General features: G+C 43.0%; 1 protein-coding gene across 2 annotated transcripts; it reads left to right on the top strand.

Annotated features, from left to right (window-relative positions):
* Positions 1–15,280: 15,280 nt before the first annotated feature.
* On the top strand, positions 15,281–93,805 carry LOC125465001 (arf-GAP with SH3 domain, ANK repeat and PH domain-containing protein 2-like). Of its 2 annotated transcripts, none has more exons than XM_048558024.2 (28): positions 15,281–15,595; positions 34,002–34,074; positions 37,788–37,933; positions 42,418–42,492; positions 45,205–45,254; positions 50,260–50,389; positions 52,023–52,108; positions 53,554–53,629; positions 58,627–58,713; positions 60,265–60,368; positions 61,154–61,223; positions 62,263–62,350; positions 62,785–62,833; positions 67,561–67,727; positions 70,588–70,721; positions 72,813–72,907; positions 77,569–77,749; positions 78,907–78,992; positions 79,993–80,108; positions 82,748–82,815; positions 82,922–83,029; positions 85,797–86,040; positions 86,884–86,982; positions 87,478–87,712; positions 89,214–89,275; positions 90,151–90,239; positions 91,591–91,713; positions 92,416–93,805. In XM_048558024.2, the coding sequence occupies exons 1-28, from the start codon at positions 15,470–15,472 to the stop codon at positions 92,488–92,490; spliced, it is 3,042 nt and encodes a 1,013-aa protein (XP_048413981.1). In that variant the 5' UTR covers positions 15,281–15,469; the 3' UTR covers positions 92,491–93,805. The 2 variants fall into 2 exon arrangements, with proteins under 2 accessions (XP_048413981.1, XP_048413980.1); XM_048558023.2 differs by having other exon boundaries at positions 90,130–90,239.
* Positions 93,806–116,271: the final 22,466 nt, after the last annotated feature.

Here is a 116,271-nt window from a genome sequence, read left to right as displayed (position 1 = left end):
TTCAACTGGGAAATTCATTCTGCTCAAGACTTACACTTCTTGCTAACTGTCACTTTGAAATATAGAAGCTTACAGTATGGCAGATCACGTGCTCCATTGTATTTGTGCCAATTCTATGAAAGAGCTATCGAATTAGTCACATTCTGCCTGCTGTCACCTACTGAAACTACAAATTATTTCCCTTTTCAGTTCAGAAACCAACTCCCTTTTGAAAGTTGCTATGGAATCTGCTTCCATCAGTCTTTCAGGTGCCGTGCCAAGAACAACTCACTTCAGATTAAATAATCCTCACAATCTCTTATACAGAGGGAACTTCTTTATTTAATCAGACACTCAGTGGCCACTACGTGTCTAAACACTTCTGTGGCATACCTCTCATAAGCCTGCTGGGAGAGCCTAATGAGCTCAGAGATTTAGTTCGGAAATTAGGTCAAATGTTTCATTTATTCAAACACACACTCCGAGATCTTCACACTGCAGGGTTTTTCAAATTCAGGTAAGGAAATCCTCCCAAAAGTAATTCTGTTGTTTCACCAATACCTTACATTCTACACAGGTCTTGAGGAAATGTTTGCCATGAACATTCTTGTGTTTGTTTTCAATTTCTTGCTCATTTGTGTTGAAAGCATACAAAGGCAGGCACAGAACAGTAAACTGAAGAGAGAAATGTTTGCATTTATTTGGTGTCTTTCATGGTCTCCTGGTGCCCTAAAGTGCTTCTCAGCTGAAAAAGAACTTTTAAAGAGTAGCTGCTGTGCAACACGGGAAACATGAAAGATAATTTGTACACTGCGATGTCCAGGAGTAAAGTGAGAACCAAAAAACAGAAATTGCTGGAAAAGCAAGAAGTTCTGAAGATGGCTCACTCACTCCGAAACATTAACTCTGATTTCTATCCACAGATGCTGCCAGACCTGCTCAGCTTTTTCAGCAATTTCTGATGAGTCCACAGTTCTTTTGGTTTTTATCCGGCACTGAAGTGATGTTGGTTGACAAATATCCAGAAAGAACTCTCCTAATCTTTGTTTGAAATATTGCCATAAAATCTTTTACATCCATCTGAAAGGACAGATGGAAGTTGTTTTAACATCTCATCAGCACCTTTATCAGATCCTTCAATAAGCTCCTCCAACATTCTTCAAATATGAGAAATTACTTAGGAGTGCTGTGACTGTTGAAATAGAGCCAAGCACAACTCTTTCCACCTACGGTTCTTTACAACGTTAACCTACCTCCATGATTACAGGAAATGGAAACAATGGAGTTGAACCCTGAATGACAACAGATTTTGAAAGTTTAGTCAAAAAGAGAAATGAAGCATCTGGAAGAAACTGAAATCAGACAAGGCCCTTTAGGAATGTAAAGGGAACAGAAAAGAACTTAAACAAGGAATTGGGAGGCCAAGAGGGGCCATGAAATATCTTTGGCAAGTAGGATTGAAGAGGACCCCAAGGCATTTTATACCTACTTTAGGAGCAAGAGGATAGCTATGGAAAGGGTAGGTCCACCCAAGGATAAGGGAGGGGTTTTATGTGTGGAGCCAGAGGGAATAGCTGAGGTTCTTAATGAGTACTTTTCCTTGGCAAGTACCAATGCAAAGGGCATGGACAATGGTAAGATTAGGGAGGGGTATGTTGATATTGAGAAGCAGGAGGTGTTAGGTGTCTTGAAAAACATTAAGGTACATAAATCCACGGGACGTGATGGCACCTATCCTAGGATACTGAAGGAGACAATAGAGAAGGTTGCTGGGACTTTGCTTTCTCTTTAACAACAGGTGAAGTCTCAAAATAGTAAACAATAGCTAATGTTGTTTGTTCCTTTGTTTAAGAAGGACAACTGGGATAATCCAGGCAATCATTGGCCAGTGAGCCTTACATCAGTGGAAGGGAAATGACTGGAAAGGTTTCTTAGGGACAGGGTTTACATGCATTTTGAAAAGGATGAACTTATTAGGGATAGTCAGCATGGCTTTATGTAGAGGGGAATTGTATCAGTGATAATGGGAACTGCAGATGCTGGAGAATCCAAGATAATAAAGTGTGAAGCTGGATGAACACAGCAGGCCAAGCAGCATCTCAGGAGCACAAAAGCTGACGTTTCGGGCCTAGACCCTTCATCAGAGAGGGGGATGGGGTGAGGGTTCTGGAATAAATAGGGAGAGAGGGGGAGGCGGACCGAAGATGGAGAGAAAAGAAGATAGATGGAGAGGAGAGCATAGGTGGGGAGGTAGGGAGGGGATAGGTCAGTCCAGGGAAGACGGACAGGTCAAGGAGGTGGGATGAGGCTAGTAGGTAGGAAATGGAGGTGCGGCTTGGGGTGGGAGGAAGGGATGGGTGAGAGGAAGAACAGGTTAGGGAGGCAGAGACAGGCTGGGCTGGTTTTGGGATGCAGTGGGGGGAGGGGAAGAGCTAGGCTGGTTGTGCGGTGCAGTGGGGGGAGGGGACGAACTGGGCTGGTTTTGGGATGCAGTGGGGGAAGGGGAGATTTTGAAGCTGGTGAAGTCCACATTGATACCATTGGGCTGCAGGGTTCCCAAGCGGAATATGAGTTGCTGTTCCTGCAACCTTCGGGTGGCATCATTGTGGCACTGCAGGAGGCCCATGATGGACATGTCATCTAAAGAATGGGAGGGGGAGTGGAAATGGTTCGTGAATGGGAGGTGCAGTTGTTTATTGCGAACCGAGCGGAGGTGTTCTGCAAAGCGGCCCCCAAGCCTCCGCTTGGTTTCCCCAATGTAGAGGAAGCCACACTGGGTACAATGGATACAGTATACCACATTGGCAGATGTGCAGGTGAACCTCTGCTTAATATGAAAAGTCATCTTGGGGCCTGGGGTAGGGGTGAGGGAGGAGGTGTGGGGGCAAGTGTAGCATTTCCTGCGGTTGCAGGGGAAGGTGCCGGGTGTGGTGGGGTTGGAGGGCAATGTGGAGCGAACAAGGGAGTCACGGAGAGAGTGGTCTCACTGGAAAGCAGACAAGGGTGGGGATGGAAAAATGTCTTGGGTGGTGGGGTCGGATTGTAGATGGCGGAAGTGTCGGAGGATGATGCGTTGTATCCAGAGGTTGGTGGGGTGGTGTGTGAGAATGAGGGGGATCCTCTTTGGGCGGTGGTGGCAGGGCGGGTTGTGAGGGATGTGTTGCGGGAAGTGCGGGAGACCCGGTCAAGGGCGTTCTCGACCACTGTGGGGGGGAAAGTGGCGGTCCTTGAAGAACTTGGACATCTGGGATGTGCGGGAGTGGAATGCCTCATCGTGGGAGCAGATGTGGCGGAGGCGGAGGAATTGGGAATAGGGGATGGAATTTTTGCAGGAGGGTGGGTGGGAGGAGGTGTATTCTAGGTAGCTGTGGGAGTCGGTGAGCTTGAAATGGACATCAGCTACAAGCTGGTTGCCTGAGATGGAGACTGAGAGGTCCAGGAAGGTGAGGGATGTGTTGGAGATGGCCCAGGTGAACTGAAGGTTGGGGTGGAAGGTTTTGGTGAAGTGGATGAACTGTTCGAGCTCCTCCAGGGAGCAAGAGGCGGCGCCGATACAGTCATCAATGTAACGGAGGAAGAGGTGGGGTTTGGGGACTGTTCCACGTAACCTACAAAGAGGCAGGCATAGCTGGGGCCCATGCGGGTGCCCATGGCCACCCCCTTTGTCTGTAGGAAGTGGGAGGAATGGAAAGAGAAGTTGATGAGGGTGAGGATGAGTTCGGCTAGGCAGATGAGGGTGTCGGTGGAGGGAGACTGGTCGGGCCTGCGGGACAGGAAGAAGCGGAGGGCCTTGAGGCCATCTGCATGCGGAATACAGGTGTATAGGGACTGGACGTCCATGTTGAAAATGAGGTGTTGGGGGTCAGGGAGTTGGAAGTTCTGGAGGAGGTGGAGGACGTGGGTGGTGTCACGGACGTAGGCAAGGAGTTCCTGGACCAAAGGGGAGAAAATGGAGTCCAGATAGTCGGAGATGAGTTTGTTGGGGCAGGAGCAGGCTGAGACAATGGGTCGATCAGGGCAGGCAGGTTTGTGGATTTTGGGAGGGATATAGAAACGGGCAATGCAGGGTTGGGGAACAATGAGGTTGGAGGCTGTGGGTGGGAGGTCACTTGAGGTGATGAGGCCATGGATGGTGTTCCATCCCCACCCTTGTCTGCCTTCTGGAGAGACCACTCTCTCAGCGACTCCCATGTCCGCTCCACACTGTCCTCCAACACCACACCCGGCACCTTCCCCTGCAACCACAGGAAGTGCTACACTTGCCCCCACGCCTACTCTCTCACCCCCATCCCAGGCCCCAAGATGACTTTCCATATTAAGCAGAGGTTCACCTGCACATCTGCCAATGTGGTATACTGCATCCACTGTACCCAGTGTGGCTACCTCTACATTGGGGAAACCAAGCGGAGTCTTGGGGACCGCTTTGCAGAACACCTACACTCGTCGCAATAAACAACTGCACCTCCCATTCACGAACCATTTCAACTCCCCCTCCCATTCTTTAGATGAAATGTCCATCATGGGCCTCCTGCAGTGCCACAATGATGCCACCCGAAGGTTGCAGGAACAGCAACTCATATTCCGCTTGGGAACCCTGCAGCCCAATGGAAGCAATGTGGACTTCACCAGCTTAAAAATCTCCCCTTCCCCCACTGCATCCCAAAACCAGCCCCAGTTCGTCCCCTCCCCCCACTGCACCGCACAACCAGCCCAGCCTGTCTCTGCTTCCCTAACCTGTTCTTCCTCTCACCCATCCCTTCCTTCCACTTCAAGCCGCACCTCCATTTCCTACCTACTAGCCTCATCCCACCTCCTTGACCTGTCCGTCTTCCCTGGACTGATCTATCCCCTCCCTACCTCCCCACCTATGCTCTCCTCTCCACCTATCTTCTTTTCTCTCCATCTTCGGTCCGCCTCCCCCTCTCTCCCTATTTATTCCAGAACCCTCACCCCATCCCCCTCTCTGATGAAGGGTCTAGGCCCGAAACGTCAGCCTTTGTGCTCCTGAGATGCTGCTTGGCCTGCTGTGTTCATCCAGCTTCACACTTTATTATTTATGTAGAGGGGTCTTGTCTCAAATTGATTGAATTTTTTTGAGGAAATGACCAAGATGATTGATGAGTTTAGGCAGTGAATGTTGTCTACATGGACTTTGCTGAAGCATTTGAAAAGTTTCCTCACACTAGGCTGGTCCAGAAGATTATATCATGAGATCCACAGTGAGTTTGTAAATTGGATACAAAATTACCTTGCTCAAAGAGGACAGAGGGGAGTTGTGGAGTGGTAAATGTTCATTAACTAAAACTAGTCCACCAAAAAGACACACCAACTGTCTGACTTCAATTGTTCAGAACAAAAGCTTGGGTTGTGTTCTCAAAAAAGGTCAAAGCAGTGAGAATGGTGTGGTTAATGAATTATTCCATCAAAGAGCAGCTCAAACCAAAATTAGGTGTGAAATATAAGTAGTTTTGGTTGCTAATCTGTGAAAATTAACAGCTTCTATAGGAAACTAAATTTACACATTTGTGACCACATTTTTTACAGCAGAAATAGACTGCTTATGAAATGACACCACTGCCCTTGTGTAACCACAGCTTTCTACCTGTATTGTAACTCTAACTTTGCAAAACATTCTATTATATTTTACAGTATCATTACCAAATAAAATGTCACACAGAGGAGATAATAGGACTGGTAACCAAAAACCTGACTTAAAAAATTGGTTTGAGATTATTCTTAAAAGAAGAGAGTGTAACTGAGAGGTAGATAGTTTGCGGGAGGAAATCTGTGAAGGCAATTGTGAAGTGATAAAAATTGGAAATTTGTAAGAGACCAGAATTGGAGGAATGCAGAGACTGTAGAAGGTTGTAAGGTTAAAGGTGTAGCAGTGACAGAAGTGGTAAGGTCTTTGAAACACAGGAAGGATACTCTGATGAGACTGTTGGCACAAGCTGTGAGCTGATGAACTACATGAGGATTCATGACCTCTGTCTACTGGTTTAGATATCATTGAGACTACGTTCTTGTCTGTGTTATTTTTAGAATAGTTATTAATCTGATTGCTCATTCCACCTCCTTTTTGAAATACTTGATAATGCCATTTCTCACCCCTGCACGCCCCCACCCTGGCAGGTTTATATCTCAGCTCGATGGTCAGGTTTATGCCTACACTGATCCAGGTGAATATTCCATTCCTTTTTCTGCTGACTTCAAGGCAAAAGATAATTGGACACATGCAAACCTGGGTTGGCAATATTACCCATTTTTGGCCAGCGTCCAATTTCAAATCACCCCACAGTATCCTTGGGCTAAGTCTATTGAGGCTGAAGTACATTACAGTTCATGTACAAACGAGCAGGGAGTAGGATCAGTGATTGATGGGCAATAGAAGAATTTTGTAATAGCATTCCAATATAATATATCCCAGAGCAGTAAGATAATTAAATAGCAGTTAAATTGATGATGTCTCACCAAAGGGCCGTCTGGCTCCCTCTATTATGCTATAGGCTGCATTTAGCAGAGATGTACACGTAAATCTGCTGTGTAAGACACTGCTGAATGCTTTGTCATAGAATCCCTCCAGTGAGGAAACAGGCCCTTTGGCCCAACAAGTCCACACTGACCCAACCTCCTATAACCCTGCTAATCTCCACATCCCTGAACACTAAGAGCAATTTAGCATGACCAATCCACTTAGCCTGCACATCTTTGGACTGTGGGAGGAAACCGCAGCACCCAGAGGAAACCCACACAGACAGTCATCTGAGGGTGGAATCGAATCTGGGTCCCTGGCGCCATGCGGCAGCAGAGCTAACCACTGAGCCACTGTGCCACCGCACTTTCAAAACTTTGGCAGATATGAGTTTCATGCCTTTGTGACTCCAAAGCAAAAACAAAATACTGTGGATACCAGATACTTGAAATAAAAACAGACAATCTTGGAAATAACGATGATTACGGCTGCATCCGTGGAAAAAAAAAAGCAGAGTTCACAATGCAAATTGATCACCTTTCTTCTACTTTTCATGCTTTCCTAACTGGCCTTCTAAAATGCATCCTTTATAAACTGGAGCTCATTCATACCTTGACTGCTTGTGTCCTGACTGGCGTCAAATCTCAGTCACACATCACCCCTGTGATTGTTAACACATTGGTTCCTGTCTCAAATTTAAAGGCTTCATCCTTTAAAATTCCCCAGGGGCTCATGTCTCCCCCATCTCTTTAAGCCCATACCTCTAATTCTGACCTTTTACATATCTCTGATGATAATGGCAGCTAGGGCATTGGCTCCCACGGCTTTAAGTCCCAGAATTCCCTTTTTATACCTCTCTTCCTACTTTATTCAGGTTGCTCTTAAAACCAGTCTATTTGACCAAGCCACTTGTTCTACCACTTCCTCCAGCGGCTGAGTATCAAATTTAGTTTGTTGTGAAAGGCTTGATATGTTTTTCAATACATTGAAGGCAATATGTAAATGCAAGTTGATGATGTTCATTCTTCCATCAGTTTGAATGTTGTTCCATTGGGGCTCTGCTAATTTGTACCAGCAGAGTGATATTAAAAACTTTTGAGACTCACACACACTCCTTTCCCCATGCATTTATCTCCCACTTGCCTTCATGTATTAATCTGCATCTGATGCATGGTTATAAACCCTTGTGTGTTAATCTGCCTCTGGTTCCTTATTTGATGCTGAAGTGAACTCTCTCTCCTCCTCATTATAATAAGGCAGCACACAGCTGTGAACTCATTGAAATTTCTGAGCTGATATCATCGAATCATTTACACTAAATCTTTCTCAGAATAAAATTCTCTGTGGTTTAATTCCACTGTGTAAACATCCCCACCCTCTCACGCCCAGGACAGCCAGCACTGCTCCAGCTGTTTTGCAGAAATCCCAGAGAAGGCCCACTACACAGCTGTTCTAATTTAAACCATGGCACCATAAAGCTTCTTGTGATATTACAATTACAGTTCTCCCATACCTCATCTTTATGTCGGAGTCTACATGGTGAGTATCAGCAGGCTGTTCAACGGTGGAGGGATATTTGACGGTTGGAGAGTGTAAATAAGCCAGATTTTATCCTTACCTGAAGCTCACATACAGAATTATCAACAAGGAAAAGGAAGGATTTTTAATTCTGTAATATTTTACACAAACTCAGGATGTCCAAAGCTTTTTTTTAACAGTCAATGACATACTTTTGGAGTATATTCTCTGTTATATTGATGGCAACTGAATCATACAGTACAGAATGGGCCTTGAATCTATAGTGACTAGTCTGATTTTGTAGCACTTGGCCCATTGCCTTGAAAGTTATGACATTCCAAGAGCTCATCCAAGGACTTTTTAAAGATTGTTGAGGTTTCCTGCCTCAACTACGCTCCCAATGCATTCCAAAATTCCTACTACCTTCTGGGTGAAAGCATTTTCCTCAAATCCCCTCTAAACCTTCCGCCATTCACCATAAGGCTGGGAGGCAGGGGCCCTGCTTCATCTTGGGTGGCAACATTGGAAGACAAGCCAGGATAAATCAGTCAACTTGGAGCCGGGACTGACGAAGTCCAGCATTGGACAAGGTGCAGGACCTGCACAGTGTGACCATTTCCAGCTTGGAGGCAGCAGGCACAGTAGCAATGGTGCCAGTAAATAACAGAAGCACATTGCCAGGTCTCCAGGGATGATGTTGGGTGGAGAAATAACTGTTGGAATTTAATCCAGACAAATGCAAGGTGATGCATTTGACAGCAGCGATTGGTGGAACTGGGAGGGTGAAGTCTACAGAGAGGCAAAGATGAACATTTGAAGTGTCAGTTTTAGTAATATCAATTTAATATTAATTTATTCAATTACAATTTATATAATTTAGTCAGTAATTTATTCTGCAATCCAAGATGGTGTCGGAATGCTTTTCACTGGACTGTACAAATGACAATATTGATTAAAGTTGCCCTTTTAGGAAGTAACAAAGGTAATTGATGAGGGGAGTTGATTATTGCCTATCTGGGCTTTAGCAATGTCGCTCATGGTAGGCTGATACAGAAGGTGATGTCACATGGGATCTGTGGTGAACTGGTAAGATAGAGACAGAACTGCCCTGGCCATAGAAAACACAGGGCAGTTGTTGAGTGGTATTTTTCTGACTGGAGGTCTGCGATCAGTCGTGTTCCACAAGGTTAAGTATTATTTGTAATATATACAAATGACTTGGATAAAAATGTAGGTGGTCTGATTATTAAGTTTGCATATGACATGAAAATTTGTGGAGCTGTGGATAGTGAGGATGATTGCCGGAGGATACAGCAGGATATAGATAGGCTGTAGACTTGGGTGGAGAAATAACTGCTGGAATTTAATCCAGACAAATGCAAGGTGATACATTTTGGAAGGTTTAATGCAGGAGGGAAGTATACAGTAAATAGCAGAAACCTGTGAAACATTAACATACAGAGCGATCTAGGTGTGCAGGTCCACAGTTCCCTCGAAGAACCAACAGAAGTGGATAAAGTGATCAAAAAGCATATGGCATGCTTGCCTTCGTTGGTCAGAACATAGGGTGTACAAATCGGCAAGTCATATTGCAGCTGTGTAGAGCTTTAGCTAAGCCACAGTTGGAAAATTGCTTACAGCTCTGGTCACCACACTGCAGAAGGATGTGGAGGCTTTGAAAAGGGCACAGAAAATGTTTGCCAGGATGATGCCTGGTTTGGAGCTACGAGGAGAGACTGGAAAAACTTAGGTTTGTTTCACTTGAGCATTGGAGGCTGAGAAGCGACATGATAGAAGTTTACAACATTATGGGAGGCATGGACAAAATGAATAGTCAGCGTGTGTTTCTCAGGGTAAAAATTTCAATCACTAGGGGACATGGGTAAGTTTAAAGGAGCTTTGACAGGCAAATTTTTGCACAGAGGGTGGTAAGTGCCTGGAATGTGTTACCAGAGGAGGTGGTAGTAGCAGATACAGTAGTAACATTTAAGAGGCATTTTGACAGATACATGAATAGGCAGGGAGAAGGGGGATGTAGATCACATAGAGGTAAATCGTTTTTAGTTTAGAAAGGTGTCATGTGTTGGCACAGGTTTGGTGGGCCGAAGGGCCTGCTCCTGTGTTGTATTGTCCTTTGTTATTGACTCTTCTACGAAGGAGAACTAAGCTACTTTCCATCCACTCTTACATGCTCCTCATAATCTTATATACCTCAGTCAAGTCCCCTCTCAACCTTTTCTGCTCCAAAGAAAGTAACCAGAACCTATCCAGCCTCTCTTCATTGCTAAAATGCTCCATCCTAGGCAATATCCTGGTGAATTGCCTCTGTCTCCCCTCCAGTGCAATCATATCCATCCTATAGTGCAGTGTCGAGACCGCACACAATACTACTGCTGCGGACCGATGAAGGTCCTGAACACTTCCAACATGATGTCCCTTCAATTATAATCTATGCCACAATTGATGAAGACAAGTGTCCCAGATATCCCTTAACTACCCTATTAACCTGTCCTCCTGGTTCAGGGATCTGTGGACAAGCACCCCAAGATTCCTTGGTTTCTTTGAGCTTCCTAGTATTCTACCATTCATCGAGTACTCCCTTGTCCTGTTACTTCTTCCAAAAGGGCATCACCTTACGCTTATCAGGGTTAAATTCCATCTGCTGCTGATCTGTCCATCTGACCAATTTGTTTATATCCTCCTGCAACCTAACATCTTCCTTCTCAAAATCAATCACCTGGCCAATCTTTGTGTCATCACAGACTTACTTATCATCTCACACACATATTCTTTTCTATCATTTATGGATACATGTCAGCATCTTGCCTGAAAAATGGCACTTGCAACAATGCAGCACTTTCCAGGACTACACTGGAAGTGTCAGCCTAGACTTTGTGCCCAAGTTACTGATCTGGGACTTGAACCCATAACTTGATACCTCAGTAGAGAAAGCTAGGCCACTGAGTCAAGACTCCCTTCTCATGGCACATGGGACAGTGACCATAAGTGCAAACCATTGATGTTATCTTTTCCATGTTTGATTTGAGTCCCGAGGCCGATTGGTGGATTTACAAACTGCTCCCTTGGGTAATACAAGCTGATTTAACAGATTGTAGGTATTATCCATGGCTCAGCATTTGCATTTCATCTCTAAAGTTAGAAGGTTGTGGGTTTGAGGCCTGTTTCAGGAACTTGAGCACATGATCAAAGCTAACACTTTAGTGTGGCAATAAGTGAGTGCTTTGCTTTTGGAGGTGCTGTCGTTTGGATATGATCTTAAAGCCAGGCTCCCATCTTCGCCCTTGAATGGATTTCATCGCGATATGTTGTGGTAGTGTTTTCTCGTGTCTCGGAGAAGTATTTTCCATAACCACCATCAATAAAACAGATCATCAGGTTATGTGTTTCTTTGCATTGTATGTGAGCTTCCTGTGCATAAATTACCTGCTGTGCTTTTGACATTACAACATGGCCACATTAACAACAGAAGTACTTCACTCCATCTGTGATCATGGACAACAGAGAAAATGTAATTCCTTTTCTTTTTATTCAGGATGGAAGTTGAGATTTTCTTGTTTGGTGGAATTAAACACATTATATTTATGTTGATTAGCTCTGATGCTGTCTTTGGTCCCTGTCTTAGCACTACACTGGCAGTGGAAGTAAAGGAAATAGCTTGCAAAAGTGGGCTATAAGGGTCAGAAAATCTGGCAAGAACTGTAGGCAATTTTTCCCACTTGTTATTTATTTAGCTAGTGACAGCACGCCATCTGTGTGGCCAGCTCCTAAAGCATATTGCATGCAGGGCCATGACATATTCCAGTTGCCAGGAACTGAAGGGAGGTGGCTAGGCTGGGGTGGGGATTGGTGAACCTTCGAATCTACTTACTAGGATGATATTGAAAATAAGAGCAGTTTCTCAGCTGGAAATATGAGAAGTGTTATTCCAGGCTGCAAGACCACACAGACTGAGTTGAGAAGTTGGGAGTGGAGCTGAAATGAATTGCACTGATTTTTAACTCTTACAATACCAGTCCCAACTAGGAGTGAATGTCAGCACCAACAGAGATTAAAGAAGACTGATGTGATTTGTATTTCTATGGCACTTTTCGTGTTAATAGGATGCTCCAAAATGCTTTGTTGCCAGTGAAGTGTAGTCACTGTTGCAATGTCAGAAACACTGCTTCAACAACAACCACCAAAAACCAGAAATTTGACATGAAGCAGATAAACTACTTCAGTGGCGTTTGGCAATGGTGAATATTGGTTAGGACACAGGGAAAATCTTGTCCACTTTTTCTTCAAAGTTAGATCTTTATGAATACCCAAGAAAGTAGACAGGGCCTGTACTTAATGTTTTAATGTTGTGTCTGAAAGATGGCACTTCCAACAGCACTGCATTCCCTCAGTACTGCAGAGGGCAGTCTGGGCTTTGTTTCAGAGAGCCATGGCACAAGCATTGCAATTAGATTCAACATGATCAATCAGGGAAAGTAGTAATTGTTTTGTTGCACTTTTTGTGACGTCCAATTTGAATTGTTTTGCAATCTCACTTAGGATGTTTTGTGAATATATGATACTCTTTGACTACAAAAGCAAAAGCATGGGTACTTGGACTGGCTGTACCCTACGGGCTATTCCCAGGCGAACACTCCAAGACAAAAACCAACTGCTGCTTAAGGATCATCAGCTCTGTAAAAGATACTCTTTAGTCTGTCACAAACTTGTTGGTCATCCAGTGCAAAGATTTGCTTGTGACTGAATGTTGCAGACTGGCTCATTCCAAGAACTGGGACAAAGCGCTGAGGAAGATGTTAAAGTTTGAGGGAGTTGCATGCTAGTCGTTAAGTATGTACGGGAAATGTCACATGCATGGCAACTGCACTGAGCCACCCACGAGTGCAACAAACTCCTTTGGAAATTTTTAAAATATACATCCAATTCGAAATGTCTTTGAACGTACTTTCCTCAAGATGGTAGTGGCAGAACAGGCAGTGTCTGGTCTCCTGAGGCCCAGCCTTGCCCATTCTATCTGCCTTTCTTTCTCATCTCCATTTCTCATTTCTTTTCTCTCTTCTTTAGTTTTTTTAAGTGTTTTTTTTAAAACTTATCTTCTGGAGAGAACTTGGTCATGGAGGCAGCAGTGGTGATGGAGCATGGTAGCGGTGGCAGAGGGTGGCAGTGGATGGGGTCCAACACGAATGTGAATGGCAGTCAGTGGCTGAATGGCAGTCAGCGGCTGAATGGCAGGTGAGCCCAGGCAGGACTTAGCCCGGTGCAAGTGTAAACGTGCCCAGCACGGGGTCGTGGGGGGTGGGGGAGGACGCATGGGGAAAGCCCAACATGGACTATCTGCAGTCCATGGCTTAAGAAAGGACTGTAATGTTTAACTTCTAACTTTATTTCTTAATTTTTCTACTTTATACTGAGAAGAACTGTAGTGTAGAACTTTCTAACTTCAGTCTTTATTTTTCTACTTTTGTACCTAGGTACCTTTGTGCTTAAGATGGCAACTTTTCAGTGTACTCCTGTATCCCTGTAAGTTAATATACATGACAATAAAACCTAAATCTAAATCTGTTAGTTGTTCCATAAAGTATATTTTTGATCAAAAAAGCATGGGTACAGATTCTGAGCTGGTAAATGTCTTCATACAAGATATACACCTCAAATCCATTGTACCTGACACAATAAAGACAATAATGAAACCAGGAGACCACATTTATGAAAGATCGATTCCATCTTGAAACCCACTCTCCGTTACTGGATACAACCTCCACATCCCCGTGCCCCCACAACCCCATTAGATTCCCACTTAATAAAGTCGGGGCTCTTTCCTTGAAAGGAAATAATAAAATATTCTGAAATTGGAAGATTGTCATTAGGTGCAGGAAGGTCAATCCAAATAATAGTATTAAACAGTGAGAGGAGGACAGCAGGGAGCACAATAATGAAAGACAAATGCAAGACTGATTCCAGGAACTTCTTAACACAGAGTGCCGATTCTTGGAATAGTTTCCTATTGGAGATTAAAAAAGACTAAGTACTGGGATTGTATGTGCGGTTAATAGCATAGATGTAAATAGTATAGGAGACAGGAGTGTTTTGGCCACACCGGATAGTGTCGGTTATCAGTGTCGATTTCTCTATATTCAGAAATCTCTCAGCCCACGGCTTCATCCCACTACCCTTTCCCCAGGTTTACATCCAGGAAGTTCCAGGTGGTCTGCTCTCCTCTCCCTACCACCACAACCCCATCTAATTTCCCTCTACCATACTGACGTTAAATAAGGAAATCACTAAAACTAAAGCAACATATCACACGAGTCCACTGCTGCGATGACAAAAAAACCACATCCAAACTGCAAAATATCGATGAACATACAAGAAGGTAAACAGGGCCTCTATTTAATGTATTAATGTTTCATCTGAAAGATGGCTCTTCCAACAGCGCTGCATTCCCTCAGTACTGCACAGGGCTGCCTGGGCATTGTTTCAGAGAACCATGGCACAAGCATTGCAATTGGATGCAACATGATCAATCAGGGAAACGCTGGAATTTTTTATTGCATTTTTTGTGGTGTAGTGATGGCTATGAAATGATGAAACTGCGCTGTCACAGATTCCAGCGAAATTCCCCACACTTCCGACAAGACAAAGAGAAATTAGCAAGGGATATGCAAATGTCAACAAGAATTCATTTGTTGGATTATCTGACATACTGCAACCCCAACCTCCAGCAATAAATTCCCTTTCAGCTCTCCCGGTGGCCTGGCGTGTACTGACAGCGGCCCTAGCAGAACAGAACTGCTTTCAGCCCATAAACTAGCCAGTCAGTCTCCATTGAACTACATTTAGCGAGTTACACTGGGGGAAGCTACAGTTGAACAAAAAAAATCACCTTGCTTTAGGAAGAGAGGGGGCAGGGGAATCAGTTAAGGGTCCTGCTCTTTACAGTTTTCCAGCGACACCCTCCGCAAAGAATCAGGCTGTGATTCCTCCGCAGTTGAATAGCCCTAAACATGCGTGTGGGAGTCCGGCTTTTTTCTTTCCTGTGTGAAAGCAGCACTCTGATGACAGGAGGATATGGGAGAAAAAAACAAATCATTGGGAAGAAGGGAGGAAAATTATTCGGTGAATGTTAATTTAGAAAGGGTGATTTAAAAGAAAAGTTGATGTTGGGGAGCAGAGAATGTAGACACAGAACCAAAAAGGAAAACATATTCCAAAGTAGAGCGAAAGAAGTCCCTGATTTCTCCTCCCTGACGTGTTCCTGCGCGGTACAATGTTGCTTTAAATCGTATCCCAGTCGAGCCCCACGTGATTGAGGCGAAGAGTTTGATGCAAAGTGACCTGTAGCTGAAACTGACTCGAGTGAATTCGCAGCTTGTAACTTTCGCTCATTCAGCCTGCGTTTCCGTTGCTCTGGATAAAAACTATCGCGATCTTTTAATTTTGTTTTATTTTTTAAAAAAAAGTGTTAGAATTTTTTTTGTCAGAATGCCGGAACAGATCAGCATCTCCGAGTTTGTGAGTGAAACTTTGGAGGACATCAACTCGCCGATCACCTCCAATTTTACCTCGAAAATGATGAGCTGCAGGAACACGGTAGCTGCGCTGGAAGAGGTCAGTGCACTTTTGAGACTGTAAACTGGCAGGGGTGGTTGCAGAAAAGTAGCAAGGCAAGCCTTTATTCCTACAGGATGTTCCTTACTTAAGCGCAGTTCCAGCGCCGCTAATGATTCGCGATTCTTTGTGTTCCCACAACGTGTGGATTTTCTGGAGTTCAGTTGGGAAACATTTTATTTCTTCCGTATCGTATCCCGTCCTTTGCATCAGTTCTGATGAATGAGAAACAAGGTGTCTAGTAATCACCTATTTTAAAATTTATAAGCAAAGATATATTCTTGAGCAGGTGCCCGTCTCGGGAAGCTTACTATATTGCTTTCGGGAATAATGGCAGATGGAGAGGGAGGAGTTGTCTGGAAAGCTGTTCTTACACTTTGAACAGTCGCTGCGTGTCTTCCTCTTTCAAGCGCCTCCAGCTGAAGACTGAGAGGCTGGTCTCACCTTGTTTATAAACAGCAGCAGCCAGAGGTGAAGTCATCCCGTTTTGATGTTATCTTGTTGTTTTCTGTGATCCCTCGCGGCTCTCCCACATTCCCCACGATATAGACTTGACTCTCCGTGTGACCTTGCTCACAGAGTTCAGCGGCCCTTGGAAGGAGGGGGGGGGGGGGCAGTGGGTTTATCGCTTCTTGACACCGTTCCCACCGTCCGCAACTGTCTACCTGAGTCTCCTCTCGCAGACAACAGTATGAAAGCTGCCTGATTCACCTCTCTCCTCAGAACAGGAGGAGGCTATTCGGTCCCTCGAGCCTGTTCTGTCATCCATTCGATCTGTATCGTAACTCTCTCCAGCCTTGGTTCCAGATCCTTCAGTAGTCTCTCCTGATGAATCTCGGGTTGTAATATTTTTTTCAGCAGCACTTGCGGCCTCTTAGTGTGTGTGTGTGTGGGTGGTCGTCCCAAATTTTCACCAGCCGCTGCCTGAAGAAACGCTTCCTTACATCGCCCGTGAACGGGCTAATAAAATTACGTCCCCTTCTGCAGGGCTTTGCCAGCAGATAAGGCTCTGGGCAGGTGCTGAAAAATGGTATTAGAATAGTTAGGTAGTTACTTTTTGACCAGAGCACACTCCACGGGCCGAAGGGCCGCCTTCTGTGCTGTATGCCTCTAATACTGGATGACAGTGACTCTCTTTGCCTGTTGAATCCTTGAATTAAATCTCAATGGGGTACTGCCATTGCTGGTTGAAGCATTGTGAGGCTTTGATACCTGGAAACTATAGGGTGTGATCAGGGAATGGGATGCTATCCCATTGCTGTAACCACAGGTCACAAATTACAGGTAAATTCCATCAAGTTGCGAATTTTGAATTCTATAAATCTGGTAGTTCTTAACTGGTCAACAAAAGTTCTTCAGGGCAGCGAACAAAGTAACTCCTAAGGATATGTGCTGTTGAGGGTGTTCAAAACATCGGGGTGGTGGGGGTCATGCCATTCAAATTTGAACTTGGCTTATTTAAGAATCAGGTCCATCCATAGCATCAGTTGTTCATTTTTTTATATAAGAAATACTGAAAACACTGGGGAAACCTCACAGACATGAAAACGTCTGTGGAGAGAGAAGGAGTTAATATTTCAAACCCACTATGACTTCTGCAGAGGAGTCATATCGGCCTGGAGACATTAACTCTGTTTCTCTCTGCATAGATGATGCCAGACCTGCTGCATTTCTCCAGCACTTCTGTATTTTGCTTTTATTTCTTCTTTTTCCTGTGTTAGTGTAATAAAGACTATCATGAGTAATTTTGACAGCAACCTTACTGACTGATAATCTCTTGGGTCTATGATGATATTTACAGTTTGATTTTGGTATTGAATTCATCAACATTAGCAGTAGAAAAGGTTCCTTTGGTTAGGGCATAGCAACATCAGCTATGGATTCTATTGGTTAATTAACTCCCTGCTGGGAATGCAGGAATGTGGATCTGGGCTCTAATGATCATCTATAATCAAATAATTAATGAATATTCATTGTCCTCTGCATGTGAAAATTAGGGCTCTGGATGACATACTGGAGAATTATTACCTCCCAGTCTTTATTCCAATTAAGAGATGTGGTGAGTTCAAGAGCAGGAGTAAGTGTAAAACTACCAGCAGAAATGCAGCTGAATAAGAAATCGTTATGTTCACAATTTCTGTATATTCATTTGTGAGTTCCCATGTTTACGTTTGCAATGAGGACTGTCCATGTAAGTTTACACAGTGACACTTACCTTCCTCCCTCAAACCCATGCCACTGCTCCCCTGTGGAGGTTCTGCAGTGCTGTCTCTGGTTGAAGAGTGTAATTATAATGTGACATGTTTACGTTATAAATTAGACTATAAGGAATTAAAATGAAAATCTAAATGTAGGAGCTGAATGTATGGATTTAAACTGACATTTTAAAAATTAAACCTGGTCTAATTACTACTGCTGCCCAATCTCGTGTCACCTGAAGACCATCCTCAATGTTGACATAATTGTGAAAGCTCGACTGCACATAATGCAAAAGAGCGAGCAACCACATTGGATCTAATGTGACTGTATGATGAATATGATATTTCCAATGTGCCTGAGATTCAGTCATGAGTGCTCTTTCTGATGCCTTTGGCTGGGAGTTTTGCTCCTGACCATCAATAGTTGTATACTCTCTCTATAGTGTTGTTGCAAAGTGGTTTTCATAGAATCCCTACAGTGCAGAAGGAGACCATTCACCCCACTGAGTCTGCAACAACCCTTGAAGAACATCCCATTACTCCACCCATTTTATTGCTAGCCTGGCTAATCCACCTAATTTATATATCCTTAGACACCCCAGGCAATTTAGCATGCCTATTCACCTAACTTGCATATCTTTGATTGTGGGAGGAAACCAGAGCACCCAGAGGAAGCCTATGGAGGCATGTAGAATGTGCAAACTCCAGACAAACAGTTACCCAAGATTGGGATTGAACCTAGGTCCCTGGTGCTGTGAAGCAGCAGTGCTAACCACTGAGGCACTGTGCTGTTTTGCTGTGTTAGGCTGTAGTTAATGTTGTAATTTAGGAAATACAGCCACCAGTTTGCACAAAGTAAGCTCTTGCTGAAAGCACAGTAATGGTGCCTGGATAATCTGCTCTGGTGAAGGTTGGATAGATAAGTATTTAGCCATTTCAAGTGACCTCCTCCTTCACTTCTTTGAATTAACCATGTCACACCCACTTAAGAGGGCAGAGAGGGTCCTCAGTTTAATTTCTCATCTAAAAGACAGCAAATCTGACAGTGCAGAACTTACCCAGTAATGCACTGGGTGTGTCAGGGATTTGATTTCCACTCCTGTCTGTCAGTTCTGAAACTGTTGTGTAAATCTGAGTTGAAGCTTGTCCTGTTTGCAGAGTGATGTATCCTGTATGAAATGAAAACACATTAATACTGACGGTTGTTATGAATGCAGGCCTAAAGGAAGGAAATGTTTGATAACTATGCATATGAAGGAGTGCACAAGCAGGATGACCTTTCTTCTGTGGTGACCTCCTCCCTTGTGAAGAAGGCTTCCCATTCATCCTGGAGCACACAAGCTGAGAAAATTTGCCAAGGGATGGATTTGTCTGAATTGTGTTGAAGTAGCTGGTTTATCCTTTCCTGAAAGTGCTGATCTGAGTATGGCTCTATAGTACTCCACCAAATTATTCAGTCTTCATCTGCCACTTGAATATAGGAGTAGCACTGTGTCCTCTTTGGCCACAGAAGGCATCACTGAAAAGCTTCACCTCCTGTCTCCTGTCTGAGTTGTTAGGATTTGGAATGCGCTGGTCTGGCACAGTGGTGGAGTTAGATTCATAGGAGGTTTCAAAAGAGAGCTGGATAGAGGACTATGGAGATGGGGGTGGAGAATGGGACAAGCTGCGTAGCTCTTTGGCAGGAGTAACTATGCCTCTCTTAGATGGGTCTGCTGAGAGAGCCTTGCCTGACTGGTTCCCTATGGTGTTGGTTTTTACATAGCTTTCCCCAACACACTGTTCATCGTGCCACCGATGGGCAGCTCCAGAAAGAGCTAACAGCCACTCTTGGTTGCAGCTGGAGTGATGGTATTGGCTGGTTGATCGACCGCCGGAATGCAGTAATTGACCATTTGTGGTTACAGCTGGGGTGGTACTGTTAGCTGGTTTCAGAAAGAAGGTGCGAGACAGATGTAGATCCATATGGGTCAGGGGGCTGGCCCCATTCAGATAAGTGCAAGACCCCTAATTCAAGTTAGGGTGATGTCGAAAGAATTGCGGATGGGGGTACTGGTTACGCAAGTTCCCCTCATGTGTGTAGTGGCAGCAACATGCTGTAAATATCAAGTGCCATTTAACATCCATTATTGGGTCATCTTGGCTGGATAGAGACCTAATGACAATGATCCCTGCCTATGAGCTCCCAGTCTGGTTGTCAGGCATGAGGTCTGGAAGCCACATGGATGTCCTTTTTGTTGTTGAATGGCCTCCCCAATGACAAAACACATCAGATGATGAGACATTTCCAGTCCAAGTCCTAGATGGTGGGTGTTTGCCCTCACTGGGTTTTGCACTGTGGGTAGGCTCTGCTGTCCTGTTTTTGCCCACTCGTCTTAACACCACTAGCTTGCTCAGCTGGTAGAGGTTTACAATTCGTTGACGAGCAACATTAAAAAGTCTGACAAGACACTTCCATGCATCAAGCTAGCCAGTACAAACATGATGGATTGAATGGCCACCTTCTGTCCTGTAAAATTCAATGATTCTAAACAGTGACCTGTGTGGTGCTAGCTGAGGAATGATGCTTAGTACAGAGGAGATGAATCATGAGCATTCTGGGAGGCCAAGACTGAAAGAAATCCCTTCACGTAGTCGAAAACCAAACATGTCTTTCAGCTCCACAATTTTCCTATGTGTTAGCCCATGTTTTTCCAGATAAACAGTGGAATAAACCTCAGACACACCTGTCTAGTACATTTGAACAGAGCGTAACTGTTTGGTTTCCAAATATTTAAAATCCTTAGTTTTTCCAGCTTGTGTATTAAGCTCTGACATAACACAATTAGTGTATTTAAAGGCAGACTTTTCCAATACTCAGATTATTCATGGAGGTATGATTTGAGACGACACTGAGCCCAACAATACAGAACAACTGAATAAACATTACATCAGATTTGTAAGTTGCACCAATTGTTATTTGTGAATATGTTTCCAATCTCTTTCGTTTCATATCCACAGACACATGTTCCATGGTTTCAAGAAGTCCCAAATACTTCACAGTGAATGATGTGCACTCAGTATTTTAATGATTTTAGCTAATTTGCATGCAGCATGTTCTCACAAACAGTAATTTTTTTAAATACAAGGCAAAGTTTGCATTAATGTAACACTTCTCACAACCTCAATGTCCCAAAGCACTTTGCAACTAACTTGTTGCATTGAAGTCACCATTTGCAATGTAGAAAATGACCAAATTATCTGGTTTAGTGTTTGAAAGATACTTACTGGCAAGTTACTTGCTTTTCAAAATAGCACTGTTGAATTTTTTTATGTGCCTCCAAATAAATAGCAGCTTCCTCAGTGCTGCGTTCCTTTGTACTACTGAGGGTGTCCGTAAAAACTGTCCGCTGAATCCTTGGCTTCCTGATTAGCGGTACAGAGTGCAGCCAATGCAGCCATGGCAACTGCCAATTAAGTTAATGGTGCAATTAATTATACCCTAGCTGAAAAAAAATGGCATCATCATTGTAGCTATTGCGTTAATACAGTTCATCACTATCCACCAGTAAAGAACAGAACAGTTACAAATGATGGGCCACATTGTGCGGGTGAAATAATAGATGCAAATATTTGGCAAAATTAGGAACTGAAATATGTTCAGTTATGGATCTCCAGAACTCGCCACTTGATTTCTGCCTTTTTGCTGTTAATTCCGTCAGTGTGTGAGGTCCTTGTTGCATACAGTTATCAGCTTGCACCTCCAACAAGTTACAGAGTAAAGTATATTCGATCTGATAGGTACAGACAAAACCACTTTTCATGCCTCATGCCCCAGGATTCTCCACCCCAGCAAAGTTTATCTCAATAAGCTAAACCCTCTGGATGGCTTAGTGAGTAATAGCTGTTGGAACCTTGTTGCCTCAGTACTCCTCAGCTGTGGGCGAAGAACCAAGGGGGGTAGGATTTTGGCTTGTCATCCAGGCAATATCCACTGAACTGTACAGACGTGAGTTTGAGGTAGGATTCTGCTCGATTGCAGAGGTTTCAAAGGTGGTACAGCCCTGCTCCTCCCCACTTTCTCAACACTCTCAATAGTGAAATGGCACTTGGATGACATTACAAAGTCAATAACATTGTACTCTGGCAGAGACGTATACTCTAGGTGAGAACTGGGAACTATTGGAGTAATAAAAAGAAAATTGAATCTTACAGCACAGAAGGCCCATTATGCCCACGTCAGCTCTTTCAACTAATCAATTAGCACCATAACCCTGCTCTTTCTCCACTGTCTCTGCAATTTCTTACACTTCAAGCATTCATCCAATTCCCTTTTGAATGTTACTGTTGATTTTGTTCCCACTACCCTTTCAGGCAGTGTGGACGTAATGATAGCTTTAGCTATGTATCTTTTCTCTCTTCAACTTACCCCTTTCTCTTTTGCCAAATATCTTAATTCCATGTAATTACCAACCCTTTTTAACAGTGGCACCATTTGTCCTTTATTTTGCTTTTCATAATGCTTTATGATTTTGAACACTCCTATTAAATCTTCCCTTTATGTTCTCTCATCTGCGAGGTTAAATCCCAGCTCGTCTAATCTCTCCAAACAGCTTAATATCAAAATTATTCCTTATGAAACATACTCAGTACTTAAGAGTTCTCATTATATTTACTGCTATGCAAAAGGGGTCTAGTCAGTGTTTGATTTTTATCACTTTGCCAGGTAGTTTTATGTATCTGGTAAAGGCTAACATTTTCCATCAAACCTAATTCAGATTCCTTGTCTGCAAATTTACCACGCGCGTGTCTGACTCCAACGGCACACTGAAGCTTAGGAGACTTGACCACAAATGCACAAACACTTGAGCATACAATTTTCCAAGTTTGGCTCCTTGTGGTCTTCATATCTGACTCTATTTGACATGCGCCGTCCTCGCGGGGAGAAGAACACAAATAAATATTTCCATGTAGTTGTGGACTTTGTCGCTCATTCTGAAAAGTCAAATCCAGAATTGGCCTGAAGGCTATCACTGAATCACAAACATGCTGCAGAGAAGGAAGTAATTCAGCTCATTGTGCCTGTTTGGTCTCCTTGAAAAAGCAGTCACGCTTAGTTCTACCTCCCTTTTCTGTCTGTGACCTTGTTACGTTACTAACCTCATGTACCTGCCTAGTTTTAAAAGTCTTTGATGGATCACTGATGCCCGAGTAAGGTGATGAATGGTGGTGTGCTTGTGCAGGCATTTTTGTATGCTGAGTGACAAAATCAGTTTCTGCTCTGGTTGATTTATACAGTTTCAAAGGATTTTTTGAGCAAACACGGCATTTCTTTTGTTAAAAAACAAGATTTTCTCTCCCCTCTGTGTCCCATAACAACAGTTATTAAAGGTTTCCATGTATTTGGTCCAGCAGAAAATGTGTTTAAATGAAATTGGAATGTTCAAAATTGGCAACTGGCTAGTAAAACCATCTCCCTCTCCCTCTGACAATAAATCAGTTTGAATAATTTGGTTTAAAAAAAAGCCTCTGGGAATTAAGGTTTTTTTTTAAAAAAATACATATTCAATGCTTTGTTATGGCCTGGAGTGCACTCCCTGAAATGGTGGGGAAGCAGATTCAATACTCACTACATTATGCCAACAGCAAATTGGATCAGTGCTTGTGGAAGAAAATTTGCAGACTGTTGAGGAGTGAGTGGAGGAATATGATTAATTGGCTAGCTTTTCAAAGAGCTGGCATGGGATGATGGGCTCAGTGGTTGTTACATGCCTCAGAGATATGCAGAGATGACACTAATTTCTATGTTTGTAATAGATCTTATTCACGGTGCTTTACCATGTCTCCTCCACATTTAAAGTTTTATGCTTTAAGCAACATCTACAGTTGCTTATTTAGCCAGTCGAGCGCAGTGTGTGCCATTATCAAACAGACTTATGTAATCAAACAAAATGAACACTACAGTTTAATTATTTGTTGCTTGATTGGGAAATGCACTCTTCCCCAGAATTTGCTAGATTGGCTTAGTGCTTGCCAGTCTTAAACCATTTGTTGGAAGTAAGATATCTATGCTTTAAAACATTCCATGATTTCCTCCTTGATATCCCTTAACCATAAAGCTGTGAGTGTTGTGCTGGTGTTAGTGTTTGGGCAAGTGGTGTTGATTGGTGAGGTTATTACTCACATCCAAATCTCCATATCAGTCTACATGATGCTGTTCTTCAATATGATTGGTTGTCAACACTTTAAGGTTGTCTCCAAAAATAGATTGGATTTAAGTATTGACCTGTAGTTGAAACACAAACGTTATCAATTAAGTTCCTCTTGTGTCAAAGAGGCATTGTTCCGATCCTTGGACCAAGAGGTCTGGGTTCAAGTCCCAACTCCAGAGGTGTATAGTTACATTTTCTTGGGGCAGCATGGTGCCTGACAGTGCCAGGGACCTGGGATTGATTCCACCCTGGGGTGTCTGTCTGTGTGGAGTTTGCACAATCTCCCTGTGTCTGCGTGGGTTTCCTCCGGGTGCTCTAGTTTCCTCCCACTGTCCAAAGATGTGCAGGCTAGGTGGATTGGCCAGGCTATGTTGGCTGTAGTGTTCAGGAACCTGTAGATTAGGTGGTTTATAGGGAGATGGGTCTAGCTGGGACACTGAGTGTCAGTGTGGACTTGATGGGTTAAAGGGCCTGTTTCCACACTGCAGGGATTCAATGATATCTACAGTATAAAATTTGATAGCAAGCCAAATATAGAAGTTTTGAAATCAATGACCAAAAGCATGATCAAAAAGGTGAGTTTTAAGTAAAATCTTCGAAGTGAGATGCGAGGAGAGATCACAGCAAATTCCAAGTTGATGTCAAAAGCTGAGACCGTGACCACCACGATTACCAACAGCTCAAATGTGTAGAAGTTAAGTCTTTACTTCCACTTCTAGTTTGCTAGCTTTTGAAGTCCCAACTTTGGCTTTATCACATTTTAATTTAACATTACTTCTTCCAGCTGCCTTAGCTGTTTGCCTACATACACTTTTGAACGTGACCCCTTGTTTCATGTTTCTTACCTTGAATGTTGTGGGAACAGAAGAAGACCATGAAGCCTCTGCCATTCATCAATTCAGTTACATCCTGCCTGATTGACTCATGAACTCTGTCTATTTGCCTAACATTCTTTACTAAAAAATAAAGTATAGACCTCAGTCTTGATCTTCAATTGTTCCTGTCATCCTTTAGCCTTATGAGAGTGTTACTGCTTTTTGTTATTTATATAAATGGCTTTGATGCGACCATGGGAGATTTGGTTAGTAAATTTGCAGATGATGTCAAAATTGGAGGAGTAGTGGACAACCAAAAGGTTTATCTCAGAGTACAAAGGGACCTTGAACAGGTGGGCCAGTGGGCTGAGGAGTGGCTGATGGAGTTTAATTTATCTAAATGTGAGGTGCTGCATTTTTGGAAAGGCAAATCAGGGCAGGACTTATGCACTTAATAGTAGGGTGCTGGGGAGTGTTGCTGCACAAAGACCTTGGATTTTAGGTTCACAGTTCCTTGGAAGTGGAGTCACAGGTAGACAGTATCGTGAAGAAGATATTTGGTATGCTTGCCTGTATTGGTCAGTGCATTGAGTATTTTCATGCTATACATCTCTATAATAACCTTCATGCAAAAAAAGTGATTTCCCCTTTAAGTGGCCTAGCCCTAAGTTTAAGGCTATGTTCACTGGTTCTTATTTTCCCCAATGGAGGAAATAAGCTATTGTAATGTTGACCATGGCTCTGTAGGTAATACATTGGTCTCTTCAGTCAGAAGTATTCTGGTGTCAGGTGAGAGAGTCAGGCACATAACTCCAGACTGATAGCCACAGTGCAGTACTGAGGATCTGCAGCACTGTCCCAGGTGTTAATTTTCAGATGAAAGGTTAAACTGAGCATCGTCCATCTCTTTGGGCAATTTGTAGAAATTGCAGAGTAGTACAACTTGAAGAAGTCCAGGAGAATTTTCCCAGTCTCTTGGCAAACCGTCGTCACTAAACCTTGTTGCTTCTGGAAGCTTGCTGTGTGCACGTGGCTGGCTGTGACTCTTCTATTACAACAGTGACTGAATTGATTGGGAAGTGCTTTGGGATGCGTAATATTAGACATGTTGGATAAATGTAAGTTTTTTTTGTTTTGCAAAACGATTATGCTGTTTGAGGCAGCTACTCTCTGCAGAACAACATTATTCAGTATCTTTAAGGACAAGTTCTGTCTAAATAGCAGTATAAAGAGTAACTGTTCCAGGGAAGAGCACCTTTGGAGGTTGCTTTAAGCAAATTCTGGCCTTGATATACTTGGATACCTAGGACCATGGGGAGTGCAGTCCACTATTAAGGTCAATCCAGATCAATATGAATAGCTGCAATTGGTTTTGTAACTGAATTGTAATGCTGTTGAGTGGTGGGCGTTATTAGGGATATGATGTGCGTGGATGTTTTCTACCTCTGAATAACGTACCAAGGTATTACCTGTCCTCCTAAGGTTTATGCATAATCCCTTATGTCCATGCCTTCAGACAGACAATACCCATTTTAAATGGGTGTACTGTCTTGCCTGCGAAGACCACAGCAAGGAATGTAGCATGAGTTCATGTAACTGTGCTGTACAGATTGGAAAATACCTCACCGCTGCATCACAACCTGATGTGACAGGGAGTTTCACTGAGAGAGTTTCAGTTGTGTGCTGAGCACAGCAAACCCAGCTGAGATGCTCGACTTGTCTTAGCAGCATGCAGTGCTCTGACAGGGGAATTCCACACAGACTTTTGCACTTCATTTGGTTGGAATATGTGTTTTATTTCTTCTTGGTGGGGCTGGAGATGTTAGTATTGACTTGAGCTGTCAAACCTCCTCACTTGATTAATCATAGAAAAACTCAGGAGGAGGTCATTCATCTCATCATTCCTTTGCCAGCAATTGACAGCTGTTATGTTGTCAGATTCATCATGAATCTGCTTTGAGGCAGTGAATTCCAGACTGTAACAACTGGCTGTATCGTTCTATCTTTGCTGCCACTTGCTAATTATCTTTAAATCTGTGTCTTATAGTTATGAATCCTCCTGCCAGTGGAAATGGGTTCTCATTGCTTACTGTACCAAAGCCTTTCAAGAGCTTGATTTGAACACTTATTTTAAAAGAAAACGTCCTGCAAATGAAGAAATTACGTACTTGAGACACTAAGGCAGTACTGTTGCCATGGAACTGTGCTGTAACGTAAATCAGAAGTGGGGGATGGGAATAAAATAGAGCAGATTGTGCTACAAGAACAACAAATGCCTTTTTTCAAACTTGGGAAGTGCCTGTGGACAAAGGGAGGTCTGTATTATTTTGTTGTTTAAATCTGGATGAATTCCAAGTTGATGCAGTAGGCTGTTGCCAATAATTCTTTTTCTGCGCACAGTAAATAATAACTGAATGTTGATTTGTCTGTCTGTTATGACAGCCTTCTCTCCTTTTTGCTTCTAAAAGCTATCACTCACTCACTGGTTGTTTTGTGGGTTTTGGTGGCCCCTCTGGTACATGCTTGCTGTAGTCACTTCTTGCCTTGGCTTAGACGGAGGGTATTGATTTGATCTCTGCTGAAGCCTTGCCTGATCTCTGCTGACATTCAGCAGAAGTTGCTGATTTCTAGTCAGAATTATGACCCCTGGGTAAGATCTTCCTCTCCAGCTTGTGGAGACTTGTTACGACCATTGTCCCAGCCAAGGATCACCAATTCGTTACGAACTTAAGCAAGGACGGAGGAACTGACTTCCCTTCTCTTACCACCTTCTGTCTGGTTGTGACAAAATTAACTTGGAGGTCCTTTAGCTCATGGATACCTGTTCCAATTTCAATGTATTTATGTTTTGAAAGAAGTCAAATTAACCAGCTTTTCTTGAGTTAGAGTTATTAGCTCCTAAAATGCAACTCTGATTAGAAATGTGAAATGAGTAAAGAGTTGTAGAAATCAGCTTTTGCTTTGCCTTGTGGAACATTGTGGCTGTTAAATAGGGTGACTCTAGTAGTGTTGACTCTGCAGTTTTAGTTGTTTAGAGATTCTGAGTTCTGCAGATTAGCCGAAAGGTGTCCAATTTTCTGTTGAGCTGTAGTTTCTTGCTGCGGTCTTGGTCCCAGCAGTCGGGGACAATTCTTGTTCTTTTTGCTTTGCCCTGAAAGCATTGGGCTGTCTGGTCCATTCCCTGCAGTAACCTTGACTGCACGCACTCTTTAGCTCAGTAGTACTAGAATACCAGATTAACAGAGCAGGGTAGCACTGGAACACCAGACAAATGTGTTAGCACCAGAAATGTAAGTCATTTTAAACCCTTTCTTGAGATTTCTCTTGCCAGGAATACACAAACATGTCTCTCTTGCTTCCAAAACCTGTTCCCTCATGAGAACCGTATGGGAGTAGAAGTCACATGCAATGGTTTAGGCATTTAATGTTTTAGTGAAGATCTGGAGCTCGGGTTGCGGTTGGTGTTGGTTGGTTCACCCAGCTGACTGGTTTTCATGTGAATGTTTTGTCTCCCTTCTAGGTGACATCATCAGTGTTGTGTAGCCTCTGTCGAAGCCCTGAATTTCTGTGGTTCGGTCTATCAAAATGGGCAGAAAAACTGGAAACGAGACTGTCCGCCATGACAGGACAGACCAGACCAGACCATATAAATTCACAGCAGTACAGAACAACAGCGCTTTAGCGGAGGCTACATAGCACTGACGATGTCAGCTAGAAGAGAGACTAAATATTTCCATGAAAACCAGTCAGCTTGGCGAACCAACCAACAACTCCATGCATTTACATTGTATCAGTTCTTTAGCAGTTTCTTTTGAAAATTCGTAAACACTCTCGTTCAGGTGCAATGTTCCATGGTCCAACTCTTTTGAATAAACAGTCTGTTTGTCCTTTTCCTTTTTGCAAACAAAATGACATGTCTTTCTTAAATTCTCTATGTCCATAAGTAATTTTGGGCTGTCGTGACAATGGATTACAAAGTAAAGACCTCTATCCATTGTCGCACTAGCTGATAACATGACAAGGTTATCATAACTTCATAACCAGATTTGGGTGTGAGGTAGGAGTGCCAAGAAGGATAGAGGTGGGATTCAGCCAGGGTAGAGAGGGAGGTAAAAGGAGTGGAGGAGTTGCATTACTGGTCAAAGAGGATATCACAGAGGGCACAATGGAGGACTTGAGCAGTGAGGCAATATGGGCAGAGCTCAGAAATAGGAAAGGTGTGATAATAATGTTGGGGCTCCACTACAGGCCTCCCAACAGTGAGCGTGAGATGGAGGTACAAGTACATAGACAGATTATGGAAAGATGTAGGAACAACAGGGTTGTGGTGATGGGAGATTTCAATCTTCCCAACATTGACTGGGATTCACTTAGTGTTAGAGGTTTAGATGGACCAGAATTTGTAAGGAGTGTCCAGGAGGGTTTTAGAGAACAGGATGTAAATAGTCCAACTCGGGAAGGGGCCATACTGGACCTAGTGTTGGGAAATGAGCCTGGCCAGGTGGTTGAAGTTTCAGTAGGGAAATTACTTTGGGAATAGTGATCACAATTCCATAGGTTTCTAGAATACTCATGGACAAAGATGAGTGTGGTCCGAAAGGAAGAGTGCTAAATTAGGGAGAAGGCCAACTATAGCAAGATTTGGTAGGAGTTGGTGAATGTGGATTGGAAGCAGCTGTTTGGGGGTAAATCCACATTTGATATGTGGGTGGCTTTTAAAGAGAGGTTGATTAGTGTGCAGGACAGACATGTCCCTGTAAAAATGAGGGAAAGGAAGGGCAGGTTTTGGGAACAATAGATGACAGGTGAAATTGTGAGACTAGCAAAGAGGAAAAAGGAAGCATACATAAGGTCTAGGTGACTGAAAACAGACAAAATTTTGGAAGAATATCGGGAAAGTAGGATCAATCTGAAACGAGGAATTAAGTGGACTAAAAGGGATCATGAAATATCTTTAGCAAACGGGGTTAAGGAAAACCCCAAAGCCTTTTATTCATACATAAGGAGCAAGAGGGTAACTAGAGAAAGGGTTGGCCCACTCAAGGACAAAGGAGGGAAGTTATGCGAGGAGTCAGAGAAAATGATTCTTAATGAGTACTTTTGCATCAGTATTCACTGAGGAGAGGGACATGGTGGATGTTGAGGTTAGGGATAGATGTTTAATTACTCTAGGTCAAATCAGCATAAGGAGGTGGAGGTGGGGGGGGGGCGCGGTGGGAGGGAAGTTTTGGGTATTGTAAAAGGCATTAGGGTGGACAAGTCCCCAGGTCCAGATGGGATCTATCCTAGGTTACCAAAGGAAGTGAGAGAGGAAATAGCGGGGGCCTTAACAGATATCTTTGCAGGATCCTTGAGCACGGGTGATGTCCCGGAGGACTGGAGAATTGCTAATGCTGTCCCTTGTTTAAGAAGGGTAGCCAGGATAATCCAGGTAATTATAGACCAGTGAGCCTGATGTCAGTGGTGGGGAAGCTGCTGGAGAAGATGGAGGGATAAGATCTATTTACATTTGGAAGAAAATGGGCTTTTTAGTGATAGGTAGCATGGTTTTGAGCAGGGAAGGTCATGTCTTACCAACTTGATAGAATTCTTTTGAGGAAATGACAGAGTTGATAGATGAGGGAAGGGCTGTAGATGTCACATACATGTGCTTCAGTAAGACGTTTGATGAGGTTCATCATGGTAGGCTGATAGAGAAAGTGAAGTCGCATGGGGTCCGGGGTGTACCAGCTAGCTGGATAGAGAACTGGCTGGGCAACAGAAGACAGAGTTGTAGTGGAAGGGAGTTTCTCAAAATGGATAACTGTGACCAGTGGTATTCCACAGAGATCCGTGTTGGGACCACTGTTGTTGGTGATATACATAAATGATCTGGAGGAAGGTATCGATGGTCTGATTAGCAAGTTTGCAGATGACACTAAGATTAGTGGAGTAGCAGATAGTGAAGAGGATTGTTGGAGAATGCAGCAGAATATATATAGATTGGAGAGTTAGGTGGAGAAATGGCAGATGGAGTTCAATCCAGGCAAATGCGAGGTGATGCATTTTGGAAGATCCAGTTCAAGAGCTAACTATACAGTAAATGGAAAAGCCCTGGGGAAAATTGATGCACAGAGATCTGGGTGTTCAGGTCCGTTGTACCCTGAAGGCAGCAAGACAAGTTGATAAAATAGTCAAGAAGGCATATGGCATGCTTTCATTCATCAGATGGGATATTGAGTACAGGAGTTGGCAGGTCATGTTACAGTTATATAGGACTTAGTATTCCAAATGTGGTTGAAACAGTGTACAGTTCTGGTCGCCACATTACCAAAAGGATGTGGATGCTTTGGAGAGGGTGCAAAGGAGGTTCACCAGGATGTTGGCTGGTATGGAGAGTGCTAGCTATGAAGAGAGATTGAGTAGATTAGGATTATTTACATTTGAAAGACAGAGGTTGAGGGGGAACCTGATTGAGGTCTACAAAATCATGAGGTCTAGACCAGGTGGATAGCAAGAAGCTTTTTTCCAGAGTGGGGGACTCAATTACTAGGGGTCACAATTTCAAGATGAGAGGGGAAAAGTTTTTAGGGGAGATATGCAGGGAAAATTCTTTACGCAGTGGGCGGTGGGTTCCTAGAACATGTTGCCAGCAGAGGTGGTAGAGGCAGGCATGATAGCGTCATTTAAGATGTATCTAGACCGATACATGAATGAGCAGGAAGCAGAAGGATACAGATCCTTGGCAAATAGGCGACAGGTTTAGATAGAGGATCTGGATTGGTGCAGGCTTGGAGGGCTGAATTGCCTGTTACTGTGCTGTAATTTTCTTTGTTCTTTTATAAGAGATGGTTTTGGATGCAGGGCCAATAGGCAGTGTCAGAAATGGGGTGGAATTAGAGAGATGAGGTTGAAATGGGCCCATCTGGGAGAAGGAGAGAAGTTGGCCAGTCCTGAGTGAGTGTTGCAAAATCGGCCAGGGCGTATTCTATCCCATTGTTTTGCAACATCAGTTTCTTGTTTATTTAACTTTCAATTCTTGAACTCTGGGAGGTGTGTAGTCAATACAAAGAAGTGAAGGTGGCAACTTTGAACATAGTTTGGTCTCTGGTGATGAGCATGGGAATATCCTCTATGTAGATATGTACTTGATGCATAAATCTGTGATTGTGTGCAAAGGGCACATCGTCAGAACTAAAATTAAAATATTCTTAGAGCTATATATTATTATGGGATAATTGGCTTACAGGCATTGAAAAACTGGTGAGCTGAATCTGGGGATGGTTACCTTCAGGCTATCAAGTTGGAGGTGGAGATTGAAAGTATTATGGTGAAAAGGAGCCAGTTTGGGACAAGGAAGCTGTTAATCCTGGACTCGATTTGCCAGGATAACCAATTAAAGGGAAAACAATACTTGTACATTATGAGAGGAAAGTGCTGATTGGTAGAGACACTGCCCTCGTCAGTGATGACTAATAGTTGACTGTCAAGCTTCGTTAAAATTTTAAACCAGGCAGTTTAACTCTGATTTGTCAAGGCATTGCCCTGCAAAATGAACCAGAGAAGGGCCTAAGCCCGAAACATCAGCTTTCCTGCTCCTCTGCTGCTTGGCCTGCTGTGTTCATCCAGCTCTACACCTTGCTATCTCAGAGGATGTCTTTCACCAATTTTGTTGAGTTCAGAGACGTAGTGCATGTGTTCATGTTCTTTACTGTGGTAAATAACAAGACCTTTGTGCATTAATACATGTAGCTTCTAGACTGTGTAAGTGTGCCACACAATGGGACCAACTGGTGATCTTGAGTCAATTGTCAGCGTGAATTTTCTCACACATCAGGCTATTTAAAGAATGCTGTCCACTTGCAGAATCACATCTAATGTGCAACATTAAGTGCATGACATGGGATGTTGAGAATTTTGCAGGTGCAGGCTGATAAGGTCTTGTTATGAACAGCAGAAGGGATACACTACTTTGCATGACCTGTCAGTCTTTGGCATATATAGCCTGTGGATGCAGCTATCAATATAGCAGCACTGAAATTCATTTACCATATTACTCACTTAAGTGCTAGATATACATCTTTTTGGCTTGACAGCAACATCCTGTTAGTAGCATATCAACATGTAGATTTTATTAACAACCTCCCCAATGGTTTGTTTGGTAGTACTCTTGACCCTGGATCAGGTTCAAGCCCTCCTTCAGAAACGTGGGCACAAAATGTAGGCTGATGTTCCCAGGCAGTTTTTGGGTGAGATTGTACATCAAGGTTCCATCGAGCTCTCTTAGTTTCATGGAACATTTATGTCCATCTATTTAGAAGGAGAGCCAGGGGAGTTCTGTCTGTGTCCTGGCATTCGCTTATCCCACAAAAGGCATCACTGGAATAGATTGTGTGATCGGTTGTGGTTATTGCTGTTTGTTGGATCTTACTGTAGGCAAATTATTTGCAACATTTCCTATGTCTTAACACAGGATACATATCAGAAAGAGATTCAGGAAACTAGGATGTTCTGCGATCATGAAAGGTGCCATAACCATATATTATACGCCAAATCTGAGCAGGTGATTGACTATCAGCTACACTTAAGCTAATTTCAGATGTGGGTGTGGTTACAACACGTGGCTTATTTCTTTGTTGTAAATCCCATGTAATATTGGTATAACAATGTAGCAGTGTGATTCTCAACATATTTGCATGTTACATGGAGCAACATAATTTATTTGCCTTTTCAAATCTGGGGGCTTTGGATGAATTAAGCTCAGCAGTCATGTTTTGAGATTTCTTTTTTTCCCAAGTTATTGTTGTCGCAAGAACTGCTGTTCAAAATGCAAAGAGCTCTGATTTAGACTGTACCTTGCACCCTGTGTCCAGATCTCGTTGCTCAAATACAAAGTTCACATTTTGTTGTTACTAATGGTGCTAATAAAAGCCACAAGATCATTTACTGTGTGTGTGTGTGTGTGTGTGTGTGTGTGTGTGTGTGTGTGTGTGTGTGTGTGTGTGTGTGTGTTGTTTGGAGAGGTGGGAGAAGGTAATGCTGCAATTGAGTTTCCTGACATATTTTGAGAAGTTGTGCATGGGTTTAACTCAGACAGATCTGCTGTATTTATGCTATCAGTGTAACCTGTTTGAACTGCGTATTTCTCCATGTGTTGCTGCCTCTGTTGGAAATCTCTTGGGAAGTTGTGCCTTGACGGTGCTCTTTTCTTTTTGTCTTTTAGTCACTGGAAGCAGATCAGGCTATCCTACTGAAGATGAAGAAGTTGATTAAAGCTATTCACTCCTCTGGACTCTGTAAGTCACACACTCGAACTTGGGTGTTGGAGTCACAATCCAAAATGTGTAAATTCCTGAAACTATATGGTTGACTGAAAGTGTACTGTGCAAGGGGAAATATTTCCCTCTGACAAATGTGAAATGGAGAATTTTGTGTGGCGGAAAGTAGCCTTTTGAAGAGATACTTGTGCGAGTACATTTCCAAAGATGGGAGAGTTACTGAGGCTTTTGCATTCCTCCTGCTTCACTAATTTGCCATCTTATTAAGCAAGGCAAGCAGTGAGTTGTTCTAATTTACAAATGCACTTGATGGATAATCTTGAGGTGAATATCAACCCGGATAGACATTACTTTTCCACTCCGTTTGTGTGTGTGTATATATGCAATTTTTAACATTATCTATAGGCCTCAGCAGAGCACTAGTTAGTTAAATTTGTTTTATATTTTAGACCCGTGACACTGCTCCCCATCCTCCATCTCTCTGCATATGGCTGATGGCTGTGGCCTAGAACTCTCACTTCTGAGTCAGAATAGTACCCACTCTATAGGTATGAGCACCTAATATGGCTGTGATATTCTCGGTGATGAAGGGAGTTCTGCACTGTTGGTGTCTTATTTCAGACGAGAATTAAATCAAAACCCTCTCAAGTGGATGTAAATAGTCTTGTGACACTTTTTGAAAAAGAACAGAGATCTCCCTGGTGCCCTGCCAATATCTGTTCCTAAATCAACATTGCTTTATTTAAAAAAAATCAGATGATCCGATTGTTATCTCACTGCTGTTTGTAGAACCTTTGTTCACAAATGATCTGTGTTTTCTATGTTATGATAGATTAGCTTCCCTACAGTGTGGAAACAGGCCCTTCTCCCAACAAGTCCACACCGCCCCTTGAAGCATCCCACCCAGACCAATCCCCCTATAACCCACACACCCCTGAACACTGGGCAATTTAGCCTGGCCAATCCACCTAGCCTGCACATCTTTGGACTGTGGGAGAAAACCGGAGCACCTGGAGGTAACCATACTTTAAAAGTATTGTAGCTATAAAACAAAATGGGACATACTGAGGCTCTCAAAGATGGACTATAAACTCAGAAACGTGAATGTCAGTGTAAGTCATAGAGCCATAAGCATTAAAGGATGCCATTTGGCCCATCATGTCTATGCTGGCTCAACCAACTCCACCATTTTGCTTCGAACTCTGATTCCTGAGCTATATCAATATGTATCTACAGTTTCTTTTAGTAAAAACAATTCCCTGTTCCTCAGCTCCTCACTGTATTGGAGCAGCCCAGGATCTAATGAATCTTCATCAAAGAATGGTTCTCACCTCTACTCCACATTTTGGTTTTGGCTTAAACTGACCCTGTGTCATTGAGTCTAAAGCTTTAGGAGGTAACATTTGAGCCTGAGGCAAAGGTGAGAGTTCTCCAAAAGTTTACTTTCAACAGAAATGATTACTTGCTGATCATTTCAGCTAATTATGAAAGATTATTGGATGATTGGCAGCTCAGTGTTGAGAATCAGCTACTGTAAGAGACTAGTCATATTTCTTACTGGCTGTGTGTCTCAAGGGCACCTGAAGGGATAGAAAGATTATATTTCCCTGAGATTGATGTCCCCCGTCCAACCTCCTGCCCCAGCCAGCGACAATTTCATTTCTTATTCTAAAAAAAGGAACAATATGGAGCTGTGTGGAAGCGGTCAAACTGTATACCATCACATCATTTTATGGGCAGGATGGTGGTGGAAGGCTGACTGACACCTGTATTATTTACCAAAACTTGTATAATGTTGTTTAGTCTTGACTTTATTTGGATATGTGTCAATTAATGGGGCCATAGACTGGTACATATTAAGATCAGTTTTGGGCATTTGAAGAAGGTTTATGTCAAGGTCTGCTTGACTGCTAGAATACCCTATGAATCTTTTCCAAACTGCACATTCATTACAAATGAAGAGTGAGTGAAGGAAAGAGAACAAATAGATTTCTAGCTCTCCCTAAAGTCGACCTTGTCAGACATGGTACGACACATCTCTGGGGCAGGTGTGACTCAAAGCCAGGCCTCCTGGCCTTGAGGTAAGGAAACTAGAATCTTAAATGTTGTCAGCTTCCTGATGTCTCATTTCCATTGTGTGGCAGTCTGGACTGTAGGAGACTTGGCTGCTTCATTCTCTGAAAGGTGTGCAGTGACTGTGGCTAAAACCAATTGCAGACCAACTTTAGAGTTGTAATTCAGTATTCTCTTAAGGTTAACGTGCAGGTTCAGCTGGTGGTTAGGAAGACAAATGCAATGTTGGCTTTCATTTCAAGAGGGCTAGAATACAAGAGCAGAGATGTACTACTGAGGCTCGTCAGACTGCATTTGGACTATTGTGAGTAATTTTGGCCCCTGTAACTAATGAAAGATGTGTTGCCTTGGAGAGGGTCTGGAGGAGGTTTACAAGAATAATCCTGAAGATGAGGTCTTGTCTTTTGAAGTGTGTTTGAGAATTCTGGGCCTATCCTCACTGGAGTTTAGAAGGATGAGAGAAGATCTGATTTGAAGCTTGCAGGATACTGAGAGACCTGGATTGAGTGCACCTGGAGAGATCTTTCCACTAGTGGGAAAGACCAGGACCGGGGACATATCCTTAGAGTGAAGAGACAACCCTTTAGACTGAGATTAGGAGGAGGTTGTTCACCTAGAGTATGGTGACTCTGTGGAGCTCATTGCCAATGAAAGCCTTGGAGGACGGGTCATTGAGTGTATTTAAGACAGAGATTTACTTCTTTGGTAAGAAGAACATAGGTTTTGGGGAGGAGGCAGGAGAGTGGCATTGAGAAACATATCTGCCAAGATCGAATGTTGGAGCAGACAGGATGGGCTCCATGGCCTATTGCTGCTCTTATTTCTTGTCTTAAAATGGGTGCAATTTGATGGAGAGAAACCCCATTCCTGTTGACAGAAGGGTCAGGAACCAGAGGACACCAATTAAGGTGATTGGCAAAAGTGGCAGCAGGACAAGAAAAAAACTCCTTTAGTGGCAAATGATTAGCAGCTGGAACGTTCTTTCCCAGGAGTGTGCTGGAAGCAGGTTCAATTATGGCTTCTAAACAGAAAGGAACTGGATGAGCACCAAATTAAGAGCAGTAAGGTAATCGGCTACAGGGAAAGGCACGGGAGGTGGAGCTAGCAGAATCGATGTTCCAGAGTGTGAGCATGGACACAACAGCTGAACGGCATCCTTCTGTGCTACCACTATTCTATGATCTGTGCAATCGTTAGATTTCTGTCAGACAATGGCGTTAAAGTGTTGAGCAATTTCAGTGGTATCCCCCATAAAGCTTAGCTTGATTTCAGGTTTTTGTGAGTTTATTTATGTATTAAGATGTTTGATTCCAGTGAAATTTTTCTTGCTGCTCATTTTTAAATGCACCATATTTTCTGCCTTGCTCATTCCCCTTTCTCTTCCCAGCCTGAGAATTTCATCTCTGAATTGTGCGAAGGTAACTAATGCTGGTTAGCTCTATTGTACTGATACCACCTTTAGCCTCTGCACTCCTGATTTTAGGGAGGATGGATGACTTATTGGTTTGGATTTTCCATCTCCACTGAAGCTGGTACAGACAACGTACTTCTGACATGGTGTGTTGGTGTAGGAATTTGTATGGGTGTTGCTGCCTATCCTGTGAACCTATATCTAATGAGAAGCCTCTGTTTTTTTTCCACTTGGTGTTGGTGCTCAGCACATGTGGAGAATAAGGAGCAGTACATTGAAGTTCTGGAGAGCTTCGGGAACCACCACCTGTCTCAAAACAAGAATGAGTTGTCCATGGGTTTCCTGAACCTTGGTGTTTTCACTCGTGAAGTTACAGCACTCTTTAAAAACCTGGTAAGTCTGTTTAACTCACCAATTCACTGTATGCCATTATAAGCATCTGGGTGATAGGAAAATAAGCTCTGAGGCGGACTTGAGGTTTCAAAGGGATAGAGAGGGTTCAGTGTCTGGACAAAAAGGTGGCAGATAGAATATAGTGCACTTGATTTTTCTGTTTGATGGGAAGAATGAGAAAAACAGAATAGCGTTTAAAAGGTGAGAGATTTGTAAATGTTGAGGGTGTGTGTATGTAAATCACTAAAGTGTAATATGAAAGTACATTCAGCAATTAGGCAATTGATAGGATAACATTTTACTGTAAGTGTGTTGGTTTACAAGGGTACAATGACTTGCTGCAATTATATTTGGGCTCTGGTGGGCAACAGCTGTCATACTGTGTCCAGGTTTTCTCTCATTATGTAGGGAAGGATATGTTATCTTTAGGGTTAGGGGATGCAGTGAGATTTACTAAATTGATTCTTAGGCTGAGAGCTGTCTTGTGGAAGTGTGGGGAAAACGAGAAGGAAACCATCTTGGTTAACCAAAAAAACTTCTCAATAGTAGAGTTTAATGCATATGTTTATTGTTCTCAACTTTATGCAGGCCCCTGATCTCATACGAAGAGGAGATCCCCTCCCTACCTCCCCACCTACACTCTCTCCACCTATCTTCTTCACTCTCCATCTTCGGTCCGCCTCCCCCTCTCTCCCTATTTATTCCAGTTCCCTCCCCCCATCCCCCTCTCTGATGAAGGGTCTAGGCCCGAAACGTCAGCTTTTGTGCTCCTGAGATGCTGCTTGGCCTGCTGTGTTCATCCAGCCTCACATTTTATTATCAAGGCTATACAGCCTACTGTGTTCACAACACCAATTAGCATGATCCTGGGTGATCAACCCTTCCTATTGCCTTTTATGCACACTATCTTTTGAAGCTATTGGTAATCAAAGTTTACGCTCCTCTCTAGTATAAATGTACTCAAAAATAGAGTTCCAATAGTGTTTTAGGTTAGAGAATTCCAAATATTTACCACTCTGAGTTAAAAAAACAGCTCCTCTTCTCAATCCTAAATGACAACCAACTTTATTTTTAAATTGTGCCTCCTGGCTCTAGACTTTCCAGCCAGGTGGATCATTTTACCTGCATCTACCCTGTCTGTGGGTTTCGATGAGACACTTCTCACTTTGAAATTCTAGAGAACGCAAGCCCAATGTTCCCAGTCTCTCTCCATAGGAAAGTTCTGCCGACCTGGGAACAAGACTAATGAACCTTTGTACTCCCTCTGTGGGCAGTAATATCCTTCCTGAGATAAGGAGGACAAAGCTGCAGGGTTATCTCAACCTTCAGCCCTGGGTCTACTAGTTTCCATTATGACTCAACTGTCTTGTTTGGCCTTCTGTTTCCCTTATCTCCTCACACTGTATAACAATGAATAACAAGGGTTGTTCTTGTTACTACTGAGCTAATACTTCCAAAGCCATTCTTGGTCAAGTATCCCATCATGTTAGGAAGAAATAGAGCATGACTAGACCAGGCTGTCATGCGCTTTAATTTTAACTCTCTTGCCTCTGCTTCATTGGTAGAATAGATATTGAGAGGCTGATGCTCAGTCTAAAACTAGGGGTTGTAGTTTCAATATAAAGGATATATTCAATACTAAGATCTCTGGATATTTTTGACACTAAAGAAGCTGGGGAGTATGGCTACAGATTTTAGAAGTGCAGCCATGATCTTACTGTGGGAAAGAATAGCTGAGCCACATGGCCATAGTGTTCCTGTTTCTTACATTTCTGTAGGTCCCTGGAACACTGAAATGGCAGATTTAAGTATATAGTATTACAGCCATATATTACTGTAGTGTTTATTTAATAAGGTCATGCTCACAACCAGACTAATGTGAATTCTGGACGTGTTACAGTTCTTAGCTCAGTATAATGTGTCTTTCTGCGTCCAAATAGACAGTTATCTTCCATTACTAGCGTTACTCACTTCCGTCTATATTTTACAGCTTTTATCCATGGTTGCCTCACCCATCTGCTGCTGAAATCCTCACCTATGTCTTTAGTATGTCTAGATTGACAATTCCAGTATTCTACTAGCTGTAGCTTCCTGTTTTGCATTCTCTGTGAATTTGGTCAACCAAAATGTTACTGCCTGTATCCCCACCTAAACCACATGATCCCTTTACACCTCTGTCCCATTTCCAAGGAATAGGTGAGCATTGTGCATTTGCCAGTTAGCTGTCTATTTTGCAGAGCAGAAAATTTATCCTGATTTTAAAATATCTCTTCAAAGGTTATGCCTTTAGAAATGGTACAAACATGTCCAAAGCTCTGGCTCTTCTAGTGCTTTTGGAAGCTTGTGTTTACACTAGCTCTTGGGGGCTACACCAAGCCATGGTCAATTAAGCACAGTGACCATAGAACCGGAAGCAGACAAATATAAATGAAACATAGATCAATTAAACCATTGAGCACTTGTCAGTACAGTGAACTCCTTTATTCGTTGTACTAAATTGCACTTACTTTCACTTCTAGATATTTGTCTTCTTGATAACGAAGTGGAAATAGACTTTCTTTTATTAAAACCTTCATTATCTTGTGTATCTGAATCACTCTTGGCATTTCCTGTCCATGAATAGTCTCTCCATTATGTTTTAAAGCCCTGTTCAGACATGAACAGTTCAAGAGCTACCATTAGTTCAACTATCACTTTGCAAAGTTTGTAGGCTATCATTTAATTGGTAATGCATCCAACTAGGATACTGTTTCGGCAATCACAATCCACATGGTCAGCAATGTCAAAGATATATATTCTTTAAAGCAAAATATCATCATTCAATTTAAGAGAAAGAAAATAAGTGTTGTTTGCAACAAAATGTTTTTATACTGCTGTATAAAACATTGATCACAGTTGATAAAGCAATAGCTTATGTTTCCTCTCCATGGGACTGGCCAGACTATGGTGTCCTGAAAATGTCAGAGGGCAGCTTCCTTGCAACATGTTTTAAAACCCATACTGTTCCTGTTATTGGGTCTTTTAGTGATCCAGTAATGAAAGAACTTGTATTTGTAAAGCATCTTGCACCACCTTGGCAAGCCACAAAGCATCAACGAAATACTTTTGAAGTGTGGTCTCTGTTGTAATGTAGGAAACCAGTAACGGTCACTGCAGAGTTAGATCTATTAGCAGAATGTCAATATGAGCAGATTTTTTTTATGGTGATTTGAGGGATGAAGGTTTATAAAATGGCAAACATTTTTTAATGAATTGAAAACAGGCTTACAAATCAATTCTTCTGTTGTGAGCTGACAAACTCCACCTGGCAAGCCTGCACCATTAGATTCGATCTCAAACTAGTTGCTTAATTACAGTGTTGGATACCTTGCTTATTGTGGTTATGGGATGTTCCGTAACTTACAGTATTGTTCTTAAAATGATACATTGTTATAATTGTAAGTAGAAAACGGGATGAAAAGAGAGCTACAATCAAAGCTATTTTGTAACACTTTATTCATCTTTCCCAATTCAGAAAGTTGGCCATATTTGGTAGACCAAAGGAAAAATATTCAGCTGAAATCTTGCAGCAACGCCAGACTGTCTTTAATGAGAATGGGTTCACTTTTATTTGACCTTGAGCTGATGTTCATCTTTTCTGCCACCAAGGCTGCCTCATTTCTAATTTTGTAACATCACTTGTTTCCATGCTTTTCTTAACCTATCTGCTGCTGAAACACTCAACCTCCAGTTACCCACAGGATCAATAACTGCTGCTCTCCTGGCCAGCCTCTCATCTTGCATCCTCTGTAAACTAAAGCCTGCCCAAAATCCTATCTGTCTCCAAACTGGCACCAAGTCCACTTCAGCCACCACTCTGTTCTTGTAGGCTAACAGTATTTCTTTTTTGCACCCAACCCCACACCCCCACACCCCCCACACCCACAACCAGGGCTTCCATGGCCTCTCCGGAACCTTCTGCCGATCTTTGAACATACAGGGATACCAGAATCTCTCCACACTTTCAATTCTGGACTTTTGCATATCCCAGGTTTTTGTTGGCCATGGTTTTATTGCCATCAATGTCCTGAATTATGGAATTTCCCCTTCCTTAGATCTTTTTACCTCACCATGCTCCCTTCTTCTTTTTAAGGTGCTCGGTGAGGTTGTTAACATTCCTGTGAAGTGCCTTGGAAAGTTTTTATATGGTTTTAAAGGTGCCTTATAAATATGTTGTAATGGCAAGTTTGTCAATGGTGTCCCCACGATCCTGCTTGTATGAAGCGTAAATATTCACATGGTGAACAACAGTATGGGCCTTCAGTACATTGAAGCCATGTATGTTATTTGTGTTTGATTTTTATGTGCAGTCTTCTAGTGATATTTCCATATCACATATGAATGGAATGGTGATGAACTTGTGATATGTAGCTTTGTTTGGAAGCAATTATCTATTTCCATGTTGAATTTTAATGGTGACTTTTTAAAAAAAACTTGTTTTACAGACTCAAAACATGAACAACATCCTTTCTTTTCCATTGGACAGTCTGCTAAAAGGAGATTTGAAGGAAGGAAAAGGGGTGAAGTTGCTTCTCTTTTTATCTGTCTTTGCAGAATTGTAACCTTAACACCCATGTTTAGCCTGGATATGTAACTGGCTATGGCTATGGTATAGGAGAACATCGACTGTCTCTTCTGGAAGACATGATTTTGGATTTCTGCTTCCTGGATGACGTCTGACCATTTTTATGCTGGGGCTGTGTGTACCTTTTATAGGATATCCACACTATTCAGTTTCCTTTCCTCTCTTCCTTATGGGGGAGGTTCTATAGAATAAAGACAATGGACTAAAAAGGGTCAAGGTTTCTAAGGAAGTTGAATAACAAGTTAAAAATTGGCATTTTCTGATTGAATATGGAGTAAATTATCCTTAACTCAGTCACCTGCCGTATGGGGCAAAGTTTGTGTACCACCAAAAATGCCCAGAACATAACTGCTGGCTACCTGAACCTTGAAGCCAAAGCACCTAAACTAAAGTGGCCAACATCCAGAATTGACCTGGAGTCTCCAGTAATCTCTAGGTCATTTCTGCATGTGAACTAATCAGCAAAGTTATGGGTGCATTAAATTCTTTGCCTAATTTTGTCTGAATGCTTTTGTTAATTAGTTTTAAAAATGTGTAAATGTGTGAGGGAGAGGAAAAGGCTGTTTGGCTGATGGTCAAGAATGACCCAGTTAAGTTTTCCCATTGGCTTTGGGAACCTGAAACACTGTGAAGTTATGTTAGTCATGTTATTAAGTTCAAATTAAGTTAAGACATGATGTTCAACAAGGGGTTGGGAGTGGCTGGGGTCAGAGCTACTGGAGGTCATGTGACACTCCTGGAATATGTCCAACCTTAGATGGTACCCCCATTATATACACTGGCTATGTTTTGTTCTGATTTAAGCTATTTGAGCCAGCAGGCTTAGCATGAGTTTTCTCTCTGGCATTCTTGTCTTGTTGGTAGGTAAGTCACAACTCACTTAATTTGCTTTGCATTCCAGTCATTTGCGCTCTGTTGCCTTGGAATTTAAAAGTCTGTATGTGGCCTCTTGAGAGGTTTACTGGTTGTAACTAAATGATTCACATCAAAATCAAAAAGGTTTGCGTGTGCTGTGCTACGTGTGATTCAGATGGAGTGGTGGCTAGACTGGTTAATGTTTTGACCTGTCTTTATTGAATGACACTGAGATTACTCTTCAGATTCTGTGACTGCATTATTTCTGCTCAGTTCTTGATCTTGGAGGTTGGGTCTGATTTATATTGCAACCTAAGCATTGTCTCTGCTCAGATGACTTGATGCAACCAATATGCGTGTATCAGTTTGTTGCACCGTTAACTGCCTTTTTTTTTGTGTTTACTCTGGCAGCGAATTTGCGCTGGAATTGGCAAGGGCATGGTGCCGATGGTGGGGGGAGGGTGCAGGATGGGGTGCTGCCAGCCTTTGGGTGGTACCTGGACTCTGTGTCTTCTGGAATCACTCCAAATACTGATGTGAAAGTTATTCATATTCTGGTTTTCCTTGAAACATGGCACCCCTTTAAAATCAAATGACATGAATAAAGCTTTGTACTTGAGCCGAATTCTGAAATGAGGTTGCTGCCTTTTGATTTGAGTCACTGTCTGAGACTGAATAGTGTACCCTCAGTTCGGTTTTAACATCCATTCTTGGCCGAGCTGACAGCTGTGCTTGTGTGTGAGGTGTGAAATCTTTGGAAACTGGCCACATGTGGAAATTCTATTTGTTTTAATGTTTCAGCAAAAGCCACCACTGAGACCTGGAACATTAGTTTCCTCACACTTTCAACTCCTTTTAATGTCAAATTGATGCATTCCATGTCCAGTCTGTTGTGGTCAAATGCTTCTCTTACCTTGAAGCCCCCGCAGCCCGCTATGAGCATCTGATGACAATATGCATGTGGCACTTGCATTTGTGCGTTGCAGTCCCAATCATGTATCCTGTGTAGATCTCTGTCATTGAGCTGTTCAGATATGTTACGGCACACCTCTGGAGTAGGTGGTTCTGGAACCTGTTACCACAATGCCAAAGCAACCTCCAGTGTCGTGTGCATGGTTGGCAACTTGGTGTTAGAGGTAGGCCAATTCATGCTAAGAATTTGTAGCCATTAAGAGCAGCTCCTTTTAATGTCAGACCTGCTTTAGACCAGCTGGTGAGGGGAGGCATTTATTTTCCTATTTGATATAAACCATTTCTGGTTGGCTTGAGCTGAATTGAAATCCATGGAACAACACATTGACTGACTGATCATGAAATTTGTAAAATAAAATCATAAGGATTCTGTTTCTCTGATCTGTACCTCACTTTGTTATAATCACTGGAAAGCAGAATGCTACGGAAAAGGGCTGGTTAGACTAAGTTGACAGATAAGCTTGTGCCTTCTGAAAGAAAGAAGATTTAAAGATACAGTTAGCGATGCAGGTGATAGGCAGACTGCTACTATGAATGCGTTTATTCAGAATTTTAAATTTTATTGCAGTTACACGGTTTAACTATAGTGCTTCTGGGTATTGTGTTTGAGCACCCACTCACCACTGGTTCAATCATTGCCTGATATTATTCAATTCTGACCTACGTACTTTATGGCTGTGAGAGTGAGTGGACCGTGAAGCTCCCAGTCTAACAGTCATTGATTCTTGGCAACAATTTCTAGTGTGGCAGATTGATGTTGACTTTGCCATCCATTTAAGAATTGAGGTCAATTAAATTGGTCTTTACTTTCTACCTGCAGGACCCAAAGAAACTCATTGAAAAAGCTTGGAAAGACTACGAAACCAAAGTGTAAGTACTCTGTGATCGGAAGAACCATCACACATTCCTTCTTCAGATGGCATGATTTATTTTTGTTTCTGTTGACCTGATTAGGCAAATAGTAATTTACCTTAACATATTATATAAAAGAGTGCTTTGCTTCCTCAACATTGCACTGGATCACATTTTTTTAGTGATTGATGCAGTAGAGCACGGGTTGAACATAACCCCTATAATTCAGAGTTAGTGGGTCACAGCTGGGACATTATTGAGACTAACATGTGATTGAACATTTCATGTTGCTATTTGAAGTATTGGGAGTTTACTACATCTCATGTTCTCCAAATGGTTCTGTTTATTTAAGAAAAATGCAAGTTTAATTGGACATCCACTTCATTACCTTGCATTAAGAAATTTGTTCTTGGAGTCATTGAATCTTAAAGCACAGATACCATTCTGACCTTTTAGATTTGTGCCAGTTTTTTGGAAGACCCATTCAGTCCCACTCCCCTACTCTTTTCACATAATTTGTTCTTGAAACTGCTTCCACAATACTTCTAGTCTCTGCATTCCAGATCATCATTACTCATTGCTTTTAAACTTTAAAAATCCTTTGTCTTAGAACATAGAACATAGAACATAGAACAGTACAGCACAGAACAGGCCCTTCAGCCCACAATGTTGTGCCGACCATTGATCCTCATGTATGCGCCCTCAAATTTCTGTGACCATATACATGTCCAGCAGTCTCTTAAATGACCCCAATGACCTTGCTTCCACAACTGCTGCTGGCAACGCATTCCATGCTCTCACAACACTCTGCGTAAAGAACCTGCCTCTGACATCCCCTCTATACTTTCCACCAACTAGCTTAAAACTATGACCCCTCGTGCTAGCCATTTCTGCCCTGGGAAATAGTGTCTGGCTATCAACTCTATCTATGCCTCTCATTATTTTGTATACCTCAATTAGGTCCCCTCTCCTCCTCCTTTTCTCCAATGAAAAGAGACCGAGCTCAGTCAGCCTCTCTTTATAAGATAAGCCCTCCAGTCCAGGCAGCATCCTGGTAAACCTCCTCTGAACCCTCTCCAAAGCATCCACATCTTTCCTATAATAGGGCCCCCAGAACTGGACGCAGTTCTTCTATTTGTTTCTTCTATTAAATGCATTGTGCCTGTATTCACTGATTGAAAAGTCAGTAATCAGTGGAGACATTTTTTCCCGTCTCTAGTCTATCAAAACTCTTCTTTTATGATTTTGAACACCTCTATTATATTTCACTTTAATGCTGTTCATACTGTGAGGAGAATCATTCCAACGTCTCTAGTTTCTTCACTGCCCTGAAATTTTTCACTCCTAGTTCAGCTCTAGTAAATGTTCCCGGCATCTTTCTCAAAGGCCTTCACTTATTTTAAAGTAACTTGTGTGAACTGACTTTTGAGCGATGTGATAAGGTGCTGAAGAAATGGTGTCCTCATTTGTTGCATGTCAATCAAGGCCTGGCTCTAAGTAAGGTCTGGGATTATTGCTTTGTATTCTAATATTTACTTGTTTTCCTTTTTTTTTTCCCTATATTGGACATGAACATTGCTGGCAGGACCAGCATTTATTGACCATCTCTAGTTATCCTTGAACTTTGAATTGTTAGCCCATTTCAGAGGACAGTTGAAAATCAGTCACCTCTTTGTGGGTCTGGAGTCACATATAGCCAGGCCAAGTAAAGGCGACAGATTTGCCGTCTTGAAAATACATGATAACGATCAGTGATGATTGTCATGGTTACCATTAGCTTTGATTTCAGGTTTATTCATTTGGGTTTATATTTCAGCAGCTGCTGTCATGGGACTTGAACTTCTGTGCACGGAGCCCTGGTCTGAGCTCTTGGATTCCTAGTCTAGTGACATTTACCCCGACAACACCATCTCCCCAACAATGAGAAATTTGATTGAAATCTTTGGCATTTGCCTTCAATGAGTGGAATAAGAAACTTTCTGAATCGTTGTGCAAACAGTTTTAGAAATTTTATGAAAGTTTGGGCTCAAAACCAGATAACCAGCAACCCTATTGCCAAAACCTTTGACCTTTTTAAAGTAGGATTCTGTTGAGTCCTTTGATGTCAATTTTCGATTACAATGAATTTTCTTCCTGTTGATGAAGCCTATCTTCTATTTTGCTCTGGTCTGAAACGTTCCCTTATCTTCTAGGGGGTTTTCATTGGAAATAATTGTTGTATTTTTGGTTCCCGACGGTGAATTTTGCTTTCCATTGTTAACTGGCTTCTGAGCTGAGCTTCTGTTCAGAGGGTGACAGACCTCTGTGTCTTCTCCCATGTTAAATTTTATTCATGATAACAGTTGTTAGGTGAAGCATAGTATTTTTTGACAGAGAAGACAAAAGATTCAAAATGGTTAGAGATTTGTTTTTCTGCTTTTAACTTCCCATCTTTCATCTACTGCTTAGGAAACATTTGGTGAACCGAAAAAGGGGAAGCTGTTTTGAAATTTAGACTTCAATCGAGGACCGAGTCTTGAAAATAGCTTTAGGGAACACAAAATGAAAACAAGTTCTTGTTGTTTGTTTATTTCTTTTCAGTCACTGATAGTGTTTTATGGTTTATATTTGTGTGATGTTATACAGTATGACAAAGTTAATACCTTATATAGGATATGAAGTCAATGATGATGGATGGAGTAAATGACAGAGAGAGAGAGAGAGAGAGAGAGAGAGAGAGAGAGAGAGAGAGAAAGGAAGTCGGGCAAAAAGACAATCAAATTGGATTAATTTAGCACCATTCACCTTCTTTGGAAGCCACAAAGCATTTTACAGTCTTTCTTTCTTTTAAAAAGTTAGAAACACTGGTTGAAATATAAGAACAGAGCTGACAATCGAGCACAGCAGGGTCCCACAGGCAAAAGCGTGATGAGGACCAGATAGTCTGTTTTACTTTTGTGATTTTGGTTGAGATTAGCCAGAACACAGATGTGTAAACCCCTGCTCTTTTGAATTGTGCTATGGAATATTTCATGTTCCCTTGAGATCAGGCAGGTTCTCAGTTTAATGTCTCATCCAAATGACTACATTCCCGACAGTGCACTGCTCCCTGGTACTGCATGTGGCATGTGATCTTGGGTCATGGGTTCAAGCCCAGGATGATAGAATGTGTAGTTTAAAAAAAAATACATATTGCATGTTTCACTTCTGTTTTCTGAGGTGCTGTTACATTAATGCTAACTGTCTTCTATCACCTCAAACCACGCGGACAATAGTACCATTCAGGTAAACACAGTGAAAATTGAAAGGTTTTACTATATAGACTCTGCGTGTCTGTGCCTGTGTCTGTGTGCTCTATCTTTGACACATTTTAAACTCCATGCTACATTTGTATTTGTAATGATGACCTTTCACACTTTTTCCATCTTGTCTTTTGAGTTACAGATTACTCCACATTGTCCAAACTCATTCAAAAAGATCTTTCCAATGTCAGACTATATTGAGCACATGTTCTCATCAGCATGATCCACTTAGCTCCCCTATCATGCACCAAATTTTTAAGTGAACTTGCCCTGACACTGCACCTCTATCAGTTTGAATGAATAGCAAATTGAAAGGCACCTATTATCAATTGATCATGTTCAAGTCTCTGCTGTCATTCACCCACCTATGTGTTTACCCCCAGTACATTAGCTGCCACTTAGTAATGCCTTTTAATTTTATTTATTTATGAAATTCTGTGCTCAAATACCACCGTTGCCTTGTCATTAATCTCCTTATGGAGTTACCACGATTGTTACAATACAGAAGGAAGCCATTTGGCCCCTCAACTTCACAATCTTCCAAATGCAGTTATGAAGAAAGATCATATTGGAGTAGAAACAATCCACTGTTTCTCTCTCCACAACATGCTACCAGACTTAGAGTTTCTCTGCCATTTTTTTCATTCCAAAGCATCTGCATTACTTTGCTCTATCTTGAGCTTCTTGTGCATCTGCTCCTTCCTTTGTTGCACCGTTAGTTGCTATGCCTTCATCCACTTAGGCCCTAGGCTTCGGAATTCCCTCCTGAAACTTTCCCTTCTCCCATTTTAAGACACACTCCTTTTAACACATGGCCGATTTGACCATGATTTTATATCTGTTTTTACATCTCCTTGTATGGTACCATGAAAATTTTTCTCTGAAGTCGCTTGTGGCCTTTTACTATGTTGAAGGGCTCTATAAAGATCTTTGAACCTGGTCTATTAGAGAACTATTTATGTAAACAGGTTTAAAACTGCTCAGTAGGCAGGTGAGCTGCCTACAGGTGAGGGGGAAGCGGGGGAAGCCTAGTTTCTACTTCCGAGTACCAAATGGGAGGATTTTATAAACCTAAGTGAGATGTGAGCCTTTGGTTGCAGTTAAGTTCAAAGAAAGCAATTGTCTGTTCAATTTGATACTGGTAAAGGAGTTTTAAACCAGGCTGTGAGATTTTAACATCAGACGTGTCACCTTTGTTCGTACTGTTGTTGGCCTCAGCCTATGTGCTGAAGATTAGATCTGTCTCAATTGTGCTTTGTAACAGCGGGTTCCACATTCTAACCACACTTAAACTAAAGAAGCGTCTCCTAAATTGCTGTTTCGATTTATTAGTACCTAACTTCCTACTCGTTTGGATCCCCTTTCAAGGGAAAATATTTCCCTTACACTACTCTTTCAAATCTTTATCAGGTCATCCTTGAATCTTCTTTCTTTCAGGGGAAGAAAGAGCCGATATCTGTTCAATCTTCCTGGATAATTATAACCTCTCAAATCATGAACTGTGATTGTATCCACAGCAACCTGGAAATCCCCATTTCATGCCCGCATTACAGTTAGTATCAGATATTGAGGGATATCACACAAAGGAAAAGCACCTTGAAATCATTGGGGAAAACCCTGCATATGTCACAATGTTTGGAGCCACTTGGAACAGGCAATGCAAGGCAGCGTGCATCTGACCAATTTTGACTGCATTTTAGCTGAGTTGTTGTCTTGTTTTGTACCTCTCTTTTACTTTTCAGTAATAAAATTGAAAAGGAAAAGAAAGACCGTGCCAAGCAGTTTGGATTGAGTCGTTCGGAAATCGGTGCAGCTGAACTTGTGGATGACCTGGACAAAGAGCGAAAGATGTTCCAACTCCAAATGTGTGAGGTGAATTTACATGTTTTTTTCAATGTTAGAGACTTATTTCTGTCCGTGCTGTTAGAAAGAAAATCGTCCCAATTTGTATTGTGACCTCCAGGTATCCCAAAATACACCTAAAATAACTTTCAATTATACCCACTTTACCTCTGTCAATGAGGACAGATGGAGCCTTAATTTAATACCTCAGCTGAAAATTGGCATCTCTGATAGTGCAGCTCTCCCTTGGAGTTGGCCTTTATTATAGGCTCAAGTCTCTGGATGTGAATCCTTAGCCTTCTGCCTTGAGAGTACATTACTGTCAAGCCACGGCTGACACCAGTCTAATCTATGATTCTAATTATGTACGAGGAGGTCTTCCAGCCTGTTGTGTCAACAGCAGCTGTCTGAGTGAGCAATTCACACAGCTTTTGTGCTCCTGAGATGCTGCTTGGCCTGCTGTGTTCATCCAGCCTCACATTTTATTATCACACATTACCAGTCTCCCATCTTCTCCTTGTAACCCTGCAGCTCCTCTTTATTGTGTTGGCCTCATTCGCAAATTCTTGGCTTTAGGAATAGTTGTGTGTTAACATGCACCCACCTGGAAATGTTACACTTGCAAAGTCTGTGTTGCAGTTGTACCTGATGCAGTTCAAGCGGTATCAATTAGATGTCAGCAAATCTCTTGAAGTTAGAACACAGTTTTTTTATTAATTGTCTGGTCTAGCTTGGTGACATTTATTGCCCTCCCCTGCGGCAAATTGCAAGGGAGAGGGACATTTGGGACCCATCACCTCCCTGCCCCTGAACTGATTATTTCTGGGGTGGATGGGGGTAAGGAATGTGGATGCCTTTCCCTTCCATCAACAATCGAGACCCTAAAAGAGTCCATTGCTGGCCGCTGGAGAGAAGCATTTAGGGTGATGGGAGCAGGTTGAGATGTTCTGAGAGCCAGCCCATTTCATTGCTGCTGATTTTTCACCCCCACTCCCTCCCACCTCAGCATCACCTATGACAACTGGCTGCCCCACTCCCCCCAACATTGGCCTGAAGCCCCACCTGCCATTCCTATGCCTATGGCTTGGGTGTACTGGCAGTTGTGAGCTTAGGTTGGGTGTGTGAGACTAGCAGAGCTACTACCTTGCAAAGATGAGCTGCCATCTCTGGCAGTGAGACCTGCAACCAGAGCCTTTGATCTCCGATAGAGCCTGCCAGTTAAACAACACTGTGAAAGTGACTGTAAAGTGTTTTTAGGCATAAGATTATGAAAGGTGTTATTTAAATGCAAGCCTGTCTTGTTTCTATCGTCGGGTACCACTAAGCGCACAATAGCTGCTATATTTGCCTCCAAAACAGCAAAGTCCTGCATTGTAATGCTTCTAAACTACATTCATATTTTTATCTCTGAGATATTATAAGTCATTAGACTCTTTTCCTTACCTGCTAACAGCAGAGAGCAAACCATGTCTGGCTTGACCTCTACCTTTTGCATATCATTAATAACTCTCCGCCATTCCTGTTGATGGTGGGTCCATGTCATCAATCAGCGGGCTCTGCAGGACTTCCAGTTATGCAGTTTTAATTTTGGGGAGTAGGTACACTGGTGGTGGGAGAGTGGGGTGATGTTCTCAATGTGAATGGATTACACTTTGTTTTGCAGTATCTTCTCAAGGTGAACGAAATAAAGATTCGAGAAGGCCCTGACCTACTCCAGAGCCTCATCAAGTACTTCCATGCCCAGCAAAAGTATGTCATGTTTTAGCTGATCCCTGTGTATGTATGAGGTTGGCATCAACAATCCATTCCTAAAAGGACCTTTTTTCTCCGATATTTTTGAACTTAATCTGTGAATTGACACTTAGATCAAAGTTTGCAATGTAGCTTTTTGAATTTTTTTCCTTTTTATTCATTCTCAGGATGAGGGTGTCACTGGTAGGCAGCATTTATTATCCATCCCTAATTGCCCAGAGGGCAGTTAAGAGTCCATCACATTGCTGTGGGTTACATGTAGACCAGACCAGCTAAGGCTGGCAGCTTCCTTCCCTAAAGGGCATAGTGAACCAGATGGGATTTTCTCCACCAATCAACAACGGATTAATGGTCATCCTTAGATTCCTAATTCCAAATATTTATTGAATTCAAATCTCACCATCTGCTGTCGCAGGATTTGAACCTGGGTCCCCAGAATGTTCTCAGGTCTCTGGATTAACAGACCAGTGATAATACCATTAGACCATCACCTCCCCATAAGGATTGTTTAAATATGTGTCACGAATGTTTCTAACTACTGATCCCTTTCTCTTATTGGAAAGTTTAGTCATACCTTTTATTCCCCCCAGATGCTGCCTGAACCCCTGAGTGTTTGCAGCATTTTGTTCCTTTTGGATTTCCAACACTGAGTATATCACTGTTTGTTTTAAAGTTGTTGTTTCAGCCTGTGTCAAATTATTCAGTAATGACGCTGAAATCTCCAGTGAGCTTTAGGAATTGAGGTTTTGGTTGTAGCTGATTATGATGTCACAGCAGGGGAAGAAGTTGTCATTGTAATTTAGCCTCTCTGCAATATTTTACATGACAAGTCTAGTTTATTTTATCAAAAAAAACTAATTCAATTTTTCTTCTTTCCTCAGCCAAAGCTGTTGGGTGATTCTTCTTTTTTACCCTTAAGTTCCTGTTCCTCTTGATTATGAATTTTAACAGGCCAATCTACTGTGGTGGGCGGCACAGTCGCACATTATTTTGCATATGCCATCTGCAAGATAGTCACTGGCTAGTGATTTTAACAAAATGAGTGACTTCTGATCTGGCTTCTAACCTCCCACTGGCCCCTGATGACTGAGACTACTTATTATCCAGCTGAAAATTATTACCCATAGACTGGGAATTAAACAGTGATTTGAAAGAGTGAAATAGGGGGCTTCTGTGTGGAAGTATTCTGTACATATTGGCTTCATCCATCAACTCATGAGAAGCTTTTCAGTGGCCCATTTGCAACATCCAGCCTGTCTTTCATTCAAACAATTTATTGAAATCTTTGTGAGATGTTCTGTTTTCCACATTCATTCCCTGAGGACTGAAATTGTGGGATATGCACCCAACATTCTGAATTGAATGTCCATTACTCTTTTATAAAGTTCAAAGCCAACACAAATCCTTTTATTTACCTTTTTGTTTCATTTTCTCTTTTAAAGTTTTTTCCAGGATGGTCTTAAGGCAGCTGAAAGCTTGTCACCTTTTGTGGAAAAACTAGCTGCGATTGTACACTCTGTGAGTATTGTTGAAATGCTGCTGCAGAAAATCAAACCGCTTATGTCTCTCCACCTGTCTGCAATTCAGTTTAGTCCCATCATGCTGTTATTTTCCTGACCTACCTTTTAAATATTTAACCTGCCAAGTGTATGAAGTTCCCTTTTGAATGATGAAGTATTGTCACAGCAATAGTAAGGATTGCCTTCATTGCTCAGACCTTTGAGTGTAGGAGTTGAGGTGTTATGTTGAGGTTGTACAAGACATTAGTGAGGTCTCTTCAGGAGTACTGTGTCCAGTACTGGTCACCCTCTTCTAGGGAGGATATTATTAAGCTGGAGAGGATTCAGAAGAGAGTTATCAGGATGTTGCCAGGAATGGAGGGTTTGAGTTATAAGCAAAGGCTGGATAGGCTGGGACTTTTTCTACTGGACCGTGGGAAATTGAGGGGTGACCTTTATAGATGTTTATAAAATAATGAGGGATATAGAAAAGGTGGATAGTGGTGACCTTTCCCTAGGATGGAGGATTTCAAGTCTAGGTCTTTTAAGGTGAGAGGAGAAAGATTTGAAAAAGACATGAGGTCCGTTTCTTTACAGAGTAGTTCAGGTGTGGAATGAAGTTCCCAAGAAAGTGGTGGTTGTGGGCACGGTTACTATGTTTAAAAACCATATAGACAAGTACATGAATAAGAAAAGTTTGGAGGGCCATGCGCGGGCAGGTGGGACTAGTTTAGTTTGGGGTTATGGTTGGCAATGTGCTGGTTGGAAGAGGGTCTGTTTCTGCACTGTATGACTTTATGACTCTGTGTAATCTCACCATTTTCCCACCCCCTTTTTCTGGAGTTTTGTTTTCAAGTTGTGTACAGACTGAGATTTATTGCCATCCCAAGTTGCCCTCGTGAAGGTTGTGGTTTCAGTGCTCCAAAGGCTTTCCCACATTTTAAGATATTTGAGGGACTCGGTAGTCTCATTCAGAGAAGTAGTTGATATAGGGATTGAAATCTCAAACAGCTGGCACTTAGTAAAGATGGTTTTCCTTCTCTAGGTGAATTGTATAAGCCCAGGTGGTTTTTTGCAACAGCCTCAATTTTTACTGAAAGGATCATGTTTTACTTCCAAATATCGTTTTTCTCATAAACTAAATTGATGATCTATCATTGCTAAGGTGGGATTCGAATTCTCCGGATTAATAAAATAACAACTGCAATGCCATCTGCTGTGTTTGAGTCGCTTGGCTATCTTCCTTCTCAATGACTCCATCAATTGAACTTGGGACTTTTCCAGACTGTATCAGCACATGATCTCTCACTCCTGCAACAACCACATCCCTACTGTCCATTATTTACTTGACACATCCATCATTGTGCAAGCATCCCCTACCCACAGCCAATTGTAAAGTGCGCCAATTAATTGTCACCCAATTGGACAATGCTTGATCCTTAGTCAATCAACCTTTTCCTCACTATCTCCATTATTTTTAAAGCTTTAACATGTCAGATGTGACTCTGTTGGTAACAGACTTGCCTCTGAATCACAGGATACAGGGTTCAGCTCCCACTCCAGAGCATTGAACATAAAAATGAAAGCTGATGCTCCCTTGCAATGCTGAGTAGGTGCTGTACTATTGAAGGTTTCAGCTTTTGGATGAGCTATTAAACCATTTAAAATAAAACAAAGAACTGTGGATACTGGAAATCTGAAACAAAAACAGAAAGCGACTCTTCTTCAGAAGAAGGACCACTAGACTCAAAATGTTAACTCTGTGTTTTCTTGTCACAGATGTTGCCAAACCTGTGGCGTTCCTCCAGCAGTTTGTTTTTGTATTCTGCTCAGTGGTTAGCACTGCTGCCTGAAAGTGCCAGGGACCTGGGTTGGATTCCAGCCTTGGTGATTGGCTGAAGTTTGCACATTCCTCCTGTGTCTGTGTGGGTTTCCTCTGGGTGTTCTGATTTCCTCCCACAGTCTAAAAATGTGCAGGTCGAATGGATTAGCCATGATAAATGTGGGGCTAGCGGGAAAGAGCAGGGGGCTGGATTAGGGTGTGATGGTCTTTGAGTCTGCACCAGCCCTCCAATGGGCTGAATGGCCTCTTTCTGCACTGTAGGGTTTCAGTGTTCGAGTGGATGCAGGAGTTCTGGTCAATAATTATCCTTCTATCAATTTCAAAAAACCGATTACCTGCTCATTATCACATTGTTGTTTGCTGAATGCAAATTCGCTGCTATGTTTCCCACATAGTAGCACTGACAATACAGAAAGTACTTCTTTAGCTTTAAAGTGCTTTTAGCTCGTCAGTGGCCATGACGAACACTGTACAAGTGTAAGTCTGTTTGCTTTTTGTGAAACAGAAATGGAGAGAATCTGAGTTGGTCTTGGCAATGTCAAAATTAATCTTCATGATTCCAGGACACTGCTGGGAAGTTGACAACACTGGTATGCATTTGCAAAACCAAGTAATTAACTAACACAGCCCCATGCTAGGTGAAGTCGGAAAAACTGAAGTGTGACACTATAGATCATGCTGTCTAGTGATTGCTGCCTCCATCCTGGTTATGGCGAATTATCAATGTTCAATCCCTATAAGGTCAATTCCTTTTCCAATTTCAGCCAGTTCCTATTTTTTCTGTTGTGACATGATTGGACCTTTCACAGGTTGACCATTGATGTATGTCTAGATTTAGGCCATTCAGCCCATCAGGTCTGCTTCACCATTCAATAAGATCATGGCTAATTTTGAAAATCCTCTACTCTGCTTTCTGATCTTTTCCTTGTAATCCTTCATTCCCTTACTGATTTAAAAATGTCAGCCTTGAATATACTTAACTGTAGCTTTCTGCAGTAAAGAATTCCACATTAAAAAAAATTTCTTTCTCATCTCTGTCATAAATAGATGATCCTTTTCTTTGAGATAATGCTCTATGGGCCTAGGCACTGCCACAAGGGAAACCACTTCTCAGCATCTACCTTCTCAACTCCACTAAGAATCTTATGTTTCAATAAAGTTGCATCTTATTCTTCTAAACTCCGATAAGTACAAGCTCAACATACTCAATCTCTCCTCATTAGAAAATCATCATACCTGGAATTACCAGAGGAAACCATCATTATTACACAGTCTATAATGCCAGTTGAACTTTCCATAGATAAAGGAGCCAAAACTGTTCATAGTACCCAAGGTGGACCTAGGTGTAACAAAACTCCATATTTTTATAGTCCATTCAATTTGCAAAACCAAACTTTTTTTATTTGCCTTCCCTATTACCTACTGACCTTGTGTGCTAGCATTTTTATGAATAATACATGAGGACCCCCAAATCCCTCTCTGCTGCTGCTTTCTGTCATTCTTTCTTCATATCCAGATCATCTATTCTTCCTGCCAATGTGCAAAACATTTTCTCACATGTTGATTTCTGGATTGAACTTAGGAACAGGAACTGGACACTTAACCCTCTAACCCTTTCTGACGTTTCCTTGGTCCCTTTATTAGCCCTGGGCAACAATAAAATATCAATCTCTCATGTAAAATTAATGAGCTTGTAACTACTCTGCTGTGTGGGGCAGAATCCTATATGTCTGTCCTATTGCCCTTTAGGAAGAGAAGATGTTCTTAACATTTCCAGTGAATGGGCTGGCTCTGGTTTATAAGGTGGCATCCCCTTGCGGAACCATGGAAACTGCAACTTGATTGGCTGTTGGCCTGCAATGTGTTACAAGAGTACATGTGCTCCTGAGATGCTGCTTGGCCTGCTGTGTTCATCCAGCCTCACATTTTATTATCTTGGAATTCTCCAGCATCTGCAGTTCCCATTATCTCTGGAGCAAGGAATGTGTCAGGTTACTTTGTTCAAACACTGGACGATAATGAAAATGAGAAGTGCCCTCGGCTGGCCAGTATTACACCAAAACATGCTGTTTTCCATGTGATGTCTTAAACTGAAGCCTTGCCCGCTTTTCAGATGGATGTAAAAGAAGAAACTTGCATTTATATTGTGCCTTTTACAACCTAAAGACATTGAAAGTCCTTTTTGAAGTGCAGCCACTTTTTTTAATGTAGGAAACATGGTAGTCAAATTGTGCACAGCAAGATTCCACAAATTCAATAAGCAACTAGATCATCTTCTCTTTGGTGTTGGTTGCAATGGCAAATACTGACTAAGGCTTCCACGTGTCACTTCTTTTCTTTTAAATGGCACAATTGGGTCTCTTACATTGACCAGAGATGGTAGGCAGGCTAGCCAAAAAAGTCTCCTGTACAAATGTCTTCCTTTTGCTTCGAAGTAAACTGGCCAGACCTCTCTTTCTTTTAGTCTCTGCCTCTGTGGTTTGGTGTCAGGTATTTTGTCTGATTTATGCTTTGCTAAAGTGCTGATTCTGCTATATTAAAGGTGCTATCTAAATGTAATTCATTCCATGAATGCTAATATTGTAATAGTGCATCATGAAGCATCAAGGCTAGATGGATAGGCTAAATGCGGGAAGAATGTTCCTGATGTCGGGGAAGTACAGGACTAAGGGGTCACAGACTAAGAATAAAGGGTAAGCCATTCAGCACTGAAATGAGGAAGAATTTCTTCACTCAGATTCGTGAACCAGTGGAATTCATGAAAGCTGTTGGGGCCAGTTCATTAGATATATTCAAGAGAGAGCTGGAGGTGGCCCTGGAAGCTAAAGGGATCAAGGAGTATGGGGAGAGGGTCGGAATGGGATACTGAGATTGCATGATCAGGTATGATCACATTGAATAGTGGTGTAGGCTTGAAGGGCCGAATGGCCTATTCCTACAACTATTTACAATGCTTCTCTGTAAAGTTAGGGTTCTTTCTGATGGCCAGCTATTGATGCACCATTTTTGTGGTTCATCTATTTTTAATATCAGAGAACTTTAAGAAGGGTGCAAGGAAGTTGAACATTTTTGTTTACTGGCCTACCTGTAATAACCTGTTGTGTGCTGGCTTAAACCTTTGGGCAGATCTCTTCTTGCTGTAACATGAGTTTTATTTTCTTGTTGGTCCGAAGCTGAAACAAGCACAAGATGATGAGATGAAACAGCTGACCCAGATCAGGGACTCCTTGAGATCAGTACTCCAAGTGGATCACAAAGAGGTAAGTAAAAACAGCACCAAGTGTACCCCCAGCAAAGCAAGAAGATCCTTGAAGGAGGCTGCTAAGTGGGAAGAGGAAGGGACTTGTGCAGTATATTGGATAAGGATCAAAGATGGTGACAGCTGGATAGGAGTTTGAGCGAGGACGATAGTCATGGGTCTGCCAATGACAAATCTTATCAGTACCTTTCTGAAGAAGAGCAAGTGGTTACAGGAAAAGATATAAAGATTCTTGAGCAAATGAAGACTACCATAAGCTGATAGAGAAGAGTCTTCCAAGTGCTGAGTTCTGATCTTTTGATCAACTTTTGTTGGCATAGCACTTTCTAAAGCCCAGTGACACTCCGAGCTGAGTGCTTTCCTGGATTGTTTAGTAACCGAAACCGATGTGTTACTGGAGATCTTATCGCATTCACTATTCCTCTCCAACACGTTCACCTCCCTGATCCTGCCATTGGTGGTGGGCTAGAGGAAGAGATTTTGAGGATCGAAAGCTTGGTCAAAAAACTCCATTTTAAGAAGGCTTATAAAGGAGGTGCTCAGCAGATCTGACAGCATCTGTAGAGAGACTGCCTTAATATTTGGGGTTAATCAGAGTTCTGAAGAAAGGCCTTGACTCCAAGCATTTAAATCTGTTTCACATTCTACAGGGGTTGCCAGACTTGCTGAGTATTTCCAGAATTATCTGATTTGATTGAATTTCCAGCAATAGCAGTATTTTGATTTTGACTGAATTTCCAGCAAAGCAGGTGAAGAGGTTTTAAGTAAGGGATTCTAGAGTGAGAGATCTTAATAGCTGCAGGTACATGGATCATTGAAGAAGCCACAGGAGAAACATAGACTCTGGCCTTTACAAAGCTGGATGATATTATGGATCTGGAGAGAGTGATGCTGTGAAAGAACCTAAACTTACATAAAATTTTGGGTGCCAAGCTATCTGTAGATTACATACAGTGAGTATGGTGGGAGGGAGGGAAGTTACAGTTCAAACAAGATTTGAACATCAAACAAATACTAAGACATCAGAAAGGTAGAGAAGAGGTTCAATAAGATGGTGGAGATGGAGAGCTGGTATCCTCTATGTACGCAGGGAAGCCTAAACCTATGGAAGCAGATGCTGCTTTGTGAACACTAGTATTTGGTAGCAGTAGTATATTTGAGGGTGATTGCAGTGTGGGTGGGAGAATGGTGACGCTAATTTCTTCTGACTAGAAGGAATAAATTGGGCTGAATGGTTCGTACTGTTCATGTTTATCTTCTGATTAAATACACAAAGGATTGAGGCATATTGAGAAAGTCTTCTATATTGCTGTTCAAATCGTTGTCCATCATGTTATTTCAATGACTTGAAGTTAGAACAAGATGATTTCTTTGGATATGTTTGATATTTTGGGCGAGGGTGGGGGGCTCCAGTTCCTACTAATTCTTAACATTGAGAGTCATGATTAATAACATTTCCCTGTATGGTTTTGCTGATTGCTGGGAGATGAACTGGCTTGCTACTCACTGCTGTTTCCCCATTCCAAGCTCTTTGTTTCTCCATTTTTTTCAGGATGGTTTGAACAGGAAAAATTCAGGCTACAGCATACACCCACTCCCAGGGAACCGTCTACTTGGCACGGAAAAATCTGGTTTTCTAAACAAAAAGAGTGATGGGTAAGAAATGGGAAAAGTTTAACTGTGCCATCCCTCGACCTGAAAATCCTTCACTTTCAAATCACAATGCCGTCTTGGAGCTGCAATGAGCTTTCTATCCTTGTATGAGATGTGGGCATTAATAGCAAAGCCAATATTTATTGCCCATCACTAGTTGCTTTTGAACTGATTTGACTCTCCAGGCAGTTTGAGAGGGCAATTAAGAGTCTACTACATTGCTGTAGGATTGGAGTCACATTTAGGTCAGACCAAGTAGGGATGGTTGATTGCCTTCCCAAAAAAAGTTGGTGAACCAGATGGATTTTTATGACAATTGTCAAAGGTTTCAATTCACATTTTAGTTCGAAATTTTTGCATTGAATTCTGATTTCCTTATCTACCGGGATGGCTTTCAAACCCCCCGTCCCTGGCCCATTAGCCTAGGGTCCTGAATTGCTAATCGACTCACTATGTTACCATTATGCCGCTACCTGCCACTATTGTGAGATTGTTTTCTGCTCTAGAGAAAATATTAATGGGAGATTTGATGGAGGTACATGATATCATGTTATGTTTTGATAGGACAAATCAAGGCAAACTCTTTCAATTCGCTGGAGGGTCCGTAACCAAAGATTTTGATTCAAGAAATTTTGGCAAAAGAGCCAGGGATCAAATGAGATTTTTTAAAAAATGCAGTAAATTATGATAGTCTAAAAATCAGAAGGGTGGTGGATATCGTACCTCTAGTCTGGTCCATCAGTTACATTTAGTTTGTAAACGTGATGTTTCTTTGTCTCACCTTCCAGGATCCGAAGAGTGTGGCAGAAGAGGAAGTGTGGAGTTAAATATGGCTACCTCACCATATCGCACAGTACTGTAAGTAAATATCATAGTAGCGTAAGTTATCTATATAGTATCATCTGTAGCTCAAGCACTCATTTCTTTTATTTTCTTCTACCTTCTGTTATAGAAACAGACATTGAATGAATGTGACAATTCTCTATTGGAATCTAACACCAAGATCTGATGAACAGTAATTCAAAACTACGTTTTTTTTTGGTTCTGATAGAAAAATGTTCAGAAGCAACAGTGTAATTTTCCAGTGTGTGAGCCATGTGTTGGGAATGCCTAAAGTTTGATTCTGGTCTGTAAGGTTGATCTGAGTGACAGTGTTGGTGCTCCTCCATTGTTGAGCAACTGTACCGTAGAGGGGATGACAAGCCAACCAAGGCCATAAATTATTGTAGATGTCAAGCAGCCCAGTCCAGATATGTGTGCATGTTGAATGTAGACAGGGTGGGGCATGGCTGTGTTGCACTTGGTGGTGGATTAGCAGGCTTTTACTGTCAAAGTGCAGGCACTCTGACAAAGTACAAAACACTGTCCTATGGATTGTCCACTGGGTTCATTTTGTTGAACTGTCTGGGTAAGGTGGGTGCAGGATCTCTAACTCAATTGTATGAGGTGAAACCAAAGTGTACATGTTGGCACACACCTACAGACTTCGCTGCATTTGAGAGACAACCTGTAGAAAGAGAGACTTGGTATAAACATAGCGCCTTTCATAACCATCGAACATCCAAAAGTCTTCACATAAGTGCACCACTTTCAAAGTTCTAGCAGAAATGTGGTGGCCAATTAGCACACATTCTTGTAAAACAAACTAATGATGACCAGATAAATAATCAAAATTTTATTTATGTTGATTTAATTAAATTGCTCTCTACCTTTTATGGCAATTGGAATGAATGTTCAAGTTTTTATTTTTATAGTTAAATGCACTTGAGGAGAAATACCGGTGTCTTCAGTTGGGAAAGAGATTCTTTTTTTAAAGAAACACTTCTTTATTGGCTTTAAATAATTGCTGTTTATTCCTTTTCTGTATTTCTCATTTTCTTCTGCAATTCCCTTACAGATCAACAGACCTCCAGCCATACTTAAGCTGCTGACTTGCCAAGTGAAACCAAATCTTGAAGAAAAAAGATGCTTTGATCTTATAACACGTAAGTATGGTTCACTGTACAGCATATAACATGGCAAAGAACATGTTTGCATTTATGTAGCACCTCTTATGACTTTGGGAGGTCCCAAGGTGCTCCACAGGCTCTTCAAATTGTAGTTGCTGTTGACATATGGAGAAATGTAGGTGTGATTTACTATGGAGCAAATTCTCTCAAACAGCAAATAGATAAGTCACCAATTAGTTAGCTGGCTGGATAATTATTGGCCAAAGACATCAAGCTTCTCCAGTTCTTGAGATAGTGTAGTAGAAACTTTGCATTCACCCAGGAGGATAGATGAGACTTTGGTTAAACATCTCATTTGAAAGACAGTACCTCAGGCTGTGTAGTATAATCTGTGGTGTGTTGGCATGATGGACAAATTTATCTTGAAGCTGTACTGCTGTACTTTAGGCATCTCATTTGTTTTTGTGTAGATAATCGAACATACCACTTCCAAGCTGAGGATGAGCAGGAATGTCAAGCGTGAGTAAAAGGATGGTTTTTTTGTAAGATATTTTACACTGAAACCTTTGTTTTTGCTTAAGGTTTGGTGACTGCCATTGCTTGCTTAGTGCATTTCCATGTGTTTCCACTGAGCAGATCGGGCACAACCTCTGCTCTGGTTGAATCTTGTATTTGAATTGAGCAGAAATGTTTCTAGGGCCTTAGGCGTGATGAACTCGGACATGTTGTTGGTAAATCTACAAAGTATTTAGAGGACTGAACAGGCCATTCAGCCCATTATCTCTGTGCGAGTACTTGTGATGAATATGAACCTCTTCCCACCTTACCTAATCTAAGATCATCAGGGACAAAATAGCCCACATAATTAACACTCACTCCCCCACATGAAAAATTCACTCCCTCTACCACTGGTGCACAATAGCAGTGATCTGTACCACTACAGGAGGCACTGTAGCAAATTACTGAGGTTCCTTTGATAGCACCTCCCAAACCCATGGCATGTATCACTTAGAAGAGCAACTGCTGTTGGTGCATGGAAACACTGTCCCTCCAAGCTCTGTTTCAAGTCACATACCATCAAGACTTGAAAATATATTGTTTATTCATTGACACCAAGTCAAAATCCAGTTAGAACATGGAACATTACAGCGCAGTACAGGCCCTTCGGCCCTCAATGTTGTGCTGACCTGTGAAACCAATCTGAAGCCCATCTAACCTACACTATACTGTTATCATCCATATGTTTATCCAACAACCGTTTAAATGCCCTTAAAGTTGTCGAGTCTACTACTGTTGGAGGCAGGGCATTTCACTCCCTTACTACTCTCTCTGAGTAAAGAACCTATCTCTGACATCTGACCTATATCTATCACCCCTCAATTTAAAGCTATGGCCCCTCGTGCTAACTCTCTCCATCAGAGGAAAAAGGCTCTCATTGTCCACCCTATCTAATCCTCTGATCATCTTGTATGTCTCTATTAGGTTACCTCTTAACCACCTTCTCTCTGACGAAAACAGTTTCAAGTCCCTCAGTCTTTCCTCATAAGACCTTCCCTCCGTACCAGGCAGCATCCTGGTAAATCTCCTCTGCACCCTTTCCAATGCTTCCACATCCTTCCTATAATGCGGCGACCAGAACTGTACGCAATACTCCAAGTGTGGCCGCACCAGAGTTTTGTACAGCTGCAACATGACCTCATGGCTCCGAAACTCAATCCCTCTATCAATAAAACCTAACACACCGTACGCTTTCTTGCCACCCAGGTTGATAGGGTTGTTAACTTTGAAGGATCTATGCACATAGACACCAAGATCCCTCTGCTCATCCACACTACCAAGAATCTTACCATTAGCCCAGTACTCTGTATTCCTGTTACTCCCAAAGTGAATCACCTCACGCTTTTCCGCATTAAACTTCATTTGCCACCTCTCAGCCCATCTCTGCAGCTTATCTACGTCGCTCTATAACTGCAACATCCTTCCGCACTATCCACAACTCCACCGACTTTAGTGTCATTCGCAAATTTACTAACCCATCCTTCTACACCTTCATCCAGGTCATTTATAAAAATGACAAATAGCGGTGGCCCCAAAACAGATCCTTGCAGTACACCACTAGTAACTGAACCCCAGGGTGAACATTTCCCATCAGCCACCACCTCTGTCTTCTTCCAGCTAGCCAATTTCTGATCCAAACTTCTAAATCACCCTCAATCCCATGCCTCTGTATTTTCAGCAATAGTCTACCATGGGGAACCTTATCAAACACTTTACTGAAATCCATATACACCACATCAACTGCTTTACCCTTGTCCACCTGTTTGGTCACCTTCTCAAAGAACTCAGTAAGGTTTCTGAGGCACGACCTACCCTTCACAAAATCGTGTTGACTATCCGTAATCAAATTATTCTTTTCTAGATTTTTAAACTATTTTTTGATTATAAATCCTATCTCTCTCAATCCTTTCCAACACTTTGTCCACAACCGAAGTAAGGCTCACTGGTCTATAATTACCAGGGTTGTCTCTACTCCCCTTCTTGAACAAGGGGACAACATTTGCTATGCTCCAGTCTTCCGGCACTATTCCTGTAGGCAATGACAACGTAAAGATCAAAGCCAAAGGCTCTGCAATCTCCTCCATAGCTTTCCAGAGAATCCTAGGATAAATCCCATCCAGCCCAACCCTCTTCGTTATGAGCCTCAATCCCGTCTTGTCTAATAGCCTGTATCTCAGTATTCTCCTCAACAACATTGTCTTTTTCCTTTTTGAATACCAACAAAAAAATATTCATTTAGCACCTCTCCTATCTCTTCGGACACCACGCACAACTTCCCACTACTGTCTTTGAATGGCCCTAATCTAACTCTAGTCATTCTTTTATTCCTGACATACCTTTAGAAAGCTTTAGAGTTTTCCTTGATCCTACCTTTCAAAGACTTCTCATGTCCCCTCCTGGCTTTACTTGGCTCTCTCTTTAACTTGTAACACTCAAGCACCCTAACTGAGCCTCCACGCCTCATCTTTACATAAGCCTCCTCTTCCTCATGACAAGAGATTTAACTTATGATAACAAAGGGTGGTGCTGGATGAACACAGCAGGCCAAGCAGCATCTTAGGAGCACAAAGCTGACATTTTGGGCCTATGATGAAGGGTCTAAGCCCGAAACGTCAGCTTTTGTGCTCCTAAGATGTTGCTTGGCCTGCTGTGTTCATCCAGCCCCACACATTGTTATCTTGGAACTGCAGATGCTGGAGAATCCCATTATCTCCTGAAGAGATTTTTTTAGAAAACTACGGTTCCCTCACTCGACCACTTCCTCCCTGACAGGTATATACTTATCAAGGACACACAGTAGCTGTTCCTTGAACAAGCTCCACATTTCGATTGTGCCCAGCCCCTGCAGTTTCCTTCCTCATCCTATGCATCCTAAGTCTTGCCTAATCGCCTCATAATTGCCTTTCCCCACCTATAACTCCTGCCCTGCGGTACATACCTATCCCTTTCCATCGCTAAAGTAAACGTAACTGAATTGTGGTCACTATCACCAAAGTGCTAACCTACCTCCAAATCTAACACCTGGCCAGGCTCATTACCCAGTACCAAATCCAATGTGGCCTCGCCTCTTGTTGGCCTATCTACATACTGTGTCAGGAAACCCTCCTACACACATTAGACAAAAACTGACCCATTAAAGTACTCAAACCATAGTGTTTCTAGTCAATATTTGGAAAGTTAAAGTTCCCCATAACAACTTCCCTGTTACTTTACACCTATCCAGAATAATCTTTGCTATCTTTTCCTCTACGTCTCTGGAACTTTTCGGAGGCCTCTAGTAAACAGGGTGACCTCTCCTTTCCTGTTTCTAACCTCAGCCCATACTACCTCCAGTAGATGAGTCCTCATCAAACATCCTTTCTACCACCGTAATACTGTCCTTGACTAACAATGCCACTCCTCCCCCTCTTTTACCACCCCTGATCTTACTGAAACGTCTAAACTCCAGAACCTGCAACAACCATTCCTGTCCCTGCTCTACACATGTCTCCGAAATGGCCACAACATCGAAGTCCCAGGTGCCAACCCATGCTGCAAGTTCACCCATCTTATTCCGGATGCTCCTGGCGTTGAAGTAGATACACTTCAAACCACCTTCTTGCCTGCCGGTACAATCCAGTGACCCTGAAACCTTATTCACGACCTCACTACACTCAACCTTCTGTACACCTGGAGCTACAATTCAGGTTCCGAGCCCCCTGCTGAATTAGTTTAAACCGTCCTGCAGAGCATTAGCAAATTCCATCCCCAGGATATTGGTGCCGGTCTGGCTCAGGTGTAGACCATCCTGTTTGTAGAGGTCCCACCTACACCAGAATGAGCCCCAATTATCCAGATATCTGAATCCCTCCCTCCTACACCATCCCTGTAGCCACGTGTTCGACTGCTGTCTCTCCCTATTCCTTGCCTCGCTAGCACGTGGCATGGGTAACAGTTACTCCCCATGTAACAGTACTTTCTTTATTCATTCACGGGAAGAGGGTGTTGCTGGCTAGGCAGCATTTATTGCCCATCTGTAATTGCCCAGAGGGCAATTCAGTCAACTACATTGCTATCGATCTGGAGTCGCCTGTAGGCCAGACCAGGTAAGGATGGCAGTTTCATTCCCTCAAGGACATCAGTGAGCCAGGTGGGTTTTTCCTGACAATCGACAAGGATTCACGGTCATCATTTAGATTCTGAATTCAAATTCCACCATCTGTCATGGCAGGATTCAAACCTGGGTCCCTAGAATATTATCTAGGTCTCTGGATTAACAGTCCAGCGATAATACCATTAGGCCATTGTCTTCACCGCTTCCCCCCCGCCTCACTGTGGGTGAGCAAACCTCCACCATAAAGACTGCAACAGTTCACCACCAGCACCTCGCAATTGGGGTGAGCCATCCAAGTGACCACCAACCTTCTGATTTAGGTCACAGTGCTAACCACTAAACTGAGTTTCATACCAATGTCATAATATGCCAGAGACAGACTCAAATAGATTTTGTTTTGTATGTGTACGCAAAGACCATAATTGAAGTCAAACTTGTATTTGGCTATTTAATTGCATGCTGACAAACTGTGTATACTGGCACTGAACTATATCCAGTAAAACAGTGCCCACATGAGTGCTTTGGTATGATTATCATTAGAGTCTAACACAGTCCGAAGTATTCATGGCTAGCGCATATGTCCTTGTGCTTTCAGATGGGTTTCTGTGTTACAGAACAGTAAGGAAGAGGCACTCAACAATGCCTTTAAAGGAGACAATGGAAATGGCAGCAGTGACACTGTGCAGGAACTGACCAAGTCAATTATTGCTGAGGTCAAAGGCATGCCAGGAAATGAGGTGTGCTGCGACTGTGGTGCTGCAGGTAATGCCACCTATCCATGGTATGTTTGTCTCGTTATCTGTCCCATTCTAGGGTGAGTCAACTGTATCCATATGTCAGAACACCCCGCTTAGTGCATGCCTAATTTGGGATTTCTTCTGTTGGTGATTGGTGATGTGTGCGCGTGTGGTTTGAATTGCTGTTTAGCTCCTCCAGGCAAGTTCAAGTGCTGACTGGCTGCAATTCTTGAGGAAATTTCAATGTGGGCTCCATGCCTTACATTCCACTGTAGGTGTGAACTGCCTTGGTTGTTACAAAGGGCACAGTTCAGAATGCTTTGGGAACAAAGGGAGACAGTTCTGTGGTAGTACTGAAGTGGGTAGGTATATCACGTATTATAGTGGAGTGGAGGATCCTTCATATCCCCTCCTGAACATCCTATTCTTTGTGCAGACCAGTGGAGGGGGTGGGGGGGGGGGGGGGGGGGGGAATGGGGGCAGCCCTGAGCGACATGTTCATTACCAAACAGAGTTCTTGTCTTGATGCCTCTAGTAAGGTAGTTGGTGCGGCCCTCTCTGCTTCCAGGTGGAATCCTTGGAAACATTTTTGGAACAAAAATTGCTCCAATGTTGTCGTCCTGACGGAGACCCTTTTTATTTTGCACTTGCAATTGGTAATGCTCATTATCAAAAGCTGGGGTTTGTTGAAAGGGGATTTCTGTTTCGGTGGTGGTTAACATAATACGCACAGCTTCTTCAGTGAGCATTAAAAATGGTAATCAGCTGTTTAATGACCCTTTGGATGGCTGTTTCAAATCTTGTCCCGAACCCATGTTGGAACTTGACACTCATTCTCAGCTGCTTTGGAGGCTTTTCAGCATCTGACATATTCATCAATATTCCCATCTCAAACTTGTTTTGAGCAAGAAAGATATCAGGTTGAGCAACTTCTTCCTCAGCTTCTCTTCTCCACTCCCACCACCCCACCATCCCCCAATCCCCCAAACCATTTCTGATCAGGATAGGCATATGGTTATAAAGCTAGAGTGTATGAACTGGAAGGGCAGTGTGGGGAGATGATGGCGTAGTGGTCATGTTGCAGAGCAGGGCTATGCTGAGAGACACCAGATTCAAATCTCATTGTAACAGGTAGTGGGGTTTATTCAACTAATAATAAAGCTAATCTCAGCAATGGTGACCATAACTATCATCAATTGTTTCAAAAACTATCCTTCCCTGGCCTAGCCCACATGAGACACCAAACACTTAGCAATACAGTTGACTCTGAAATGCCCAGTGACTCACTCACTTGTAGGGCAGTTAGGGAGTGGCAACAAATGTTAGCCTTGGAGAACATCTATTTTTTTGAGTGAGGCTGAGGGAGCTCTTAATTTATGCCTGATCTTGGGCTCAGTCTGGTAGTTCGCCTCCATCGTTGCAGGACACTGAGGCATGCCTGTTTAAAGTCCGAGTGGAGGACACGACTCCCCTGTCCTTGAGGCAAAAGTACTACCTGAGTGCCTCTTACCCTCTTTTGTGTATAATTATGTTCAATAACATTTGTTGCTGTACACTCTCAAAACTAGATTTCATATGACTACACTGTATAAAACAAATGGCTTTCTGCTGGCTCCCACTTAGGAACTCGCATTGGCCACACTTGGAAGACTGACATTTTAGCTGGGAATTGCCTCTGATTGATTCCAGATGCTTTGTGTGTTTTAAAGGTGTTACCCAAGTGGGCAGATGAGATCCTTTTCTCTTTTTTGTTATGGGTAATGCTTCAGATGAACGATCAGAAATGACAGTCGTATCTCAGGTCTTGAACCAGGGACTGGGATGGTGTAGACACAGCAAGGCTTTTCTGTTTTTGAGATCCTGAAATGTAAATGGATCCAGTTTTGGAAAAAATTTATTACTTGGCATTTGCAAGACTGGAGGCTTCCAGCATGATGGACTGAATCGGACTCAACTACCAATACAAAACACACACACTCCAGTTCACGTGATGACATAAGCATTGGGTGTTACATTAGCCTGGAACTAAGACTCCCCGCACCATGTGACTGATCTTGGCTCTTCTGCCAAGGGGAAAAGATGACAGCTGTCTAAAATAAGTAGTTGCTTAATGCAATGATGCTCACTGTTACATTTAAGTAGAATCTTTAACATTGCAAAACATCCTAAGCAACATCATTGGAGTACTTATAGAAGTGGGAGCTGAGCCACATGACTTTAGGAGAGCTGATCTAAAAGGTTAGTCAAAATTACGGGTTTTATGGAGTAAAGGAGAAGAGAAATTTGGAGAGGTTTTGGGGTGAAAGTTGAGAAGTTGGGACTACATAGCTGAAGGCATGGCCCCCAGTGGTGCAGTGATAGAAATTGGGAATTCACTAGAGGTTAGGGTTGGAGGAATAAAATGATCTTGGAGGATTGAGATCCCAGAAATTTAGAGAGGAGACAATGGCAGGATTTGACAATTGGAAAGCCAGTAAACCCAATTGCTGCTGTTGAACAGTGGTGAATGTGGGTACAGTTACAATGTTTAAAAGATAAGTACGTGAATAAGAAATGTTTGGAGGGTTATGGGCCAAGCACAGGCAGGTGGGACTGGTTTAGTAGGGAATTATGGATGGAATGGACTGGTTGGACTGAAGGTCCTGTTTCTGTGCTGTATGGCTCTCTGATTCCAACTGGCCCAAGTCTGTCCAGATGTGATGGGTTTTCATGAACTGCTCTCAAATTGATTGTGGGCTCCGTTGGAGAGTTGGGGAGCTGGGTGGAGCAGTGTTTGCCTACTGAATACAACTGGCACTAATTCAAAGGTGTTGATGTAATGGATAATTACAGCCTTAGTGTTCTGTCATAATCATGTGTAAATAATCCAACTGATCTTGTTTTAGATCCTACTTGGCTTTCTACCAATCTGGGCATTGTGATCTGTATTGAATGTTCTGGGATTCATCGGGAATTGGGTGTCCACTATTCCAGGATACAGTCGCTCATGCTGGATGTCCTAAGTACATCTGAACTCCTGGTAAATCTGATATTCTTACTCCCAACCCCTCGGGTGTTCTTTCATTTCTCTTTCTTGTCCTCAAGTAACTTAACACAGCCTCAGGTTATCTCAAAGTGCTTTATAGACAATGCAGTCCTTTTGCTGAGCAGTCAGTATGATAATGTGAGACAATCCTATATCCAAATTGAGCACAGAGAGATTCCACAGGGAGCAGTGTGAAAATGATCAAATTGTTCTTGATATGTTGAGGGATAAATGTGACCAGGACACCAGGGAGAAATTCCCTGCTCTTTTGAAATAATGGCCAAGGGATTCTTCCATCCATCTGGGAGGGCAAGTGTGGTTTTACTTCTGTCTCTCGCAATCCTCCACAGAAAGCATCAATCTAGATTCTCTGCTCAAATCTCAGGATGCGACTTGGATTCACAACGTTCTGACTCAGGCAAGAGTGTGACCATCTGAGCCAGGACTGACCTGGAATCGGAAAATTCGTTGAATTCTATGGCACTGTCATGAGCCTTGTCTCTTGTTGTCTAATTTTTTAGAAAAGAATTAAGCGCAATGTTCACTTATATTTTGTTTATCCTCCTTCTGTCTCCATCTCACTCTGCCAGGAAGCTCTGGGGTCAGTTATACCTCCCTAACTTGGCATGTACCCATGTGGGTTAAGTTTCAAACCTGTTGTGTTCCTGCCTTCTTTAACTCAGCAAGGAATCTCCGGAAACACACTAGCTGAAAATTACGACGTCTCTACCTCCCCATCTCTCTGCTTTTAGCATAAGATCAGGTCAAAATATGCCCTTTCTCGTGCCAGGGATTGATTAAAGCACATCAGCTGCCGGTCATGATGCTATGACAAGGGTCTGTTTGTAAACCCAGTCTCATCAGCTCAGGGTTTAAAATTACTGAAGGGTAATGAGCCTCTGCCTTCTGCTTCCCAGACACTATACTTCATCTTTTGTTCTGGTCTTCACTGAGTTAGGTCTCTGCACATGTTGTGCTGTAAGCACAAGCTCCAGCGGTTAACATGTATTTGCATTCACTCTGTCCAAACCTTTTGACATCAGTAAAATTTGACGCCATCATCCATTTGACTGCCTTTAATCTCCAGACACTCAGTGGTAAGTGTCACACACTCTGCAGCGCATTGTGTATTGTGCCAATACGTTCACAGCTCCTTGTCAGCAGAAGTGAGAATTCTGCTGCCTTTCTCTCTCTCTCTCTCTTCGTGTCATTCCTGAACTTCCAGCCAATTGCCGTTCTTCTACCCCATATTTGATCAGCTATCTCCGCACAGGGCCTGAATCTAAGCGGCTATTAGACAGGCATATGGATGATAGTATAAGGTAGGTGTGGAGGTTATAAAGACCTTAGGATTAGGGAAAAATTTCAGCACAACATCATGGGCTGAAGGGCCTGTACTGTGTGCTGTACTGTTCTGCGTTCTGTCTGTGTTTCTGAATCTGTTTTATGCACTGTGTCTTTATCAGCAGACTAGATTTCCTTTGGGTTTCAATATCTGTCACTTTGTGATCTTTGTCCATCACATGAATTCCTTTTTCAAAAGAGCTTTTCAAAGCAAGGGTTCAGATAATCTTTATTACTGGAGCAGTGAACAAAGCGTTTTCCCTCTATCTGAATAGACAAGGAATGTTTCTTATTCCTCTTGTCACATGAAGTCCTCTCTAGAAAAGCTATTTGTGCTGTTTTGGAAACTGAATGCTGCCAAGGTGATGTCTTGCCTCAGAGTGTTGGCTGTGTGCCCATCCACTGATTCACCAAAGTCCTTCAATGGGCAACTGGTGTTGCTGGTGTAGAGAAGGAGTGTGCGTATGCTGGGGTGGGGGGTGCGGGGCTTAGGTTGCTAATGAGTATGACTGAGCCTGGATAACATAGAGAATGGGTGGGATGGTCTCTGTAATTCTGGGTGTAAGCTGGCACAGTGTGCACAGGGAGGTGGCATGATACGTGGTTGCTCATGGCATAGAATGTATAGGGGTCTGGGTTGCTTGCACCTGGGTAACTGAGGATGCTGCTGATCCTTTCACGCGCTCGCTTGCTGTACATTCCATACGTGCCATTAATCCGGTGCTCTCTTGCTTCCTGCAGCTTGCTAGTAATATCGGAAACACGAGGCTGAATGAGATTTTTGAGGCAAACTTGCCAGCTCAGTGTGGAGTAAAACCCACTTCGACCAGCGACATGTAAGTACCACATCTAGGGACAGAGATGTGAAGAGGGTGTAGGGAATTTGTAAATAATGGGACTGGATAGACCATCTGTCATCACAAAGCCCTCCTTACTCCTGTTGGAGGGCTAGTACCAACATTGGGAGAATTGTCTCTCAGACAAGTCAACCAACAGCTCAACATAATTGTATATCGTAGATCAAACCTTGGAAATAATGTCCCTGATACAATCTGCACCTGTCCCAACTGCAGGATAGGCCCAGCGGAGGATGCAGCACTATAATGCACAGTTGGGGTGGAGGGGGGGGCCGCTGGATGATGAGCCCGGAGAGTCTTCAATGTTGATTCTAGGCTTCGTAAAGTCTCATGGCGTCAGGTCAAACATGGGAAAGGATCCCTCCTGCTGTTACCACATAGTGTCTTTTCCTTCACCTTGGCTGATGAGAATGGTGATGGTGCAGATTGTACTCTGGATGGGAGACCAGAGGTTGGTTTCTGCCAGGGCAATTCAGCTCTTGACCTCATCTCAACCTTGGTTCAAAAGTGGAAAAAAGAGCTAAGGCCCAGAGGTGAGGTGACAGTGACAGCCCATGACACTGGGGCTCCTTTTGATAACATGTGACATCCAGAAGCCCTAGAAAAATGGGAATCAATGGGATTTGGGAGTGGGTGGGGTGGGGGTGGTGGTGGGATGGAGATCTCCAGTTGGAGTCATACCTAACACAAAAGCTGGTTATAGTTGTTGAAAGTCAGTCATCTTAGCTTCAGAAATCTCTGCAGGAGTTTCCCGGAGTGGTTTCCTAGGTCTAATCATTTTCATCTACTCCATCATAAGGTCAGAAGTGTTCAACACCATTTATGATTTCTCTGATACTTGAGGCAAATTTCCAAGATCAAGACAATATCCAAGTTTGGGATGAAAAATGCCAAGTGACATTCAGGCCAGGCAATGACCATCTCCAACAAGAGACAATCTAACCATCAGTCCTTGATATTCGATGATGTTATCATTGCTGAATCTCTCTTATCAACATCCTGGGGGTTTAACATTGTCCAGAAACTAAACTGGATTAGCTGTGGAAATAGTATTGGTACAGGAGCAGGTCAGAGGCTAGGAATACTTCAGTGAGTAACTCCCCTGCTGTCTCCTCAAAGCCTATCCATCATCTACAAGGCTCAAGTCTGGAGTGTGATGGAATATTCCCAACTTCGCTGGATGGGTGCAGCTGTAACAACAGTCAGAAAGCTCGACAACACCCAGTACAAAGCAGCCCACTTGACTGGCAACACATTCACTGCCTCTACCACCAGTGCTCAGTTGCAGCAGTGTTTATCTCCTGCAAAATGCATTATAGAAATTCACCAAGGTTCCTTCAACAGAACCTTCCAAACCACAACTATCATTACCTGGAAGGAAGGGCAGCAGATACATCGGAACGCCACCAGCTGCAAGTTTACCTTTTGTGCCACTTACCAACCTGACTTGGAAATAAATTGCCATTCCTTCACCGTCGCTGGATCATAATCCTGGAATTCCCTCCCTAGGGGCATTGTGGGTCTACCTACACAACTAGATAGACTGCAGCGGCTCAAACAGGCACCTCACTGTCGCCTCCAAGGACAACTAGAGACAGGGCAATAAATGCTGGCCAGCCAGTGACCCCCATGTCCCGTGAGAGAATAAAAGTGCTTGCCATACTTTATCTGCCCCAACCCCATCCTTCAAAGCCGTTGGCAGTAGAACTTAAATTCAAATCCAGTGTTGTAACCATTAAGCACTATAAGTGCAAAGGTCAAGGATTGAAGTCAAAGGTCTGCACACTTGTCCCGCATGTTGTTCAATGTGCAGTTATTATGGAATTAATGTACGTGTTTCTGTGTAAGGCATCTGGCAAAGAGTCAAAGCCACTTCTAAGTTCTGCTGCATCATTATTAATGTAACTAAATAACTTTCCTTTATCCCCTCAGGGCCCGAATACAACTGTAAAATGCATTTGAGTGATTTTTTTTGCTGTATAAATGTGAATTTAAATTTGTTTTAACAAAAATTAAGTGGAAAGGAACAGGATTTGAATTATACCATGGAGGCTCCACCAGGAACAGGGGGTTTGGAGGTGACCATTCAGTCCTTCATGTGTGCAGGACCACTGTTGGATCTTGGTTGATCTGCATCACAACTGTACCTTTGCTTTATACACCTCAAAAACCTTTAACCTGAAAACAAGACAATTTGTATTGGTTTTGAAAGCTGTAACTTGTACTTCAGCATGCATGGATTTTGAGGGAAACAGTTCCTGAATCCCTTTTGTGTTGGGAGAAAATGTGACCTGACTCCACCCCAAATGACTGTAATTTTGAGGTCATGCTGATACTTCCCAATTCTGTGGCCAATCTTAGTGTCAAATCTTGCAACATCTTTGTCCCTAAATGTTCTCTGCTCGAACATGGAGAAGGCCATTCAGCCCATTGTGTCATCACTGGCTCTTTTGAAGAATTGTTTTGAATTCCTCCTGTGTCTCCATATCCACAGTTTGTTCTCTCCTTCAACTTTTTATGCAAATCTCCTTTCAGAGCCTATTGATTTTGACTTTTTGTTCTCACCACATGCAAGGTATAATCCTCATGTTACTGCTTGGGCCAACTGTGACATCTGATTATTTCCTTTCAGCTATTGGAATGTTTTCCTTTATCTACTCTATCTTCAATTGTCTCAATTTTAAACCCCTGTATCAGATCTCCTCCCCTGCTCGAAGGTGAAATCTCAACTTCTCCAATTTATTCACAAAATTATAATTCCTTATCTTTCATTCCAGTGAATTTCTCTGATCCCTCTCTTAAGCCTTCATGCACTCCCTAAAGGGTGGTGCCTAGAAATAGACACAGCGTTTTAACCAGGAATGAACTTGTGCTGTAGAATGATTTGTCATAACTTCCTGGCAGTTGTAACTTGTGCTTTTGCATGTGCTTTAAACAACCAGTTTGCTAACCTGTCCTGTCATTTTTGAAGATTTTTGCACCATCCCTACCTGCAGTTTGCCTCTTTTCACCTGTACTTTTTAATATTGTACCATTTAACCAGTTGAGTCATATCCCCTTTTGTCTCTAATTGGAGCTTGACCAGTGACTGTTATTGTCCGTTTTTCGTAAGTCATGGAGTCGTACTGTACTGCAGTCCTGGGGATCCACAGATTATTCCCTACAAATCAGTTTACATTTCTGATCTCCCTTCAATGTTTCTCTTTATTCTTTCACAGACTTTTTTGTTTTAGTCCTGGAGAGCAGTGAGCAGTGTAAGAGTCTTCTGTATAAATGCTACAGCACTTCACTGGAGAAAATAGCCTTTGGAATTTTAAGAAAGTGAATAGTTGAATTCTTCTCAGTCCCTGGCACAACAGAAGATTTAAATTTAAGATAACAAAGTATGGAGCTGGATGAACACAGCAGGCCAAGCAGCAACTTAGGAGCACAAAAGCTGACGTTTCGGGCCTAGACCCTTCATCCTAGTACTCCCATGAAACGTCAGCTTTCCTGCTCCTCTGCTGCTTGGCCTGCTGTGTTCATCCGGCTCCACGCTTTGTTATCTTGGATTCTCCAGCATCTGCAGTTCCCATTATCTCAGAAGATTAAATTTATTTCTGTTTTGATATTTGGGCAAAGGCCAGGTGTAACTTACATTTTTCCCGAGCATGAATAGCTGGTGCTGGGGTGGTGTGGGTGGAATTTTTTCACAGCCATCGGTTTCCCCCACCCTGAAACCCAACCCAACCAAGTATGTTTCATGTATGTCAGTGGAAGGCTGTGGGTGTATCACCATTCTGCCTGATCCATGCCTTTTCAGCAGGAGCTTCTGAGCTGTCCCCACAGCCACAACTGATCGCGAGACCAGAGACTTGAACGCAGGTGTTTTCTTTTTCCGATCTGTGAGACTTAGTAACCCACCTCCATATCAACGTAGCTTTAACCCATTCAGCTGCTGGTGGAAGTTGTGTGTAACCTCTTAGACCCTGATGACTGAGAGTTCCCCATCTCCAGAAACATTTAAGCGGGATCTCAGTAATCAGTAGCGGAGTAAGGGAGGATTCAAAATTTTAAAAAAAAAACCTCTGGCTGACTTGACCTTCACTGTTTGATCTTAGAAATAAGTTTGCCTTCTTGGTTATGGGTGACAAACCACTAGTATCGTAGACCTGCTGCACAGTGATCCTTGAAGTCCAGTTGACCAGCTGAATCCAACGTAGGAAGGAGGGCAGGATTCAAATGAATTTGCAGTGCAGAAATAGGCCACTCAGATTGACTGGTCCATGCTATTGTTTATACCCCAAAAAAGAACCCTCTCTCACTCCCTACTGCACAGGTCCATTATCAGCACAATGTTCAGGTCTTTTTCTAAGCTGCCTTTTAAATGCATCGACTGCTCCTAGTGGTAAGCAATTTGTCACCCAATCTCTGGTTGAGAAAGCTTCTCTTAAATCCCCAACTGGATTTATTAGTGACTGTCATGCCTTCATGAATGCTAAGTGCATGCTGAGCTATAACCCAGCGTGAAGGACTTGTGGGTGTTGGTCTTTGACAGGTTACGATGGTGGTGTGTTGAATTGGTTCCTTAAGCTTTCGGGGCTACTAGGCTATGGTCTTCACACTAACCTCTGCTTAAAGCTTCCCTCTACACCCAATAGGAACTCTCGAAAGGAATTTATTACTGCAAAGTATGTGGAGCACAAATACACAAAGAAAGGCGTTTGCGAAGGTGGATGGAGGCTGTTTGAGGCCATCCGGAGCAAGGACCTCCTGGCTCTGCTGCAGATGTACACCGAGGGTGTGGATTTCAGTACACCACTGAACCTGCCAGATGGACAGGTGACTCTTCTTGTGGCTTCTGAGGAAGGGTCACTCAACCCCAAATGTTAACTTTGATTTCTCTCCACAGATAGTGCCAGACCCTCTGAGCGTTTCCACCAACTTCTGTTTTTGTCACTACTTCCTATGTCATCTTGTTGTTTAGTCACTCTGCCTCCTGTTCACCCATCAGTTCAATAGTGGAATCTTCATTTTAACAGGGAACATTACTGAGTCCCATTCTTATATATTTACACCAATCTGATTCTTGGGATGGTCAGACTGTCCTATGGGGAAGCTGGGCTCACATTCCCTAGAGGTGCAACAGGCACAGAAATTACTGGCGACGCTCAGCTGGTCTGAGAGCACCTGTGGAGAGAAAGAAAGTTAACATTTTGGGTCTGATGAGACTCTTCCGCTGCTTCCATTGAAGTCTGCAAAATGGGAAAAGAGGTCTCGAACTAAGGGACAGAGACTCTGCTTGGGTGGCATGGTTGCTGCCTCACGGCGCCAGAGATTAGGGTTCAATTCCACCCTCATGCGACTGTGTGAAGTTTGAATCTTCTGCCTGTCTCTGTGTGGGTTTCCTCCCACAGGCCAACAATATGAAGGTAAAGGGAACTGGCCATGCTAAATTGCCCGTAGTGTCCATGGTCATGCAGGCTTGGTGGATTATCCATGGGAAATGCAGGGTTACAGGGCTGGGGTGGTGGGAAGAGAGTGTTATCAGTCTGGGAGGGATGCTGTTTGGAGGGTCACTGTGGATTTGACGGGCCAGGTGTCCTGATTCCACACTCGAGCGCTCTTAAAAACAATTTAAGGGGCGGGCCATTTAAAACTGAGATGAAGAAGAACTTGATCACTTGGATGGTTGTAAACACTGCCCCAAAGAGCTGTGGAGTCCTAGTTACTGAGTATTTTTGAGACCGAGATTGACAGCTTTCTCAATATTATACATAAAGGGTCATGGGGACAATTTGGGGGAAAAGGGCATTGAGGTAAGAGATGAGACATGATGATGTTGAATAGGTTTGAGGGGCTGAATGGCCAACTCCCATGTTCCAGGTTGAATTACAGAATCCGAGAATCCCTACAGTGCTGTTGGAGTCAATACTTTCAAAATAAAAGTCCTTTAAAACAGTGTTTCTCTACTGCTTGTTGTTACTCTTTTTTTTTAGGACCTCGGGGAGACACCATTGCACCTTGCTGTGCGGTTGGCAGACAGAACATCGCTGTCTTTGGTTGACTTTCTGATCCAGAACGGGTTGGTATCATTTCCGATGCAGAGTTGGGCAGTAGTGTACCCGGTTTGAAACTGGCAGGTGTTGTTTCTCAGATCGTAATGTGGCTTTCCTGGCCGGCAAAGGCCTATTTTATATATATATATATTTTTTTGCTTCCAATTCGAGTTGGAATCAACGATCTTCAGTTGTTGGTTTCATCTGATTTCGTCCCAGGATCAGGAGCTGAACATTTGTGTTCGAACGTGTGCATTATTGCTAAAGTTTCTGCAATGCCAGTGACCTGACATAGTTTTTGTGACCGGAGTAGGTGATCTCAGTGACTTGTCGTCACCCTTTTTGATCGCTGAGTGGCAATTCTGTATTTGTCTTGAACGTCTGGAGTGTTCCTACTGTAGCCCTGATTTGAAGGCAGCATGGAACCTGATATTAAACCTGAAACCTTCCTGGTCTGTGTGATGATGAAGGAAAGGCTGATGTATTTCCAAGATGGGATGGCGTTGGGTTTGGCAGTAATCCTAGGTCTGGTGCCTGTCCAACATGTCTGCTATTCTTGTCTGTTAAGTGATGGAGGCTCTGCATTAGAGAGATTCTACCAAAGAAAGCCTAATGTTGGGGGGGCAGCTGGAATATCCTTGAGGTTGGACAGAGTCTTACAGCTCAGTCTTTGAGTTAGATCCATCCTGTTTGTACAAGCTACGTTCTTGCATTGCCAACACACCAGGGAGTTCCCCCTGAAGTTCCCTGGAAGTGATGACTAATCTCTGATTTTGCAAAATAGTGATCTGGAGAGAAAAATTGTTGTTGCATCAGGACAATAAAAAAGTCATTATCTTTGATTTGGTTATGGGAGTTTTGGAAAAATGGTGAGAAAAACTTCTTGACTAAGGTACAGAACAAATCATCAAATTGGATTACAAAGGGATGATAACATTCTGAAAGGCTGGGTCAATGGTGTGAGTGCAGAGGGTTGTGTGCTTTGTGATCATAACGAAACATTTTTGGCTTCTGCTGTTCCTGCAGGGGTGGCCTGGATGTGAAGACGGAAGAGGGGAACACTCCACTTCATTACTGCAGCCTGTACAACAAAACCGAGAGCCTCAAATTGTTACTGAAGGCAAAGGCCAGCATGCAGATCGGTAAGATCCGAGCCTACTGTCGTTAGAATGCCTGCTTGGGAACCACCTAACAGCATGAGTCTCACCTTCAATCTTCACTGTGATTCTCCACTTCATTCTCTTCCTTTTTAAGATATCATTTGAAACTCAGCTCTTCTGCCAAGCTATTAGTTAGCTAACAGATTATGAAACTCAGACATTCAATTTTTGGGTGAACTATCCAAGATGCTTCACAGGGTCTTTACTGAAAGTGCTATATAAATCCACATTGTTCTTCTCCCTGTCCTCACCCCCACCTCTTCTGGGGTCCTTTCTTTCTTGCAAGGGCTTAAACACCTCACGTTGAAGATTTCAGACCTCACAGCTCACTCTCTGTTTCTGGCTGATATTGAGGAATATTCAGGATTTTGTGTAAACTGAATTCTGGTGAAGAGCTGCTTTAATGGGGCAGACTGCTTCTGGGGTCCCCTGAATCACTGGCTTGGTGTCACCAACATTGCTCCTTTGAAAAGGGAGGACCTGATGTTCTGTATGCACTGCAAAACCAATCCCACACCGTAACTGGACTGTTCCATCATTCTGAGGTGTTGAGTTACCAGCTCATGGATAATATTGTACATCTTTGCTGTCTCTCTCTCCCACCCAGCCCCACGTAGTTTCTCACCATAAGAACTCGAAATGGGAACAGGAGTGGGCCATGAATGATAACTCTTAGATTCTTGATCAGTTGGGGAATTATCTGCCTCAGCCTTCAATATTCAAAAGGGAGCAAAAAATCAATGATGACTATTATGAACCTTAAATCTACTCAGCAACCTTTCTTCCATTATCCTGAATATTTGCCTAGCGAAAATCAATCCCAACTTTGAAATCTCCAAACAGCCCCTATCTCAAGAGCTTTGTTCTGGGTCCTAAAGATCCAATATCCTCCATGTGAGGAGATGCTTCCTACCAGACTCTGGGATAGCCTAGCTATAGCCTTGATGTTCTAGCCTTTCCCACCACAGAAAATACAGCCAGCACTCCCTTTCCACACAGCTCTGTTTCATGACCTTTTGGTTTTAACATTGATCAGATAATGGCACAAATATTTGTATTGAGTTTTGTTTTGTTGTTTTTTTTTGTGTAGGTTGCAATGCAGGGTCATTGTGCCATTTTGGAGTGGGTACTTCCTCTCCCTTAGCTCTGCCTTGACACCCCTCCCCGGTGTAGATTACCCTCCTAGCCTTTCAACTCGAAGCTGCTCTTGCTCCAGAGTTACTCTTCCTGCTTCTCACCACTCATTTCCCAAGCCCTTGTTCACAACCACACTGTGGGAGAAGGAAGCAGGGAGTGGCACAGTCAGGTCACAAGAGAGTGCAGGAGCACAGTGCACAGCAAGCTGCAAATACAGTGAGTCAGGCCACTGGCAACTGGGATGTTAGAGACAGCTGCCTCATTTCATGCACATTTTATATCTTGGTTTTTATTTTATTGAAAGTTTATTTGATTTTGCAACTGTTGGAATTTAGCACTTACAGTACTTGATGCTCTAATGTTTAATAGAAGCAAAATAGTGCAGATACTGGCAATCTGAAATAAAACAGTGGTGGAGAAACTCAGCAGGTCTTGGCTGCATCTGTGGAGAGAGAAACAAAGATAATGTTTAGAATCTGATATGAATCTTATTCAAGTTCTATTATGTTTCAATAATACTTCCCGTCCCCCCGCCCACCGAGTGAAAGGTCTTTTTCAGAATTTAACTATGTATCAGTCATAATGGGACACAAATTTGCATATTGTTTAACGACATTGCATTTTTCAGGAACACTCATACCACATTCAGTAAATACATTGGTGTTTCTCAATATTTTCCTCCTTGAATTTTTTATTTTAAATCTGTCACCTCAATTAGAATAACTGCTTTTAACCTCTGTAGAATGCAAACTGGATCTATGCAACCTGCTGCCTGTGTCTATAGCCATTCCCTGCCCCCAGTATTACCTTGGTGAATCTGTGCTGTGATCAGGAACTCACTAGCATTTGAAGTTGTTAATAATTGAAATAAAGCATGAAAGCAAGGAGTGGACTTTGTTGCTCAACAGGGCAGACATGAAGGATGTAAACTAGTCATCAGACCAGAGGGGAAATTATCCCCAGATGGGAACAGAAGACTAGTGCAGGCCATTTAATCAGTTTCTGACTGATTTTGTTTGTACCTTGGTTCTGTCTGGCCTGTTGCCTACTTTATTGTTCTATCCCTCAAAACCCTTCCTTGCTCCACAAAATCCACTGAATAGGTTTAGAATGTCTTAAATAACCTCAACCCCTACATTTCCCTCCCCCACCAATCCCAGTCCTGCCAAAGGCTAGATATTTGATGGGGAGAGAGGTAGGGGTGGGTTTTGTTTTGGATGAATAAGTCCTGCAGTGAAGGAGAAGGACAGAGCTCGACACTCCAAACTTTTCCTTTGCTGATCTCTGTCCTCCTGTGAGGTATTGCCTTGTGACCATCAGTGACAGAATGATATTCCTGAGCGCATTGAATTGTGAGCGCAGACCAACCTCCCCTCATGCTGTGAAATTCCCCCGGCTTTTAGTTTTGACTGTGGATCGGACGTGAGGCCCTGGCCCATGGAATGCGCTTTGTTTCTGATTTAACCCTCTTGTTCCTTTCGAAGGTAATGCGGTTGGAGAAACTGCCTTGGACATTGCAAAGAAGTTCAACCATTCCCGCTGCGAGGAACTGGTACGGTCTTTTTTTTTGTTTCAATCTTGAATTTCTTTTTTTAAAATTTCATTTTATTGTGGCTTTGAAGCAGGAGTTGAGCAGAGTTGTAACATTTCGCTTACAGCTTGAGCAAGCATTGTCCGGGAAGTTTAACCCTCCTGTTCACGTGGAGTATGACTGGGTGGTGCAACAGGACTTTTCTTACGACAGTGAGGATGATTTGGAGGAAAAGGTGACGTATCCTGGCCTCGTGTTTTCCCTCTTTCCCCTTTTGATCCATAGAATTCAGCCTCCAAGATGCATTGGTAGAACTGGGTGCAAATCTGTGTGTCAGCCCCCTTTTACTTCTTAAGAAAAAAAAAATGGAGCGGGGCCAGAACAAGAGGCCAGGCTGGAGAGTGGGCTCAGGAGAACAGTCCTGGTTGGGAAGAAGGTTGATCGCGATGTTCAGAATCAAGGAGGGCTTTGACAGAGGAGAAACAGCAAAGATTAGAGGACGCAGATCAAAAGTGATTGGCGGAAAAATAAAGGCAAACAGGATTAAAAATGAGTTACGCAGAGAGTTCGTATGATTTGAGATTTGGTGCCTGAAATGGCAGAAGTTGATTCTTTAGCTTTGAAAAAGGGCTTGGAGTGAAGGGGAAGACTTGTTCGGGCTCTAAGGGAAATGTTAGGTAACTGGGCCAAAATGATAAAGAACCAGAACAGGCTCAATGGGCAAAATTGGATCCTCCCGTGTCTCCTCCAATGAAGCCCGGATTGCAGGAAATGGCAAAAGAGAAGGCTCCTCCAAAGTGTTTTATTTGGATGATGTGCTGGACAGTACAAAGCAGTCAAGAATGATTCAGTTTAGCATTCCCTTGTGCTGCGTTCCCTGAACTCGGTATTCCAGTTGACCTGGGTGCAGAAAAACTCAGAACTATGCCTTATCACACTGTGGGTAGTATTCAGGGGCGGCACAGCGGTTAGCACTGTTGCCTCACAGCACCAGGGACCCAGGTTTGATGCCAACCTCCGACTGTCTGTGTGGAGTTTGCACGTTCTCCCTGTGTCTGTGTGGGTTTCCACCCACAGTCCAAAATGTGCAGGCTAGGGTGGGTTATTCGTAGGAAATGTGGAGTTCCGGTGGGGGGGGGGAGGGGGGGAAATAGGCCTGGGTGGGATTCTCCTTGGAGGGTAGGTGTGGACTCAATGGGCCAAATGGTCTGCTTTCACACTTTAGGGATTCTATATGATTCCTGTCTGAGCCAGTAAACTGTGGGTTCGAGTCCCATTCTGGACCAAGGGATGGTACATTTGTATTGCTAAAATGCCGACTTGTAAATCTATCCCACACATACCAACAGTGGGTAGTAGGCAATGGAGAATCTTCCATTATGATCCATCATTCTAGGCCATCTAAAAGTGATATCACCATAGCAACCCAGACTCCTCCCGGAGATGGGAGGTAGGGCGGCAGTTGGGGTAGGAGTGGACATTTTTTTAAAATCCACAGCACTAGAGCAGGGGTCATCTTACATCCCAATTGATGTTTACCCCTTAACCAACATCACTAACAGCTGATTACACGATCATGTATCTCTGTGAGAGTCTTCTGCTACACTTCCTACATTGCAACACTGGCTTTACTTCACAATTACCTGTAATTTGCATTGGCACATACTGAAGTTGTGAAAGTCTGTACATAAGTGCACGTCTTTCTTGCACAATCCTTGTGCAGAATACAACCCTTTCAGTCTGCTTTGCTTCAGCTCCCCACCGCCCCAACCGTATGCTTTAGGTTCGAAAAGCAGGTGCTTCCCTCATGTGGCAGCTCAGTGTCACTGTCCAATTACACAAGAAAGGTTTGACTTCTCAGATCAGAAGCTTATTCCTCCAACCCCATTTTTCCGTTTCTTGTTCCTTCCCTTCCTCACAGATCATCATAACATGGTGTCCACATTTGGAAGATCTCCTCCCCAAAAATCCCTGACAGTTTCTGAGAAGGGGAATACTGTGATGTTGCTGGCCGGTTGTGAGGTGTTGTCATAGAATCCCTACTGTGTGGAAACAGGCCCTTCGGCCCAACAAGTCCACATTAATCCTTGGAGCATCCCACTCCCTGAACAGTATGGGCAATGTAGCATGGCCAGTCCACCTACCCTGCACATCTTTGGACTGTGGGAGGAAACCGGAGAACCTGGAGGAAACCCACGCAGACACGGGGAGAATGTGCAAACTCCGCACAGAGAGTCGCCCAAGGTTGAAATCAAACCCGGGTCCCTGGCACTGTGAGGCTGCAGTGCTAACCACTGAGCCACCGTGCCACCCCAGGGATTGATCTCAATGGAATGATTAAACTTATCTCTTCTATAACCTGAAGACACATGTTGTTAAACAAGCACAGGCTTAGCACAAACCATATTTCCCCCAATGTTGTATTGATCCCACATGTGTTGTAAAGTTGAGAACTAATGGGGGTATGGTGGTGGGAGAAAAGGGGCAAAAATTGCCTTTGGTATATATAGAAGCCCATGTTACCCCCTTAACTGGCTCTCTGAACTGAGTTAGAAGTTTTTGAACTCCATTTCAGGGGTGGAGTTTATAACTAGGCTGCTGTGGTGAGTAGGCACTGTTACGTCCTGGATGAGGCTTCAAGGCCTCAACACACTTGTCCCACTGAGTAGTTCAGGTAGTTGTTGAAGTCACTATTAAACTACCTGATGGCAAGGCCGATGCTACCCCACCCCCCCACTTTCTCTTCTCCACTCAACCAATAGCAAAAGCAGTGTTTATTCATTTGGTTTCTGTTTGTGGGATCTTACTGATCGACTGCAAATTGATGGTCAGTCAAACTTGCAGAGAATGTCATTCCATGCAAAATAGTTTTGAGATTATTTATGTAGCAATCACAAGTCTGTCTGTTCCAAAGTACTCGAACCAGGGTTATTTGCTGTTAACCACCGTGAACACCTTGGTCACTTCAGCTTCTGTATTGATCTCTTCATCCTCCGGTCCAGGTCAGTCCTTTGCAAAGGTCATTCAAGTCCATTGGTCAACTCTCTCCTCCCATTGCTTCCATCGCGTCTCCACCATTTGGGAACCACAGCCCTTCTGGCTCCAAGAAGGAAAGGTGGAGTTTCACAGGCTCCAGTATTGTAAACGAGACGTATGGGGCTGTGGTCCTTCCCTCCAAGTCATCTGCTCATTCACCAACCAGCAACACCACGCCGCCGCCACTGCCAGTGAAAACCTTCACCAGGGGTGAGTGCTCCACAGCAATGGTCAGGAATATGGGTTTGCAGTAAGGGGGAGGGGAATTGGATAGCACACTGGCTTTTCAGTGTCCACAGAATTGAACTCCTGTCTGCCTCTTGCCTGTAAAGGGGTCAATATTACATGGGTTTAGCCAGTCCAGTCTGGTGGGCAATGCATAATGCTCAAAGCACTGACACAGGCCACTCAGCTCAACAGATCCATGACAGGGTTTACGTTCCACATCAACCTGCTCCCATCCCTATGATCTAACCCCATTAACATGGAAACTTACAAAATAGAAGCAAGAATAGGCCATTCAGCTCCTTGAGTCTGCTGTGCTGTTTGATATGATAGCGGCTGATTTCAGACATCAGTTCTGCTTTCCAAACTTTCATGCTGTTTGAATTCCCTTTAATGTCTAAAAATCAAAATAAATTCTGGGGTAGAGAATGTTAAAGATTCCAAGATAGCAAGAACTCTAGATGCTGGCGTCTGAAATAACACAACAGGTCAAGCAGCATCAGAGGAGCAAGAAAGCTGACGTTTCGGATTTACATCCTTCATCGGGACTCATTACCTATTTCTTTCTCCCTCATGTATTATCAAACTTCTCCATAAATTCATCCATGTCATTCACCTTGTCTGTTTGCTGTGATATCAAGTTCCATATTAGCAATCCAAAAAGTTTCTCCTTAAATATGTAGTGAACTTACTAATGACTAGTATTATGCTTAAAGATTTGATTTAAAGATTTAATATTTGCATTATGAAAACACCACTTTATGTTTAGTCTGTACAACACTATGATGTAAAGGATGAATAGAATTAACGTGGAATTTCTTCCTGTAGCTGCGTCCATAGATGGACAGAACAAACGATGCTCCCTTGGGAATGGTCCTGTACTTGCCCCATCACTGAGTCATGGGATCTCTCCTTCCAAAACTCCAGGTAATCTGCTCCTTTCACTTGAGTTAGGTAGTGACATACAGACTAACCCTGCCTGTGAAATGTTTGCAACTTTTCAGGTGTCAAACTGACACAAAAGAAAACAACCTAGTTTTAAGGTTGGGAATTTTGAGTTTTCTCTGGGGTAGGCCATGCCATTAGTAGGTGCTCAGTTGAAAGTTAGGCTTGGCCTACTGGATTCAGGCCAGGTCTAAATCTGGTTGCTGCAGGCTTTGTCAGGGCAGACTTGGGAAGGACATTTCCCAAATGAAGGGAAACAATAATTTTAATGTGAATCAGGAATTGCTAGAAATACTATGGCAGGGCATGTAGCATGTGTGGAGAGAGAAGGAGCGCTATTTTTTCCGGTCAATTATTTTCCTATCAATATGAAACATTGGACTGAATTTTCAACCCTGATTTGGGGTGAGCTTGGAGGCTGGAATTTGAACCTGAGCAGGCTGAAAATGTCACCGTATTTTGATGCGTTTCTTCCAGGATGCCCAGCTGTTCATTGGAGACACTCGATCGGTGGATCAACAGAGATCTCCAGCTCTCAGACCAAGGCAAACTCTCAGACCAGAATGGCCCATCACTGGGGAAGTCAGACTCCAGCTGAGGTTGCAGATTGCAGGAGGCAGGGGTCACAGAGTGAAGCGCCCCTTCAGAACGCAGAGCAACACCACCCTCCCAACCAGCCAGTGCCAGTGTCCGAGCCGCCACTGCCAGTGAGGTAGGAGCTCCGTGCCCACTTGACAGCAAGTGACCCTTACACCTCAGGTGACATTCAAAAAAAATGCTGCTGATGTTGGAGATCTGAAATAGATCCAAAAACTGCTGGAGAAACTCAGGAGGCCTGGCACCATCTGCAGCGAGTTAAACAAGACTAATGTTTCAAGTCTGGCTCTTCTTCAGAATGGAGCTGGTCTGACAGCAGCAGAATCTTAACTGTATACTAGGCTCATATGAAGTTGACGAGTGTAGCTTGTGGGTTTTATGTTGGGTTTAAGACTGAACTCTGTTGTTTTCCTATAGACTGTAGAACTTCTATTTTAAGGATAGTGCTCAAAATGCTCCCATCAGGTGCAATGTCACTAACCATTTTTCTACCATTACTAATTGCCATTTACAAAGTCGGCATTTCTAGTGTGCCAGCTATTCTGGAGCAGAACAGAATCCAAGGAGCTATTTGCATCTTGTTGGGACACAGTTACAAATTGCCTTTCCATGTTACAGAGCTAAGTGGGGGATTCAGTGGGAGATACTTAGAAAAAGTCAAGTGGTCCCTGTATGGGAGTGAGGATTGACTGGTGACACCTGATCAGCGTGTGTAATCCCAAAAATGGTTGAAGGGGGAGCAAAGGGTGAAAACTAATGGAATACATCGGTGTCCATGTGCCCACTGTAAGTTGTATTCCTCCCCTAGGTGGCCTTGTTTTGTTGTGGTGGGGATGAGTGGGAGAAAGGTTTCAGGAAATGGTGGCTTTGGTTCCTTGATGCCATAGGAATGGGGAGGGGAATTCATTGTTCCATTTGTGCTGTGGACGCTGTTCAATGATCTTTGTGATTTTGCTATTCTGGTCCTCTCCAGCATGGGAAATGTAAAGGATCAAAGCATTGGGCTTGCATTTGGACAGAAGGTTTTGCCCAGACCAGCAGGAAACAGACTAGATTAAAATTTCGGAACTGAATGTCCCATCACCTGGAATGCAAGGCTCTTGCCAAATCTCTGCGCCCAAAGTGCGCATACGTTGCCTTTTAGCTACTGCCTTTGAACAGTCCCATGAAGAAAGAGAGAGAGAGACAGACTCAAGCTTTGACACAGAGCCGCAACAAGGTGACGCCAGGACGGTTTGCACCGACCTCTGTTATTGGGAATAGAGGCGTTAGAGAGGTTTAGGGAAGGAATAACCCAGTTCAGGCTTCCACCCCTGGAAGACAAGGCCACCAATGGTGGAATGGTTTAAAATCAGGGATGTACAAGTGGTCACATTTGGAGCTGAGAGATCTGAAGGTCTCCAAGGAATAGCAGAGGAGGCTATTGGGTTGGAGAAGAGAAAGGGTCTGCAGGAATTTGAACATGGGGGCAAACATTTTAAAACCTTTCTAAACTAGGAACCAGTGCAGGTTAGTGAGCACAGGGGTGATAGGTGATTTTATTCAGTACAGTCTATGCTGAGATCCATGACAAAATCACCATTTTAAAAAATTTATAAGAAATCATTTCTTTGCAGCCCTAACCGTATAACATTCACCAGAAAACCCAGCAGAGAAGAGGGAGTAAAGAAGCCAAGAGGTAGGTCAAACTGAAACTTTCCAGCTGTGTATCTGTTCTTGAAATTCCTGTCAAACCCATCACTCCCACTGCCTCAAGGAATCACACAGGAATGAGGAAGACGTTAAGATGATGTTCCCAAACTCCATTGCATTCATGTTGGTAACTTGGGTCATTGCAGTTTTAATTGTTACATGATATTGGGGGAAGAAAGCCAGGTATTCGGCCTCATTCATTTGTTCATGGGCACATGTCCGTTTTGTTCTTCTCTGACTGTTAGCAACTTTCCAACAGAGATAATGTAAAACAAATTGCAATTTTGGTTCATATTTGCTCCGCTAATTTTTGTGGACCTTCTCTTAACCATTAGAGAACTCATCAAGTAGGCAACCAGGTTAAAACCAGATGAGATAAGTCAGCACGAGTGCTGGATGGAATTTGTAAGTTAGCAGGAGATGCTTAATGCATTGGCTTTTAATTTTTTTGTTCATTTTTGTTTTAAAACAGAAGTAAGGTAATCTCTGCACCGGTATAGAACAACTGTGTCAGCCCCAGTCAAATAGGCTACCTTCCTCTTAATGCACCTTGTGAATGGTTTAAATTTCACCTGATCGCTCAACTAAGCACTCTGACCTTACTGCTCGAGGAATATTGGTTGGGCAACAGTGAGAAGGAAGAGAGCGGGGGGCCAGTATCGTTTTCAGAGTTTTTGAGGAAAAATAGGGCACACAATGGCCAAATGGCATCAGTCTTTCAGTAGGCTACTACACGTTCAATGGGCTAAGTGATTCAGTGGAAATAAAATCTTGTTCAAACCTTGTTTCTCATCTCCTTCTCCACCCCCCCCCCCACCCCCCCCCCCCCACACACAAAAGGGGAATATCTCTCACCAACAGATTCGAGTTCAAGGAGTCAGGAAGATGTTTATATAGTTCCAGAAAGCTCCAAACCAATCCCTGTGCCGCTGCCAAGGAGGTCGTTTGGGGTGAGTTGATGGTGAACTTGTTCTGTATTGTACAAGTAGGGAAGGTTCTGCCATATCCCAACGGCATTTGGTCGCTCCAGTGTGCACTGGTGTTTTCATGTGTTTGTAGTACTTAATCAGGAGCTCTTGTTGTTCAGCATATGGACCTTCCACCGCAAAGGCAGCAGCTCCATTCCTACTCCAAGACTTGTTGGTAATGGAAAGAGTGTTCCTGACATGGTAACCAGCTTGTTGATCCATCCAACATTTCGTCACCTATTTCTCAAAGTGGCAGGCAAGAGGTCCAAGTTATAGAGCAAACAAAGTTACCCAATCTAATCCAGACTTCCTCTTCCCTGAACCTTTCAATATTGCTGCTCTCCAGCACCTGAATCCCACAGCAAATCCCAGTGTACAGGGTTCTGACACTTTGTTCTTTCCCCAATGCATGAATGTCCTAACTGAGTGCAGAAGTAGATCATTTCGCCCCTTTTTTTAAGTCTTATCCACCAATCATGTTTTGATTTCCACATTCCCATATTTCATCGATAAATATTAAGATTCTTCGTAGGTAAGACAAACTATCTCTTCTGCCTTCATTCTTCCTGCCAATGTGAACAAGTTCACGTTATCAGACATCATATGTCACTCACTTGACCTATTTAATATCTTCAATGAGCTTCTTAAATCCTTGCAATATATGTTTCTATCTTGGTGCCATTTGAGAGTTTAGCTACCATGTCTTTACTCCCCTCATCTAAATCATTTGAAGGAAATAGTATAAAGCTGAGGCCTTCTCTCCCTTGCAGCAGTTCACTGATCTTCCTTTCCCATATTACTAATGTTTTCCTGTCTGCTATCTCACACTTATTCACACTTGATCCCTTGGACCCACTATTTAGTTTAAAATATCCTCTACTTCCCTATTTGTGCTGTTCACAAAAACAATGGCCCCAGCATTGGTTCAGGCGCAGACTGGCCCAACGATACAGCGTCTCCCCATGTCTGCGAGGGTTTCCTCCGGGTGCTCCTGTATCCTTCCACAGTCCAAAGATAAGCAGATTAGGTGGATTGACCATGCTAAATTGTCCACAGTGTCTAGGTGGGTTAGCCTTGGTAAGCAGGGATATGGTGGAAGGGGCTGGGTATGTGTGGGATGCTCTTCAGAGGGATGGCTCAGACCCAATAGGCTGAATGGCCTCCTTCCACACGAATCTACCACCACAAGGCAGCTAGCAGATGGGGCAATAAATGTCAGTGATGCCCATGTCTTGAGGGTTAGTAATGTCAAGAGAGCCCCCTTTGGATTTTCTATTGATGGGTACTGTGCGTGTTGTTTAGGAGTGCTGTTTCACTTGGTTCACTTCTACAGGTAAGGCTGAAGCAGAAGAGAGTTAAAGCAATCTTGGACTGTACAGCAGACCATCCCGATGAGCTGACCTTTACCAAGGGGGAGGTCATTGTTGTGACTGGAGAAGAAGATTCGTTTTGGTGGGTGAGTATCTGCCTTTGCAAGAACTCCTTGTGCTACTCAAAAAAACTTTGTATGACGGCTCCACAGTTGAGACAGACATGAGATCAGTGAGCAAATGCTTTCATGTTGAGAGAATTGCTTCAAGTTACACATTGCATATTCACAGGAGTGTTATCAAATAAGATTTGATACAGAGCCACATGAGGACATGAGTAATATACATCTGACACAGAAAGGATTCAGTTATTTGCAGTCACCTGCACCTGACCGATTGTAAAGAGGTGGCCAAAAGAAGGATTTCTGATTGCCCCTCTCGCTTCCTTCTTAAAATTGTGAGGGGTTTAGGGGGAATGTTTGTTTGACAGCTGAAATGTTCACAGCCTCCACAATAAAGATGTGAGGTAGGAGCTTCAGCAGTTCATGCTTTTCTTTGTCTCACTAGTTCATGTTTCCTGATGCCAGTTTTGGCACCCACTACAATCATCCTGTTTAAGGATGGTTACTTCCACATTGACTAGGAATCTAGCCACTCACATGTTAGGCTGCTTTAACTCAGTGGTGAACTATAGGCATAGTTTAGTTCATATCAGTCATCAGAGCCTTTGTAGTCAGGGGTCAACAGAGGAAGGCAGTGTGGTAGTGATTTGCTTGAACCACTTTAAAGCAGTAATAAATTGCCAGTTATGTGTTAATCTTAATTTCTCAAACTGGCTTCTTTTGCAGGTTGGACATGTAGAAGGAGACAAATCAAGATCAGGAGCCTTCCCAGTGGACTATGTCCATCTCTTGTCTGAATGAAGAGCTTACTGCTAATAGGAGGAGTTTCGAAAGAACTTGACTTTGCAAACTACTCAGGAAGCCATTCTGAATGCTTGGGTTTCTCTGTTCAGACTTGGGACAAGGCAGGGTGCCTTTGCTCAGGATACCAGCTTGACTACCTTCTTACAGGATGCCCTTTTCAGGATATTCTCAAAAAAAATCCTTTTCGGTATCATTGGAAAATCCTGGACATTGCAACCAAGCTTGACTCAGACTTTGGAGTTGTTTGAGTGTTGGCCAGGCCTTTGGTGTCCAACTTCTTACATTATATTTAGCACCTAATCCTTTCCTGTATTGCCATGTATGGATTTTAAAAAAACTGTCTTGGGCTGAATGGATTTTGGGTTAGCACAGTTGAACAAAGGCATTTGATGTCCAACCTGAGCAATATATTCCACAGGGGTAGTTTGGGCATGAGATTGAAGATGATGGTAGGTAGAATGCTGAGCGTTTGAAGAACCAGGCTTTACTGAAGAAAGTGATATGTATTTGTGAGGCCGTGACAGACCAGGTTCCCTGCACCTAGACGGAGGGTGACAAAAGAATTGGAACTCCAAATCTACAGCATGTGCACTGCAGTGATCTAAGAAGTTGGCTCATCACTATCTTCTACTTTTACAGTAGTTGGGATCAAGTAACAAATGCTGGTTTTGGCAGGGATGCTCACATCCCATTGAAAGAATCAAAATGATTAGGAAAGGTGGGACCACATACCATGCGGGATTGAAAACTTATTGCACAACTTTTAATGCAAAATGGGAGCCAAATGCTACATTAAATAGTCAGGGTAGTAGGGTCTTGCAGCGTTTGAACTGAAATATTTATTGCACGAATTAAATTGCTGCACGTGAACTGAATGCTATATGGCACAGTGTGGGAAGAAGAAGAGAAGGGATATTGGTATAGGAAAACTATAAATGCATCAATTGAAGTTAAGTCTTTCATACCCTCCATTGACTATGAAAGATCAAACATGCACAACAGTGTCTGGAAGCTACAGGAGTTTTGCAAAATTTAAAATTGTTTGGAGCAGGTCATCACTTCTGCATAAGAAGGAGACAACTACACAAGTGTGCATGCATTAAGGACACTCCCCATTCTAAAATCCTGCTTTTAACAGAATGCTTCTGTTTGCAGCTGCATAAATTAGAACAAGGAACGAAGAGTAATTTGACTTTGGGAGAATTCCAGTGTCGCCTTGTTTTGGGTCTGTGACTTGAGGATTTGCTGCGATGTTTCTTTCTTTATAGTATGTTCAAATTGACAATGTTTAAATAAAGATTGTCAAAATATCTCATTCTGTATAGTTAAATAGCCTATGAAAGGGGATTAGGAGGATGGCTAGAAGAGGGAACAGGGGAATAGATTGAATGTAATGTGGGGTGAAAAAAGGTATCACCCAGCTTCTTGGGATCTTCAAGGATCAGATTAGATAATGATTGAAAGATGTTTGGAAATACATTTCCTGCCTCTTGTTTCAGCAATTTTCTTTTTCATTCATGGGATGAGGGTGTTGCTGGCTGAGCAGCATTTATTGCCCATCTGTAGTTGCCCAGAGGGCACTTAAGAGCCAACCACATTGTGGTGGGTCTGGTGTCATACGTAGGCCAGACCAGGTAAGGATGACAGTTTCCTTCCCTGAAGGGCATTCCAGAATTAGCTGGGTTTTTCCTGACAATTGATTCATGGCCATCATTAGATTCTTAATTCTGGATATTTATTGAATTTGAATTCCACCATCTGCTGTGGTGAGATTTGAACCCAGGTCCCCAGAATATTATCCTGGTCTCTGGATTAACAGTCCAGTGATAATACCACTGGCTCATCACCACTCCACCCCTTGCCATGCTCTCTCATCATGTGAGAGACAGCACTTCCTCGTTTGTGCAGTTTGTAGAAAATATTGAATGTATTTGTAATTTTGGCACAGAACTGAGTAGCAGAAATTCCCTTTTATTACACCCCCCCCCCCCAACAAACAACACTATCACCCCTACTATTCCATGTAGCTGGTGGTTTAGGTTTTGGTCAGTTGTCCTTTCAAAGACTACAGTGCCCAAAATTGACACCTAGGAAGTCGGATATCATTTCTATTGACAAATCAGACTATAAGAGATAGGAACTGAATTAGGCCATTCAGCCCAGTGAGTCTGTTCTGACATTTGACCATTGTTGATCTATTTCTCAATCCCATTCTCCTGCCTTTTCCCCGTAACCTTTAATCCACTTACTAATCAAGAATCTGTCTATCCCTGTCTTAAATACACTCAGTGATATGGCCTCCACAGCCTTCTGCAGCAATGAGTTCTACACATTAAGCACATCTTGCTGAAGAAATTCCTCTTCATCTCAGTTCTAAAGATTATCCCTTCACTCTGAGGCTGTGCCCTCCAAACTTAGTTTCTCCTACTAGTGGAAACATCTTCTCCATGTCCACTGTATCCAGGTGTCTCAGTATTCTCTAAGTTTCAATCAGACTGCCCACTCTCATTTTTCTGAACTTCGGGTACAGACCCAGAGACTTCAACTCCTCCTCCTCCTATGACAAGCCCTTCGTCCACAGGGTCATTCTTTGTAACATCCTCTGAAGCCCCTCCAATGCAAGAGCATAAATAACTTTATGGAGAGGGATCACACTGAAGAGAGTGCTTGTAAAAATCTTAACAAGTGTACAGCATGAGAAGTTTCATTATAAATCTGTACTGAGATAAAAAAAATAGGCAAAATGCACTGTTTGCCTGTACAGCAGGTACAGTGTCATAGGAAGGTCAGAGGTGAGAACCGATAATAATGGATCAATAAAATATTGTCACCACAGAGCAAGTTAACCCCTACTTCTTTAAAAAGAAATAGTATTTGCTTGGAAAAAATGTTGTTTGTTGATACTCTACATAAGAACATAAGACGTAGGAGCAGAAATTAGGCCATTCAGCCCATCAAGTTTGCCCTGCCATTTAATCATAGCTGATAAGTTCCTCAACCCCATTCTCCCGCTTTCTCCCCATGACCCTTGATCCCCTTGATAATCAAGAACCTATTTATCTCAGTCTTAAATGACCTGGCCTCCTCAGCCTTCTGTGGCAGTGAATTCCATAGATTTGCCACTCTCTGGATGAAGAAGTTTCTCCTTATCTCCGTTCTGAAAAGTCTTCCCTTTACTCTAAGGCTGTGCCCTCGGGTCCTAGTCTCTCCTACCATTGAAAGCATCTTCCTAAAGTCCACTTTGTCCAGGCCATTCAGTATTCTGTAAGTTTCAATTAGATCTTCATCCTTCTAAACTCCAATGAGTGTAGTCCCAAAGTCCTCAAACATTCCTCAAATGTCAAGCTTTCCATTCCTGGGACCATTCTCATGAACTTCCTCTGAACCCGCTCCAGGGTCAATACATCCTTCCTGAGATACGGTGCCATATCTGTACTTATGTACTTAACCCTTGCTTATGGATCATCCCAGGATTCCTCTGCCCTTCTATTGGTTGCGACACCTTCAGCTGCCTCGACATTTAGCTGTGGAAATGCACAACTTTCTGTATCCCTCTTTCCCTGTGCTTTTTAAGACACTATTTAACTTGGTTAAGGAGGATACTTCTTTCACCTCTTCTCATATCTCCCCATGTGAAATTCTGTTTGATAACATTCCTGTGAAGAGTCTAAGATATTTTTACTGTGTCACATAAATGCGTTTTGGGGAGAAAGATATCGAACCTAATGCCAGAGCATTCTGTAGCACTAGACCATTAAGTGAGCACTGGGTTTTTAAAGCTATTTTTAAAAAAAAATACATTTATGAACAAGAATATTATTAACTGGTATACATCTATAATCTTTCTCTCTCATTAATAAGTGTACACTGTAAATATTCCACATTATGGTCAATGCTGCTACGGCTTCTGGTGGTGAAGGAATATGGATTTGTTTCCATTCTACTGTCTTTCTCAGTCCCTCCCTCCGTATCCATGTGGGATACAGAGCAGAATGCTGAGGCTGCTGATGAGATGCTACCTGCTTGATCAACTGCAGTCTGTGCGAGAGAAGATCCTTCCACATTGCTCTTAAGAGGAGAGTTGTGGAATTTGGTGCAGCGATGATATTTCAAAGGAATAGTTCCGGCTGAGATTTCAGATTAAGTTGTCAGCCTGTCTCCTAGCAGAAAGTAGTGCGACACACTGGAGCAACGGAACTTCCCATGCAGAATTCAGATACCCCTTTAACGATTTCTCTCCCATATGGTTCTACTGTTTTGGGTTGTTGGCAATCAGCTTGTTTCTCTGCTATAGTTTATATACATTTCTCTTTTAATTTATGGCTCTATTTGGAGAGATGAGTGTTCTCTGAATGTGAGACATCTGAATGTGAAACTGTCTCTCCTCCATTTGCAAGATGCTAAGTAAGTAATAGACTTGCTCAGGAACGGAATGAAAGGATATGGTGACCATTTGCAACTTAACGTAGATCTTTTCCGGAATCAGTTGGACTCTCGAGTGCTATCTGCAAATAACTGTCCGGTTCACATGCCATTCTATCTTGGAACTGGTCATTCAGTGATGCTGGGTCAAAATCCCAGAAGGCCCTCCCTAACTGCCCTGTTCATGTACTTACACCACACAGTCTGCAGCAGTTCAAGATGAAGGCTCACCTCAGTCTTGTCCAGGACAATTTATGGATGGACAATAGGAATTAAATACCTTTTTAAGAACTACCTGCCAAATTTTCATACAGTCATATAAGTCCATAGCACAGAAAAAGGCCCTTCATGTGCAAATTCTCAAGCATAAATGTGTCTTTGTTTATACTGTATTAGAGTTCCTTGGTCTCACCGTTATATCCTGAGCAAATCTCGTTTGACAATCAGCACATCTGTCTCTCAGTTGACATTCAACTCAAAGCTTTTGTGCAAAGTCTCCGCTCTGTTCCCTGTTGAGGTTGATTCCTGAAAGAAAGGTTCAAAAGACCAAGGTCCAAAGGTTTGGGGAGAGCTGTTCTTAAAGTCTGTAGAAATACTTAGCCATGAGTTAGTAATGATGACTCTTGACCGATTTTTAACATTTGATCGATTTCAAGGTCATTAACTGCGAATTCAGAGGAAGGTCAGTTGTGATGCTTTTAGTAATTTGAATCATCACGAGGTGACATCTGCTAAATCATATTTTGTCTTAGTTTTTGTTTATTCATAGGATGTAAGCAGTGCTGGCTACGTCCACATTTATTGCCCGTCCCTGGTTGCTAAGAGTCCACCATATTACTACAGATCTGGAGTCACGTGTAGACCTGACCAGATAAGGATGGCAGTTTCCTTCCCTAAAGGACATTTTGTGAGTCTGATGGATTTTCCTGACTATCAGGAATAGTTTCCTGGTCTTGATTAGGCTCTTACTTCCAGATTTCTTCTTTACAGAAATTCAAATTCCACCATCTGCTATGGCTGGTGTCAATTAAAATTAAATCTCATTAAGTTTTCGAAGTACCAGGATTGTTACTGTGATAATGGAGGAAGTAGAAGATGGATTGAAGGAAGAGTGGACTTGACATCAATAAATTTTGAGGCTGACCAATTGCAAAGCAAGAATCAAACCAAGCATCTTCCAACCCAGGAAGAGGAGAGGAATGGGCAAGGCAGTTAGTATCACCAAGAGAAGAGGACAATGTGAGAATCCGAAGATGAGAAGCCACCATTACCAAGAAGAGCCAATCAAAAATGGGCTTTGCGACAGGCAGTCACTGATGGTTAAATTTAGTGTCTCAGATTAGAATTGGTTCTTGCCATATTATAGAGAAAGGGGCCAGCTGGTTGTGGTGATTAAGGTCTTTGCTAAAATTTAACAGCAGTAATGTACTCTTGTAAATAGGAATAGGAGAAAGCCATTTTGGCCCTTCAGGTCCTCTTTGTCATTCAGTATGATTATGGCTGATCATCCAAGTCAGTTCCCTTTTTCCTGTTTTCTCCCTGCGGTGATTGTAATGACGTCAGCTGGATGGGGTTGTTAATCTGGTCTAATCAGGGAGCCCTGGCTGACTGATAGGAACAGGCGTGTTTGGCATCCTGTTCACTGAGAGCTGTTGCTAGAGACCTGGATCAATGTCAAGGACTCCCCACATGTAAATACAGGGTGACGGTGATGGGATCCTGTCTTCTGTGGAGTTATTCGCTCTCCATGCCATTTTATTCCTTTGGCAACTAAATCCTAACTCCTCCTTGAAAACATTCTGTGGAATTCTCTGCCACAGACAGATCACTTTGAGTGAACATAGAGGGAGAGGACACTCAGTCATGCAGCATCAGCCAAGCATGGCCCCTTGGCCCTGACACAAATGCGCTTTTTGGTATGCTGCTCCTTGACTTGTTTTTTTTTTTGGCAGTTTCTCATGAGACACCACTTATGCTGTTTTATTGTGCAAATGATTATGATGGTAATGAGCAAAAGCATCTGCACTTGCAAATGGAGGGCCATCTACAGCAGTGTTTAAATGTAGACTAGACATCAGCTCTGACTCCAGACATCACAACTCCTAATTCCTGTATATTCCTTAACTACTAGTCATGGGAATGAAGACAGGAACAGATGTAGGCCATTCTGCCTCTCTAGCTTGTTTTGCCTCATTGCTCCTTTTGTGTTTGCATTTTAAGATCTTGAAAGAGGCTTTATTTAATGCCACATCTAGGGTCATTTAACTACCAAGCTCTATTGAAATATGCACACTAATGGGATCAGGATTTCAAATTTAGATGTGGACCTTTTGACACTCTTGTATATATTCAGTACCCGCACAGATAAAAGGCCTAAACAGCTGTGACCCAACTGAGTTCAATTCAGCAGTGTAGTGAAAAGCTCACTCTGACTACAGCTTTTAATTTTCTGGAACAGGTGCATCATCAAAATATAGTCTTGTTTCACTGTTAATTTCAACAGATGGACAGCAGTTGCAATGTCCCTTTTGTGAGCTAAATAGAAACAGCCCAGCCAAAATGATCTTGTAGATTGATGTGCATCTGATCTTTTATTTAATTGTGCATGTGAGTAATTGAGAAGTGATTACAGGGAGTGGAACCCAGTGTGTGCCTTTTTATTTTCATCCAAGTTTCTTCCATATTCTGGCACTAGTTCAAGTTGAGGTTACAATCCTACAGCTATTGGCAATCTTACAGTTTGATTGCAGTTTGTAATCTATGGTATTTTATGGTATATGCACTCTCTGCTTTAAAGTCAGCTCCCAGTGTCTGCTGTTGATGCTTTTTTTTTAGTTTTGGCAGTTTTTTGTTTTATTTGTGATGGTTTACATTGTATTTTGCTTTCAGGTAGAGTATGGAGTCAGGACCTAAATCCACCTCAGCTGGACAGAAATTAAACTTGCATTGTCGGTGTTATTTTGTACATCAGCCAATTATCCCCCTGTCCCTGTAAATCTGGTTAATCTGTGTCAGAGAGTTATTTGACTACAGGAGGCATCATCCTAAACCTAATCCTTCCTTCTTTGTATCCCCATGTTCAGGCATATTCCAGCTTTTATATTTTAACGCCCTTTCCAGGCAAGAGATGCAGCACTACACCTGTCTCTATCAAGTTCAGTTAACTCAGCAAAGACACAACCACCTTCAGTGGGAAAAGAAGGAAAGAAATATAGCATCTTTCATGGGACACCCAAAGCAGATTGCAGTTCAAAAATATTTTGTTGTCTCTGCTCACTTTTATCATTACCTGCTTTGTTTCTGAAATGTGTGCTCAGCAAATTCCTATTAAAAATAAAAAAAAAAGCAGTGAAATAATTGAGCAGGTACATATTTTTTAATGATGCTATTTAAGGGATCAATATTGGCCTAGGAGACTGAGCTACTGCTACCGGATCATCAACATTTACCCAAGGAGGCAGGCGGGATCTTGGATTAACATTTCATCCAGAAGACAGCTGCATGCTCTCGCTGCGGCAATGGGCGCAGTCCCCTGTGTTAGCTGCTCGCTGCGGCAATGGGCGCAGTCCCCTGTGTTAGCTGCTCACTGCTGCAATGGGCGCAGTCCCCTGTGTTAGCTGCTCACTGCTGCAATGGGCGCAGTCCCCTGTGTTAGCTGCTCACTGCTGCAATGGGCGCAGTCCCCTGTGTTAGCTGCTCACTGCTGCAATGGGCGCAGTCCCCTGTGTTAGCTGCTCACTGCTGCAATGGGCGCAGTCCCCTGTGTTAGCTGCTCACTGCTGCAATGGGCGCAGTCCCCTGTGTTAGCTGCTCAATGCTTTGAATTGGCACTTTAACCTGTCATAGAGAAGTACAGCACAAAAACAGACCCTTTGGTTCAATTCATCCATGCCAATGAGATATCCTAAGTTAATCTAGTCCCATTTTCCAGTGTTTGGCCCATGTCCCTCTCAACTCTTCCTATTGATATACCTGTCAGATGCCTTTTAAATAGCAGTACCAGTCTCCACCTCTTATTCTGGAACCTCATTCCATACATGCACCACCCTCTGTTGCCCCGTCAGTCCCTTTTAAATCTTTCCCCTCTCACCTTAAGCCTACGCCTTCTAGTTTTGGTCTCCCCTAACGTAGGGAGAAGACCTTGACTATTCACTAAACTTCTATAAGGTCACCCTTAGTTTCTGATGCTCCAGGAAAAAATAGCCCCAGCTTATTCCACCTCCCCCTATAGCTCAAACCCTCCAACCCTGGCAATGATTTGGAGCAAGAGTACACCTAGGTAAGCCTCAGTTGACACCAGAGCAAAGACAGGTAGTCAGCCTATTACTCTTAAATGGGCAAACCTCTCTGAAGGTCACTTTGATAATTGGAGAGATGTGTATGAAGGATGGCGTGCAACAAATGTTAATTGTCTAATAAAACACCCCCCCTCCAATCAGCCTTTGATAAAAGCCTTGACTGAGAAAGAACATGACATCCAAAACACATTAGGGAAAATTTAAGTACATTTGAAACCCTGTGTTTTAGTGTAAGATATGCAGCAGTTAATTATGCACACGGCAAGGTCCAGTAAACATCAAGACAATACGTACAAAATAATAAGAACAGAGGTGGGCACCTTAAACCTGCTCTTCCATTTAGTAGGATTGTGCTTGAACTTCAGTCTTAACTCCTTCATCCTCATCTATCCTCATATTGTTTGATTGCCTTGGTGCCCAGAGTCCCAGTTGTCTCGATTGACTGCATCTTCTGAGCCCCCAGGTTGAGAATACCAAAGGTTCACAACTCTCTGATTGAAAGAATTTCTCAAGATCTCTATTTGTTTGTAAATGGACCGAGTTCATGACTTCCAGTTTTTAAATTCTCCAGTGGAAGTATCTACGTCATCAAGAGTTTTATGTTTCCATCAAATCACCACTTATTGCATTTCCCGCTGTCAACATCTTGGAGGTTATCATAGACCAGAAGTTGAATGGGACTAGCCATATAACATGGGAGAGTATAGGCCTAATCTTTCAACCTCTCATCCCAGATAACAATCCATGAACTTTTTTGTATTTTTCGTTCATTCGTGGAATGTGGGTGTTGCTGGCTGGGCCAACACGTATTACTCAGCCCTGAGTGCCAGCAGTGCAACTGAAGTCCAGGTAGTGTAGCGACAGGCACAGTGCTGTAAGGAAGCTCCAGAATTTTGACTCCCTGTCAGTGAAATAACAGTGATACAGTTCCCGAATTCGAATCTTGTGTGACATGGAGTGCTTGCATTTGGTTGTGTTCATGTGTCTGCTATCCTTGACCTTTTAATTAGCAGAGGTTGCAGGTTCGGTAGGTGCTTTCGAAGGAGCTTTTGTGAATTGCTGTAGTGCATCTTGTAGATGGTGTACATTGTTGCCACTGTGTATTGGTGATGGAAGAGGGAGTGTTTAAGGTAAGAGATGAATTGCAATCATGTGGACTGCTTCGTTCTGGATGGTTTTGAGTTTCTTGAGTATTGGTGAACTGCAGTCATCAAGGCATGTGGAATGCATTCCAGGACATTACTAACTAGATCCTTTGTAAATGGTGGATAGGCCTTTGGGAGTCAGGAAGTGACTTACTCACCAAAGCATTCCCAACCTCTGACTTTTTGCAGCCACAGAATTTATATGGCTAGTCCCATTCAACTTCTGGTCTATGATAACCTCCAAGATGTTGACAGTGGGAAATGCAAAACACTTTGTCTAAATTTAATCAAAACAAAATGCCAAATCAGTGAAAACTAATCAATCAGGGACTCTTGGCTTGGAATTCCCATTCAGTCATCAACCCGACACAAAAATATGATAACCTATGCACTCTCAATCTTTCTACGTACACAACAAACCAAATCATTGTGTGAAGTAAATCAATCAACAGAAAAGTCTCATAGCTGTTAACATACAAAGGGGACAACCAGGATGACGGACGGGATGGAGGGAGTGGATTATGAGGAAACATGACATAAACTGGCCTCATTTTCACTGGAAAAAGGAATGGTTGAGAGGTGATATGAGACTGTTCTTCAAATGAAGGCCATGACAAATTGTTTCACCTTGTTTGGAACAGTAGAAGCAGAGGACCTGCTCCATATTCGAAGGGAGGTATATTGAAAACTTATCTGCAGAAACAATATTTCAGTGATTGAGTGATCAATCTATGTAACAGACTCCCTGCCAAGATAGTGCATGTGGTTAGTATTGGCCCATTCAAATGCAAGTCAGATTTCTTTCAGAGAATAGCATGTTCCAGGTTCAATAGAGGGTAGAAACATAAAACTGCTGAATGCTGGGATCCATGGGAGTCAAACAGGAGGCTGGGAAGAACACAGCAAACCAGGCAGCATCTGGGGCAAAGGAGCAATCAGCATTTCAGGTATTACCCCTCTTCAGTCCTTTTCCTTTCCTCCAGATGCTGCCTGGCTTGCTGTGTTCTTCCAGCCTCCTGTTTGTCTTCAATGGAGCATGCATACCTAAGTATGAGTATACCAGCCTGCTGAAGCTATAGAACAGAAACACATGCTTGCAAAACAGCACAAGCCCCAAGTGATAGGCAGAGCTATGTGATTCCACAACTGATGGATCAGATCTGAGCTCTGAAGTCCTGCCACATCCAGTCACAAATGGTGCTGGACAATTAAATAACTCACTGGAGTCCTAGAGATCTACAGCACAGACAGGCATTTAGGCTGGTCGAGTCTGTGTCAGTCAAAATCAACCACATAACTATTCTAACCCATTTTCCAGCCCAAAGCCTGTCTAACTTGCAATTGCAGGGGTACATCTAAATACTTCAATGTTAGGAGGGTTTCTTCCTGTATTAACCTTTGGCTTACAGCTCCAGATTTCTACCACTGTCTGAGTGAAAAGATTTTTCCTCACATCCCTTCTAAACCACCTGCCCCTTACCTTAAATCTATGTCCATTGGTCATTGATTCCTCCATCAGAGTTTCCTCCTGTTTTCCTCCCCGCTTATAATTTTAAACATCTTAAACATGTCCTGCTTCTGTGTCCTCTGCTTCAAGGAAAACGATCTGTCTCTTCTGTTTTCATAACTAAAACTCTCCAGCTCAGGCAACATCCTGGTAAATGTGGATGAACACAACAGGCCAGGCAGCACCAAAACTGCTTGGCCTGCTGTGTTCATCCAGCTCTACACCTTGTTATCTCAGATTCCACAGCATCGGCAGTTCCTACTATCCTGGTAAATCTCCTCTGGACCTTCTTCAATGCAATCACATTCCCTCCACCAACGTGGATTCCAGAACTACACACACTGCTGTAACTGTGGCCTAAACAACTTTTAATACAGTTTGAGTTTAACATCCCTGCTCTTAAACTCTATGTCTCGGTTCATAAAGGCCTCTAGTCTTTGATGCTTCCCAGGATCCTACCATTCATTATGTTTTCCTGGTTGTATTATTTGTCCTGCCCTGTGCATCACCTCATACAAACATTCCCATCCTCCAAACTGGAGGAATGTAGCACATCTGTACAAAACAGAAGGCTGAAGCAACTGTAACCATTTTCAAGCAGAAGTGCTAAGTGGATGATCCAAATGTGGCTTCCTCCGGAGGTCCCCAACATCACAGTTGCCAGTGTTTGGTTAACTTGATTTATGTCATATGATATCAAGAAACCGCTGAAGGGATTGGATACTATAAAAACTATGCGCTCTGACAAAGATCTGGAAATTGATCTGAAGACACAGTCAACACTGGCATGTAATTGACAATATAGGAAATTGCTCAGGTATGTCTCATTCACAAAAGACAAAATATCTAGCCCAGTCAATTACCGCACCATCAATCTACAATCACTCATCAGTAAAGTGACATATTTGGCAATAGTCTGTTCACTGGCACTCAGTTTGATTTCCACCAGGGCCACTGAGTTCCCGACCTCAATATAGTCTTAGTTCAAACACAGATAAAACAGCTGAACTCCAGATGAGGTGAGAGTGACTGTACTTGTCATTGAGACTGGATTTGACAGAGTGTGGCTTTGAGGAAAACTAGAGTAAATAGAAATCAGGAGGAAAATTCTCCACTGGTTAGTGTCATATCTAGCTCAAAAGAAGATAGTTTGGTTGTTCGAGGTCAGTCATCTCTGCTCAGGGCACTGCTGTAGAACATCCTCAGAGGAGTCTCCTAGACCCATCCATCTTCAGCTGCTTGAACAATGGCTTTCTTCATGAGGTCAGAAATAGGGATGTTTACCAATCTTTGTACAATGTACAGCACTATTTGCGACTTCTCAGATACTGAAGCAGTCTATATTCAAATGCAGCAAATCCTGGACCATATCCAGGCTCGGGCCAACAGTAGCAAAAACATTCACACCTCACGAGTACCATGCAATGACCATCTCCAACATAAGAGGATCTAACCATCAATGAGACCCAATGACATTACTGAAACCCCATTATTGACATCATGGCGTTATTGGCTATAGAAACACTGTGGCTACAAGAGCAAATGAGAGGCTAGGAATCCTAAAATGAGTAACCTGCCTCCTGACTCCCCACGGCCTATCCAGCTTTAAGGCACCAGTTAGGATTGTGATGGAATACTCCCATTTCCCTGGATGAGTGCAGCTCCAATGACACTCAAGAAGCTTGACGCCAGCCAGGACAAGGCAGCCCCGCTTAATTGGCACCACACCCACAAACATCCATTCCCTCCAACACTGACACTCAGTAGCAGCAGTCTACCATGTACGTGTGAGTAATAGTACTTGGGGAACTCTGTCCTGAGGAGAGAAACTGGGTGGAGCCAGGGGTGAAGAGGAATTGGAGGAGTTCTGGCTGTTATTTTTGAAGTGAGTTGGCTTTACTTGATTGACCCCAGTATAACTGGGTTAGTTTCAAGTGTACTACACCACAATTGATGCATGCTAAGTATGATGTTAATTTTGGCGAATGCTTCCAAAGCTTCTGCGCCCATGCATGTCTAGCTCTATTTGATGTCTGAGCTTGTTGTGGACTACCAATAGAGATTGCATGCTGTGATTAGACAGCAACTCCATACTTGAATGAAACAGCTGCTGGAATGATGGAAAGTATATCTGATAGATTTGTTCACTGAATATTCCAATGTTTCTTGTATTGCTCTTGTATTGTAATGTCACCTGGAATGCTTTGTGCTGATCTAATGCTTTTGCTCATGGTGTACTCTGTCCTACGACAGCATATTAATGTGGGTACAATTTTGGTCTTAACTGTTTGAGAGTTTAATTATCTGTTTGACAGCTTCGCAAAGTTCACTTGGCAGTGTTCAGTGTGAGACTGAACAAAATAAACCAGGAAATATCAAAGTGCTTCAGTATGCTTGGGAAAGGGAAGGGATGATCAGCCAAGATTTCTATCTCCCCACATCTGATTGCAAGGCTGGAAATTGCCAGTGTGTGGAAAGAGGGCAATAACTGGATAAGATTTAGTTTTATTATTCACACACTGGAATAGTCTGTTATTCTCAGGTAGAGTTCGATTTTATGCAATGGCATCCTGAGGAGAGAACTGAGCAGAGCCAGGGGCAAAGTGGAATTAGAGGAGTTCTGGCTGTTATTTTTGAAATGAATGGGATTTACTTGGTTGACCCCAGTATAACTGGGCTAGTTTCAAATGTACTGCACCATAGGTGAGAGCGACTTTACTGTTAGCACACAGTCTAAGTGTATTGGTGCCTGTGAAACTGACAGGACCACATGGAGACCATCGCAAATAGCAGCTCACAAACCATCACAGAGCTTATGTGAACTATTTTTAAATGTTTTCCAACAGCAGCTGCCCCTCTAAAGTTTGCAGTGCCTGCCACTCCTGGCAATGCTCCGAGGACAAGGCTAATTCTGTCATTAGGCTGTAGTAGGGAATGGACAGTTTATCAACAAGAATTATTCTGTAAGGTAATCTCTCTGACTGTAACGGGGAGAGTTTCTGAAATATCGGCAGCTAAATCAACAGTAAGTTGATGGGGCAGGACGTTAGCCAATGGGGCTTAAAATTGGACTGTGAGTCTGTTGTTAAAATACACACTTTGCAAAAACGACAGGAAAGTGTTACAGCATATGCAGAAATATTAATGACATATAGATGTAGATATTCTGGAATTCTCCAATATTAAATGATTCTTGGATCCAAGGTTTAAATCTCATAAAACTGATGGAAGCTTAGACCCGTGAAACGTTAATACCTGGCAAAATCTGATATGGGGAAAGCTTTACCCCGTCATTCTGTCAGCTGTGGCTTTCTCCCGAGCCTTCAGATGGATATAATAGACGACATGGTATTATTTTGGAAAGGAGAAGGGGATATCCCCCTTGAAATGTGACCTATATTTATCACACAATTAACATCTCTCTAAAAAGACAATAGACCAGAGGGCATAAGTTTAAGATGAGTGACAAATGATTCAGAGGAGATCTGAGAAAATTGTTTTTCACCCTGAGGCAGCCTGAGAGGGTGTTGGATGCAGGTACTCTCACAACATTTAAGAAGTAACTAGATGAGCACTTAAAATGCCAGGGCATAGTAGGCTATGGATCAAGTGTAGGTAAATGAGGTTAGTATAGTTTGGTGTTTGTTGGTGGGCGGAGACGTAGTGGGCCAAAGGGCCCGTTTCTATGTTCTATGACTCTAATAATCTGGTCATGTACTTCTTTGCCGTTGTTGGACTTGTTATATGATATTAATTGCTGTGTTTCATGCAATACATCTGTAACCACACTTAAAAAGCTACCGACTTTCTGAAGAAAATCCATGTTCAACTCAAAACTCAAAACAGATTCTGAAAGATGTGGGTATTGTCAGTTGGGAATATATGGAAAAGTCAGCAGAAATAAGATTTTTGATGTCAAGTAAAAAGTCCAATTCTACAACATAGGGCGAAAACTCACAGGAATCTGAACAACATGGGCTATGGTGAGAAATGTGGCAGAATCATGTTAGAAATCCAGAGAGGCCTATCTAGACATCAGAAGAAACTGAATCAATGGATGTGAGTTTGCTCGGTGAGCTGGAAGGTTAGTTTTCAGACGTTTCGTCAGCATTCTAGGTAACATCATCTAAAACATCATTTGAAATGACATCACCAAAGCAGGAAATGACATCACCAACCCAAGGAAACCTAAACAGATAAATAGAAAGCGGGACATAACACCAGCGCTTTGTTGGAGGCACACTGATGATGTTACCTAGAATGGTGACGAAACGTCTGAAAACTAACCTTCCAGCTCAGCAAGCAAACTCACATCCAGAACCTCAACCTGAGCTATAAATCTTCTCAAAACTCACTAAACTGAATCAATCTTTTAAACAAGTTAGATTAGATTAGATTCCCTACAGTATGGAAACAGGCCCTTCGGCCCAACAAGTCCACACCGCCCCTTGAAGCACCCCACCCAGACCCATCCCCCTATAACCCACACACCCCTGAACACTACGGGCAATTTAGCATGGCCAATCCACCTAACCTTCACATCTTTGGACTGTGGGAGGAAACCGGAGCACCCGGAGGAAACCCATGCAGACACAGGGAGAATGTGCACAGACAGTCGCCTGAGGCGGGAATCGAACCTGGGTCCCTGGCACTGTGAGGCTGCAGTGCTAACAAGTGAGCCACCGTGCCGCCCTCAAATTTGCTACCATTGAGGGGAGATTCTTGTGACCTTATTAACTGCACATCATTAATATCCAATCTCCTATCATATTACTCACTGTGAGCAAATTACACATTGAGAAGACATGTCATGGAAGACAGAGAGGGTACCTGATGACTTCAGCTCACCACTTGCTCCAAAGGACCTCCATGTTGGACACTGGGAATCAATATCTTTGGGCATGCTCCATGGGCACAGCCATATGTACCCCATGACCATGGACAATTGTGACATGTATCAGCCTCTAAGAACCCTCATGACAAATCTCCAATCCACTTATAGGACACTTCTGTGCATCACCGCTGTGCCTTGGGCTGCCCTGGCACCTTTGCTGAAGCCACACTAGGGGCATTTAAACAGTCCTTGGATAAGTATGTGGATGATGATAGTTCACAGGTCAGCGCAACATCGAGGGCCGAAGGGCCTGTTCTGCGCTGTATTGTTCTATGTTCTATGAAACATTGTGCTTAGGGTCACGCACCCACTTATTGATTGGGCTGCATCTCTTGGGTGGAAAAGCTCAGCGGGTCTGGCAGCACCTGTGAAGGAAAAACACAGTTAACATTTTGGGTCCGGTGACCCTCAGTTCTGAGGAGCGGTCACTGGACCTGAAACATTAACTCTGTTTTCTCCTTCATAGATGCTGCCAGAGCTGCTGAGCTTTACCAGCAACTTTGTTTTTGTTCCCAATTTCCAGCATCTGCAGTTCTTTCAGTTTTTATTTGCATGTCTTGGGTGTTTTCACGTTCTCTTAGTGCACACTCACTTCAAGCCGACCTCACAGAATGTCTGTGATCCTTCTTGCCTTTTTGCATGTTAGCCTGAGAAGGCAGACTCTTAGTGCTGCTTATTTCCATGCCATTTAGCACAGACACAAAGCCTGAAAGCTTGTCATGGTTCTCAGCAGTTTTCAGTCAAGTTAAAGGAGAGAACAACATTAGCAATAAGAGGAGTAGACCACTCAGCCTTGCAAGTCAGCCTTGTCATTCATCAAGGTGATGGGACGAGGCATCTGCTCCTGGCCTCAACTCTCCTTTTGTACCAGCTCAGCATAGTCCTCCACTCCTCGATATTGCAAACATCCAGCTATTTCATCTTTCAACACTTCCAGGTTCCACAACATTCTGGGGTTATGAATTTCAAACATTCACTATGCTCTGGGAGAAGAAATTCCTTTGCATCTCAGTTTTAAGTAAGTGTTCCCTTATTTTGTAGCTATGTAACCTAGCTCAAGATTCCCCCACAACTGGAAACGCTTCCTCAGCATCTACTGTGCCTAACACAATCAGAATGTTAAGATAATAAAATGTGAGGCTGGATGAACACAGCAGGCCAAGCAGCATCTCAGGAGCACAAAAGCTGACGTTTCGGGCCTAGACCCTTCATCAGAGAGGGGGATGGGGAGAGGGAACTGGAATAAATAGGGAGAGAGGGGGAGGCGGACCGAAGATGGAGAGTAAAGAAGATAGGTGGAGACAGTATAGGTGGGGAGGTAGGGAGGGGATAGGTCAGTCCAGGGAAGATGGACAGGTCAACGAGGTGGGATGAGGTTAGTAGGTAGATGGGGGTGCGGCTTGGAGTGGGAGGAAGGGATGGGTGAGAGGAAGAGCCGGTTAGGGAGGCAGAAACAGGTTGGATTGGTTTTGGGATGCAGTGGGTGGGGGGGAAGAGCTGGGCTGGTTGTGTGGTGTAGTGGGGGGAGGGGACGAACTGGGCTGGTTTAGGGATGCAGTTGGGGAAGGGGAGATTTTGAAACTGGTGAAGTCCACATTGATACCATTAGGCTGCAGGGTTCCCAGGCGGAATATGAGTTGCTGTTCCTGCAACCTTCGGGTGGCATCATTGTGGCAGTGCAGGAGGCCCATGATGGACATGTCATCTAAAGAATGGGAGGGGGAGTGGAAATGGTTTGCGACTGGGAGGTGCAGTTGTTTGTTGCGAACTGAGCAGAGGTGTTCTGAAAAGCGGTCTCCAAGTCTCCGCTTGGTTTCCCCAATGTAGAGGAAGCCACACCGGGTACAGTGGATGCAGTATACCACATTGGCAGATGTGCAGGTGAACCTCTGCTTAATGTGGAATGTCATCTTGGGGCCTGGGATAGGGGTGAGGGAGGAGGTGTGGGGGCAAGTGTAGCATTTCCTGCGGTTGCAGGGAAAGGTGCCGGGTGTGGTGGGGTTGGAGGGCAGTGTGGAGCGAACAAGGGAGTCATGGAGAGAGTGGTCTCTCCGGAACACAGACAGGGGTGGGGATGGAAAAATGTCTTGGGTGGTGGGGTCGGATTGTAGATGGCGGAAGTGTCGGAGGATGATGCGTTGTATCCGGAGGTTGGTAGGGTGGTGTGTGAGAACGAGGGGGATCCTCTTTGGGCGGTTGTGGCGGGGGCGGGGTGTGAGGGATGTGTTGCGGGAAATACGGGAGACGCGGTCAAGGGCGCTCTCGATCACTGTGGGGGGAAAGTTGCGGTCCTTGAAGAACTTGGACATCTGGGATGTGCGGGAGTGGAATGTCTTATCGTGGGAGCAGATGCGGCGGAGGCAGAGGAATTGGGAATAGGGGATGGAATTTTGTTGTATGTCATGAAGATTATCCTCATCCTTCTAAATTCTAATATTTGAAGGCTGAACATGTTTAGCCATTCTTAATAAGTCAAGCTCCTTCATCCCAAGGTCAGCTTAATGAATCTCTTTCAAACTGCCTCCGATGCCAGAACATTCTTTTTTAATACTATACACAGTTCTCCAGGTAAAGCTTCACCAACACCCTGTACAGTTGTAACAAGACCTCACTATTTCTAAACACCAAACCCGTAGCAATAGTGTGCAAAATACATTTAATTTCTTAATTATTTGCTGCATCCATATGTTAACATTTTGAGTTTCATGCACAAGAAACCCGAGATCCCTCTGCACTGTAAAATTTTTAGATTTACGGCAAGATGGCAGCAGGGTAAGACTCTCCATTCGGAGCTCCATTCTGTTCGCCAGTTCTCTTTCTTTCTTTGTCCTTCCTTTTTTTCTCCCTTCTTCTCTCTACCTCTGTAGTAATTCTATCCACCCCCACCTCTTTTAACTGCGGGAGGAGCTGGGACCGGGAACCACGTGGTGGGAGCTGAACACACGGGTCATGTCCTGCAGTGACAGCGAATCGAGCATGGACCAGAGCGATGGTGGTGGATCAAGAGTCGGCTGACGAGAGCGAGCTGGTGAGGCGGTGGCGGTGAATTTGGGTCAGTGAGGCAGTCCAGTGTGGGATTCGTTCAGAGGCAAGGCAAGGGCTGGAAAGCCTAGAGTGGGACTGTGACAGTGAAAAGGGAAACTGGACTCTCTTAGGCTATCCTTTTCTCTTTATCTTATTCTGAGTTAATGAGAATGGCGCCACATATGTATGGTCAAGGTACACACTTTTCACTGTGTTTCTACATTGAATATACATGACAATACATGATTCAATTCAATTCTTCATTTAATTAATAGTCTGTCTTTTGATTCTTCCTACCAAAGTGCATGACCTCATATTTCTCTACTTTAAACTCTGTCTATCAAGTTTTCACCAATTGACTCAAACCATATACATATACATATATCACCTTACAGATTCTTTATACTCCCATCACAACTTGCCCTCCAACCTATTTTGTATTGTCAGCAAGTTTAGATAAATTACTCACTGCCTCCTCTTCCAAGTCACTAATATACACAGTGAATAATTAAGGCCCTAGGCTTGAACCTTGTGGTTACATCTGTCGAACTTGAAAAGATCCATTAATCCCAACTGTCTGTATGCTATGTATTAATCAATCCTCAAACCATTTAATTCATTGTTGCCATTACCATGAGCTCCTACTTTGTGCAGTAACTTTTTATATGGGTACCTTGTCAAATGCCTTCTGAAAGTTTCAATACATTGCATGTACTGCTTCGCCTCTATCAGCCCTGACTTGTTATATCCTCAAAGATAGCCTTTGGTTCGGGTATCTAGGCATTGTGTCAGTTTAAAACTAGGGTAGTTATTGGGGAAAGTTTAGTAAGGCACAATGAAGGGTCTAGGCCTGAAACGTCAGCTTTTGTGCTCCTGAGATGCTGCTTGGCCTGCTGTGTTCATCCAGCCTCACATTTTGTTGTCGTGAGCAAACTCAGTTGGCCACACAGAGGAAACCCTCCATGAAACTCAGCAAAACTGACACTTGGCTATAAAAACCCAAGATTCAGCCCATAGTTTTGGATAGTGAGAAGTTAATTTTGCTGGTGAGCAGCATGAGGCATACTTGCATGTATTAGCATGTCATTAGTATCTAATCTTTCCTCATTGATATGCATTTTCCTATTCTCCCATTTGCTGGAGAGAAACCACACAGCAACAATTCCCAGCATGAGAGTCAGAGTGGGTACCTGGTAATACCTGTTTGCTGCTTTCTTCTCCAGGCAATTGGACAGCAATTGGCAACATCACAGGGTACAATCCATGAGCAGTGACTGCCAGTAATCGTGGCGACTGCCCCATTTCTGCACCATCCACAGAGAATGGCATTGGATATGTACCAGCCTCAATGCATCATCACGGCAAACCCCTGATTCACTTCCAATACAATTCTCCACTGCAATAGTGGACTTTGGGGCACACCGACGTTTTCATTGTACTGGTGCTAGCAGGGTACTTTGCAAGCACCACCTCATGGTCTTGATCAGTGAACACCTTGGAGCTCTTTGCTTGTTGTCCTGGTGCTCACAGCATCACTGTCTTGATTCGCCTTGCCTCTTTGCAAGTTTTGCCCTCATTCAGAGCTTAAAGGATCAAAGTACTTTTGTCCTGCTTTGCCTTGCCGTTTCATGTGGGGTAAAGTGAGGAAATGAACAGTTAAACATGTGGACAAACAGGAGGCTGGAAGAACACAGCAAGCCAGGCAGTCCTGAAGAAGGGTGATACCTGAAACACTGACTGCTCATTTCCTCCAGATGCTGCCTGGCCTGCTGTGTTCTTCCAGCCTCCTGTTTGTCAACCTTGGATACCAGCATCTGCAGTTTGTTTTGTCTCTAACCAAATTAAACATGTAGTTGGATGGAAATTTGGGATGATCAATGGTAGTGGTGTTGACAGGGAAGGCAAGGAAGAAGGGAGAGTTAAGATAAGTGGTGGTTGGGGTGGTGGGGGGGGTGGTGATGGGTGTTGGTGTTCATGTAGATTGAGAAGCTGAGCCGGTGATTCATTCCACAACTGCTGTTTCTGTTCATCCTCATCCAAATTGCCAATGTAGAAGGGAAGCGAAAATTGATGCCACCAAACTCAGAGTGAACAGAATAAATGTTCCATTCTGTGAAGGAAAGGGGTTCACTACTGTGTGATGTGAGGCCCTTCAGCGGGCAAAGGCATGACACTAACCCCAACGCAGTCCGGGTTAAAGACATTTGTGAACACAAAATGCTGTATAATGCCTCCCGCACTGCCGTACTCTGTGGACTTAAATCCTGGTCCCAAACTCTCTTAATCGATGTAACTGACATCATAAATCAATCTAACTGAGGGCATGTGTTGAGGCACAAAGAATGTTTTGTGATCTGTAAAACTCACTGTAATTGTAAATCGTAGCAATCAATTTTTAAGATTGCATAGCTTGCACAAGGCGCAGGAGTTGTTCACTTCATAACTGGATGATAAAACTTACACACATTATTCTATGTGCAATGCTGTCTGTCCAGGGTTCTGTGGAGGTGAGAATAGGTTCAGCAATCCTCACTGTTGGTGCCACATGCAAAATCTCTGCTGTTTGAGCACAGAAAAGCTTGAACAACTGTCGTTTGAATCAACAACGAAGTGCAATATGCATATACAGGTCCCAATGTTTGGAGGATGCTGTTGAAATTGTGTGTGTGTTATGAACTGCTGAATTATCCCATTACCAAGGAGCCGTTATGTATCCGATACTGCCCACATGGGCTCATTGAAACTATCCCCAGTGGATTGAGGCACAGAAGCTGTGGTTGTGTTTCTGCCTCTGAGACTGCTACACAAATGTATGATGTAGAGGACTAGCAACAACCTCCAGCTGATGTGGAGCCATTCTCAAAACAGAGCTCGCAACCTCAAGCACCCCCATGATGCACTACGGATAAGGAGAACTGCAGATTCTCATTTCCCATGGAATGATGTGCAGATGAGAGAGGGGAAATGGTACTACACTGTGACCAGAGGTGAAGGTTAGGATGCTGTCCAGTATATCTGTAATTCGACATCACCTTCCACTAGGGCAAATAAGGGAGAATGGGTAACCTCTCTAAATCAGCTTTCCATGCCAGTCGTGTCTGGGGCTTCATACTGGTCCCATCTAAACTGGATGGCACTCGACCCTTGGAATTTCTGCTTCAAACACATAGAGGATAACCAGGGCTATGGAATGGATGTTGGAAGTCTGTGAGACTCACAGCATTTGAGATGAACATGATGTTCTTCAGATGGATTAGCACCTTCCAGCTCAGCGAGCAAACTCACATCCAGGACTAGCACCATCAGCATTTACAGTACAATGGTCTTCTGGATAAGATATTAAACAAGACCTTTTCTGCCTACTCAGGTGGATGTTAAAGATCTGTTTGAAACAGAGAAGTAGTCTTCTCCCAGCTTGGACTTGCAAAACCAACACCACCGTAATACCACCATCACCATCTTCGGTCCGCCTCCCCCTCTCTCCCTATTTATTCCAGAACCCTCACCCCATCCCCCTCTCTGATGAAGGGTCTAGGCCCGAAACGTCAGCTTTTGTGCGTCTGAGATGCTGCTGGGCCTGCTGTGCTCATCCAGCCTCGCATTTTATTATCTTGGATTCTCCAGCATCTGCAGTTCCCATGATCACCATAATAGATGTTGTGGTCATTAACCCTGTGCTGTCTGTGGGAGATGCTGTATGCCAATTGTCTGCTGTGTTTCCAACAGTGATTACACTTTGTACCACACGGGTGTGTGATATTATATATTACACATGTAGATATTTTCTGTTTGAAGTTTAAATTAGTGGTAAATTGATGGTGATTTATTTTTGAGAAGGGGCTTAAAAATTAATTAAGAATACATGAGTGGACAAAAAGTTGGCAGATAGATGCACTTTTCCAAGAAGCATAGAAAAATAGAATATTATTGAAATGAAAAGAAACCACAGAATGGAGCAGTATGAGAGAAATGGGTATCCGAGTACACACATAGAGGAGAATGCTTTCATTGCAGCAATAATGAAGTATAAAAGGCAGGAAGGTCTTGCTACTATATAGAATATGGTGAGACCATTTACACTTTGGGTACAGTAGCGCATACAGTTTTGGTCTCATTACTTATTAAGGGATATACCTGCATTGGAGGTAATTCCCAGAAATTTAACTTGGAAAATTCCTGGGATGAAGGGATTGTCTTATGAAGAACTGTTGAGCAGGTCGGTCCTTTGTTCATTATAGTTTAAAGAATGTGAGTTGATCTTATGGAAAGATAAAGTTCCGACTAAGCTTAACAGGACAGTTCATGCTGGGGGAAATCTAAAACTGGGGGTCAGGGCTCTTGTGGTGCACTGGTAGCATCCTTACCCCAGGACCTGCAGAGCTTAAACCTGGGTTTAAGTCCCACCTGCTCCAGAGGTGTGTAACAATGCCTCCGAGCAGGCTGATTATAAAAAGAACTTGCAGTTATTATTGCAAAATGATGAGCCTT

The sequence above is a fragment of the Stegostoma tigrinum genome, chromosome 24, assembly GCF_030684315.1.
Source record: "Stegostoma tigrinum isolate sSteTig4 chromosome 24, sSteTig4.hap1, whole genome shotgun sequence".
Lineage (NCBI taxonomy): Eukaryota > Metazoa > Chordata > Chondrichthyes > Orectolobiformes > Stegostomatidae > Stegostoma > Stegostoma tigrinum.
The sequence above is the reverse complement of the archived record's forward strand: the minus strand, read 5'-3'. Positions and strand labels throughout refer to the sequence as shown.

What these genes read in the sequence shown, in the direction of transcription:
- LOC125465001 (XM_048558023.2), top strand. Translation starts at nt 15,470, where the DNA reads ATGCCGGAACAGATCAGCATCTCCGAGTTTGTGAGTGAAACTTTGGAG. An exon ending in CTAAACAAAAAGAGTGATGG is followed by an intron (nt 60,369 to 61,153) that starts GTAAGAAATGGG and finishes CTCACCTTCCAG; the next exon opens with GATCCGAAGAGTGTGGCAGA. An exon ending in CCCACTTCGACCAGCGACAT is followed by an intron (nt 72,908 to 77,568) that starts GTAAGTACCACA and finishes TACACCCAATAG; the next exon opens with GAACTCTCGAAAGGAATTTA.